General features: G+C 45.0%; 1 protein-coding gene and 1 long non-coding RNA gene across 2 annotated transcripts; one reads left to right on the top strand and one right to left on the bottom strand.

The window, feature by feature from the left end:
• Positions 1-28012: 28012 nt before the first annotated feature.
• LOC144379224 (uncharacterized) lies at positions 28013-132904 on the top strand. Its single transcript, XM_078056499.1, has 4 exons — positions 28013-28194; positions 29435-30165; positions 106859-107038; positions 131936-132904. The coding sequence occupies exons 2-4, from the start codon at positions 30108-30110 to the stop codon at positions 132274-132276; spliced, it is 579 nt and encodes a 192-aa protein (XP_077912625.1). The 5' UTR covers positions 28013-28194; positions 29435-30107; the 3' UTR covers positions 132277-132904.
• A 3081-nt stretch (positions 132905-135985) lies between these two features.
• LOC144379225 (uncharacterized) lies at positions 135986-138619 on the bottom strand. The gene is made up of 2 exons (XR_013441774.1): positions 137273-138619; positions 135986-137014 (listed from the first exon to the last, which is right to left on the bottom strand). It is a non-coding gene; the product is annotated as an uncharacterized LOC144379225 (long non-coding RNA).
• Positions 138620-144179: the final 5560 nt, after the last annotated feature.

Raw genomic sequence — 144179 nt, 5'->3', positions numbered from 1 at the left:
TCTGAGCCCCAATTTCTTAACCTATAAAGTAGGATTAAAATGACCTACGCACACAGGTTGGCTTAGCATGTTGTTGGAGGACCCAAGGAGCCTGTGGAACGAGGGCACAATGTTTGCTCCCCACACTGGAATCCATCCCTCATACACCTGCTCAGTCCTCTGCTCTGTAACAGCTTTGCAAACCAACTACAGCGGTTCCTGCTTTCCTTACAGGAGCTCTGTGGTCTTAGGAACCAAATCTTGTTAAACACACATTGGTCTTGAATTGAGTTGCTCTGGAAAATTACCAGCTGCCCCAGAAAAATCAACATTTGGGGGCACAATTTAGATGAAACCTCACTGTTTAAGAAACCTCATGGTTTTTCTAGGTATGTTGTGGGGCTCCGTTTCTGTGGGGGCTTTTAGCTCTGAGTTGCACACTTTGCTGAAGCTGGTTTTCAATGATGATCATCCAAAGGGACCCGGGGTGTAAGGCCCCACGAGCCCAGATGGACTTGCCTCGGGGCCTAGACATCTGAGGGCGGGTCTCAGTGTTCTCCCAGATGTAAGGGATGTCAAGGGAACTGTTGTTGGAAGTGAATTCTGGCCAACAAGGAGCAGTGAGCCCGTGTATGATATCTGGGGAAGAGCGTGTGGCGTGCGTGTAGCCAGTGTGCCCTGGACTTCAGGAAGGGAGATTTCAAGAAAGTTCAGGGGAATGATGGGCATGATCCCATGGCCTGAGTGGAAAGAGGGGGAGACTTTAGCATGAGACAGCATGGGCTTGAATCCAGGCTCTGCCACTTAGAGGGTCAATGATCTCTGCGACTCAGTTATCTTACCTGTGAAAGGGGTACGATACCCACCTCCCAGGGTGTTGTGAAGAGTGAACTGGAGTACGACAAAACAGACATGTAGTCAATATGAAAAAGAATGTCAAAATATTCGAAAGATAAAATATAGCAAATACATATTCAGTGAGTAAATATCCATAAATTAACAGATATTTGATAAATAGCCCAAAGGAGAAGCTGGCTTAGGAGGGTTGGGGGGCTTCAGAAAATGGCACGTGACAACTTTGCCGCAAGTTCTCTGGGCACCGAGTGAAAGGGCAGGCGTTAGACATCAAGCAGGGATATGCTCCCACTTTTCTACCTGCAAATAAGCGAAGAGGAAAATGAGTAAAAGAACCCATTTGGGAGCTTAGATTCCCTCACCTTTCCGGGTGGCAGGGAAGTTACACAAACTTGTGGGAGGCAGTTTAACAGTTTGTCCATATCTTAAAAATGCAGCAGCCGTCCTCTTGAAATTTATCTTAGGGCAATAATGAGATACTTAAATCAAGAGGTAAATTCGAGCATGCTGTTGGTAAAGAGTAAAAACTGGCAACAGCCTAAATATTGAGTAATAAGAGATGGCTAAATAATTATTGCAACCCTATCATAGCATGTACGTAGCCATAAGAGTAGACATTGTAAGTCTATGTATATTGACATGGACAGATATTAAAAAACTGTTATGTGACAAATGCATGTTAACAAATAATATAAGTAGTATAGTCTCCCCCCTTGTAAAAATTTAATTTTATTTTATTTAAATTCAGTTAATTAACATATAGTATATTATTAGTTTCAGATGTAGAGTTCGGTGATTCATCAGTTGCATATAACACCCAGTGCTCATTACATCACATGCCCTCCTTAATGTCCATCACCCAGTTACCCTATCCTCCCGCCTCAGTTTGTTTCCTAGAGTTCAGTGTCTCTTATGGTTTGTCCCCCTCTCTGATTTTGTCTTATTTTATTTTTCCCTCCCTTCCCCTATGATCCTGTTTTGTTTCTTAAATTCTACATATGAGTGAAATCATATGGTAATTGTCTTTCTCTGATTGACTTATTTTGTTTAACCTAATACCCTCTAGTTCCATCCACCTCGTTGCAAATGGTGAGATTCCGTTCTTTTTGATGGCTGAGTAGTATTCCATTGTATATAAATACCACATCCTCTTTATGCATTCATCTGTTGATGGACATCTGGGCTCTTTCCATAGTTTGGTATAGTCACCCTTTTTAAAGTGCATAGTATTTATGTAACACAGACCTGGAAAGATATCTGTCTAAATATTCAGTGCTTATGATTGGTTGGTTGATAGGATGTGACTAAAATATAATTCACATACCATAAACTTCACCATTTTAAAGTGTACAGTTCAGGACTTTTTAGTATATTCAGAGTCGTGCACAATCTTCACCATCTTAATTCCACAACATTTTCCTCACCTGAACATTTCATCACCCACATCCATTAGTGGGCGCTCTTCTCCCCAGTCCTTGGCAACCGCTAATCTTTTCTGTCTCTATCAATTTGTGTATTCTGGACATTTCATATAAATGGAACCCTACAGTATGTGGCCTTTAGTGTCTGGCCTCACTTAGCGTAATGTCTTCAAGAGTCACCCTTGTTGTAGCACCTGTCAGTGCCTTACTGCTTTTCACTCCTGAATATTACATGGTAATATGACATAGGCCACACCTTATTTATCTGTTTATCAGTTCCTGGACATGGGGTTGATTCCCCTTTTTGGCTATTATGAAGAATGCTGCTATGAACATTCGAATACAATTTTTGTGTGAACATAAGTTTTCAGTTCTTTTGGGGGATATGCTTAGGAGTGCAACTGCTGCATCATATGGTAATTCTGTTTTTAACTCTTTAAGTAATGACCAAATTGTTTTCCACGGCAGTCACACCACTTCACATTCCCATCAGGAATATATGAGGTTTCCAATTTCTCCACATCCTCGCCAACACTTGTTTTTTGTTTTATTTTGTTTTCTGGCTTTTTTTTTTTTTTTAATAACCATTCTAATGGATATGAAGTTGTATCTCACTGTGGCTTCGAATTGCATTTCCCTAATGAACCGTGATGTTGAGCGTCTTTGCATGTGCTTTTTGGTCATTTATGTATCTTCTTCAGAGAAATGTCTATTCAAATCTTTTGCCAGTTGGTGCGATTTGGGTTTTTTTTTCTTTCTGTTTTTCCACATTTCTGATTTATAGGCAGTGACGACTTGATTGTGTAAGAATGAATGAAAGAATCAGGAGAAAGTCTGGTGTGGCTGCACAGGGGCCTTTTCTGAGCCCCTTGAAGGCAGAGCCACTAGTTTGGGCCCAGGCACCCTGACAGGATTCATCTCACTTAGACGGGGTGACTCTCCTGGAGGAGCAGAGGCCCCTCTGGCCCTGGCTAAGGGGCATGTTATCAGGAGGAAAAGACCATAATCAGAGGTGGGTCCTGATTATAGAGAGAAAATTCAGGGTCTGACCGAGGGTCCTGGGGGCAGGTGGAGCAGGGTCGGGGCTGGGCATGTCTCGGCAGCGGGGCTGGGTGTAGCCACGGAAGAGAGGTTCCTCTGAGGCAGCTGTGCGAACTCCCACCTAACGTGGGCCAGATGTGGGCCAGATGTGAGCCGTACTCTCCAAAACAGAGAAGGCATCCTTCCTTCTGTTAGAATTCTCATTTTGAAGGCACTCCTGCAATAACTATTTATTTTGCCTAGAACAGTTCCCCTCCTCTTCCTTATGATGTGAACTGACCTAGGCTGATTTGGTCACTTAGCAGTCCTCAGGTTCTTTTGGTTAGTGTGGAAGCCTTCAAAGGTCACACCAACCTCCTACTGGGATGTTTGCTCCACTGAAAGCAAGCCTGTCACCAAAGTCTGCCAAATACATACATGCTTTCCAGCAAATAGCCAGCCAAACAGTTGATACAACCTGTTGAGAAGTTCTGTTTTCTGCCCTGAGAACCCACCAGCCCCCTTTATTGCAAGGTCCTCTCTGAGATAATGTCACAGTCTCTAGGCTCCAGGGTCAGCTAGCCTTGTGGTTGAGGCGGATAACAGGCCCCTCGGTGAAGTGGGGGGACTCAGGACCACCAGGGCACATGCCTCAAATGCTCAGTGAAGGGAGACAATAGAGGCCAGCCTGGTAGACCCTGTAACTCCTCTTGCAGCCTGTGCTACTTATTAGCCAACTGCAGTATCTTGACTGACTCCGGTGTGACTTGATGTGACTATGATATGGGGCGTCTCCTGAAAATGCATTTCGAATGCCTCAGTCCAATTGACAAACACTCTGGTATAGATTTTTATAGCATTTTTAAACAGCTAAATAATCGCCTCTGGACTGTTATTCATAATTAGGGTGTTTCAAATATTAACGAATCACCCTTGAGGTATGTTCAAGTTAAAAGTAAGTAACAAAAATGTGTAGAAGCAAACAGGATAAATTCACAAACTTGTGATAGGCAAAACTTCAGTTGTCAGGACACGCAAAAAAGTACTGCCATAAAAGAAAATTGACAAATTGAAATTCACTAAAATAGAAAATGTCCAAAAAAATCATCTGCTCTTTGGACAACACATTTAGAAAATTGAAAAATACACTGGAGACTGGAAAAAAATATTTGCAATGCATATATCTGACTTGTATTCAGAATATGTAACAGATTCTTACAATTCAATAATATAATAAGGAAAACAACCCAATTTATAAAGTGACCAAAAGGGTAAAAAATATATTGGAGCTTTTTAATATTAGCTTTACAACTTTTCTGTATATCTGAAGTTATTCCAAAATAAAGTTTATTTTAAAAATATGAACAAGGGCGCCTGGGTGGCTCAGATGGTTAAGCGTCTGCCTTCGGCTCAGGTCATGATCCCAGGGTCCTGGGATCGAGTCCCACATCGGGCTCCCTGCTCCTTGGGAGCCTGCTTCTCTCTCTCTCTCTGTCTCTCATGAATAAATAAATAAAATCTTTAAAAAAAAAAAAATAAAAAAAAAAAAATAAAAAAAAATAAAATAAAATAAAAATATGAACAAAAGATTTGGCCAGACACTTTACAAAAGAAGATATATGAATGCCCAATAAGTATGTGAAAAGATGCTCAACATCATTAGTCATCAGAAAGATGTACATTAAAATCACACTACAACACCCTCTAGAGTGACTAATATTAAAAAGATTGACAAGGGGCTCCTGGGTGGCTCAGTCGTTAAGCGTCTGCCTTCGGCTCAGGTCATGATCCCAGGGTCCTGGGATTGAGCCCCACATCGGGCTCCGTGCTTGGCGGGAAGCCTGCTTCTCCCTCTCCCACTCCCCCTGCTTGTGTTCCCTCTCTCGCTGGTTCCCTCAGATTTTATTTATTTATCTATTTAATTGACAGAGAGAGAGAGACAGGGAGAGAGGGAACACAAGCAGGGTGAGTGGGAGAGGGAGAAGCAGGCTTCCCGTGGAGCAGGGAGCCCGATGTTGGGCTCAATCCCAGGACCCTGGGATCATGACCTGAGCCGAAGGCAGACGCTTAACGACTGAGCCACCCAGGCGCCCCTAAATAAAACTATTTAAACAAACAAAAAGATTGACAAGACCAAGTGTTGGCAAGGACTGGAGCAATTACACCTCTCACACATTGGAGGTAGAAATATAAAATGATAAAACCACTTTGGAAGATAGTTTGGCAGTTTCTTAAAAAGTTAAATACATATTTATCATAGGACCTTTTTTTTTTTTTTAAGATTTTATTTTTATTTATTTGATAGAGAGAATGAGAGAGAGAGAGAGCATGAGAGGGGGAGGGTCAGAGGGAGAAGCAGACTCCCCGCTGAGCAGGGAGCCCGATGCGGGACTCGATCCCGGGACTCCAGGATCATGACCTGAGCCGAAGGCAGTTGCTTAACCAACTGAGCCACCCAGGCGCCCTATCATAGGACCTTTTAATTCTTTAATTCTACTTCTAGATATTTACCCAAGCAAAATGAAACCATGCCCACAAAAAGACTTATACATGAACGTTTAAACTTTATATATTATGGCCCCAAGCTGAAAACAACCCAGATTTCTAACAACAGGTGAATGAAGAAACAAATTGTGATGTAGTCATAAAAGGGGTTACTACTCAGCAATAAGAATGAACCATACATGAGGAACATGGATACTTCTCCAGAACATCAGGCTAAGCCAGTGAAGCCAGATACAAAAAGAGAGCATGCTGTGTAATTCCACTGATATGAAATTGCCTGGGGCTGAGGGCCGGGTAAAGGCATTGACTGCAAAGGGGGACAAGGGAACTTTTGGGGATGACGTGACTATTCTGTAACTTGATTGTGTTGGGGGACACATGACTCAATAAGAACTAACAGAGCTGTACACTGAAAAAGGTGCATTTCATTGTGTGTAAATTACACGTGAAAAGGTTACTTTTTAGAAGAAATGGAAGAGGACTAGGAAGGAGAAGGAAAAGGAGAAGGAGGGAAGAGGAGGAGAAAGAGGAGGAGGGGCAGGGTGAGGAGGAAGAGGAACGGGAGGAAGAAAATTAACACACAGAAATGATGATATTCCCAGTCAAGCCATCATCTACCTTGTGTCTGTCCCTGTTAAGCGCTGGGGCAGGACTTTGAAAGTAGGAGTCCCCCGTCTATAGGAGCTTACAGTCCATTGGAGAAGTGAAATTTTCCTCAAGATCTCCCAAAGTGTGAGGAATGGCAAAGCAAATCTCATCTGGTCCCGCCCATTGGGACTGGAAAGGTCTCTGTGGTTTGTTAGGGTTCTGTCCTTCCTCTCCTACATCACCCGCAACCCTCCTCACCCCCCCCAACCCCCCCAGCCTGTGGGTGCACAGGACCCCAGGCTGCACAGGCTTGGGAAGAGCCATTTCTAGTGCAGCACAAGCTGGTCTCCCAGTGCCCTTTGTCCCCAGCCTGGTGATCTCTCCCAGGCTGTGTGACTCCTCCTCTTTCCAACTGAGCTAGGACACAGCTTTGTGGGGCTACTCAGACCACCAGCCTGGTGCCTCTGTCTCTCACCCTCAAGGCACCTCTACTCCTGGGATGCAGATCCCTTTGTGTCATGGGACCTGTGAAGCCCTCTTCTTTTCCTGCACCTGGGGCAGCTCCCCTCCCTGGCTGCTTCTGAGCCCACCCCCCAACCCTTTATCTCCTTGATAAAAATAATAAAGCCTCGCCTCTCTGAGTCAGGGTGACCTAAACCCACAGGAGTAAGCCCTGGTGATCCATTAGGAGGAGGGAGGATACTTTATTTCTTATGACGAGCCTATAGCCCAGAAAACAAGGGATGGGTGAGTTTCTCAGCCTGGTTTTTCTATCATCCTGCGGCAGAGGCCTTGTTCTAAAACAAAAAGGAGAGAGAGAGAGAAGGTGCTGGATGTCCGGAGGGCTGGAGGGCCCCAGAGCGCGGTCAGTGCATGTCAGTGGAGGGGGTGCCTCTGTGAGGGTGGCCGCTGGTGGGCAGCCTGAGCCCCGGAAGCCGACGCCACCTCAGTGTCCTGGCGCTGTGCCCGGCGCGAGGCCAGCATCCTGCTGCCTCACACGTGTGTGGGTACAGGAGAAAGGCAACAGGGCTGGGTGACATTGTAGACGGTTTGGGGAGGTTGAGCCCAAAGGAATCCCAGCTTGGGGGCATTCGAGGGAGGTGGCGGTAGCAGCGAATCAGGAAGGTGGCCCGTAATTCAGAATCGGCTGAGGGAAGGCACCAACTGGGTGGGAAAGGGAAGCAGGTGTATTCCTTGTGTGTAACCTGCTCACCCCCAGGATTTCTAAGAAATGCTTGGCCTGTATTTCTTGGTTCTCCTGGGAGCCAGACGTATAGTCATTTGGATACATTTTACCCTGAAAATGCAAAAACATCCTTCCAGCTGCATCCTCCTTTTCCTTCCAGGGCCAGAAGAGTGTAGGGGGAGAGCTTGGTTCAGAAATCAAATAGAAAGTGCTTCTGTTTCTGGAGATTAGGAAAGAATTGTCAGAGCCAAGTCCTCATCTCTAAAAAGAAAATGTAAATGTGCTGTAAGTCCTGCTTAATAATTCAGACACCAAACTGAGCCAACTGGAAGCTGAAGTGATCGATCGGCTATACCCACACTCTTGCCTTTTTATCAGTTTGCGAATGTCCTGGTTGGCCACTGGCTGGAGAGAAGCAATCAATGGCAAATGGAGCTAGACCATTCATTTGTTCGTTCATTCATTCATTCATTCAATAAAATTTTCATGATTTCTTACCATATACCAAGCAGACACAGCTAAAAGCTGAGCATACACATTGGAACAAGGCAATGTCCCTATACCACAGGGACCTTAGGATCTATGCCATGGTTCTCAAACTTTAATGTGCTTCAGACTCCCCTAGATGGCTTAAAACACAGATTGCTGGGCCCCATCCCTGGAGTTTCCAATTCAGTAGATCTGGGGTAACCCAAGAATTTGCATTTCTAACAAGTTCCCATGTGATTCTGATACCGCTGGTCCTGGGACCACCCTTTGAGAACCACTGGTCTAGGCAATCATTTCACCCAATTATTTTTTTTTTTAAGATTTATTTATTTCTTAGAGGGGGAAGGGAGGAGGGGCAGAGGGAGAGAGAATCTTTAAGCAGACTCCCCGCTGAGCAGGGAGCCCACCTCGGGGCTTGATCTCTTGACTCATGAGATCATGACCTGAGCCAAAACCAAGAGTCAGATGCCACCCAGGCATCCCTCGCCCAACTATTTTTACCTCTTAGCACAACATGGGTTACTTGGGTAAACTGGAGGAAATTTGGAAACTCGGACCAGGTTGCAAACAGTCTGAGGTTACCAGCCCAAGAGCTGTGGTCATTCCAGGCCCCACAGAGCAAAGGGAATCAACGTCTTAGGGAAACCATCCAAAGGCCTTGGCACCCACGCTGAGGTCGGAGGATATGCAGTTTTGAGAGATCTTCTGTTGACTTCTCTTTGGGAATGAAGGCCTCATTTTACCACTAGCCCAGTGCAAGTCCATAGCTCTGGGTGGCCAAGTCTGGGGTAGGGTGCAAGGCAGTCTTCCACAGTTTCAGCCTCCCTCCCCCTGGAACCTCTGCTGCTTTCCGGTCACATTCTTAACAATCCGGGCTAGCTCATTCCTCTCTACCCTCACAGACAGAGCAGGCAGGGGAGGTGCCGCTTGGGCCCTTGTGCTCTTTTCCACGTGAGTGGACACAGGAGCATCAGGGGGAGCTCTGTGGGGCCCTGCTGCCCCTGAGGCCGGTGTGCCTGCCAGGAGTAAGGGCAAGGAATGAGGGTGAGGGTGCATGACAGCAAACCTTCACACCAGCAGCTTTTAAAATGCATCCAAGGAGGGGCACCTGGGCGGCTGAGTCGGTTAAGCATCCAACTGGTGATTTTGGCTCAGGTCATGATCTCATGTGGGGGGTCTGGAGATTCGCTCCCTCTGCCCCTCCCCCCCTTGCATGCGCTTGCGCGCATGCTCTCTCTCTCTCTCTCAAATAAATAAATAAATCTTTAAAAAAATAGAATAAAATGCATCCAAGGAGGAGGACATGCTGGTCAGAGTGACAGCTGGCCTGACAGTGGATGCAGAGCCCATACCCCAAATGGCAAACCATCTTGTGAGTCACAATCTGTCAAAATTATTTATCTTCTAACAGCTTTATTGAAATATAATTCACATATATCTAAATTCACCCATCTAAAGTATGCAATAGAGGGGTGCCTGACTGGCTCAGTTGGAAGAGCATGTGACTCTTGATCTTGGGGTCATGAATTCGAGCCCCAAGTTGGTTGTAGAGATTACTTAAATAAGTAAATAAAAACTTAAAAAAATAAAGTATACAATTCGATGGTTTTTAGTATGTTCAGAGTTGTACAACCATCTTCCCAATCAATTTTTGAATATTTTTCATCCAAAAAGGAAACCCTGTACCCTTTAGGCCCTCAACTCCCCCAACCCTCCTCCAGCCCTAGGCAACCACCATCTACTTTCTGTCTTTATAGATCTGCCTATTCTCGACATTCCATAGCAATGGAATCACATTATATGTGGTCTTTTGTGATAGGCTTCAAAATTACCTCTACCAGGGAAATATGACAACCTACATTTGGGTCCAAAACATGGTTAGCAGAAACCCAAGGTGGAGAGAGGTAATTTAAAAGTCATTGCTTAGCCTTGGAGCCTCCATCGCCTCAGGCTGCCGATTCCCCCCTCCCAAGGCTGGGGTGAGGATGTGAAGGTCCAGCCCAGGCCTGGCCCCCAGCTGCTGAGCAGAGGGGGATCTCTCTAGTGAGAAGGAGGCCTAGTGATAAGAGGACTGACTGTGGAGCAGCCTCAGATAAAGTAATCTTATGAATCAGTGGCATGCTGTGGCTTTCAAAAAGCTAAACCATAAACTAAGTTATGTAAGAGGTATTTTCCCTGCCTCCCACCCAGGAGGTTCTGTCTGGGTGCCAAAGTCAGCAAAGCTTGGCTCTAGGCTCTTTCTCATAGAAGAGGCATAGAAATTTTCAGTCCCCTTGAGATGGTTCCTGCTGCCCAAGAGAGAGGAGACCCTCCAGGGACCCCTGTCTCCTCTGCATTTCCAGACTTCTCCTGACTGTCGCCCAGGCCTCTCCTGAGTCCTCTGCAGGCCTGAGTTGCAGCCTGCCAGGCCTCTGCTGGCAACCGTGCATGCCGAGGCAGAAGGCTTCTTACCTGTTCCACGTGAGCTGTTTGTTTTTGTTGTTGCTACAGCAACAGCTTTGTTCTGGCTCCCCGTGAAAAGTGCCACCACCTGGAGTCCTCTCCTTCTGCTCTGTTCAGCCCCCTGCTTGTCCCCAGTATGGTGCATGGTGGGGGGCCCAGAACCCAGGGCGGCAACTGACCCTCTGCCCCAGCCTGTGTCTGGGGTGGAGACACTTTCAATGGCTACTCCTCCTGGCTCAGCCCTTAACAGGAATGCCAGGAACCTGCCCCTTCTTTTGCCCTCCCTAGTGGGAATGAGGTCCCACGGGATCCTTCTCAGCTCAGCCCACACTCTCAGGCCACAGGACCATTGCCCCCTCATCCCCACCACCACATCAGGAGTCTGGGGCTTTCCTGAGAGTTGCAGAACAGAGTCTGGGGTCTCAAGTGAGAGGAGGGACCGGAGGCCTGCTCTCTGCCTCGTGGGTCCCCCTATGTAGCAGTGAGCTCAGGCCTGGGAATGGAGGAGGCTGGGGCAGGGGGGTGAGGTGGAGGGGAGCCTGAGGAGGAGAGAGGGAGAGGGGTGAGTCATGAGAACTTCCCTTCCTTGAACTGCATCCAGTGAGGTGTGACTCCAGCATCCCTGGGGGCTGGGGGCGGGGTGGGGGCGAGTGGCAGAGAGAACAGTAACCAGAGCTGTGGGACAACACCCCAGGGGCGGGCCGGGAAAGCAGGCTGAGACCGCGGCTGAAGGTCAGTCAGGGCTACCTAGGCTGGCGGTGTGCCCGAGGAGGGTCTCGTCAGTGACAACCTTAACCTGAGACCTCCCCCCACAACTCCCATAAGTTCAGTGTGGGGAGGCAGACCCGGGGAGCTCATGCGGGAGGCAGCGAGGGAAACAGAAACCACAGGCCTCAGCTCACAGCTCCGCTGCAGGCCTGGGGCCCACTAGGCTGACAGATCTGAATTATTAAGGCCTGGGAAGGAGGCTGGCTGGCATGCATGCCAAGGGGCAAGTGATCCCCTCTCTCGTGTTCTCTTCACCGTTGCCCGGGAGGTGAAGAATTCAGCTTCCAGTTCCGGCTGCCCCAGTGCGACCAGGGTGTAAACAGGGCATCTGGCTGCCCTTGGAGGGACCCTGGCCTAGGCTGTCCCTGTCCCTACACGCTGAAGTTATCAGGGCCTTTGTTCAGGTGCTCCAGCAGCCCCTCTCTGCCTGCTCTGAGCGGCGCCCCCAACACACACACATGTTCTGCGTTCCCCTTCCTGCAGAGCAGCTTTGCTCCTTCCCTTCCCCAGAGGAAGACCCTGCAGCTGCCCAGGGGCCATGGTTTCCAGAGCCTTGGATTTTGTGGGGCCAGTCACAGGGATCAACCTGCACTTAGATGTCAGCCTAAGGCTGGCTGCCAAGACCCCCCTCCCATTCTGCCGGAGATCTCCAGAGGAGGCCAAATCCACTTCCACATCTGCTCCAGGCTTTCTCTGGGGCTCCCCTCCGAGTGGATAGGGTTAATAAAGCCCCATAGGCGTTCCATTTCCAGTGCCTGGAAGAGAAAGGCAGAGGGATCCACTTGAAGTCACGGAGGTCGGAATGGTGTCTGTGACACCTGGAAGGACAGATGCCAGGCCCCACGCTGGTGCCCCTCTGCCATGAGTCTAGAACCCTGGGGCAAGGATGAGCCTGATGGGCCTGAGAATGATCTGGGTGGTTTGTGGAGCCAGACACTTCTTCTCGGTTTTTGTTTCTACAGTGGATTCTCTAAATGCCTATGTTCCTGGAAACTGCTGATCCCTTACTAGGACAAGAACCAGCTGGCTTCCTCAGGACCACAGAGCATCCCTAGGCCCATCGCTTCTTTGATAGCACCACGCACTGTTCCCTCCCTGGCACAGCTCTGGGCCTCACATTCCCCTGCTTCCCCTCATCTGGACAGTTAGGAGAAACTGTCCAGGATTTGGAAATGGGACAAAGGGATTCCTGCAAGCCCTTGAGTCATGACAGAGAAAGAGAGGGGAGAGAGAACACAAGCAGGGGGAGTGACAGGCAGAGGGGGAAGCAGGCTCCTCGCTGAGCAGAGAGCCCGACTCGGGGCTCGATCCCAGGACCCTGGGATCCTGACCTGAGCTGAAAGCAGATGCTTAACCGATTGAGCCACCCAGGCGCCCTCTGTGGGGATTCTCTCTGTCCCGGTCCCAGGGAAAGTCTTGGGGGGGTCTCAGAATTTGGCTCTGCCCTGCCGCACCCACTGCCTGCTCTCCCGTTCAAGGCTTCCAGGAGCCACTAGAATTAGACACGAGAGCACAGAGGAAAGTCCCTTATCAGTAGGGTGCTTGGGGGACATGTCAAGATGTGAGTGGGGTTAACCACCCGAAGGATAAATAACTGAACCGAATATAGGCACCCAAGCCAGATGTCCCATTAGCTCTTATTTCAGACAAAGGCAGACGCTGGGGATAACAGAGCCTTTACCTGTTGCCTTCGCACTGTAAGAACCGGGAACGTGGCCCCTGGGAGGAGTGGGGCAAACCTGGGGGGTGAGCGAGTGCATAGCAATGACGAGGCGGGCACAGGGGGGTAGGTGTCCCCGGACAAAACTAAATAATTTACCTGGGCCTCTAAAATGCAGTCAGATCGACATGTACATCCTCTCTCTCTCTTTCTCCCTCTCAGTCTCTCTCTCACAGACACAAAGACCCTAAGCACCTTTTCACTCAGCATCCAAATCTGTGGTATGTGTGAATGCCAAGTAGTCTTCATAGCTTTAAAATCCATCACTCTCTCTAGTGCCCCCTTAAAAATATTTAAAAACCTTTTATTTGTCTTTATAAGCGACAGAAGCAGACTTTCTTGGGGTGCACTGTGTTTACCCCCATGTGTCTCCCCCGACCCCCGCCATTCTCCAGAGCCCCATTTTCTCTGCTGGGAAGGGTGTGTGGAGGGGCTGGTAAGGAAACAGCCATAGATACTGGCCCCAGCGATCCCCAGCGGGCTTCATGGTCCGGGAAGCTACTTCAACCCTTGGACCCTCTGTTTCCTCTCTAAGAAGCACTGTGACAGCCCTTTACCCAGCACTTGATAGCGTGTTCCACCCTGGATTTCTAAGCTTTTTTTTCATGTGAAAACGTCTTATGTCTAGGGTGACTGTATAACTCTTAGCCCCCAAACCGTGACATTTTTGAGTGAAAAGCGATATAAATACTAATTACACTGGGACACAGTGTGTAAACTGGGATGGTGGCAAGCAAACAGCGAAGTATGGTGACTCTTCTTTTTTTTTCTTAAAGATTTATTTATTTATTTATTTATTTGCGAGAGAGTGAGAGCAGGGCGGTTGAGCGGCAGACGGAGAGGGAGAATCTCCAGTGGACTCCAGGCTGAGTGCAGAGCCCAAGGCAGGGCTCAATGTCACGACCCTGAGATCATGACCTGAGGCAAAATCAAGAGTCGGATGCTCAACCGGCTGAGCCAGCCAGGCAGCCCAGGATGGTGACTCTTCTCATCTTCCAGATTAAACTGGAAAGCTTCTTCTGCCCTCTGCCTCATGGAGGCACACTGCAAGGCCCATGAATAGGCCTTGACTATCCACCTTAGGTCCCTTTCTGTGTCTATCCTAGAGCGCTGTTCATAAAGATGCTCAGTGAACACTGATGTCTTCCTTAAGATGCTCTTTTCCCAACAAATCTAAACTAGTGCAAATGCAGAGGGAAAGGGCTTCTTGGTTTGGTGTAAACACCTCATTGTAGGGCTTTGGTTGTTAAATAGCATCCATTGTGAATAGGAGACAACGCGGCCCACACGGGCCCGTGGTTGGAAGTGGATCATTTCAGAGCAGGTTAGGATTGGGCTCCTGACGGTAGGGTATGTCTGAAAAGTCCCAATCATGTGGCAGAGGCTTCTGGGACCACAGCCGTAAGCAAGGGAAGGGATGTGTGTTGGCATACCCAAATGGGATTTCAGGTATCCACTTTGCACAAGAATGTGCTAGGACTGCCAGAAGAAATGAAAAGAATTTTAAGGATTAACTGCTGGCCCCTAGGGGAGCAGGTTTACATCTCTGGGGTGGGGGGGAGACAAAGGTGACTTTGACTCCTTAACAGTATGCCTGGTGGGCAAAAAGTTCCCTTCAAATTAGAAGGCTGTGGTTTGAAATTGTGGAAAGGAATCTTTTGAATGTTCCCCTGGATGGTTGATGGTGGTTGATGGCTGATAAGTTGTGACCTAGCCCTGGGTGGAAGAAGCAAGGAAGCCTTAAGAAAATGGAAGGAACAGGGCTGTTCTTTTTGGAGCCATATAAACAAGCTGTGAATACTGCTTAAGAGAGACAGCTCCCCCAAGGGCGGTCAGAGAGCTGTGTAGGCTGTGCTCTGCTATGTCCAAAGAAGCTCATTCCCGTAACAGACACTACAGACAAATCTTTACAGGAAATGGCAGCCTAGTGTTGCATCCTAACAAAATCAGAGTATCATGACAGTTTCTGATAGAGGAAGTCCAGTGTCTTGAGGAAGGCCACCCTTTGGTCTAATTGGCACAAGGGCACAATATGGGGTAATGGAGACCATGGTCAGATATGTGGTGATGTCCTCGCTGGGCAGTGATGGCAGCTACAAAAACCTGGGAGTTGTGCTGCTCATGGCCAGTGCCCCAGGGACGTATGGATTTGACAACATTGCTCTGGATGACGGCCGGGTTGGCGCTCATAGCAAAGCCCTCTGCTGGTCCTGCCGCAGCAAAGAGGAGAGGAGATGGCACCAGAGAGAAGTACAGAAAGGCTTTATTTGCTGAGGTGCTAGTGATGAAATACCAGAGTCCTGCCAGGGGAAGGAAGCAACTGTGGGCAGGGGCCTGGAGTAGAAGATTCTTCTGTCACACGTAGTTGTGACTCATTCCCTTAGGACGCTGTGTCCTGGGAAAACACATTACAGTGGGATTGGAAAAATCTGTTTAGGTTATGTTCTTTAAATCATTTTGATTTATTACTAGCAGCCTTATCTGATGTTGCTCTTTAGTCATCATTAAATAAATAACCTTTGTTTCTCCTCACCCACAAGATACCCATGGGAGAGGCAGGCTGAGCACCAGTCAGTGGCTGGTTTTGAGCACCTGCCTCTGTGACTTTTGATGTGGACTCAATCAGAACGACTGTAGTTGACCCTTAAACAACACAGGTTTGAACTGCACTTATAGATTTTTTCGATAAATACAGTACAGTTGCTGTAAATGTATTTTCTCTTCCTTATGACTTCTTAATGGCATTTCTTTTCTCTAGCTTACTTTATTATAAGAACATACATGTACATAATACATTTATATAATACATATAACATACAAAATACATGTTAATCAACTGTTTATGTTATTGGTAAGGCTTCGTGTCAACGGCAGGCTATTAGTAAAGTTTTTGGTGAAAGATCCAAATCCTATCTCCCAGATCACCAGGGACCCACACTGGGGGAGTCAAAAGGTATCCATGGATTTTCAACTGTGTGGATGTTGGTGCCCCTAACCCCCGCGTTGCTCAACCGTACATATTTCTTATTATAAATCACAATATTATACTATCTTTGAAGTGAATTATCTTGGGTATGACATTTAGTCTATATAAAGGCAGACTATCCCAAATATATTCTAAACATTTGCCCCAAATTTATTTAACTATTTTCATGTGATAAAATTTTATTAATTTCTCATGGTTTAATTCATGATTATTTTGTACTCAGTGACATAGGCTGAACCAGAAGCCCTACCAACACCCCATCATTTTAAAATTAAAATGTGTCAGGGCGCCTGGGTGCCTCAGTCAGTTGAGTGGCTGACTCTTGATTTCGGCTCAGGTCATGATCTCAGAGTGGAGGGATTGAGCCCCACATCAGGCTCTGAGCTCAGCGGGGGTGTCTGCTTGGGATTCTCCCTCTCCTTCTGCCCCTCTCCCTGCTCACGCACTCTCTCTCTCAAATAAATAAATAAATCTTTTTAAAAAGTTAAAAAATTAAATTAAAATATGTCATTTGTTGATTTTTCTTTTGATAGAAACATTACATATTCACTGTAAAAAAAAAAAAAAAAAAAAGGAGACACAGATAGGCAAAAAGAAGAAAATACCCCCAGCCCATTCTCAGAGTTAACTGCTATTCACAACTTGATGCATATTCTTCCACATCTTTTTCTGTGTATGTCCATGTGAATGCTTGAGTATAAAAAAACACTCATACGCCTGGAAAACACAAATAAGGCTTTGTCCAGTTAATAACTACATCACTTGTTTCTGTTATTTCTACTTTGTAGAATATTTGCCTGTTTTTATTTCATAATTGTCTGTTCTTTTTTTTTTAAAGATTTTATTTATTTATTTGACAGAGAGATAGAGAGAGAGCACAAGTAGGCAGAGAGGCAGGCAGAGGGAGAAGGAGAAGCAGGCTCTCTGCTGAGCAGGGAGCCTGATGCGGGATTTGATCCCAGGACTCTGGGATCACGACCTGAGCCGAAGGCAGACGCTTAACCGACAGAGCCACCCAGGGGCCCCATAATTACCTGTTCTTATTTATGGTGGCTATTCTCTCATTTAGTTCTCTGAAGTTTTATATACATTTTTATTTAAAATCTCTTCAAGATTGTCTATTGTCTGTAGTTCCTAAAATGTAAATTTTTCTTGCTTTGGGGGTCTAAAAACTACCTTTAGTGTTCTTAGTCTTTCTTATAGATTTCGTAATTCTTGTTCATGGCTTATCTACCATGGCATCATCTTTCTTGGGCCTTCTCCTTCTTGTGCTCTGGGTTATGGAGGAAGGACTTCCTTAAGGGACCTTTTGGTGTTGTCCTATGGGGTGCGGCACTGCCTTCAGACCAAGGCTTAGGCTAGTGGACCAAAACTATTGACTCTATTTCCACACAGTGCTGGGCAGATGGCTTGTGTTCGGCCACACAACCTTTGGTTCTTTGGTTCTTTGGCCATTTGGCCCACAGGCAAGTCCAGCTGCTCTTCCAGACCCTGCTGGTTTCCTTGATGGGGCTCTAGGGTCGGCCATCCCCAAATGTGCCACTTTTGGCATATTGATTATTTTGAATTAAAGTTACTTAAGAAACAGCCAGTGCAAGAAGAACACTCAGTCTTCCCTCACCTTTGTCTCCAGAAAGCAGGAAATAAATCTCCCATGTGAAAGGTGCCCTCTCTGTACCAGGAGGTAAAAGGACGGTCTATCACAGGGCCCCCAACAGGCCCAGGGACTCCTTCTCTCTAGGATTTCTCCATGACTTTTCCCAAATTGCCTGTGTAGCTTCTCGGCTCTCCTTGTGCCAAACTGAGGTATTGGTGACTCTTCTTGGGATCTTATTTTTTAACCTTCTCCTCTCATTCAGCTCCAGATGTGTAGAGGTGGGGAGAGACAACTAACATTCCATTCTGGGATCCTCTGTTTCTTTCCTCATGACACTTTTTAAGTCTTATGTGGTTGTACTATTTTCCATATTTGCTTGCCTCTGGCTAACTTTTGGCCTTTTTTTTAAAAAATCCTTGATTACTTTAAGGAGCGTGGGCTAGAAGGAGGTTGTGCTCGGCCTCACTTGTCCCACTTTTCCCCAAAGTCTAAGCAGGGGCAGCTCTCAAGAACTCACAAGATCCCAGGGTCTCCCGGGTTATTGCTACTGTCAGAAGGTGGTGCGTGCCCCTCAGGCAGCAGAGCTCACATTCTGTCTGTCCATCTCGCTTTCTTTTTCTCTCAGGTCCTCCAACTCTCATTTTCTTCATCTGTGAAATGAGTCTGTTGTAATATGCCGGTAACCTATGTTGAAACTCGATCTCTCTAAAAAGAAATTAAACTTCCTTCCCACAGCCAAACATAGAGTTTCCTTCCCCAGGATTTCTGAGAGTTTCTGGGGCACAGCCTGGTACAAATTCCAGAAGTCTCTTCTACTCCAGCCTTCTCATCTTACTGCCATCATTCTGCCTCTGTAGCTCACGAGACTAATGACTTGGTGACTGCCAGCCCTCAGGAGGAGGACATGACCCTCCTTCCCCCCTCAGCTCATCTGAGGACAGCCTCCACTGACTGGGGAGGAGAGAAAGCAGGCTGAGGAGAGTCATTTCCGTCTGCCTCAGAGGAGAAGTGACTGGTACCCACAGGCCTCCATCTGGAGGGGCCACGTCAGCCCCCACCAAGGGCAATCCCCAGGCCTGCTTACTCCCTAGAGAGAGGAGGAAATCCTTCCCTCCCTCCATTCTTTGCTGCCAGAGGATGACAGTGAGAATACCCCTTTCTGTTAGGGGCAGTCTCCTAGCAGAGAAGGGCAAAGACTGCCTCTTTTCTCACCTACCTGGGGTCTCTCAGAACATTTTAACCACTCAAGAAAGACAGGAACAATGGGTGATTCAAGGCCAATTAAAGTTTCAGCCTAGCTCCCTACCACCTGACCCATTACCACCTCTACAAATATCACCTGTTGGGACAGAGGTGGCCAGGAAGGGGTTGGCTTAGTTTCCTACCACTGCCTTGGAGAGGCTACTGTGGCTTTTGCTGACTTCTTTCTTCTGGGCAGAGAAGGAAGCCAAATACCTGAGCCAGATCTTAGTACACTGACCAGGCAAGGGGCTTCAGGCCCCCTCAGGGCCTTGAATCTGGACTCAAGAGCCAGAGAGAATGAGGAACAGTTATGGGTCCTTTTTGGAGTTAGGACCAGAAACTTCTCTTTATAGCCAGAGAAACATTGCCATTCCAGAGGAAACTGGAAATGGTCTTCGGGCCTGAACCTCGCTCTTCCTGCCTTTCTTCAGTGGTTGGCATGTTCTGCAGCACCGACCTCAGGCAGGTGAGAAAAGGGGCAGCCCAGTCAGACACGGAGCTCACAAAAGCCAGACGGGAAGGGGCGAGCTGGAGCTCCCGAGTCTGGTTATCCAACCAGGGGTGGGTGTGGGTGGGATTCATGCCTATCTGTGGAGAGGCCTCCAGAAATCAACCTTACCTTTCCTGTGAGCCAGGCACCCCTGAACTCAAATTTTAACAAACATCATGACCTTTACTTAATAAAGCCTTGGGGGAAAGCCAGGGCAAATGTCCCGCGTTGAAGTGCTGTGTAAACGACGTAAACGACGTGGCCTCTTCCGTATGTGAGGATGACAGAGTAGCCCACTGTCACCTGAGTCATTTTTTCCAGATGCAGTGAGGGGAAAGCAGCCAGCTGGTGTCACGGGGAAAGTGCTGGGTCCGAGTCTCCATCAGAGTGCTGGCTAACCACACTGCGTGGCTGCGCTCACCACACGCCCCCGCACTGCCAGTTTTCCTGTGCCATGTGTTGTTGGTGGGGAGGGGAAGGAGTCGTGCCTGCGCTCGCAGAAGTGAGACCCCATGCCAAGGACTTGACAGACAGGCCATGTAGGGGAATATACACTGGACTTACAGTTTGAAGACTCGGGTCAGATCTGAGCTACTTCTTAGCCATGTAAATTTAGGCAAGTTGCTTAATGGTGCAAGGCCTCAGTTTCTTCACCTGTCAAATGGGTATAATCACCCTGGCCCTGACCCCCTTGAGAGGTGGATTAAGTGAGATGGAAATGCGCAGGGAGGGCTGTTATTGGATGCTGTCCTAGCTAAAGTTCTCTTATTTGGGCCCACAGGGTAGGGTACATCTTGACTTCCATCCTCTCTCAAGGGAGAAGAGCCTCTGCTGGTTGCCCCGGTAACCTGGAGCAACGGCTGGCTTCCTGCAGGGGCTTTCCTACTGGTGCACAGTCTCAGTTTCCCCTCTCCGCCCCTGCCAGCGGCAAGTGAGGCGGGGGAGTGCAGATTGCTCAAGCGCACCGTGCTCCCTCCATTGGCCCTGCTTGCCACAACTTCTCCCCACTTTGTGGAACCAAAAAGAGAACCTGGTTACACATCTCACTGGTTTTTCTGCTTTCTTTTCATGACTCACTTTTGGGGGTGTTTCAGGTTAAAACACTTGTGGTGAAGATACTTCTTGGCTCGGTTTTCTCCTCCCCTGTTTCCTCTGCGCCAGGCTGACCAATCTTCCTTCCACGTCCAGTCTACCCTCCCCAGAAAACAGGCCAGGCCGCCCGAAATCACCAGTTGCCTGGACTGTCTTCAGTGGAGACCTGAGGGGATTTGGACATCTCTGCAGCGGTAAAATTCACTCACTGGGTGTCCTCTGTGTAAAGAGGAAACCACCTGTCTCCCCTCTGACTTTCCTTACAGGCCACTGGCACTGGCTGAAATCTCTTCATTGGTGACTCACTTCTTTGTGTCTGAGTCCCATATTCAATGCAAAAGCCCTGGGTGTCACTAAAGTCTTCCGGAGTAACTATTCCCAGAAAGTCAGGGAGCAGCCTGACAGGGCTTTGTAACTTCCCCCGGGTTGCTGTTTTTACCATTCTGTGTTTCCTATAATCATTAGCGGTGAAACCTATAAAACAAAAAAAGGCCTGTGTGTTTATCTATGGGGCAGCCATAAAAAAGGTTTTGAACCAGAGTCCTCTATATATGCAGGTTTTCTTGAGGGGTAGGTAGACCAGCTGCCTGCTGAGAAGGAGGCAAGAAGTCTGGAGCACTGACAGGGAACCAGGCAGGGCCTCTAAGACTGACCTGTAGGGAGGCTATAGGAGAGTTTCTGATCTTTCCTAGCCAGGTACTTAGAAAGAGCAGGGAGCAATTCCCACTTAGGAATCGTCTCTGAGATTAGTTTGAGAGAGACCTTTTATCTAGTGATGAGAGAGCTATCAAAACTCTGATTCCTCACATTAAAACTGGGAGGTGGTCCTATTCTATTATCTTCATTTTACAGATAGGGAAACCAAGGAGCAACAACCTGGGTTAGGAATCTCAGATTCAACTGGCTTTTATGGAAGTGTGCTGCATGTCAGGGGCTAGATGTTTTCCCAAGGACTACCTTCTGTGATCCTCACAAGAGCTTGGTAGGGTAGGCTCTATTTTCCCCATTTTATGGGTGAGGCCCTTGTGGTCCTCTGATATTGTGATTTATACTAAGAAATATATCTTTGATCTTTGTCATTTCTCTGAAACATCTATTGTGCTGTTGATTCCCTCTACTATATTTTTCATTTGTTTGTTTGTTTGTTTTAGCTCCGATTGGTTCTTTCTTATATTTTCTATCTCTGTTCAAGTTCTCACTGTATTCATCTGTCCTTCTCCCAAGTTCGGTAGTATCTTTATGTCCATTACTTTGAAGTCTTTATCTAGTAGATTGCTTATCTCCATTTCATTTAGTTCTTTTTCTGAGGTTTTGTCTTGTTCTTTTGTTTGGACTATATTCCTCTCTCTCCATATTTTGCCTAATTCTGTTTGTTTCTATGTATTAGGTAGATCAGTTACGTCCCCTGGTCTTGAAGGACTGTATGTAGAAGGTGTCCTGTGGCAGCCAGTAGTGAAAACCCCTCTATGTCACTGGAGCAGGGTGCCCTAGGGGTATCCCCTGTGTGGGCTACATGCATCCTCCTGTTGTAGCTGGGCCAAGAATGGTGCCAACTGGCCGGTGCAAGGGGCTGTCCCTCAGCTCGGCTGTCTGCAAGGATTGGCTGCGACTGCCACCAGTGTGCTGGTGGATGGGGCAGTCCTTCCAGGCAACTGGCTGATGGGCCTGGTGGCTCAACTGTTGCAGGTGCTCCAGGGTGCAGGGCTAGCTTCCCCTGCACTGGAGCGGGGTGAGTGCTGCTAGCAAGGTAGATGGATGGTGTTGCAATTGGCTCCCGCCTGTGCTGGCCTGGCTAGGTAGAAAGGGAGTGAAAAAGAAAATAGTGCCTACCAGTACTTCTGTCCCCAGAGAATGTGCCAACAGATCCCTGCTTTTCCAGCACATGCCCTAAAATCAGTAAATAAATCTCCTTCATGTACAACCCAGGTGCTTTTCAATCTGCCACCTTTATGCTGGCACTCCCAGAGAGTGAGGTTGTGTGCGCCCCTTGAGAACGGTCTTAATTGCCCACTGCACTCTGGCTCTTTAAGACATAAGCCCTGTGGTTTTTCAAAGCCAGACTATGCGGGGGCTCATCTTCCTGGAGCAGGTCCCCTGGGCTCCGACACATCATTACTCAGGGAGGCACACTGCTGTTGTGATCCCTCCTGCTTGTGGGTCTCAGCACCAGGGGTGTGGATCCTGACTGGACCACGTCTCTGCCGCTCCTATCCCACGCCATGTGGCTTTTTCTTTATCTCCTCTGTTCTGGCAAATCTGTTCTGCTAGTCTTCAGTTCGTTCTCAGAGACGGCTGTTCTATGTGTAGTTGTACTTCTGGTACGTCTGCGGGAGGAGGTGAGCCCAGGATCTCCTGCTCCACCCTCTTGACCCTGCCTCAAGACTGATTCTTACACTGACTGAAATCGACTGTTAGAGTCTTCTTCTCGATGATTTTTATTTTTTGTAGCTAAGGTCTTGTCAGATCTGGAGAGAGCATCCTATTTTTAATAATCACGAGAGCTAGCTTTTATTGAGTGTTTGCTCTGTGCTAGGGCTATTCCCAGCGTGCTACTGCATTAACTCACTTAATCCTCACCACGACTCTCTGAGGTGGGAGCTATTATGCCCATTTTACAGCTAAGGAAACAAAGGGCCAGGGATTAGTTAACAACTCTTACAGCTGGAAAGAGGCACAGCTAGGGGGAACTCTGGCAGTTAAGCCCCAGAGCCCATTCTGTAGCCACCACCTCTGCCCCCTTGCCTAGCTAGGCCTCATGTCCGAAACACATGCTCATACACTCTCCTTGAGGGAAACAAAGCTGCCAGAATCCTACCAGGCACGGCTGTGCTCGGGGTGCCGACCCTGAGACTCCTGCCGGCTTCTAGTTCTGAGCTGGGCAGAAGGCACTCTCTTTTTGAACGTGGCCATTTAACTAAGGCTCACCAACCTCTCATCGGCCTCTCTTCATAGGGTTACTGTGAGGAGGAGAGGAGGTATTTGTGCCAAGCACTTAGCAGGGTTGGTGGGCAGAAAGCATTTGATGAGGAAGCAGTAAAGCTCATGGGGCCTCAGTCCACATGGCTCGGTTTCATGCTGGAGCTCCCAGGCTGCCAAGAGACTATGAAACCAAAAGTAATTTAAAAATAACTCGTCTTTCACTTGCATTTCTCATCACTAAGTGAACACATAGTCCTCAGCAATACTTTTGATTTCTCCCAGTGGCAGCTCAAGATCCTCAGTGCTTCTCACACTTGCCCTTCTGCCTTCTCCCACCATTGCTCTCACCTGCCTCGGGTGCTTCTCCTCTCCACCGGCTCTCAGACCCTCCCACCCCTGGCTGTTTCCATTCCCTCCTCCCTTCCCATGATTTTTATCTCAAGAATGGCTGACAGAGCCAGGCTCTTGCCCTCAGAGGAGGGGTCTAGGAGAGACCAAGGAGAGTGGAGCCAGGACCATCAAGTCTGAAAACTTGTCCATCTTGTTATCCACTCGCACCAACCATTGCTATTGTTTGGTAAAGCCTAGAAGTCAGAAATCAGTTGGTAGCAGGGCCATGGTCTGGCTGAAGGCTCTGGAGAGGATCCTTCCTTGCCTCTTCCCAGTTTCTCATGGTTGTTGGCACTCTTTGGCTTGTACATGCATCACTCCAATCGCTAACTCCATCTTCACACGGCCTTCTCCCCTATGTGCCAGTGTTCAAATTTCCCTCTTTTATCAGAATACCAATTGTTGGATTAAGGCCCGCTTTAATCCAATATGACCTCATCTTAACTTGATTACATCTGCAAAGACCCTATTATTAAATAAGGTCATATTCCCAGATTCAGAGGCTAAGACCTATCTTAAGGAACACAATTCAACTCAACCCATGACAGTGCCCTATTGTTCAGACTGATTCTAAGCTAGCCTCTTCTGAGACTAGCATCCCCAGAACTGGTTTCCCCAGATGTTTGAAGTTGTCTCTGACTTTAGTCCAGATGAACCTGTGAGTCCTCAGCTGACCAATAGCAGATCCTCTCCCTGGCTCCAGCCTCTGGTGGACCAATCAGGTGCTTGCCTGATGCTGTGAGGAAAGCTGAGGAGGAAAAGGACAGAAGCGTAGCCAGTGAGGAATCCATTTTCTGGAAGTGATAACTTTTCAACAGTTTTTTGAAAAGGTAATATATTGACATGTTTTACAGGTAATATGCTAACATAATGTTATATTAAGACTAGGAGTGAAAAATGTTGTTCTCCTATGAAGAACCAGTGTGAAGTACAATATTTTAATTATTATTTTTTTATTATTATGTTACGTTAATCACCATACATCACATCATTAGTTTTTGATGTAGTGTTCCACGATTCATTGTTTGCATATATCACCCAGTGCTCCATGCAGAACGTGCCCTCTTTAATACCCATCACCAGGCTAACCCATCCTCCCCCCCTCCACTCTAGAACCCTCAGTTTGTTTTTCAGAGTCCATCGTCTCTCATGGTTCGTCTCCCCCTCCGATTTCCCCCCCTTCATTCTTCCCCTCCTGCTATCTTCTTCTTCTTTTTTTTTTTTAAACATATAATGTATTATCTGTTTCAGAGGTACAGATCTGTGATTCAACAGTCTTACACAATTCACAGCACTCACCATAGCACATACCCTCCCCAGTGTCTATCACCCAGCCACCCCATCCCTCCCACCCCACCCCCCACTCCAGCAACCCTCAGTTTGTTTCCTGAGATTAAGAATTCCTCATATCAGTGAGGTCATATGATACATGTCTTTCTCTGTTGACTTATTTCGCTCAGCATAATACCCTCCAGTTCCATCCATGTCGTTGCAAATGGCAAGATCTCATTCCTTTTGATGGCTGCATAATATTCCATTGTATATATACACCACATCTTCTTTATCCATTCATCTGTCGATGGACATCTTGGCTCTTTCCACAGTTTGGCTATTGTGGACATTGCTGCTATAAACATCGGGGTGCATGTACCCCTTCGGATCCCTACATTTGTATCTTTGGGGTAAATACCCAGTAGTGCAATTGCTTTTTTTTCAACTTTTTGAGGAACCTCCATACTGTTTTCCAGAGTGGCTGCACCAGCTTGCCTTCCCACCAACAGTGTAGGAGGGTTCCCCTAGTGTGAGGTACAATATTAATAGCTATGTCATATTAGTGGGGAAAAGAGGAACAATTCAATAACTGGAACTAGAAAAACATACATATGGATAAAAATAAAACAGGATCCCCATTTAACGCCACACACGAGGTCAACTCTGGTGTCAAAGCATGTCTTTGTATGTTTATCTTGGTAGAGAAGATAGATGGCTATCTTTCTTGCACTGAAGAAAGGAAAATTTCTTGGAGTGCCTGGCTGGCTCAGTCAGTGGACCATGGGACTCTTGACCTCAGGGCTGTGAGTTTGAGCCTCACCTTGGGTGTAGAGATTACTTAAAAATAAAATCTTTAGGGTTGCCTGGGTGGCTCATTCAGTTAAGCATCTGCCTTTGCCTCAGGTCATGGTCCCAGGGTCCTGGGATCGAGCCCCGCATCGGGCTCCCTGCTCAGTGGGGAGCCTGCCTCTCCCTCTGCCTGCAGCTGCTCCTGCTTGTGCTCTCGCTCTCACAAATAAATAAATAAAACCTTTATTTAAAAAAATAAAAAATAAAAAAATAAAATCTTTAAAGAAAAAAAAATTTCTTTAATAAAGTATAAGAAAAGCACCAGCCAAAAAGAGAAAAGATTGATAAATTTGACCGTATCAACTATATTATAAAATTAAATAGTCACATTCTCCAAGATTCAACATGTACATTAGGATACACATATAAGATTATTCTTAGCAGTGCCGTACATAATAACAAAAATAAACAAGCATAAATGAACCCAGAAATATTCAAATTGTCCACTGAGAGGTAAACAGATAAACTCCTATATTCTCACAGTGGGATATTATACAGTGAAAACAATGAACTACCAGTGCATACAACCGAGTTCTGACAATATAATTTGGTTAAATATGCTGAGTGATATAAAAGGTGATATAATTAATGCCTTTTCTATAAAGTTTAAAAACAGCTAAAACTAAATATTAATTAAGCATTACATTCATTAGATGTAATGGAACATTACTTAAACATAGCATTAAACTACTTTTTAACAAGAAGGAAATTATAAATACAAAATGAAAGTAAAGGGATGGGGAGAAACACTCAGGTAAAGGTAAGTTATTAATATTTTATTTTATTTTTTAAAAATTTTATTTATTTATTTGACAGAGACACAGCGAGAGAGGGAACACAAGCAGGGGGAATGGGAGAGGGGGAAGCAGGCTTCCCGATGAGCAGGGAGCTGATGCGGGGCTCGATCCCAGGACCCTGGGATCATGACCTGAGCTGAAGGCAGACGCTTAACGACTGAGCCACCCAGGCACCCCAAGTTATTAATATTTTAGATCTTAGGTTGAGAGATGTGTTCACAGATGTTTATATACACATAATTATGAAATAATGATAAAAGAAAGCCATGCTAAAAAAAAAAACACCCAACAACAACAAACCAAGAAAATAACAATGGCCCGTGGTCAGGTTCTATGATGCAAAGAAAAGTTAATGCAAGAGAAATACCTTTTTAAATGTGTTCTATCACCCACCAGCCAGTGGTGCCAACTGCGTCTCTGACTCAGATAAGCCAGTTCTGCTTCCTCTGGGCCTTGGGCCCTGCCATCTGGGAGTCCCCATTTGGCTGAGGAGCTGCAGAGGAAGGGTATGTTTCTGTGGCCTGAGGACTGAAGCACACCTGCTTGATGGAGGAGTTTCTTCCGCTTCCAGAGAGGTCACCTGGGTAGTAGCTACACTGAACACAACGGCAGAGAAGATGTCACAGCTGTCGCCATTCAGGGGCTCCTCCTTTTCACTGACAGGATTCGTGATGGGCCCGAAGGGAAACACTTGCCAGTTACTTAATCATTTGTACTTGATCTTACATAGTAAGGCTTTCCCACAGCACACATGCCCACTGAGCTGGGGCAGAAGGGACCAGGAATCAGGCCCCCTGAGTGCTGGGATTACAGGGCCTGCACCCGCAGCCACACCCACACACTGAGATTCTGCAGAAGGGGCAGGGGATATGGTGGTTAAGAGACAGAGAACAGAGAAGTATTGTTATTATCTCCAGATTTTCCCCCAAAATATGAGATTTGCAAGTGACTCTGGGGCCCTATTTTTTCCCTCCCCGTGCCACTCCCAGACCTAATATGCTTAACAAGATGGATGACGAAGGTTCTTTACAGTTTGCAAAATGCAAACTGAACATCATCGCATCGGGTCCTCCTTAGAAAAGAAAAGAAAAAAACAACCACCCTGTGAGGTGGTTGTGATAGTTTCCTTTATTTTACTGAGGCTCAGAGAGGCACAGTGACTTGTCTAAGGTCACGGACTTAGGGGCAGAGCTGAAGGTAAGACTTCTGACTCCCTGTCCAGTGTTCTTACACCATGTTGTTTATTTTTCCTTGAGATCTTTGCGGTTCCCAGAAGGAAAGCTAGGAAAGCAAGGAAAGCATGTCATCTCAGCAGGGAACGGCCACCTACCCCCTCAGCTGGCACCTGGCCCTTTCCCACCAAGGCAGAATGGAAACAGAGGAACAGGGGCGACATCCTGGCCCTCTGCAGCTGGGAGGAAGTGGTGGCTCTGAAAGGAAATATCCAGAGAATGGCCTTCCTGCCACCTGAGCCAAAGGCCAGGGCTGAAGAAACGGTGTCCTTCGAACAGCAGAGCTCTTTTCATTTGTTGCATGGACCTTCCAGACAGTATCCCCCCGGTGCCCCTGACCATGCTGTTTCCTCCGGTGAGTCTAGAAAAGGGTCTCTCAGGAATTGCCACACTGTCATTTAAAACAATTATTTGAAGGAAATGCTTCGAAGTTTAGTGTTCTAGTTGTTTCTATCAAGTAGTGATTGCTCATTATAAAAATAATTTGGGAAAATACAGTCAAATAAGAAGGAGGAAGAAAGAGTCCCGCCATCCAGAACTAATCACTTGTCCACTACCGACTTAACCCCTGGCAGGGAATCTGTACCCAGACACAGCATTCTTACCTCCCCTCAAGGCCCCAAATAAATTCTAACAGAAAGAGTTATGTCTCAGGGCGCCTGGGTGACTTGGTTGGTTGGGTGTCTGACTTGTGATTTCAGCTCAGGTCATGGTTGTGGGATCCAGCCCCTCATTAGACCCACGCTCAGCCAGGGAGTCTGCTTGAGAAGCTCTCCCTCTGCCCCTCCCCCCATGACTGCTCTCTTTCTCTCTCTCTCAAATAAATAAATAAATCTTAAAAAAAAAAGAGAGAGTTATGTTTCCACTTAGGATGTAGAAAGCTGCCCCAGCCTTTGCCATTTTGGACTCACTCTAAAGGAACAATCCCCTATGTAGAAGGTTCCAGCTCATGCAAGGGGGAAAAAGGGATTACAGAACCATATGAAGACTCTTGAAACTTGTTTTCAGAAGTGGACTATGTGGGTCCTGCTCACATTTCACTGGCTAAAGCAAGTCACCTCTCAAGTGTGATGTCAATGGAGTAGAAAAGTATCAGCACCTTGCAGAGAGGAGCAGTGAATAATTGGGACCAGTGATACCATCTACCCCAGGAGCATTTAAGAAGATAGAGATGTAGCATTAAAATTTCCTGGAACTAAAAACATGATGTTCTAATTAAAAGCAGTGGATTAATTGAAGAGCATAAGGGCAAACTGGAAAAATGAACTAATGGCCTGGAACATCAAGTGGAAGAAAATCTCAAACCATAGCATAGGACAAAAAGAGATGAGGGAAAACAATAACTGTATTATTATCAAAACTTACATATATTAACACACTTTTTACTAAAACCTAGGCATTAAGTACTATTGTTCTTCAAACCATATTATAGCTGAAGAAACTGAGGCCCAGGAAAGTTAAGGTACCATCCCAAGATCACACAGCTATGGCAGAGTTGTGTTCAGTCCCAGGTTGTCTGGTTTCTGTGACTGTGCTGTTAAGTACTGTGGTTAACCACATTTTCTGCCTTTTTTTTTTTTTTTTTTTTTAAGTAGGCTCTGCGCCCAGCATGGAGCCCAACTCAGGACTTGAACTCATGACCCTGAGATCAAGACCTGATCTGAGATCAAGAGTCAGACACTCAATCGACTGAGCCACCGAGGTGCCCCACATTTTTTGCTTCTTAATGGCCATCCTATTTTGCCATGATAAGAGTTGGAGGATAGATCTAGGACACCTAATGTGAGAAATAGGAACTCACGAAGGCGAAAAGGAATTGCTGGAGTTGGTATAGGAATTTAATAAATGATAAAACAAAATGCCTCTAACTTTAAGAAAGACTTGCAATTTCAAAGAGCTCACTGAGTTCCAGGATGAGATTGAGAAAAAAGACACACACCAAGTAACATCCTGTAAAATTCCTCAATTCCCAGGATTAGGAGAATTTGTATAAGCTTCCAGACAAAAGGAACAAATAACTTATAAAGGAGCCTCAGACTGTTCATTGGGCTTTTCATTTACAACACTGGAAGCTAGAAGACTGTGAATAACATCTAATGACAACTGTAAGTAAATGACCTTCGCCTAGGAATTCTACAATCCCATCTGACAAGTCTCACCCGTCCGGGTGAAAGTTATTTGTGGATATGATGTCATGAAGAGAGTATATCACCCACACACTCCATTTAAGGAATTTATTCAAAAGAAGAGCCTCTTTCCAAGCAACAAATGAATCAAAGCAAAAATCTCAGGATAGGGGAAGATGAAGACCAAGGAAACAGTAATGGTAAGAAATAAGGCTAATATATAATATGCATTTATATACCTAAATCTAAATGAATAATGACAGAGTGACTAGCAATTTATCCCCTAAGTTTGTATTGACAATTATGATGGAGATTTAAAAACACTGCTTTATAATCAGACAGATCTAGCAGGGAAAAAAAAAAGTAAAATCCTAGAGGAATGGACTATTTCATTAACAAATCGCAGTGTAGAAAGGTAACAAGGCACCCTATGATTCCAGAGAGGGAGCAAGGAAAAGAGCAGCTCTTCGTGGGTAGAATAGGACCCCATCATTTTGGGGACACTGAATGCTGATCTCTGCAAGCATTCTTCTCCTGTCTGCTCGCTGCCCTTTCAATCAAGATGAGAAACGAGTTCTTTGAGGCTTTGTTCTCTGCTCAGAGATCTCCTAGGACCTGAAAATGTCTTTATTTTAAATGATGGCCATCACTGTCCCTCAGCAGTTTGCTTTTTAAATTTTATACTGAGAAGAGCTTTAGTAAGGAATTTATAAGGCAGAGCACGAATTCCAGGAAAGGGTGCATGACAGGGTAAGAGAGGTGGGCAAAGGACCTGGAAGGAATTCAAGGGGGTAGTTTCGATCCATGTCAAGCCTATGGATCTGCCTCACACGTTGGGGTGCCAAGTCCTAGCCTTTCCCTTCCTCTCCTCTCTTCCTGTCCTTTGCCATCATTTCTCCATGACAGCATTGAAATTGTTAGTAACATGGGTGATGGGACAGAGCATTTCTTTTTCTTTTTAAAAATATTTATTTATTTATTTATTTGAAAGAGAGAGTGAGACAGGGAGCACAAGCACGTGCACGAGCACACATGTGGGAGCAGGCAGAGGGAGAGGGAGAAGCAGACTCCCAGCTGAACAGGGAGCCCCTTGTGGGGCTCAATCCCAGGACCCTGGGATCATGACCTGAGCCAAAGGCAGACACTTAACTGACTGAGCCACCCAAGCACCCCATCATTTCTTTTTCTTTCAGCCTAATTCCTGAGAGAAACAACTGCTACTCATGGGATTTCTCAAGCTCAGAGCATAATTAAATGCGACTTTTAGCCCTGAACAATTACATTGGGGAGCTCCTGGGTGAGCAGTCTCCTTGACATTTGGAAGTGTGAACCTTATCTGGAGCAGCCCTTTGCGGGCTGATAGACCTTATTGCCTTATTGAACCTGAGCCATTTCAACCCCACTGTAGTTATTTCTCATTTCTGTTTTTCAATTACACAGCAGCAGAAGATTCAGTTTGAATATAAGGGCTTTTTCTCATTAATTCAGAGAACCAACTTTAAGCTTAAGTGGTCATAGTTTACAGAGAATCCAGGGAAATAAGTATTGCATTGGTTTTCTTGCTTGTGTTAATCTCCTCTTGTTATTATTGATATGCAAGGAACACAGACCCGAGGCCTGAGAGTTCTCTCAGGTTCTCAAATCTCTGGCCTCAAATGTATCTTGTTCCATGGTTCCTCTGCTCTGTGTGACTTTCAATAGCTCCAGTGTTCAACCAGCTGGCCTCTTTCTGCCTTTTTCCTTGCCTCATTCGTACAGATTGCAAAAATGACCTCATTGTAGGTGTCAGTTATTTTTCAATTGTAAAAATTTCTCCATTTGGGTGCGATTACACAGACATATCATTTTTATTACAAATATCTACTATAAAGTGCAAAAGCATTGTGTTAGGCATTTAATACACATTATCTCTGTTCACATGCCACCATGTAAACTTGGTATTATTATTCCCATTTCACAGATGACGTTTTGGTTATCCATTGCTGTGTAACAATCACCCCCCAAACTTTGGTGGATTAAAATAACTTTATAATTATATGCTTAGACTTCTGTTGGTTGGGTCAGCTGGGTGGTTCGCTCTTGGACTTTCCCATGTGATTGCAATCAGATGGTGGCTAAGGCTCGAGTCCTTGAGACTAGACATCTAAGGTGGCTTCTTTACTCGTGTGTTCAGATGACCGGACAGCTGGAGGCTGGCTAAGTATCTGCATCTCCACACAGTCTCTCCCTGTTGGGCTTCCTCACAGCATCATAGTATCAGACCAGTTGGACTTCTTACATGACCACTGGCTTCCCCAGAGCTAGTATTCCAAGAGACCAAGGCTTCTTATGACCTAGCATTATGTCTGCTGCATCCCATTGGTCATAACATGCAGCCAAGTTCAATGTGGGACTACAGAAGAATGTGAGACAGGGTTCACTGTTGAGTAGAGAACATCTTTGCAGACTAGCTACTGGAGGTGAGGAAATCGAGGGTCTGACAGGTTATATAATGTGCCCAAGATTATATTGCCAATAAGTGGCAAAATCGAGATTTGAACCTAAGAGGTCTATCTGACTCCCAAGCTCTTTTTCTTTCTTTTTTTTTTTTTATTATGTTATGTTAATCACCATACATTACATCATTAGTTTTTGATGTAGTGTTCCATGATTCACTGTTTGCATATAACACCCAATGCTCCATGCAGAACGTGCCCTCCTTAATACCCATCACCAGGCTAACCCATCCCCCCACGCCCCTCCGTTCTAGAACCCTCAGTTTGTTTCTCAGAGTCCCTAGTCTCTCATGGTTTCTTTAGCATTCTATTTCTTGTGTTTGGCTACTTTGGTTTTGTAGTATAGCATATTATATACTGTCTCTAGGATGGTCTCTTAACTTCTGCCAGGCTGCTGACAACGTCAAGAGTGGCTTTGCTGAGTTAACAGCAAGGTATCAGGTAAAATGAGTAGCACAACTACTCAAAACTCTTTGGGGGCTTTATTTGTAGGATGAAACCACTCAGATGTTCTTCAAATCAAGATATTTCAATAGTGGCTGGTCAGTTTTGCTGCCACCCCCAAAGGAATCCAAAATGTCTCTCTTTAGTTGCACTCTGGGGACTGTGCAAATGATCAGATTCCTACATTGATCATTGGGGACACTGATGAGCAATCATCCATTTAGACAGAATATACATTGTCCCAATGTGAAGACTTTGTCAAAGTCAGGAAAAGCTGCAGTAAGAGTACAATTGGGGTAATGACAATCCCTTATATTTATAAGTGTCCTATAGCTGTTAAAGCATATCCACATATTTTATCAGTCAAGATAGGCTGGGTTTTGCTGCAAAAAAAGAAAAAAAAATCCTGGTACCTTAAAACAACAAAGTTTTATTTCTCACTCACAGTATAAGTTCATTACAGATGCATGAGGTACTCTGCTCCCATGCCTTTTGCCTCCTAACTCTAAGACCCGGGGCAATGGAGCAGCCACTATTCAGAGCATTGTTAGTGGTCATGGCGATGCCACAGTAACTCTCACTCAGAAATTAAACATTTGGCCCAAAAGTGCCATGAATCACTTCTGCTCAAAATTTATTAGCCAAAGAAAATAATTGGCTATAACTGATCACATGGCTCTACCCAACCACAAGGACATCAGTGTAGGATGTCAGAACAGATAACCCTAAGATGTGCCACTTTGGCATGTGAATTATTTCGACCTGAAAATAATCAAGGCCTAAAAGACTTGGGAAGAAACTGACCTTCCCCTTGACTGCCTAAAGGAATTTAGATAGAGGACCTGTTTCAGGAAGGAAAGCTATTGCTGTAATAACCACAGCATAATATGAAGTAGGGGTGGTAGACAGGGAGACAATTAGCATAATCTGTTAAAATTCTTCTCTCTGTCCCACTATTTCTGTATGGCCCAGCAAACATTTGTTTGCCAAACATTTACTCTTTTTCATCTTCCTGTGAATTTTCTTCCTTCTCTTTGAAGTCCCAGACCCCTACACCCTTCTCCTTTGCTCAGAATGGCTTATGTACATAATTCTGCCTGTTTTTGGAATCTCTCATGTTTATATGGGTTCCTTGTATGTACATAAATAATTTGATTTTCTCCTCTTAATTTGGCTCATGTCAGTTTGATTCTTACAGCAGTCAGAAGAATCTTGAATAGTAGTGGAAAATTTTTCCTTCCCAACACCAAGAAGTATAATCTAGCATGTCTAGAAGGGGATAAAATGGAAATGACTATTTGGCAATAGCATTGATAATTACCACATATAAATGGCCTTCTGGTTTTTCTTAGCAATCCCATGATGGAAGGAGTTGTGGAATTATTCTCATTTTCCAGAAGTATGGAAAAGGCAGAAATGTCAGAAGAGCCTATTACATAGTATATGAATTTATGTCTCAATGAAGATTGTAGGGGTGGAAAATTTTTCACTTCTTCCCTTCTAGTTTCTTTGGCTGGTCTAATAATTTTTAAAATGATATAACATAGATTGACAGGAGAAGAACAAACAAATTTCATACATACAGGAGCCCCATAAAAATATGACACCGAAGGACAACCAGGTAATTGAGGTTTATATAGCATCCTGAGTTAAGGAAAAGGGTAGAGGTCTGGGAATACAAAGGGAAGGAAGGCCACTCACAGGAAGGTAAGAGGAGATGTTGGTAAAACAAAGGTTGCCTTGTTATGCAGATAAGTTTCTTAGGTAAAAAAGTATCTCTAGTAATAGCTCTCCTTCTGGTACAGGCCCACTTTCCAAAGTAAATTTAGGCAGTGAGGGGGTGGTAAAGAACTTTCCCTGAATCTGCTGGGTTTTGTTTGCCTTTAGCTCAAAATAATCCTTATGCCAGAGAGACATATTTTGAGGTGGTAAAATCTGCTCCCCTTCAAGCTGTTATAAAAAATTAAAAGTGGGTGAAAGATGAGGCAGAGTGTATGACTTATAGGGAGAATAAACCCTCTCTTTTACAAGCCTGGTTAATATACAATCACCCTGGAGTTCCCACTCTATTCATATCCCTGCACATGAGAGAGGCAGAGGGTATAATGCAAGGGCTCTAAACTTGGGGTCTATAGATAGAGGAGGATGGTTCACAAGCTTACCCCCAAATTATAGGGAAAATAAATGTGTATAGATGTTCATTTTGGGAGAGAGAGGATCCACCATTTATATCAGCTTCCCAAAGAAGTTTATGAACCCCAGGGGTTATTAGAAAGAATAATGGGCCAGGAGCCAAGAAACTGAGTCCTACTTCTGCCTGGCTCTAACTAGCTGAGTAAACCTGGACAAATCACTTGTCTTCTTCATTTGCAAAGTGAGGGACAGGGCTCAAGCTCCCTTCAGCTAGGTGTACAAGGTGCAGGCTACTTTGTGGTCAGACAGATCTGAGTTTATATCCTGGCTCTACCTCTTACTAATTGCATGCCCTTATGCCAGTTCTAGAACCTGTGTCAAAGGTGAATACCAATGCAGGGTTCTTGGGAGGATTAGCAACCATGAGTGGAGAACAACTGGAGGCCATTATGATTAAACGATGCTTCCTATGAGTCTGTGTCTGGCTTAAGTCCTGCTGAGCATTAAATATCTTCAGTTAATGGGTACGGTCTATAGGGCTCAAGGGCAGTTGTGCCAAATCCTCGCCCTTGGCTAGTTCCTCTAGAAAGGAAGTCTGGGTGGGAACTTTGCCCAGCCTCATGCATGTACACACCATGCCTGTCTCATTCCCTTCCTGAGCTCCCCAGCAAGGCCAGCTCTTGCCCCTACTTGCTCCTCTAGGTAGGCCTGGGGTCTTGCTGAGTCATCATTGGCTGAGTCATGACTTGGGCTAATGGCATCTCTAGGAGACTGAACTCACAAAAAGCACCAATACTGACAGAACCACAAAACTATCCCCTTGGCCGTTCTAGCTTTCGTCGCTGGGACCTTCCCGTGCTGTTACTATAGCCATTATATCCCAAATTGACTCACTGCTTCCTGCTATAGCTAGGGGAGGAATTATCATGCCTAGTTAGGTCTCAAGGTGTCTGAAACCTAAAAGAATCAGGTAATCTACCCCAGGAAGCACAGTGAGCTGGTCGTAGCTCCTGGTCAGGTGTCCTGTCTCCTGGTTCCTTGTTGTCTCCTTGCACGATGTCATTGTATTTGTTTTCACTTGCTGCCATAACAAATAACCACAAGTTTAGTGACTTAAAACAACACAAATTAATTAAAACAACAGTAAGATAAACATGTGTAACAATAAGATAAACAATGTGATGCTACTATATACCTATTAGAATGGCCAAAATCCAGAACACTGCCAACACCAAATGCTGGTGAGGATGTGGAGCAACAGGAACTCTTGTTCATTGCGGGTGGGAATGCAGAATGGTATAGCCACTTTGGAAGACAGTTTGGCATTTCTTATGAAACGAAAGTTACTCTTAACCATATGATCCAGCAATGGTCCTCCTTGGTGTTTACCCAAATGAGTTGAAAATTTATTTCTGTACAAAAACCAGCACATGGATGTTTATAGGAGCTCTATTCATAATTGCCAAAAGTTGGAAGCAACCACAATGCCTTTCAGTAGGTGAATGAATAAACAAACTGTGGCACACCCAGTCAATGGAGTATTAGCACTAAAAAGAAATGAGCTAGCAAGCCATGAAAAGACATGGAAGAACCTTAAATGCATGTTATGAAATGAATGAAGCCAATCAGGAAAGGCTACATACTGTCTGATTCCAACTATATGACCCTGTAGAAAAGTAAAACTGTGGAGGCAGGAAAAAAGATCAGTGGTTGCCAAGGGTTAGGAAGGTGGTGAACAGGAGGAGCACAGAGGATTTTTAGGGCAGTGAAAATAGTCTCTATGATACTATAATGATGGATATATGCCATTACACATTTGTCAAAATCTGTAGAATGTACAACACCAAGAGTGAATCCTAATGTGAATTATGGACTTTGGGTGACTATGATGTGTCAATGCAGGTTCATCAATTGTAACAAATGTATCACTCTGGTGGGGAATGCTGATAATGGGCAAGGCTATTCCTGTGTGAGGGCAGAGGTATGTGGGAAATCTCTATGCTTTCCCATCAATTTTGCTGAGAACCTAAAACTTCTCTTAAAACTAAAGTCTTAAAAAAAATTATTGTCTTCTTGTTCTGGAGGTCAGACCTCACTGGACTGGAGGCTCCAGGGGAGAATAGGTTTTCTTGTCTGTTGCAGCTTCTAGAGGCTGCCCTCATTGCTTGGCTTGTGGCCACCTTCCATCCTCAAAGCTGGCAGTGGCTAGTCAGTTTTTTCTCATCCCATCACTTTGAGACTCATTCTTCTGCCTCCTGCTCCCATATTTAAGGGCTCTTGTGATTGCATTTGGGCACACAAAATCTCCGTATTTTAAGTTCAGCTGTTTAGCAACTTTAATTACACCTGCAACCCTAATTCCCTCTTGCCATATACCCTAACATATCACAGGTTCTGGATATTAGGATGTGGACATCTTTGGAGAGTCATTATCCTTCCTTCCAGGGTCATGAACCAATGTCCTGTGGTAGGAGATGGTGGTAATAATGGCACCAGTCATAGTCCAGCTGAGCCTTGCTTGAAGCTACAGGTTAGAGCCTTTCTAATTTTCAGTTGTGGTTGAGCCTCATCAGCCCTTAACTTGGTTGGTGTCCCCATATTTTCCAAGCTTCCAGCATTACCCTTTATTTAAATATTTAGAGAAAATTACTCATGCACTGAGGCCAGGGGGATTCCCTCTCAAATATTGCCAAGAATTCCTGGATGTGTGTTCACCCTCATGGTTTGTCTCCTCTCACTCCATACTGCTGCTGACTTCTCCTGGGTCTTTCCGGTGCCCCCGTCATGGGTTCTCCACAATGCCCACACTTTACTCCCAGACAGGGACTTGCTCATCATTCCTGAAGCAGGGCTGTCTGGGGAGAACTAGGTTAGGATACCTAATCAATTCCATTCAAGATTTGAAGACCCTTGTAAGGGCTTAACATGCAGGCAAGGAGAAGCTCACTGAGACCTTAGTCTCAGGCAGCCCCCAGTGCTCTGGTCACACTGTGTTAAGGAGGTCTTTACTCAGGTTCTCCCTCCTTGGGCCCAAACCCCTTTTCCTCTGAAACCCTACACCCCAGGTTGCTTCTTCCAGGACCACCAAAGGAAACAGACCAAAGGACCACCAAAGGAAACAGAAACCCTTGAATATTGACTTTATCAAGCGGAGTTTAGCTACTCCAACCTGGCCTCCTACCTTTGCATAACCAAAGAGTCCATTAAAGTGTTTTCCCAAACAAAAGATAAATTCTTTGCCTAGATGAATTCTTCTCCCACTCTTGGAATGTGAAAATGCTGCAGTTAAAAAATATAGCAAGGCAAAAACAGCTCCCTTTATTTCTAGTTTCATTATTTACCACAGAAATAAAGTGTTAGTACATGTGTTGTGATCTAAAATCTGTCTTAGATCACAACACACGTACAAACACACACACATACACACACATACAACTTAATAAAAGAAGCAATACCTACCCTTATTACTTGGATACACATTGATATTTTCTATTCTATTTGTTTTTTTAAATGTTGATCAGAACTCACTAATTTTTTTCACAGTCTGCTGATGGCTCTACAACCTGCTCTTTGAAAAACATTGCTCTAAACATAATACTTCCTTCTCTTCCCCCCCAGGCCTAGGATAAGTGTTTGTGTACTGCTTTAATGCCTACAAAGTGGGCTTTAAAGCACACCTTATTCCAGTTATTCATGCAATGCTAGGATGGCAATAACTCCCTTTTGATAGATGGGGAAACTGAGGTCTGATGAAGCAGTTCGTCCAAAGTCAGGCAGCCAGAAAGCAGAGTTTGGAGGCAGATCTTTGAATCTAAACCCAGTGTTCAGGGTGCCTGGGTGGCTCAATCGTTAAGCGTCTGCCTTCGGCTCAGGTCATGATTCCAGGGTCCTGGGATGGAGCCCCGTGTCGAGCTCCCTGCTCCGCGGGAAGCCTGCTTCTCCCTCTCCCACTCCCCCTGCTTGTGTTCCCTCTCTCGCTGTGTCTCTCTCTGTCAAATAAATAAATAAAATCTTAAAAAAAAAAACAACCCAGTGTTCTTTTCACAAGACCAGACTCCCAGTTTCATTTTATACACCCTTATTAAATAAGAAATATCCAACTGAGTAAATTTGAAGATATAATTGGCTTTATTCAATGATTCATGAATTAGGCAGCATCCCATCTAGCAAATAGAAAGGAGCTCCAAAGAGCTACAGAAAAGGAAAGGTTTTTAAAGGCAGAGAAGAAGTGGGACAAGGAAGTCATAAATGAAAAAAAGAATTATTTGGGGCTAGGTGACCTTCATTTGGGGGACAAAAAGGGTTTATTACCCAGATTACCTCACTAATGCTGACCAGGAAATCCCAGACTGACCAGTCAAGATTGCAGTCCTGGGGAATGTTGAAACTGCAATTAGATTAGGTATCAAGTCTTGGTTTGGTGATGTGGGCTTAGCACAGGTGACTCCACTTTGGACCTATCTCTTTTTTAAGAACTTTCACTCATGGTATCGTTTAGGTTAAACTAAACAATGTAAACCCTTTTTTGCATATGCTAGATCCTTAGTGCTCTTAAAATCTTACTTCTATTTGTCAGCCTAAAGTTGGCATCCCTGCCCTCCTCCCTCCCCCCAGCCCAGGTGTACCTGCCCCTAGGGCAAAGGCCCTAGCACCCGCCTTGCCTTCACTGTGGCTGGCCTTCAGACCAAAGGGTGCCTCTGAGTGCAGCAGGAGGGTTCAGTCCCTGCCCTGGGCAGGAAGGAGCTTAGCCCGGGAAGCTGGGAGGTGATAACCAGGAAAGACAAACTATGGGCCTAGAAAGCTGTGAGGAGGGATGATCTGGCCCTGAGGACAAGGAGCTCTGGACTGAGGGTTTCCTTCAGAGATATCGACTGATAAAGGAACCAGGCATCATACATCCAGAAAATGCTGAGCAGACAACTTAAGGAAAATCTGGGGTTTGGGGCACCTGGGCGGCTCAGTTGATTAAGCATCTGCCTTCGGCTCAGGTCATGATCCCAGAGTCCTGGCATCAAGCCCCAGGTTGGGCTCCCTGCTCAGCCGGGAGCTTGCTTCTCCCTTTCCCTCTGCCCCTCCCCCTACTTGTGCTCTCTCTATCAAATGAATAAATAAAATCTTAAAAAAAAAAAAGAAAATCTGGGGTTAGAAATACTTCGGTGCTAGTTTCCAAGTTCAGACACTGCTTCTCCCTCTTTCTCTCTTTGACAGTTCTGCTTCCTTGGATTTTCTACATAGGGCAGTTGTTAGAAGGGGCTTATCAACTTTCAAACATACAGGCTCTGTGTTTATAAGGAAAGCTATCAATGTTTCTTTTTTTAAAATTTTATTTATTTATTTGAGAGAGAGAGAGCACAAGGCCGGGGCAGGCGGGGAGTGGTGGGCAGGGACAGAGGGAGAAGCAGGCTCCTCGCTGAGCAGGGCTCCGTCCCAGGACCCTGGGATCATGACCTGAGCCAAAGGCAGGAGCTTAACCGACTGAGCCACCCAGGAACCCCACTATCAATGTTTCTAAACACTGACCTGTCTGGAGAAACTGGTAAAGAAAAGGTTTCTAAATGGGCTATCAGGCTGCACAGGTCTATGAGGTGACCCCCGAGCTCAGAGAGAAGCTCATGATGGCTAAGAGGCCTGGATGGGGAGAATTGTTTCTCTTTTCTCTGGATCCAGTCCTGAGTGCCCGGTGCATGGAACATTGTGCCTCCTTCAAGCACCAACAATGCCCCTCTGCCCCTACGTGGGGCAGATTACCCGTGGGGCTTGATTACCTGTGTTTCATCCAATCTGAAACACCATCACCTGTAAGCTGCACCATTATTCTATGTACCACTGAGCAAGAGAAGTGCTGCAGAGGGAGGCTCCACATAAAAGCTGGGACACCAGAGATCAAGGAAATCTTCCCAAAGAAGAGACTGGCTGGTAATGTCCATGTTTTAGTCTTGGCACCATGTGGAGTGAGAAAACAAATTCTCTCCTGACAAGTCAGACCACAAATTCAGAGAGGTCTGAATTTGCACTGTCAGTATGGTCTAAAAACGTCAAACAGAAAGTGAATGTGAGGTAATCTCAGGTTGCTGGTGTCCCAGAAGTGACTGGCAGACACATATTCTGTCCCAGAGAACTCAGCTACCACCCTGGCTAACCGCCATTGCAGGACACTGCTGATATTAAGACACATCCTGATTTCACGTGAAGAAATGTGTTCCTCAGAATTAATGCGAGAAGGACACAAAACAGATGTGGCTGTTGGTGACACTGGTGATTAACTCCCCTGGGTTTGCCTACAACTTTCCTGGTTTTAGCCCTAAAAGTCACACTTCTAGGGACATCTCTAGATGTCCCTAGACAAAGTTTGGTCACACCATCTAACTCATTCCTCTCCTGGGAGTATCTTCTCTGGCCAAGGGGCCTTGTTTTATACCACATGCCAGGGGTAGGCTGACAGCACCAGGGCCTGGACACTTGACCCAGCCAGTCAGCACCTGGGACTTGAGGCCTAACCTGGGAGGATAAGAGGATTTGGAAATTTAGATATGAGCATCTGAAGAACTGAGGGCATTCTCTGAGAACTCTGGGACTGGCCTGGCTACTCAGGTTCCCTTGGGTTCCTGTGCATTGAAATAATTTCAATACACTCCCTTTTACTTACTTACCTTTTGATGGGGGAAGGAGTTACCTTCAGTATATCTTTGGCCCTTCTGGCTAAAGGGGCCCTGACTGAAGCAGGGAGGCTGTCCCGCCAGGCTTTTTAGAGGCTACAGGACTGTCCTAGGTGCTGCCCGAAAGGGACAAAGCAATGCCTGTCAGTGGGTCTGCACGCCCAGGGGACAGGCGCTCCTCAGGCTCAAGTGTGTAAAGGAAGCACAAGTAACATGAGTTCCACTGATGTCATTAGCGGAGTGACAGGAATTATTCCCTAAACAAAGGCCAAGAGAGCCGTTTAACAGCGTCTCTGGTTTGTGTACTAAATAACTACTCGGAGTTGTGCTTGTTTCCAAGCTCCTTTTCACATGGTTTCCGGGAATGAACAGTTAGAGACACCGATACCTCATGTTTACCGAGGGGCCCGGGCTTCTCGAGACGATATCACACAAATTAAATTGTGCAGGGTTCTCAGCAGCCCTGCGAGGGCCCTGAGGTGGGGTGGGAGAGCCTGGCCCGGATCCTGGGGAGCACTGTGCTCTTGGACAATTTACCTCTCTTCTCCGTTCCCTAGTTTTCCTCGGCTGTGCAGTGGATCCTGGTCCCGTGAAGCTCCAGAGAGCCTATGGGTGTGGAGTACCGTGCCCGGTGGTTCGCACACGGCGGGCTCTGTCCCCAGGTGACGGTGGCGGTCCCGCTGATGGAGTGTGTGGACAGGGCAGATCCCGTAATAGAGGAAGAAACAGGCAAATTGTCTACGTTCTTGCACTGAATGTTCACCACGCCTCTGTGAGGGAGATAGTCCCATCTCCACTAAAAATCAGCCGGCAGTGAGTGAGGTCAGGCGGCTGCTCAAGTGTTGGGTTGCCCTCGGGACAGGCCCGCTGTGGCAGTGTGTGGGTGCTGAGCGGACACAAGCCCCCTCGTGTGCTGCGAGGGGGCTAGACGTGGAAGGACACATGCTCTCTCCTTTCTAAGGGGCAGACAAGGGAGACTATGAGAGCAGAGCTTGGGGGGACCGGGAGGTGCCAGTGGAGGACCCCTCTAGCCCAGCTCCGAATCTCCGATGGGAGGCGGTGGCGGGACCCCCTGAGGCTTCCACTGGCCTCGCTGGCCTCAAGTCACTAAGGCTTCCTTGCAGTCACTTCCGTCTCAGACCCTCTCCCCCATGTTGCTTGCCAGGGCTGGAGAGGGGGTCCTGTCATGGATACGCTGACTCACGGAGGGGAGTCATGCCCATCTCCTTTCTCCTTGGCCCCTTAGCCCCCTTGCCAAACGCTGAGCTTCCCTGAGCATCCCTGCATCCTCGCCAAGGCCAGGAGTGAACCAGCGGCTAGGAATGGGGTCTCCAAGCTAAGTGGTAGCCTTACAACTATGTGCAGGAATGAATTCTAAGCCAAGGTGGTTTTTTTTCTCTCTCTCTTAGAATGTTTCTATGTTAAATGCCTTGTCAACAATTTTTCAGTCGACATGTACTCCCTGTAACCAATGCAGCCATTCCGAGGAAAAAAGTGAACACCCTCATCTGGCCCAGAGCCCCTCAGGAGATCAGAGCTAACTGCTTGTGGGTCACCTTTCACAACTTTTTCTATACTCATCATTATGGACTGAATTGTGTCCCCTGCCCCTACCGAATTCAAATGTTAGAGCTCCAACCCCACCACCTATATTTGGAGATAGGGCCCGTAAGGTTTAAGTGAGGTCATAAGGGTGGGACCTTACAGAGAAGAGCCTTGGGAGAACACAGCGGGTATGATGTATGAAGAGATTGACATACTTAAGAAGACAGAGGTCTGCAAGCCAGGCAGAGAGGTCTCGCCAGAAACGACACTTCTGGCATCTTCACCTGGGACTTCCAGTCTCCAGAATTGTGAGAAAATACATTTCCGTTATTGAAACCACCTGGTCTGGGTATTTTGTTGCAGCAGCCCTAGCCTACTAATACACTTGTATAACCGCCACACAAAGATCCATGCACAGGGAGGAGAGAGTGCTTTATTTGTTGTTTATTTGAACAAAAATAGGATCATGCCATGCTCACATTGCTCTGAAACTTGCTTTTCTCATTAACAGTACTTAATGGTCACCTGGCTTCTTGCTCACACCCCACATCCAATTCCATTAGGACATCCTGCAGGCCCCCCTTCAAAACCTATCCAGAATCTGACCACTTGCTGCTTCACCATGGGGTAAGCTCTCCTTTCTGCATGGCAACAGCCTCTTCACTCTCCTCTGCCTCCCTCTACCCCCTGAGTCAGTTGTCATGGCAGCCAGAGGGATTCTCCAAAAATTTAAGTCGGGTGATGGTGCTTCTCAGCACAAAACCTTCTGGTGGCTTCCCATCTTACACAGAGTAAAACCCAGAGTCCTGGCCAGGACCTAGGAGGCCCTATAAACACACACACACACACACACACACACACACACACACACACCCCAACTCTACAGCTCTCCTCCTGACCTCACAGCCCTTGTCCCCTGCCACCCTGGCATCCCTGATATTCCTAGATCTCATCAACCATACTCCCAAGTCATGGCCTTTGCGCTTGCTGTTCCTGTCTAGACTGTCCCTCCTCGTGAATGCCACAAAGTTCTTTCCCTCACTTCCTTCCAGACTCTATCTCCCAACCCACCTTCATTATTATTCACAGCACCTACTTACTACCATCTAATGTACTACATACTTATTTGTTTGTCTGTGGTCTGTCTTTCTCCATTAAGATGTGAATTCCGTAAACAACAAACCTTGTCTTGTTCCCTACTGTATCCCTAGTACTTAAGAGCAGTGCCAGGTTCATAGCTGATGCTCAGTAAATGTTCAATGAATGAAAGAAGGCATAAGGGATGCCTGGGTGGCTCAGTCGGTTAAGCGTCTGCTTTCGGCTCAGGTCATGATCCCAGGGTCCTGGGATCGAGTCCCGCATCGGGCTCCCTGCTCAGCGAGGAGTCTGCTTCTCCCTCTGCCTGCCACTCCTGCTGCTTGTGCTTTCTCTCTCTCTAATAAATAAATAAAATCTTTAAAAAAAAAAAAAGAAAGAAAGAAGGCATAAATCTCACTAAGTCAGATCTAAGTCCAAGTCAGATAGGTCAGGATACAACAACCTTTTCAACATTTGCATAACATCTGCTAATGTGGATGGACCACAATTCACTTAACCGCCCCCCTATTAATGAAGTTTAAATTGTTTCCACTTTTTCCTACTTTAAACAATGTTTGTGCTAAACATTTTTGCATAACTACTCTAATATATTGGTCCTTTTATTCCTATAGGATGTTTTCCCTAAAGCTGGGTTGATGTATGAAGAGATTGACATACTTAAAATTTTAATAGCCATTACCAATTTTCCTTAGTCACTGTTCACAGGCAAATCCCCAAACAAGGTCTCAACCATTTTCCTAAACTGGGGCTGGGGTAATATTGCCCTTAGATCAGTCAAGGTGGCCTCCATCCTGAGCCTCCACACTTTAGAGGGCCCTGCATGTCACAAACACAAGAAATTAAATGTACTAAAGATCACATGGGAGCTTTTCTCCCATGGGATTCTGCATTCAGCTCGGGGCTGGCACCGTGTGACCTACAACCCGGACCGTGAATGCTTGAAACTAACACCCAAAGTCTCCACATTCCCTCCTACAATTCTCAAAACAAAACAGTGCTGAGTCCAGATGCTGTGAAGGTTGTGCTCCTGCTGACCTTAGAGACAGTCACTGCTTTGGGGGGAGAAAGAATTTAATTGGCTGATAATGTGTAGATAAGAGAAAAGACAAATCAGTTTATTCCTCAGCTTAAAACCCTCCAGTGCCCTACACTCCTCCTCTCAGAGAGCGTGAATTCAGTGGGTCCTTGTCTAACTAAATACCATTTCTCAACAGTGCCAAGCGTCCATTTTCTTTTCTTTTTTTGTTCTCATTTGTGATTCTAGAGGCATTCAGGGATCAGCTCGTATTCACAATAGTCATATACCCTATCGATGTCCGTTATCTGCTGCTGTGGAACAAAGCATATTGAAACTTAGTTGGTGGCTTAAAACAGCAGTTTGCTTGCAATTCTGGGCTGGGCCAGCTGGGCCATTTTTCTGCTGCTCTCCATCGGGGTCACGTATGTGGCTGCAGTCCATAGCAACTCTGCTGGGACTGGATGCTCCCAGATGGCTTTATTCAAATGTTTGGCAGTTGTGCTGGCTGTTGGCTGGGATGCCTCAGTTCTCCTCCAAATAGCCCTATACCCTCTAGGCTGGAATGGGCTTCTGTACATAATGGCGTAAGTGTTCCTAGAGGACAGAAGCAAAAGCTACAAGGCTTCTTAAGGCCTGGCCTTGGGAGCTGCTCAGTGTTACTTCTGTCTCATTCTGTTGACCAAATGAAGCCTTGTGGGACACCCGGATCTAGTGTGTGGGTTGGGGGGGAAGAGACTCTATCTCTTGATGGGAGGCATGGCCAAAATTGTATTGCAAAGGAGCTGGGCACAGGGAGCTATGATACACTGGGGACCATTATATAACCATATACCACTGTGTCTCAGAAACTTTTTGCCATACTAAAGAATTCATATTTTTCTTATATTTGTGAACGTGTAGTTATAGTTGTAAAATATTTGAAGTGTGGTACAGATTCTTTGCCTTGCTTATTAAGTGGACATTAAAACCCTAGAATTTTGAAGTTTTATTTTTATAGCAATATTTAATAAGATTTAATTTAAAAATAAAAAATTAATATAAAATTCAGCTTTATTTAAATACATTTTATTTAAAATTTTTATATTAGATTTTTTGTATTTTGCTTTGTAATATTAATTTTGAGTGTTTTATTTTTTTATTTTTATTTTCATTTTTTAAAAGATTTTATGTATTTATTTGACAGAGAGAGACACAGCGAGAGAGGGAACACAAGCAGGGGGAGTGGGAGAGGGAGAAGCAGGCTTCCCGCTGAGCAGGGAGCCCGATGCGGGGCTCAATCCCAGAACCCCGAGTTCATGACCTGAGCCGAAGGCAGGCGCTTAACGACTGAGCCACCCAGGTGCCCCTAATTTTGAATGTTTTAAAAGAAAGACAAACTTTATTTTAAACTCAGCCTGTTGGGAATGAGTACAAATCAAACTGGGATTGATTTAGAAAATATGACATTGATGCTCAGAAAAGAAAAAAAGGCAAAAAAAGAAAAATATTCAAAAAGATGATCTGCTTAAGTTTTTAAAAACCAGAAACACTGAAAGTGAGCAATCTTCCATTGAGCAAGTTTCTCATAAAATTTGTGAGCAGAGAACTTCACAGATTCTTTAGTTAATGAACTTTTAATTACTGATAAAAACTGAAAATGAGCAGGAACATTATTCTCCTCAAATTCATGACTTGAACAGGTTGAATGAAATGCCTGCAACTTCACAGTTTTTGCTAAATGAAGATTTCAGTACAGATCCACGGAATAAGAACGTGCCTGTCTTCCTCTTGCACTTCCCAGGGTTGGGGTGGTGAAAATGTGCCCATCAACTTCTCTCCCAGAGTCTGCTTTCGGGTTGGGCAGAACCGGGAGGAGACGTTCCGGGAAGCCGGTGCCTTGTCAGATTCTTCAGGAGCGAGGGCCTCCCAGCTCCCTCTGAGACCCCAACTGGAGAAAGAGCCACGAAGAACACTCATTCATGACAGCCTCCCTGGCTCCTGCCAGAGCCACCCCAAAGGGGCTGGGCCCTGAAGCTCCATTTCTGATGTTCCCACCCTCTACCCTCTACCCCTGGACTTTGGCCTCTGCTCACCTTTCCATCTAAATAGGTGCAGGACCACTTCTGGGAACAAAGGCAGCTGCTTTTCTGTTTGCTTTCCCTTCCCAGCGCAGTGCGTGAATTCACAGCCACCCAGTGCAAAGTGACAGCCCCATCAGATCTGCTACATCTGGGAGCTGCCCTAAGTCACTCAGTGTGTTGGAGAATCAGTGCAATGGGAGGGAGTAAATGAGGTCCTGTCTGGAGAGCAGAGCCATCGGGCGATGAGGTGATGGAGGCCCAGAGAGGGGGAGGTGACTTCTCTGGGTCAGACAGCTCCTCTGTAATAGAACCAGAACTCTCAATTTCCAGTTGGGACTTTTTCCCTCTGTATGAATTAGAAATACTGAGCTGTCTTCCCATCTTGGTAGGGGCTTCTTATTTTGTTTTGTTGCCCTCTCTTTTGTAAGATAGCCCTATCTTGATAAGTTCATGGAATGTCTTCAGGCTCAGGGATTGGGTGAGTTTATCAATGAGAATATAGAATTGTTTAATGAAGATAATTACATTCTCCCTTTCCCAGGACCCTCTGCTTCCTGAGGCGGCCCCACTTCCAGCCATCAAATCCTGTAGGAAACTTTTGTTTAGTCTGGGTGTGGGTTACATTTTCAACTGCGAAGATTTAGAACCAAAGTTGGGGGGTCTTAAAAAGACCTCAACATCCTATTTGTTAGGACATGTGAAAAGTAAACAGAGTCCCTCACATTTAAAAGCAAAAGTTTGGAAATAATCATCTGCCAGAAGAGGCCTGATGAAATGACTTGGTGAACATCCATGCAGCAGCACACCATGGGGCTATAAAAAAGAAATGACACGAGAGCTTTCCTTTTGACTTCTAAATTAAAGTTTCAGGTAGTTAATAATCTACAAGTCTAGTGCAAAGCCTCCTTCCCACTCTCTGCCAGCCCCGCAGGCAACTAGCCTGACCTATTTCTTCTGTAACCTTTTAAAGCTATGTTGGGGCGCCTGGGTGGCCCACATGGTTGAGTGTCTGCCTTCGGCTCAGGTCATAGTCTCCACATCCTGGAATCGAGCCCCACGTCCGGCTCCCTGCTCAGCGGGGAGTCTGCTTCTCCCTCTCCCTCTGCCTCTCCCCCTGCTTGTACGCTCGCCCCCCACCCAAATGAATAAATAAAATCTTTAAAAAAAAATAAAGCTATGTCATATACACGGGACCAGTTACATGGATAGTCTTTTAAAAAATAGAAGCATGTTAAAAATCACTTCCCAGCATCTTGCTTTCTTCACTTAATATATTCATTTATTCAGTTAATATTTAGTGAGTACCTACCATATGCCAACCACTCTTTTAGGCATTTGGAATTGGGTAGTGAACAAAAGAGATGCATTCTTTGCCCTCTTGGAGCTTACATTTTCATGGGAAATAAATAAGCAAGTAAATATATAGTGATAAGGGGTAAGTGCTATGGAGAAAAGCAGGGTAAAGGAATAAGGAGTGTGTGTGTGTGTGTGTGTGTGTGTGTGTGTGTGTGTGTGTGTGTGTGTTGGGGGAGGCAGGGAACTGTTGCTATTTTACATAGAGTGGTCAGGGAAAGCCTTGCTGATTAAGTGATATTTGAGGCGAGGCCTGAGGAAAATGAGGGAGTGAACCCTGTGTATAATCTGGAGCTGAGCATTCCAAGTGGAGGAGACATCCTCCCTAAGGCCCTGAGACCAGACAGTACTCGTCATGAGGAACAACAAGGCAGCCATTGCAGCTGGAACTGAGTAAACCTATCTCAGAGATATTCTGTATCATGAGAACTTTCTAATTTTTTCCAACATCTGCATCTCATTCCATTGATGGTATATACCAGTTTAATTCGGCTTACTGTTGGAAATTTAGGAGACTTGCGGTCTCTTGTGATTGTAATTAATAATTTCTTCAGGTGGCCCTTTGCACATGTGCAAGTTATCTGCAGGATTAATTCCTAAAAGTGGAATTGCTAGGTCAAGGGAGTGTATATTTGTATGTTTTATAGATTTTGCCAGACTAAAGCCATCAAAGAAGTTGTACTATTTTTGCCCCCCTGCCTACAATATGTTATTGTTGTTGTTGTTGTTTTGGTCATTCAATGAATATTTATTGAGTACCTACCAGGGACCAGGTAAGTGCTGAGGATTGAGAACTGGAACAGAAACCACAATTTGTCAAGTATATCTTGACTCACAAAACAGGTAAACTATGCCAGACTAAGCTATGATGTGCTTCATACACTATCAATACTCAGATCAGTACACCACTTTGTTCAGATTTGTAATTCCAAGGTAAGACCACTGACACTTCCGTTAATTATCTAGTTTACAAAATCTAACCAAAGAGATTAGAGCAAAGAGCACCCTATGTCTAAATACCACCTAGGACAAAGTGCACCCAATAATTAAGGAGATCGTTTTATTCAGGCTGGTGCAAAAGGGAGATCATTCATTAATGAGGCAGGTCTCAAGGAAGAGGAAGAGAACTTGAAGTTTTCTGAAACAAGAGAGTCATTACGGAAGAGTAGAGGCAGGTCTTATCTTGGATATGTGATTGTGAGGTGCTCCTTTGTGGTTAGCCTTTTCTCTGTATTGTTCCAGTTCTAGCATATGTGCTGCTGAAGTGAGCACGTGTTAGCCTTTTCTCTGAACACAGAAGGGTGGGGGATTTCTGAACCATTGAAATTGCTATCTCACAGAGTTCTATTTCTTTCAATAATAGCTTGAGATATAATTTACCTACCCTACAATTAACTCTTTTAAAGTATACGATTCACTGGTTTTCGGTATTTCACAGAGTGGTGCAACCGTCATCCTGATCAATTTTAGAACATTTTTATGACCTCTAAAAAACCTTCATACCCATCAGCAGTCTCGCCTCCATTTTTCATTGCCTGGTCCTAGGCGACCTCTACTTTACTTTCTGCCTTTCTGCTTCTTTCATTTAGCATAATTTCCAGGTTTATCCATGTTGAGTGTTAAGTACTTTATTCCTTTTTATCGCCTAATAAGATTTCATTGTATAACACATTTTATTTATCCATTCATCAGTTGGTGGACATTTAGGTTGTTCCACTTTTTGGCTATTATGAATAATGCTGCTATGAACATTCAGGTACAAGTTTTTGCGTAAACATATGTTTTCCATTCTTTTGGCTGTAGACCTAGGAGTGGAATTGCTGAGTCTAATGGTAACTCTAGGTTTAACCTTTTGAGAAGATGCCAGGCTGTTTTCCACAGTGATTGGGCCTGTTTATATTTCAACCAGCAGTCTAGGAAGGTTCCAATTTTTTGACATCGTGGCCAACACTTGTTTTTTTTTAAATTACAGCTATCCCAGTGGGCATGAAGCGGGGTCTGGTGGTTCTGATTGGCATTTCCCTGATGGCTAATGATGTTGAACATCTTTTCCTGTGCTTACTTATTTCAGTATAGTTTCAAATTACATAGTTCTTCTTATGAGTAGGTTAGATACCCTTCTGTATATTTAAGAACTTTGTATATGTTCTTTTTAAAGATTTGAGAGAGACAGCACATGAGTGGGGGGGCAAGAAGGAGAGAATCTCAAGCAGACTCCCCATTGAACGTGGAGCTGAAGTCGGGGGGACTCAATCTCAGGACCCTGAGATCAATACCTGAACCAAAATCAAGAGTCAGGATGCTTAACTGACTGAGCCACCCAGGTGCCCCTCTATGTTCTTTTCTGTGAATTGTTTATGTCCTTTGTTTTTCTTTGGGGATGATGTTTTTTCTTTTACTTGTTTCCTTTCTTCCTTTCTTTCCTGGTCTTTTCAAAGAATTGGCTAATTGTTTTTTTTAAAGATTTTGTTTATTTATTTGAGAGCGAGAAAGCAAGAGAGAGAGCCGGGGGGAGGGGCAGAGGGAGAAGGAGAGGGAGAACCAGACTCCTTGCTGAGTAGGGAACATGATGTGATGTGGGGCTCAATCCCAGGACCCTGGGATCATGACCAGAGTTGAACTCAGGCAGATGCTTAACCGACTGAGCCACCCAGGCACCCCAAAGAATCAGCTAATCAATTTATTTATTAGTGCTACAATTTTTATGTGTTCTAATTCATTTATTTCTCCTTTATTAATTTATTCCTTTTGCTTTCTTAGGAATAATTCCCCACTCCTAAACTTCCTTGGGTTTTATGTTTAATTTACTTATTTTTTCCTTTACTAAGAAGTATTTTTGAATATATTTTTTTCCCTCTGAGAACTGGTTTAGCTATATCCTATGGCTTTTGATATATATAGTTTTCATTAACATTATTGTCTAAATATTCTATAGTTTCTTCTTTTTTCCCTCTTCTTCCTTCTTTTCCCTTTTTGAACCAAGGGAGAGTTGTAAGTATTCAAGCAGTAAGATCTTTTTATTTCCTGGCTCTATTATTAATTTCTAGTTTTATTACATTATGATTAGAGAATGGTGTCTATTGATGAGGGAGCAGAAGGCAAGCTGAGGACAAAGCACAAGCTAACACCCTGCACCCCCCACCCCCCACCCCACGGGATATGTGTGACATTCCTCAGGCACTCCCAACTACCCTAGAACTAAGGGAAGGGAAAAACAAATGGTTAACTGATAGAGATCACAGTCCTGCAAGACATGAGTCTCCATCAGTGTACCAATCAATGTCTTAGTGATTTACAAGGAAAAAGCATTCTTGTCAATAGCCTAACTTCCAGGGACCCATAACTCAATTTCCTGGAGCCCTAATATCACCCTCCCTTCCATGAGTGATGTGGGAAACCAAGGCTGAAGGGAAAGTAAACAAAATTAAATTTCTTTATAACCTGCAGCCCATTGACAAGGACCTGAGATAGACAGAGGATAATATTCCCCCAGGAAGCTCCCAACTGTCTTAATGTTAATGCCTTACTCAACCTTAGCTTGACAATAGCAAGGCCTCCAGGATCCTGTGTTTTCTTTGGTAGATGAAAGTCCTTTTGGACACCTCCCTTTGTCCTTACCTCCCCCAGCTCCCAAGTATATAATCAGCCATCCCTCACAACCCAGGTTCAGCAGCTCTTTCTGCCCATGGGTCCTGTCCCGGTGCTTTAATGAAATCACTTTTTTGCACCAAACACATCTCAAGAATTCTTTCTTGGCCGTTGGCTCCAGACCTAACCAACATTCAAAAACTACATCATCTATTATTCTTTTTGGGATTTATTGAAATTTTCAATGAATTCTTTTTTTTAAAAAAAAAAGATTTTCTTTATTTATTAGAAAGAGAGAGAGTACAAGCAGGGGGAGCAGCAGAGGAAGAAGCAGGCTCCTCTCTCAGGACCCTGGGATCATGACCTGAGCCCAAGGCAGCTGCTTAACTGACTGAGCCACCCAGGCGCCCTCAATGAATTCTTACTGAAGAATTATAAACAGTACCAGAATGTGCCACCCCAAAATATGCCACTCTAGCACATAAAGATCATTTTGAGCTAAAGATAATTGAGAACCAGGAGACTCAGGAAAAGCTCTTTACCTCCCCCAGTTGCCTAAAAATAAACTAAATTTCTCCTCTTGTGAAGGAATTTACATTTATAAAGGAAATTTCCATTTGCAAGATGTCTCCATACCAGGAAGAGAGCTACTTCTGGAGACACCTTTTATGACCTGGGAGACCCTTAACCACATAACACAACAATCTTACCTACCATATCTCTCACCTTCCCTAAACACTTCCCCGACCCCCAAACTCTAAACCTCTTTTCCCCTTGTAACCGAACCGACCTGAGTTCCCTCCTTGGTGAATCACAGACACACCAGGTGGAGTTGTCACACAAAGTAAACTTTATTTGCGGCAAATAAGAAGATGGCCAGAAATAGCTTCCAAAGCCATGACTCCCCAAAACAGGGTGAATGGGTACCTTTGGTTTAGGTTTAGGATGAATACTGAGATAGGGAAGTTTTGTCATCTTATGTAGAGACAGGCATAAGTTCATGCAGGTGCCTTAAGGACACATGCCTCTACATGTTATGTAAATGAAACCTGTGCTCCTCCTCAGGTGGGAGATTTTAGTATTATAATAAGGTAAAGGTAATTGCCAGTCATTCCATAGCCCATCTGCACCAGCACAGTTCAGGGTTTTAGCTCAAATGGTCTGGGTGGTGTGGAGGTGGTTGGGGGTGGGGATTTTGGGTTTCATTCGCCTGAGCTTAGAGGTAAGCCAGAAAGAAGAGCTTAAGGAAAAGTGTAACAAAGGTTAGTAAGTACAAGCAGGTGGGCAGTAAAGGTCAGGTCTTGGGGTCTGGTTGGTGACACCTTTTTTGGCCTAAGATGGTATATAAATCTCAATCATATGGCCGCCTCCGTGGGTCGCATATCTTTGTGAAACTTCCATGCATTGCAACTGGTAGTGGGGAAGGGAAGAGATGTTTTTCTCCCCTTCAATTATATTACTTGGGGAATTTATTAAAGTTTTTTTGTGACCTAATTATGACAGTCAATTAATTTTGAAAATGTTCTATAGATACATGAGAATAAAATAAATTTTTAGTTTTCAGATTGTAAGTTTGATATATCAAGCAGCTCTACTTTTAAAACTATGTTATTTAAGGTCTTACCTTATGACTATAACCTAAAAGAGAGGTAAATTAATCTCCCTTACTTATGTGTCTCTATTTCTCCTTGTATTTCCTCTAGCTTTTGCTTTGTTAATGTATGTTAATTGTTACATAGATATTCATAAGAGTTATGTTTTTATGGGACTCTAATAATCTTACTATTGAATAACTCTCATCTCATTTAATGATTTTTGTCCAGAATTCATGCTAGTCTAGTATTAAGATCATGATGTCTGGGGCGCCTGGGTGGCTCAGTCCATTAAGCATCTGCCTTTGGCTCAGGTCATGATCTCTGGATCCTGGGATCAAGCTCTGCATTGGGCTCCCTGCTCAGCTGGGAGCCTGCTCCTCCCTCTTTCTCTGCCCCTCCCCCCGCATGCTCTCTCTCTCTTTATCAAATAAATAAATAAAATCTTAAAAAAAAAACAACAAAAAACCCACAAAAAAAGATCATGATGTCTGCTAAACTTTTACACTTACTTAGTAAAAACACCTTTTCTCATCCTTTTCAATCCTCCTTAATCATTTTGTTTTATCATTAGGTTTTAGTTTGTGATCTGAGTCTTTCTTAACACCTGTTAAGTGTGTTTCTTTAGTTTGTGATCTGAGTCTTTCTTAACACCTGATTTATACTTATTGATATGATAGTCATGTTTGGGTCTGTTGTATTTGTTTTATTCTTGTGTTTGTGTTTTTAGTGATAATTTGGAAGATTTGTGTGTCTGTTCTAGTAGTTACCTTTATAGCCTTGTTAAAAATTAATTTTCAGAAAAAGAGAAAAGCTTGACTGTTGCTCAGATACAAGAATGAACATGTGTTAAAGATTTTATTTTACTCCTTAATTAGCTGGAGAACCAGACAGGTGTTATAACAGGTTCAGAGGAAAAGTCAAAGGAACACAAATTTAAATGAAATAAAGGGATTGAATTACAAATGGAGGCAAAACTGGTTTTTCCAGGGGCGCCTGGCTGGCTCAGTCAGTAGGGCATGGGACTCTTAATCTCAGGGCCATGAGTTCAAACCCTGTGTTGGGTGTGAAGCCTACTTAAAAATACATAAGTACATACACACATAAAGCAGTGATTTAGAAAAAAAATCCTAGTGCAACCCACACATAGATCACAATTTTTAAAATACAGTTAAGTCTTCTGAGGATCTAAATTAACCTCAAGTTTCTAAATAAAAAACAAAACAAACATAAAAACCCCTGGTTTTTCCAGAGGGGGAAGGAAGTCAAATAATACAGATTTGCATAGCTATCATTTACCTGCAGTTTACAAGAAGTGCAAAATAGCTCAAAGACAATGAGCCAGTCTCCAGCGGACCAGCCAGGAGGGTTTGCTGGGGATGATGCACAGTTCTTCACTGCAGTACAACATTTCTTTCTATAGTCTTAAAATTATGTGATACCCTCTTAATCCTCTATTTCCTTAGACATATGTACCAATTTCTTATAGGATGAGCAGCTCATCCTTGCTTCAGCACTGAAAGTCCCATGTCCTGGGAAAACCAGGACAGATGGTCACCCTAATTTTCTATTACAAGCAATGATGGAATTATTATATTTCCTCTTCCTTTCTGAGGAAGCTCTTTCTATACCAGTGGTAGGCAACCTTGACTACTCTTGAAGAAGCTTTTAAAAATCCTGATGCCTGGTCCTCACCCCCAGAGATTCTCATTTAATCGGTCTGGGATGTAGCTTACACATCTGGGAGTTTTAAAAGCGACTCAGATAATCCTAATGTTTAGCCGAGATTGGGAACCACTGGTACGTAAAGATATGGAACTTTCTCCAAGACATACTGAGTGCAGAACTGCGTATATGATATGCCACCACTATGTGGAAGACGGAAAAGAAGAAGAAGAAAATATTTATATATATGCATAAACTATTTTTGGAAGGAATTGTTAACATTGGTTACTGCCAGGGATGTCAGCTGGGGATGGGGAAGGAGACTTCTCACTGCCTACTTTTTGACCTTGTGAATCTGTTATCTATTTTTAACTGTTATTTTAAAGTTCTACCTCTTTAATCTGGAAAAAGCATTTACTGTCCTGAAAAAGTAGATATATAATTAAATAGACCATATGATCTTTCATTTTTTAAAAGCTCCCAACACATACAAATTTAACTACAGCACAACAAAGAACTATGCATAGAAAACATTTTCTGAGGAAGGAAATTTAAAATATATTACTATAAAATTACATTAATATATCACATTACAAAATTAAAATATATACATCTATGCAAATATACATACGTATATACATACGACCACATAAAACAACGGGTCTTTCAGTGGTAGAACTATGGCTTTTATTTCTTATATCTTTTAAAAATATATAAGCCATCTTCATGATTTTTATGATACAAATAAAAAATAGAAACTTAATAATCATGTTTTTATCTAAAAGCAGGTCTTTTGCTCCACCCGAAGGAGTCAGCTTTATCTTGCTGATGTAGGGGTTTTTGTTCTTCTTCCTTCCTTCCTGTGCCATGTGGGATCCTTTCTCACTCAAGAGGAAGCCCAACTGCTGAGGTTTCAAAATCAGCCCGACTGCCTCATGGCAGCACCTGGGGAGCTGGGCAGCTGCAGTGCATGCCCAGGTAAACTTTCCTGATTGCTTCCCACACAGTGAACACTGTGCTCAGCTGTGTGGGGGGCAAAAGGTCAGCAGACAGGACTTTACCAACAAGGCCTTTCCTGTCAGAGGTGGTGGCCTGGACACATGCACATAAACAGGCTTGTCCTAACATTTATGGGGCCAGGATGAGAGTATCCGTGGAAGCCCACATTCCATATATCTAAATATTGAAAAGCTGTAACTCAAATTAACACACTGTTGACTGAAATATTATCTATTCTATTCCTTTGATAAACATAACTTCAAATGACCTGAGAAGACCAGGTTTGAACGTAGAATTTCCTCTTATTCCATGGGGTTCTGTGTTTGGACATAGCTGTGGTGGGCATCTTCTCATTCCCCCCCACCCAACCTCTTGATATTTACACCCCTGTGTAATCCCCTCCTCTTGAGTATGGGCAGGACCCATCAATGCTTCTAACCAAGAGAATGTGGCAAATAGGTTGGGACTTCACTTCCATGTTTAGGTTAGATAAAATAGTGGTTTCTGTCTTGCTAGCAGACTGGCCCTTCCTGGCTTTGATGAAGCAAGTTGCCATGCAGGAGTAGGCCTGCACGACAAGTAAATGTAGGTGGCCTCCAGTTAACAGCCAAAAGGAACCAAGGCCTACAGTCCAGTGACCCTTGAGGAACTGAAATTCTGCCAACAGCTGTCCGAACTTAGAAGCATGGGACACCTGGGTGGCTCAGTCAGTTAAGCGTCTGCCTTCGGCTCAGGTCATGATCCCGGAGTCCTGGGATCAAGCCCCACATGGGCTCCCTGCTCAGCAGAGAGCCTGCTTCTTCCTCTGCCCCTCACCCTGCTCATGCTCTCTCTCTCGCTCTCTCAAATAAATAAAATCTTTAAGAAAAAAAAAATTTAAGAATAAAAAAAATGAACTTAGAAGCAGATCCTTCCCCAGTCAGGCCTACAGATGAGACTCCAGTCCTGAACAACACCTTGTGATAGATCTTGAAACTGAGGACCCATCTAAGCCCTGCCCAGATTCCTAACCTACAGAAATTATGAGACAATAAATGTGCTGTTTTAAGTCACTAAGTTTGTGGTAATTTGTTACACAATAGAAAACTAATATAATGGCTCTGTTGGAAGAGTTGGCCTTCAGCCGTGGCTCTCAGTCACATACTCATTTTCTCTTCCCACCCCCTCTTCATCTTGAATCTTGAGGGGCCTCATCTTCATTTTTGCAGATGCCCTGGCTTTCTTTTTTCTTTTAAGATTTTATTTATTTATTTGGACAGAGAGAGAGAGAGATAGCAAGAGCAGGTACACAAGCAGGGGGAGTGGGAGAGGGAGAAGCAGGCTTCCTGCTGAGCAGGGAGCCCGACGTGGGGCTCGATCCCAGGACCCTGGGACCATGACCTGAGCCAAAGGCAGACGCTTAACGACTGAGCCACCCAGGCGCCCCTTTACCCCGGCTTTCATGTCAGTTCTGTCATCCCCACTCTCTACTCCTAGATAACCTTCAAGTCCAGATGTATGCACATACTCAGCTGGTGCTACCCATGGGAGTAATGCTGCCCTTGGGAGTACAGGCCAGGGGACAATTCCAATCAAGCCCTGGGAATGACTCAAGGTCATTTGTGCAGGGAATTCCAGGGTCCTGAGTACTCAGAACATCCTAGGAGAGGGACTTCAGGTCCTTGCCCTGCCCCTCCTCCCCCCAGACTCTCTACCCCAGTGGAAAGGGCATGGCTAGAGAAGGGACAAAGCAGGGCTTACCAAAGCCACAGGCCAAAGCCAGGGGCCCTTCTTGCCCACTCTAAGGCCAGCACTGCATTCATGAGAAGCACTGGCTGAGGCCGAGGTAGACTGGATCAGACTTGGAGAGCTGCCTGAGGAGCATAAATGAGCAGACTGCCACACATCTGAGGAGAATCTTCAAAGGGAGCTGTTGGTGGAGCTGGACCATAAAAGTGGGAGGGCTTAGGGATCAGGAGAAATGGGAAGGCCTCCAACAGAGCAGCCAGAACTGAGTTGTTGGCTCCCAGTGATGTAGTTTCTTTAGGGCAGAGTGATGAGGAGTTTGGGCTATCTAGTCAGAGCGCATCTGTTCAAATCCTGCCTCTGCACCCTGGCTGTGTGACTTTAGTCAAATTACCTAAACTCTCTGAATGTTTCCTCATCTGTAAAATGGGGATAATAACAGTATCTATCCCATAAGTTTGTGGAGAAGATCAATACATGTAAAACGCCTGGTAAATGCTTCATGAATATTGGCTATCATTAAGGAAACTGAGGCTCAAAGCAGATGAAAGATTATCTTTCTGCTCCTCAGTGCTACTTGCCTTGCCTCAGAGGTCAGAGGGAGAAGCAGGAGGGTTTTATTCAGTTCCTAGGACACTCATTTATATAAGAAGCATTTATAGTGTGGGTGCCGGGGGCCGGCCTCTCCAAGATGGGCCACTTTGGCATGAACATTATCTTGAGTTAAAAGCAATCTAAACCCAGCAGATTCAGGAAAAGCTTTTTATCTCCCCCTCAACTGCCTGCTTATACCAGGAAGAGAGCTATTAATAGATTCCCCTTTACCTAAGAAACTTAACTGCATAATAGAGCAAATTCTGTTGTCCAAACATCTGCTAATGGTCTTTCTCCCCTTTGTATCCTCAGACCCTACCCCTCTCCTTAGTTCATATAAGCATCATGTTGCCTCACTGTCTTTTGAATTTCCGTGTCTGTGTGGATTCCCGTACATGTGCTATTAAATTTGATTTTCTACTGTTATTCTGTCTCATGTCATAATGGAAATGTTCCTCCTGTTGTGCCCTGGGGCAAGGCACCTGGGCTTTGTTGCCCCATCTGTGAAGTAAAGGGGTTACCAGTTTGCCTTGAAGTGTGGACCACAGGCCTGTAGCCTCGGCATCACCTGGAGCCTGTTAGAAGTGCAACATCTCAGGTTCCACCTGGACCGACTGACTCAGAATCCCTAGGGCTTTGTATTTGCATTTCTAACACGCTCTCTAGGTAATTTTTTGCTTACTGAAGTTGGAGGATCCCTGGGGTGGACTATCAGAGGTCTTCACGGACCCAGCTCTGCAGACCCCCGTGGGCACTGCTGCAGGAAGCCCAATGGGCTGGGCTTCCTGGCGTCAAGCCTGACCGGTACTGGTCTCCCCCAGAGGCTCCACTCTCACAGACACCTATGGGGGTTCTAAGGAAACAGGTGTTCTGCTTTTACTCAGTAGAGCTTAGAAACTGCTTGTTGTGGTCTGAATGTTCGTGCTTCCCCTGTTTGTAACTTGAAATTCCAACCCCTGAAGGTGATGATATTAGGAGGTGGGACTTTTGGCAGGTGCTTAAGTCTTGAGGGAGGAGCCCTCATGAATGGCATTAGTACCCTTATAAAAGGGGCCCCAGAGAGCTCCCTACCTTCTTTGCCAAGAGAGGTGATGATGAGAAGCTGGCAACTCGGCAGGAGAGGGCCCTCACCCTGGCCATGCTGGCGCCCTCATCCCGGACTTCTAACTCCCAGAATCGTGAGATAGAAATTTCTGTTGTTCTTAAGCCGCCCAGTGTGTGCTACTTGGCTATAGCAGCCTGAAAGGACTAAGATACCCCCGGCCTGGGCGCGGGGCCGGCTGTATGATTTGTGGGGCCCAGTGCAAAATGAAACTGCAGCACCCCTTGTTCAAAAAGCAGGAGAAAAGCTTTTTTTCTTGCTTGTGCTGTCTCCCTCTTGACTTTTCATGGGTTTTAAAATTTGCTATTTAATGTCCTGGCCCTTCAGGCACCGGGCCACTTGCAGCGTGAGTGCCGGCCCGGAACCCCGCCCCCGCCCCCGCCCCCGCCCCGGGTTTGCACCCAGGCCCCTGCTGCGGGCCTTGCGGTTTACATGGAGACCTCTGAGCTCTGGTTGGAGTAAAAGTGATTGCAGCTGGGCGAAAGCAGAGCAGCCAGCAGCAGCCTGGTACTTGGGGTGATTAATGAATGCATTTGGAAATTTCCTCCTGCTTCGGCCTGAGCCTGCACCCGAACTGTGGTTGATGCAGCAGTCCATTTCTGGATAATCTCTTTTGACAGCCAGGAGAAGGGCAAACCCACAAGACTAACCCAATTACAGTAAAAGAGAGATTTGGCTGCTCCCTATGGACAAGGTCAACCCAAGGGCATCCCAATTCAGGGACTTAGTGCTTCTGGACCAGCGAGCTGCCGGCACAGAAAGTTCTTTCCTGTCCAGCTCCTTGGCATATTCTTACTTCGTGACAAATGGTGGCTGTCACTCCTGGGCTGTGTTGAGTAGGGTGATGTGAAGAGGGCCAAGTGGATGGGGCTCCCTGGACCCACATAGCCAGTCCTGAGCTACATCAGCCCAGGAGGGGATGTACAGCAGTCAGGGCCCTCATCAGGGACTCAGAAAAACTGAGGTCTCTTCTGATTCTATCTCACTGAGTGACCTTGGGTAGAGACCTTCAGCCTCCCTGGGCCTCAGTATTCTCATCTGTAACATGAAGATACTCAATTAGATTATTTCCCAGCTCTGCCTCTCCCTTATTTAACATTCCATCTGGTTAAGGGTTTAAAAGTGGTATTTCAGTCTGTGCAGTTAATTTTCTGGGAAGAGCATGAAGAACATGGGGCAAAGTGAGATATAAACCGTAAGGTGGATGGGTTACATCACGAAAGACTAAAATGTCATTAAAGAACTTGATGCTTCTTTTGTAGGCAAGGAGGTGGGGACCATTGAAGGTATATAAAGAGGGAAAGGGATATCTTCAGAGCTGAACCTGAAAAGATGAAGTAGGATGCCAAGTTTCAGAAGAATTGAGGATAAAAGAAGTCAGTTAAGGGGCTACGCACAGGTGTTTGCCCTTACCAGAGAGGATCAAATTGCCTTCCTGAGGGCTGTCCAAATTTACACCGCCCCCCTCCCCAAGCAGGCTAAGAGAGTCCTTATTTCCTTATAAACTCATTATTATTTGGCATTATCAGACCTTTACATTTTTGCCAACTAAATGGGTGTGAATTGGCATTTCATTGTGATTTTTTTTTTTTTTTTTAAGATTTTATTTATTTGAGAGGGAGAGAGCGAGAGCAAGAGAGCACAAGCAAGGGAAATGGGAGAGGGAGAAGCAGGCTTCCCGCTGAGGGGGGAGCCCAACTCAGGGCGGGAGCCCAGGGTCCTGGGATCATGACCTGAGCTGAAGGCAGACACTTAAACGACTGAGCCATCCAGGCTCCCCTGCGGATTTATAGGATTTTTATTTATTTATTTATTTTAAAGATTTTATTTATTTATTTGAGAGAGAATGAGAGAGAGCACATGAGAGGGGGGAGGGTCAGGGGCGAAGCAGACTCCCTGCTGAGCAGGGAGCCCGATGCGGGACCCGATCCAGGGACTCCAGGATCATGACCCGAGCCGAAGGCAGTCACCCAACCAACTGAGCCACCCAGGCGCCCATATTTTTAAAAAGTAATTTCTACACCCAATGTGGGGCTTGAACTCCTGACCCCGAGATCAGGAATTGCATGCTCTACCAACTGAGCCAGCCAGGCACCCCATATTTATTGGATATTTATGCTTCCTCTTCTGTGAGTTTCCTGTTCAGTCATTTGTCTGCTTTTCTTTATGTTCTTTTAAAACATCCCTCCCCCATTGATTCTGGATACTAATCTTTTGTCAGTTACGTGCAATATGAATGTATTTTCCCAGTTTGTAGTGACTTTAGAAAAGCAATCAGATCATTTTAATAGTTGAATTTATCGACATTTTTACTTATAGTTTGTTCTTTGATATCTTTTAAAGAAATCCTCTGAAATCATAAAGCTGTTTTTTTAAATTTCTCCTGTATTTTCTAAAAAATTTAATGTTTTCTTTTTCATTTTTAGGCCGTTGCACATTGAACTTAGGTTTGTATATAGTGTAGGATAAGGAAAGATCAGATTGGATCTAATTTTATCTTTTTCCATGTGGATACCCAGTTGTCCCAGCACCACATACTGAACAGTTGACTTCAGCCAGGAAAAGGGTGAGACTAGCCAAGTTCCAACTTCCAGGGTTACAAGGATCTGAAGCTGAGAGTGAGCACCTTCATTTTTGCACCCTGGGCACCTTGCTAGCCTCAGTCTGTCCCTGCCTTGCTGTCATTCTCCCCTTCCAGGGAACAGCCCATGGCAAAAAGGCTTGTCCTGATTCTGACACACATGAGACTTTGGGTCTCCTGTCTAGGAATATAGGTTCCCAAGACAGAAGAGTCTTTTTTTTTTTTTTTACATTTTAATTTCAATATATTTAACATACAGTGTTATATTAGTTTCAGGTGTACAATATAGTGATTCAACAATTCTATACATCACCCAGGGCTCATCACTGTAAGTGTGCTCTTAATCCCCCTCACCTATTTCACCCCTCCCCCACCCACCTCCCCTCTGGTAACCATCAGTTTGCTCTCTACAGTTCAGAGTCTAGTTTTTGGTTTGTGTTTTTTTCCTTGTTCGTTTGTTTTGTTTCTTAAATTCCACATATGAGTGAGATCATATGGTATTGGTCTTTCTCTGACTTATTTCACTTAGCATTATACTCTCTAGATCCATCCATATTGTTGCAAATGGCAGGATTTCATTCTTTTTTATGGCTGAGTAATATATCATTATATATATATATTATACACCTACCACATCTTTATTCATTCATCTATTGATGGACACTTGGGCTGCTTCCATAATTTGGCTATTGTAAATAATGCTGCAATAAACGTAAGGGTACATATATCTTTTCAAATGAGTGTTTTCATATTCTGTGGGTAAATACCAGTAGTGCATCACATGGTAGTTTAATTTTTTTGAAGAACCTCCATACTGTTCTCCACAGTGGCTGGACTGATTTACAGTCCCATCAACAGTGCACAAGTGTTCCCTTTTTTCCACATCCCCACCAACACTTATTGTTTGTTGTGTTTTTGATTTTAGCCATTCTGACAGGTGTGAGGTGATATTGTGGTTTTGATTTGCATTTCCCTGATGATGAGTGATGTTGAGCATCTTTTCATGTGTCTGTTGGCCATCTGTATGTCTTCTTTAGAGAAATGTCTGTTCAGGTCTTCTGCCCATTTTTTAAATGGATTATTTTTTGTGTGTATATTGAGTTGCATGAATTCTTTATATATCTTGGATACTAATCCTTTATTGAATGTATCATTTGCAAACATCCTTTCCCATTCTGTAGGTTGTTTTTTAAATTTTGTTGATTATTTCCTTTGCTGTGCAGAAACTTTATTTTGATGTAGTTCCAATAATTAATTTTGCTTTGTTTCCCTTGCCTCAGGAGGCCTATCTAGAAAAATGTTTCTATGGCTGATATCAGAGAAATTACTGCCTGTATTCTCTTCCAGGATTTTTATGGCTTCAGGTCTCCCATTTAGGTCCTTAATCCACTTGGAGTTTACCTTTGTGTATGGTGTAAGAAAGTGGTCCAGTTTCATTCTTTTGCATGTAGCTTTCCAGTTTTCCCACCAACATTTGTTGAAGAGACTGTCTTTTCCCCATTGCATATTCTTGCCTCCTTTGTTATAGAATAATTGACCATATAAATGTGGGTTTATTTCAGTTCAGTTACCTCCAGTTTTGTTCTTTCAAGATTTATTCGGCTATTCAGGGTCTTTTGTGGTTCCATACAAATTTTAGGATTATTCTAGTTCTATGAAAAATGCTATTGGTATTTTGATAGGGATTGAATTGAATCTGTAGATTGCTTTGGGTAGTATAGACATTTTTAACAATATTTGTTCTTCCAATCCATGAGCATAGAATATCTTTCCGTTTGTTTTTGTTGTCTTCAATTTCTTTCATCAATATTTTATAGTTTTCAGAGTATAGGTCTTTCATCTACTTTGTTAAGTTTATTCCTAGGTATTTTAGTATTTTTGGCGCAATTGTAAATGGGATTGTTGTCTTAATTTCTCATTCTGCTACTTCATTATTAGTGTATACAAATGCAACAGATTTCTGTATATTGATTTTGTATCCTGTGAACTTACTGAATTCATTTATCAGTTCTAGTAGTTTTTTGGTGGAGTCTTTAGGATTTTCTATATATAATATCCATATCATCCACAAATAGTGAAACTTTTACTTCTTCCTTACCAATTTGGATGCCTTTTATTTCTTGTCTGATTGCTATGGCTAGGACTAGTATGTTGAATAAAAGTGGTGAGAGTGGCCATCTTTGTCTTGTTCCTGATCTTAGGGGAAAAACTCGGTTTTTCACCATTGAGTATGATGTTTGCTGTGGGTTTTTCATAGATGGCCTTAATTATGTTGAGGTATGTTCACTCTAACCCTGCTTTGTTGAAGGTCTTTTTCGTGAATGGATGTTTTACTTTGTCAAATGCTTTTTCTGTATCCTTTGAAATGATCATATGGTTTCTATCCTTTCTCTTATATTGATGTGATGTGTCACATTGATTTGCAAATACTGAGCCACACTTGCATCCCAGGAATAAATCCCATGTGATTGTGGTGAATGATTTTTTTTTTTTAAATGTATTGTTGGATTCAGTTTGCTACAATTTTGTTAAGGATTTTTGCATCTATGTTCATCAGAGATATTGGCTATAGTTCTCTCTCTCTCTCTCTTTTTTTGTAGTGTCTTTATATGGTTTTGGTATCAGGGTAATACTGGCCTCATAGAATGAATTTTGAAGCTTTACTTCCTCTTCTGTTTTATGGAGTACTTTGAGAAGAATAGGTATTAACTCTTCTTTAAATGTTTGTAGAATTTGCCTGTGAAGCTGTATGGTCCTGGACTTTTGTTTGTTGGGAGTTTTTTGATTACTGATTCAATTTCATTGCTGGTATTCAGTCTGTTCAAATATTCTATTTCTTCCTGTTTCAGTTTTGGGAGATTATATGTTTCTAAGAATTTATCCATTTCTTCTAGGTTGTCCAATTTGTGGGCGTATAATTTTTCATAATAACCTCTTATAATCTTCTGTATTTCTGTGGTGTTGGTGGTTATTTCCTCTTTCATTTCTGATTTTGAGTTTCTCTCTCTCTCTCTCTCTCTTTGATGAGTCTGGCTAAAAATTTATCAATTTTGTTGATCTTTTCAAAGAGCCAGCTCCTAGTTTCATTGATCAGTTCTATCATTTTTTTTTTTTGCTTTCCATTTTGTTTATTTCTGCTCTAATCTTTATTATTTCCTTCCTTCTGCTGGTTTGGGGTTTTATTGGTTCTTCTTTTCCTAGCTCCTTTAGCTGGAAAGTTAGGTTTTTTTGAGATTTTTTTTTTGCTTCCTTTGGTAGGCCAGTATTGCTATAAACTTCCCTCTTAAAACCACTTTTGCTTCTTCCCCAAAATTTTGGAAAATTATGTGTTCATTTTCATTTGTCTCTGTGTATTTTTTTATTTCCTTGTTGATTTCTCAGTTGACCCATTTATTGTTTAGTAGCATATTATTTAACCTCCATGTATTTGTGCTCTTTCCAGATTTTTTTTCTTGTTGATTCTTGAGAAATCAGATGATTTCTTGTTGATTTTCTTGTTGATTTCTAGTTTCATAGAGTTGTGGTCAGAAAAGATGCATGGTATGACTTCAAGTTTCTTGAATTTGTTGAGACTTGTTTTGTGGCCTAATATGTGATCTATTCTGGAGAATGTTCCATATGCACTTGAGAAGAATGTGTATTCTGTTTTAGGATGGAATGTTCTGAATATATCTGGTCCAATGTGTAATTCAAAGCCACTGTTTCCTTGTTGATTTTCTGTTTGAATGATCTATCCATTGATGTAAATGGGATGGTAAAGTCCCCTACTATTATTGTATTACTATTGATTCTTTATGTTTGTTATTAGCTGCTTTATGTATTTGGGTGCTCCTATGTTGGGTTCATATTTATAATTATTATATCTTCTTGTTGGATTTTTCCCTTTATGTTTATATAGTGTCCTCCTTTGAGGCAGAAGAGTCTTTATGAAGAAGAAGAAAAAGGAGGCTTGAATCATCTATCTGCTCCAGGCTGAGGAAGGAGGGCTGCCTGGATCTGGAGGGGGAGGGGAGAATAGGTCTATTGCCCCTGATGTGCTGTTAGAGGCTTTTATAGTTTTCTGACCCTTCTTGGGGCAAGGGGCTGGTGCAACAGGGCCTATCCCCTCCACACTGTCTTGAGTGGACCCTGAAGGGTCTGGCACTTGTGGATTCTGCCCCCTGCCTTCTCCAGAGAATGTGGGAAGTTCTTGAGGGCACCCCAGAAAGTTTAAGCTACTGCATAGGTATGGGACAGGGAACAGTAGAAGTAGAGAAAGATTTTCTTTTAATTCTCTTTCCATCTTTCTAATTGTATCTCAGAGAAAGCCTCCCTTTGGTATAACTGGTCAAGCTTCTCTAACATTTGCTAACTGCCTTTTTAACCCCTAGGGATTGGGCTTCAGGCTTTGGAGCCTTGGGGGCTATGGTATCTGACTAAATATTTAATCACATTGTTTTGTTTTCTTTGTATTCATTTTTGGAGGGTTGCCTTCTATTCTGTCAAGTGATGGCAGTTTGCTATTAGTGATGCTAATAGCAAGTTCCTATTAATTAATTATTATTTTTTAAATAGGCTCCAAGCCCAGCGTGGAGCCCAGTGTGGGGCTTGAACTCATGACCCTGAGATCAAGATCTGAGCTGAGATCAAGAATCAGATGCTTAACCAACTGAGCCACCCAGGTGCCCCAGAAAGTTCCATTTTATTTATTTTTTAAGATTTTATTTATTTGTTTATTTATTTGACACAGAGTGATTAAAGAGAGAGAGAGTACACAAGCAAGGGGAGCTGCAGAGGGAGAAGGAGAAGCAGGCTTCCTGCTGAGCAGGGAGCTTCATGTGGGGCTCAATCCCAGGACCCTGGGATCATGACCTGAGCTAAAGGCAGACGCTTAACTGACTGAGCCACCCAGATGCCCCAGAAAGTTCTGTTTTAATACATGCATTTGAGCAAAGAAGTTCACCTTATGTATGTAAAGTCATATGGATGTGTGCATTTGGATAAAGAGATATAAGAAAGAGTCACCAAAATGTTGATGGTGGTTATCTTACAGTGATTTTTGTTTTCCTTATTTTTGTGTGTGTTTGCATTTTTTATAATCAGCATGTATTATTTACATAATCAGAAAATAACTATTTTTGTTATGGATCAAGATATATATATATGATTATGTACATAATAATACAAGGAATATGTGGATTTAGTTACATGGTTGACTTAGCCTGATGCAGGGCTCATTCTGGGAGACTGAGGAATGAGGAGCTGGCTGAACCCAGGCTAAGAGCAAGGACAGCTTTCCTGTCATGGAAAATTAGGTGCCTGGCTCTCAGGGTGGTGGCTCTTTGTCCTTTCAGTATTGTTCAGAAGGCTCCATTTCAGAGTCTCAGTTACAACTTTTGAATCCGGTAAAGCATTGACCCTTTTTGGTGGTATGGAACCAAGTTTCTGTGGTGTGTTAGATCTTTGCCTAGCCTGCATTTACATGTCCCAGGTTGGGGTGGACGAAGGGATCCTGGCTAGAGTCTAGGTGTCTCTGATTTGTGAGTGCTGTCCTGTGAATGGTCTGTTGTACCAGAGCTGACAGACGATGGCCTTCTCCCAGCTGGACTGTTCCCTGCCTGCAGAGTGCCCACCGTCTGGCTCGCTTCCCAAAGAGTCCTGGCAGCTCGTGCCAGTTCATGGTGCTGGCCCTTCCCCAGGGAGGAGGACACGATTGAATAGGAGTCCTGCAGGCAAACATTCCTGATGTGTAGCCCTGGGAATTTACTGCCCTCAGGAAAAGGCTCTTTGTCAGGTCACGCCCCAAGTTACTGTTTAATCTTTAGTGGAGCCAACGTTGTCCAGACACAACAAGGAGCAGCCAATTAATCCCAGACCTTCCTTGGGAATTTACCTGGCTTTATGGTCTGATTACTGTTCTGGGTATCTGATTATTGGGCCGATGGTGTCCATCAATCATGAGATAATACAGACCATGTAGCCGCCAATCAGTAGGCACTGTAATCAGTAGGATAAGACAGTCACAGGCCCTGCCCTCCTGGAGGCAGCAGTCTGACGAAGCAGGCCAAAGAATGACAGCAGGTGTGAAGAGGGTTTGTAGTGCAGGAGGGGGTGGTGATCACAGCACACAGTGTGATTTCTGAAAGGGGGGCAAGGAGAGGTGTCTGAGCCATAGATATTTAGATTGAGACACAAAGACTTTGCCGGGTGAGGAGATGTGGGGAAGAGTGATGCTGGAAGATGGAAAGGTGTATGCAGAAATCCAGAGGCCAGAGGAACCCTGCTGACTCCAGCTGAGTGGTGTCCTTGAGATGGTTAAAGAAGAGAGAACGGGGTGGGAAGATGGTCAGGGCCCAGATCCTGCAGGACTGCCTTGGACAAGGAGTCCTCAAGAAAGGATGATTTCCTCCCTCAGGGACATCTGGCAAGGTGTCACGACTTGGTTGTCATGGAGTGTGTGTTGGAGGATAGGGGGGTGGAGGGTAGGGGTGTTACTGGAATCTAGTGGGAAAGAGTCCTAGAGGCTGCCAAACACCCTGCAAGGCACAAGACAGCCCCCAGAAACAAAGAATTATCCTGCCAAAATGTTAATAGTGCTGAGGTTGAGAAACCCTCATCTAGGTCCACTAGGACCATTTCAAAGACTTTTTTCCTTATTCTAAACCAAGGGGAAGCTACGACGGGGTTTTACACAGGAGAGGAACATGATCAGATTTCTGTTCTACAGTGATAAGTCTAGCTGCTTTGAGGACATTTTAAGGTCTAGCTGTTCCAGTTTGGGGCAGCTCTCTTAGTAGTTCTGGACCATTCTCCAGCTTGGGAATTTCCAGCCTCTGTGATTCCCCCCCCTCCCCCGGGGCTTACCTTTGACAACTTTGTGGCCGTCTAGGTATCTACCAGGGCAGGGAAAGCAATTCAGATGTGCAGTAAGAGCTTAAGCAGGCTGCAGTGGGGGTGGGGGTGGTTCTACTGGGTACAAAGGGTAGCACGCTAGGGCCTACAAAGTGTTTAAGGCCAGTGTGGCAGGCAGAAATGGCCCTCCAAAGATGTCCATGTCCTAATCCTCAAAACCTGTGAATATTGGCAACAGGGTTTTGTAGATGTGATTAAGCTAAGGAACTTGAAATGGGAAAATTCTCCTGGATTGTCTGAATGGGTCAGTGTCATCACAGGGCCCTTATAAAAGGGAGCCAGGAGGTCAGATTCAGAGGAGATTTGGTGACACAAACAGAGGCCAGAGAGAGAGAGAGAGCAAGAAAGAGAGATTTGAAGATGCCATGCTGCTGGATTTGAAGATAGGGGATGGGACCAATAGTACAAAATAATAAATTTATGTGCCACTACATTTTTGGCAATTTGCCGAAATAGCAACAGGAAACTAATCCAGCCTGGAAAGTTTTTTGTGTTTTCATTTTTGTTTTTAGATAAACTCTACCCCCAATGTGGGGCTCAAACTCACAACCCCAAGATCAAGTCATGTGCTCTACCTACTGAGCCAGCCAGGTGCCCTGGGCCTGGAAATATTTTAAATCTGAAATAACAAAGGAAAACTGCAAAATAGAAACTAATAAATATCATTTATTTTAATATTTGTTTTATAATATTTAATATATACAAAAAGATACAAGGACTAACACACCACACAACCAGGTGTTATCCACCTAACTCAAGAAATGAAGTAGTTCTAGTACAACTGAAGCCTCTTGCAGACCCATCCTGGATTTAATTTCCCTCTCTTCCTGCCAGAGGTAATAAATATCCTAAATTTGGCATTTATTATTCTCATACATTTTTTATACCTGTCAACAATATGTAGTATTGCTTTGCATACTGTTTTATATACATGACCTCTTAATGTATGTTTTCTTATGCAACGTGCTATTCATTTCTAAAATGTTTTGAGAATCAAATTTCTGGCACCATCCTTACCTAGTAGATTTGTAATCCAAAAATGTACAATTCTATTTAAAGCAAATGGAACTCTAGGTTGGGAGTAGGGTCACCATTATTATAGCTAACATGTTTTTAGCATTTATTAATCCTGAATTTCATTTAATCCTCCTACAATAATCCTCTGAAGTAGGTGCTGTTGTCATCCTCAGTTACCAATGAAAAGATGGAGACACAAAGAAGCTTAGTAATTTGTCCAAGGTCATAGGGGAGCCCTACCCTGGAGGAGTCCCAAATTCTCCAAAAATGATTTGATGGAAGAATGGGGAGGGTTACACAGGGGGAGAGTAAAGGCCTCTTTACTAGTTGGGTAGTTTAAACATATATTTACAAATTCTTTAATACTCCCTCCTTCAAAAAATGGAGCCTAATTACCTGACCTTGAGAGTGAGCTGTCTTGCTTATAAAATAGCATGTGACAGGGGCACCTGGGTGGCTCAGTCGGTTAAGCATCTGCCTTCGGCTCAGGTCATGATCCCAGGGTCCTGGGATCAAGCCCCGCATCGGGCTCCCTGCTCGGTGGGGAGTCAGCTTCTCCCTCGCCCTCTACTGTTCCCACTGCTTGTACTCTCCTGTTCTCTCTGTTTAAAAAAAAAAAAAACAAAAAAAAAAAACATGTGACAGGAATGACAACGTATGACTCCTGAGACTAAATCATAAAAGGAGTTACGGCTTTCTCCTTGTTCTCTCAGTCACACCCTCTAGGGGAACAGCTGCTATGTTGTGAGGACATTCAAACAGCCCAATAGAGAGGTCCATGTGGCCAGGAGTAAGCCCTCCTGCTAATAGCCAGTAAGGAACTGAGGCCTTTTGCCAACAGCCATGTAAGCAAACCATCTTGGAAGCAGATTCTCTGGTTCCTGTCAAGCTGTCACATGATAGCAACCGCAGCTGACTTCTTGACTACAACATCACAAGAGATGCTGAGAGTCACTCAGCTAAGCCACTCCTCAATTCCTGCCCCATACAACCTGAGCGCTAATGGTAGCTGTATCACACTGTTAAGTTTTTGGGTAATTTGTTTGTATAGCAGTAGATAAACTAAGTTAACCTCTAAGTGAGTAGTTTTTATCTTTTGGAGTATCATGGACCCTTTTGAGACTCTGATAAAAGCTATGGATCCTCTCCTTAGAAAAACTTACAGACACAAAAACAGTTTCTGGAGGATCATATATTTTGATAAAACCCGTTTATGGATCTCAGGTTCAAGACGCTGTCTATAAATACTAGACTAGTCCAAATGTGAATTTTCCCCCCACAAAATCTCTTTCCTGTGGATGACTAACTTAAAACATTTATTCTTTCCTTTAGTTTATTTTTCTTTGAGATGGAAGAACCAGTTGAAGAACTTCCCCCAACTCTCAGCCCATTCCCCCAGGCTCTTTTCACCCAGCACACTTCAGGGAGCAAAGGGGTCAAATTAACTTTTCTCATGATTCTATTTTTATGACTCAATTCTTTTGGAGGAGAGAGTCATGATGACTGGAGGGATTTCCAGAAAAGCCAGAAACAGTAATTACTAGAAATACAGGAAGGAAGTGTGTTTTTGAAAGATTAAAGCTCCAGCGTTCAGAGCTAGTTGAGTTGGCTTGAGTTGTATTCTCAGCACACATTGGAGCATTTGGGGGAAATCCTACTACATTCATTCTTCATCCACTTGAGCTCCTCCATCCTTGTGTTCACATACACCCATCTCCAGGTTGACATTACCAGTGCGAGGGAGATGCATAGTTATTCCTCCACATTTTCTACCTGGGGAGATAAAGAACTCAAAGGGGACACAGACACAAGAGGAAGAACAATCAAACTTCCTCTCTGAGGTCAGTATCTGCTGAAGCCCTTGAAGTCATGCTTTCTGATCAAACCAAGGGCAGTAATTGAAGCTCTCAGAGTGACTTCTGCTTTGGGGACCCAAGAAGCGTTCTCACTTCCATTTATGAGCATGTTCCTCTGGGCTGCAGAAATGTAATGCAGGGAGTGTAACCTAGGAAGAGAGAGTTTGGGGCATGATTGTGCATTAATTTAGGGCAAATTAAGACCTCCTATAAGAGTTGGATACATGGGAATGGAAACCTGGAGAGAGCTGGGTTTGGAGACCTCTGGTAGTTAAAACCTGAGGATAGAAGAGCTTGCTCACTGAATACAGAACCCTGACCCCTTACGGGGGGAGGAGGAAGAGATGCCCATTAACAAGTGAGAGGAGCTATTGGGTGGCTGGCAGAAAGAACTGGGAGAGGAAGATGTGCGAGGAATCGGGAATGGGGGTTTAAAGATGGAGAAAATGTGGAGTAGTTTCACATATGAGCAGAGGGATTCGGCAAATGGGAGGTGAAGCACGTCACTCCTATTTGGCGTGAGTAGGGACTCCCTGGTGGTCTAGGAAAGAGCCTTGTCTGTGGAGGGGAGGGGGCAGAAGCCTGACCAAGCAGGCTGAGGAGGGAATGAACTGAAAGAGTGGTTCACAAGAAGATGGCTAAACATAGTCACCCAAGATCTGCCATCAGATAAGGCAGAGACGTCAGCCCCCACTGTGGGCAGTGGTTCTAAAAGGCCACGGGAAGGCTGTGGTGAAAGCAGATTCATTTTGCTGCTTGTTCATAATCGACTTTCAGTGAATGACTAAAATTATATTTTTAATAAACCGAGGTAACTCTCTAGAGATGTAAACTTTGATGTGGAGAAAATGCACCTCAGTGAGCAGAAGTAAGTAGAGCAGAAGCCATCTGCCCAAATGACAACGATCAGAGAAGAAAGAGCCCTGCCCGGCACTGGGACGCACAGGAGAAGCTGATCCTGACTCCAGGAACTACAGGGTGAAGGGTGTGGGAGGAGACGCAGGTCGTGGTGGCAGAAGATAAGCTGGTCTCTGCTGCCTTGTCTAAATGGATATAAGCTTGGAGACACTCAGCCTCTCTGAATAATTAACACCAGCCTTAGATGTACGTAGGGAGCAAAGAGGAGGTGGACAGATCGCAACCGACAATTCTAGGACCTAGATGCAGAACAACAAAGAACCTAAGACTTGTAGTATTGTTATTTGCAATATATTGATTTCCTGGATGCTTTAACAAGTAGTTTTCTGTCAATAATCTTTCTAATTTAAAAAAAAGCGAGTATAGACAACATTTTCCAAGAAACACACCTGCCCGTGTGTTTCTCAGTGCTCAACATTCACTGAAGACCTCTACCTGCCTCTCCAGCTGTGTTACTGGGACAGCCTGTCTGGGGATTCTGGCCCTTGGAGACACGGGCTGCATGTGATTTTTAGCCTTTTGGCAGAGTCCGGGATGCAAGTCCTACCTGCCACACTGCCTTAGGCCAGCATTTGGGTTTAGATGACCATCTCGGGGTCTCAGGCCCCACAAGGAGTGCTTGCCCGGGCTGGGACCCCCTTCATGCTGTAGACGTCCTACCACTGCCCTCCTGCTTGTCCCTGCACCCCCTGCTGCTGAGCTGGTATCTCCCGGTGGGACACCTGTCACATTTTAGAGGCTAGAAAGCTCAAATGTGAGGGCCAACACCAATTTTCAGGAAGTCAAGCCAAAAGCCCATGACTCTTTTGTGATGTGCTCAGCATTACAAAGCCCCAGCTGCCTTCTAAGTTTTGAGAAAGTCCAACATTTGCTTTACCGTGACATCGAAGAAGCCAATGCTCCCAGAAACCACCCTGGAGGTTGGCTCCGTGCTTGTCGACCCCCAAGCATCAGAGCTGCCTGTGTACTGTCTTGAGCTCACAGCTGTGTGCTCAAGTTCCCCACTCCATCCTGCAAGCTGGACTTTTTCAACAGGAAAGGCATCTGGGCACATAACGGTCGTCATCATATTCATATTTTATTGTTCCTCTTCTTATATCTGGTTGCCCCCAAATGCTTGGCAGGAAATTTATCTTTCATTACTTCTCTTCCTGTATTTTAATGGAAACGCTGGAGGTTTCTGTGGCTACAGCACGCAGGCAGCTGGGGCTTTGTAATAGAAATATGTGGTGGCATTGGAGTTGGCGAGTTTTCTGCCATAGCAACTGCAAAACAGGACCCCCAGCTGTGGGAGGGCCCCTTAACAGCCCAGGCACCTTGTGTTGGCTGTGACAGCATCCTCGGACCCCACCTTTTGCCTCCCAGACCCACTGCCTCCTAGAAGCTGAAGCTGAGTCCCACCCCCAATGCCTGCAAAGACAGCTTTTAAGAGAGAAATGTGAAACAATTTTACTGTTTTTGTTCAAAATAACATCTATTTATTATAAAAATTCAAGTAATACAGAAAAGTACAACAAAGAAAGTTTAAAAAAACTCACTATAGGGGCGCCTGGGTGGCTCAGTTGGTTAGGCAACTGCCTTCGACTCTGGTTGTGATCCCAGGGTCCTGGGATTGAGCCCCGCATCGGGCTCCCTGCTCAGTGGGGAGTCTGCTGCTCCCTCTGCCTGCCGCTCCCCCTGCTTGTGCTTTCTCACTCTGTCAAATAAATAAAATCTTAAAAAAAAAAATCACTATAAATTCTGCTCAGAGACAACCATTCCCAACATCTATAAAACATCCTTAAAGATTCTATAGATATGTGGAGAGATAGAACAAGGATAAAATTTTGTGAGATAGGACCTCACTCTGCAGACTATTCTAAATGAAAAAAATTAATATTTAGTTGAATTTAGTCAGAAAAACAAGACAAACTTAGAAATGACTAAATTGGTTGTTGCTTCATAAGTTTTCAGAAGATGAGTTCTTTTAGAATTAAGAGAAAAAGAAAAACATTAAGAGATTGAATTTGCTATGCTCTTTTTTAAAAAACCAAGTTTGTGTGTCAACGATACACACAAAAAAATTTTTAAATAAAATTTAAGCTTAAGAAACAAGTTTCAGTTTTAAGTGGCATCTCTTGACTTCCTGCTAACGATAAGGAATTACTCACACTTATACTTTATCCCACTCCCCCACTCTGTCTCTTGATTTTTATTATGTTCTATCATCCATGTTTACCTCCCTTCACTTTGTTCTCTAACCATACTTCTTACTGCTATTTAGTTTTAGCTCTATATTTAATGGACTCAGTGCTCTCCCCTTTGTGTTACCCCAGTGTTACAGGTTCAATTGTATCCTCACCCCAAAAATGTATGTTGGAGTCATAATTCTTAGTTCCTCAGAATGTGACCTTATTTGGGAATAGAGTGTTTATAAAGGTAATCAAGTTAAAATGAGGTCATTAGAGTGGGCCTTAATCCAAGACTACTGGTGTCCTTACAAAGGGGAAATTGGACATGCACAGAGAAAAGATTGTATGAAGAGACATAGGGAAAACACTATGAAAATTAGAATTATGCTGCCACTGGCCAATGAACATGTGGGGCTTTAAATGCTAGAAAAGGCTTGGAAGGATCTGTCTCTAGCTCTTTTGGAGGGAACATGGCCCTACTGACACCTTGATTTCAGACTTCTAGACTCTAGAACTGTGACACAATGAATTTCTATTGTTCTAAGCCATCCAGCTTGTGGTACTTTGTTGTGCTGGCCCTAGGAAACCGATACACTTAGGTTTTCTATTCTAGAATTTATTTTGACTCATCCCTTGGTTGGATAGGTTTCATTCATAAGTTGTTTTTCCAAGATGATTTCCTGGGTGCTTTGGTCCCTATGGTTTCACATGTCTGAGAATGCTTGTCTGTTGCCTTTGTGCTTGAAGGTAACCTGGCATGTACACAATCCTTGAATCATGTTTTCTTTACTTCACACCTTTTTAGATGTTGGTCTGCTGTCTTTTGGCATTGAGATGAAGCTCAAAGAAACTTGATCTTTCTCTCTGCACGTGGTTTATTAACTACATGGCCATCCATGTGAGATTTTCTTTATCTTTGGTGTTGCATAAGTTCATTAAGCTATATGTTGATGTTGAACAGTCTATATCAATTTTTCTTGGGATGTATATGTCCTTTTGATCTGTAGATTCAAGTCATCCTTATTTCAATAAAGTCCTATTTTTGAAAATAATGTATATTTAATTCCTTTTATTCTCTTTCTTCAGAAATTACTATTCTTCAGAAATGCCAAGGATCCCTATTATTGGTCTTCTATTAAAATAGCAATTTGCTCTAGAATTATGTAAAAATCTTGTGTTTTGTTGTTGTTCATTTCATGTGATTTCCCAGAATCTTTCCACTGTGTTCTGAACTACATAGTTATTTGTATCCCATTTTTTGTTGCTTCTGATGTAGATTCCATCTCTATCATGGTTTGTGCTTCCATTTTTATCCAGAACCTACTAGTTGGCTTTTTAGTTGGCTTTTTTCATTTTTTAAATCTCTTATTTGAATTCTTATGTCTTGTCTTTGGAGTCTTTTTCTAGATAGTGTTGTCTGAAATTTCTCTCAGAATATGGAGACTTTATTTGAACATCTTTGGGTAATACCATGCCTCGGGTAATTCCTCTTGTTTTTTCTTCTTCTTCTTCTTCATCAGCCTTTTGTGTAATATTCCCTTCCCCTATAATTTCTATGTGTGAATTCCATCATGGTTTGAATGGGGGCCACTACTGGCTGAATAATGGTATGACAAGTGAAGAAGTTGGTGAGATTGGAGAGCATCTAGGAGCCTTAAATTTTAATAAGTTTTGTTGTCTCAAACACCCTTTCCATTGTTTCATTCTCTTGGGGACCATCTCCCCTCAACTTTTGGTGTTCTGGAAATCCATGTGGATCAGACTCAAAGGCTCTCTATGGTTCCTGCCTCCACTTCCTCCTTTCCCTTCCATCATCCCCACATATCTCCCTCTCCGGAGGCGAGTTTGGTAAGGGGCTTCCTGCAGCCCCACCACCCAGGCCACTCTGCACTGTGAGTCCTGCTCTCTATGGGACATTCCTCAGTTTTTAGAGGTAGCCCATGCTACCACACCTTGTACATGGAGTAATGGTGTCATCACCTAAACTTCCACCATGGACCTTTTAGTGAGATCTGGTTCCTACTGTGGGTCCAGGGAGGCACCTGGCATCTTGCTTTTCTGTTCTAGTTCTGATCTCACAGTAACCAGCTGGTTTGCTTCATGATTTCTGCTTCCGTTTCTTTTGCTGTGTTCAGTGGGTTTCATAAAAGGAGAGTGGAATAAATATTTTATCAGGAAGTTTCTTGTTTTAAAATGCTAATTGGTATTATAATCCGTTTATAGCTTGGGAAGATTTGTCTTTATTATATTTATATGTGAATATACTATAAATTAGAAATAGGAACATGATTTGGGGTGCCTAGGTGGCTCAGTTGGTTGAGTGTTTGAGTTTTGATCTCAGCTCAGATCTTGGTCTCAGGGTCGTGGATTCAGGCCTCATGTTGGGCTCCATGCTGGCGTGGAGCCTACTTAAGAAAAAAAGAAACATGACCTATTTTTCCATTTGTTTATACTCTTGGTTTTAAGTGTCCTTGTGTATGTCATGAGCAGCACTCTTTAGGTTCTGTTTTTTTCTTTTCAAAATGAAGATACCTTTATTACTTTTTATTATAAAAATAGCACATGCTTATTGTAAAACATTAAACAACACTAAAAAGAAAAATCACAGTGAAAATCATCTGAAATTCTATCTATATGTAACTGCTATTAGGTTTGTTTAATCATCTTTTGAGACACAAATGTGTACACAAATGTATCTGTAATTGACAAAATGGGATCATATATACTGCTTAGGAAAGTTTTTAAAAATTATAGAAGTACTGTGTTGATACCTTATCGTTGGAAGAAATTCAAAGGAAGCCGACAAGCCCTTTCTTACTTTCTCTCTATCTTCTTCCTCTCTCTTTGGAAAAGTACTTGTCTCAGGTTTCCAGGACTTTTAAAATTCATTTATATACACGTACATAAATGTGAACTACATGATTTTTGAAAATATAAATTATACTGAATACAATTAAAATTCTCATTCGGTATTTTATTTTTTGTTACTGTTGTGAATGGGATCTCATTTTTTTTTTAAAGATTTTATTTATTTATTTGACAAAGAGACACAGCGAGAGAGGGAACACAAGCAGGGGGAGTGGGAGAGGGAGAAGCAGGCTTCCCGCCTAGCAGGGAGCCTGATGTGGGGCTCGATCCCAGGACCCTGGAACCATGACCTGAGCCGAAGGCAGACACTTAACGACTGAGCCACCCAGGCGCCCCGGGATCTCATTTTTAATCAAAATTTCTAATCAGTTCAAAGGAATTATGTTGTGTTTTGAATATATAGTGTATCTTATATTCATCTACTTTATTCAACTGTTTTATCAATTCATATGAATTATAACCCATGACTTTCCTAAGTTCCCATTTATGTTTGCATATTCTATCAATTTTTTTTTTGCATATTCTGTTCTAATACTTATTTTTTCCAATATTATGTTTCAGTAACAGTGCTGATGTAGAGAAGTGTTTCTAAGACTTTATTGTGCATCAGACTCACCTGGAATGCTTATTAGGGATAAATTTGACAAAAGATGTGCAAGATCTGTATACTATAGAATCTGAAAACTACAAAATATTCCTGACAGAAATTAAAGAAGACCTAAATAAGTGGAGAGAAATTCTAAATTCATGGATTAGAAGACTCAATATTGTTATGTGTCACTTCTCCCCAAATTGATCTGTAGATTCAATGTAATCCAGATCAAAATCCCAGAAGGCTCTTTGTGGAAGTTTAAAAACTGGTTCTAAAATTCATCAGGAAATTTAAAGGACCTAGAATAGCCAAAACAACTTTGAAAAAGAAGAACAAAGTTGGAGGACTAACTCCACTTGATTTCAGACTTATTCTAGAGCTACAAAATTCAAGACAATATTGTATTGGTGTAAAGATAGACAAATAGAAATCTCAGTGTAACAGAACAGAGAGTCCAGAAATAGACTCACACATATGTGGTCACTTGATCTTTAACAAAACTTTCAAGGCAATTCAATGAGGGAAAGGATAATCTTTTTCAAGGGATGGTGTGGAATAATTGAAAAGCCATATGCAAAAAGATGAATCTTGACTTTTACCTCATATCTTATGTAAAAATTGAAGGACAAGGAAAGATTGAGGAATCATCATAGATTGGAAGAGACGAAGGAGTTGCAACAACTAAATACAATATGGAATTCTGGATTGGAAGCTAGAACAAAAAAGGAACAGCAGGAGAAAAATGGGTGAAATTTAAATAAAGTCAATAGCTTAGTTAATGTTAATTTCTCTCATTTGGTAATTGTACTATGGCTTATGTAAGTTGTTAACATTGGGAGAAGCTGGGTAAAACGTATATATGAACTCTGTACTATTTTTGCAGCTTTTCTGACATATCAAAATAAAGTTTCTTAAAAATTAGCTTTAAATGGATCATAGACCTAACTTTAAGAGCTAAAATCTCTAGAGGAAATTTAGTGGAAAATCTTAGTAGGCTTGGGTTTAGCAAGATTTCTTAAATATGACACAGAAGGTACAAACTATAAAAGAAAAATATTGATACATTAGATATCATCAAAATTTAAGACTTTTGCTCTTCAAAAAACACCAAGGGAAAAAAACAAAAGGCAAGCCACAGACTGGGAGAAAACATTTGTAAAATATTATTGGACAAAAAACATTAATCTAGAGTATATGAACAACTCTTGTAACTCAATGAGATAAACAACCCAATTAAAAAATGGGTGAGCGGCACCTGGGTGGCTCAGTCATTAAGCGTCTGCCTCCGGCTCAGGTCATGATCCCACCTGGGATCGAGCCCCGCATTGGGCTCCCTGCTCAGCCAGGAGCCTGCTTCTCCCTCTCCCGCTCCCCCTGCTTGTGTTCCCTCTCTCGCTGTGTCTCTCTCTGTCAAATAAATAAATCTTTAAAAAAAAAAAAAAGATTGAACACTATATTGTACACTATAGAATCTGAAAACTACAAAATATTCCTACATCAGCAGTGTTACTGAAACATAATATTGGAAAAAATAAGTATTAGAACAGAATATGCAAAAAAAAATTGATAGAATATGCAAACATAAATGGGAACTTAGGAAAGTCATGGGTTATAATTCATATGAATTGATAAAACAGTTGAATAAAGTAGATGAATATAAGATACACTATACAAAACACAACATAATTCCTTTGAACTGAAAGATTTGAACAGATACTTCACCAAAGATAAACAGATGGCAAATAAGCACGTGAAGATGCTTAACATCATTAGGCATTAGGGAAATGCAAATAAAAACCACAATGAGATACCACTACACACTTTTCAGAATGGCTAAGATATAAAAAGACTGATAACCTTACCAAGTATGGAGGAACTAGAAGCTCATACACTGCTGGTGGGAATGCAAAATAGAACAACCACTTCGGAAAAAAGTTTGACAGTTTCTTTAAAAGATAAACATACACCTACCATATAATCCAGTGATTCCACTTCTAGGTATTTACCCAAAAGAAATGAAAGCATATGTCCATACAAAGACTTGCACATGAATGCTCATAGTGGCTTTATCTATAATGGCCCCAAACTGAAAACAATCCAAGTGTTTATAAACAGATTAATGGATAAACAAATTAAGTGTGTCCACATAATGGAACACTACTCAGCTACAAAAAAGAATGGAATCTTGACACATAATACAACATGGATGAATTAAAATTTATTATGCTGAATAAAAAGACAAAGGGGCACCTGGCTGGCTCAGTCAGTAGAGTGTATGACTCTTGATCTTGGGGTTGTGAGTTTGAGTCCCATGTTGCATGTAGTTATTAATTAAAAAAATAAAATCTTTTTTAAGATTTTATTTGACAGAGAGAGAGAGCACAAGCAGGGGGAGTGGCAGGCAGGGGGAAAGGGAGAAGCAGGCTCCCTGCTGAGCAGAGAGGCTGATATGGGGCTGGATCCCAGGGTCCTGGGATCATGACCTGAGCCGAAGGCAGACGCTTAACCGACCGAGCCACCCAGGCACCCCTAAAAAAATCTTAAAAGACAAGAATAATAGTGTGATTCTATACATGTAAAATTCTAAACATTGCTAACTAATCTAGAGCAACACAAGATCAGTGGTTGCCTCAGGATGTTGGGTATGTGTGTGGAAAGGGGAAGGAGGGGGAGATGACAATGGGGGTTGAAGAAACATCAGGGGCGATGAATACATGCATTATCTTGATTGTGGTGATGGTTTTATGGGTATATACATATGTTAAACTCATCTAAATGTGAACTTTATGTGTAATTTATTGTATGTCAATTACACCTCAATTGAGCTATAAAAAAATAAAAAGGAAGAAAGGAAGGAAACTCCTGGAAGGCTTGTTGAAAAGTTTGCTAGGCCCTACCCTAGCATTTCTGATTCAGTATATCTGGGGTAGGACCAAGATTTTACATTTCTAAGTTGCTCCCAGGAAATACTCATGGCTGGTGTTCCACACTTTGAAGACCACTGTGTACAAGATTTGGCAAACAGCTTTGTAGTGACATTTGTCTTTGTTTGCCATGATAGTTTTATGTATTAGCTAGATTGGGCAAGGGATGCCCAGATAGTTGTTAGCACATTATTTCTGGGTGTGCCTGTGAGGGTGTTTCTGGAAGAGATTAACATTTGAATCAGTAGACTGAGTAAAGACCAATGAGGTGGGCATCATCCAATCCATTGAGGGACAAAATAGGACCAAAAGATAGAGGAAGGGTGAATTTGTTCTTTTTTTTTTTTTAATTTTTTATTATGTTAATCACCATACATTACATCATTAGTTTTAGATGTAGTGTTCCATGATTCATTGTTTGTGCACAATACCCAGTGCTCCATGCAGAACGTGCCCTCTTTAATACCCATCACCAGGGTAACCCATCCTCCCACCCCCCCTCCCCTCTAGAACCCTCAGTTTGTTTTTCAAAGTCCATCGTCTCTCATGGTTCGTCTCCCCCTCCGACATCCCCCCCCTTCATTCTTCCCCTCCTGCTATCTTTTTTTTTTTTCTTAACATATATTGCATTATTTGTTTCAGAGGTACAGATTTGAGATTCAACAGTCTTGCACAATTCACAGCGCTTACCAGAGCACATACCCTCCCCAGTGTCCATCACCCAGTCACCCCATCCCTCCCACCCCACCCCCCACTCCAGCAACCCTCAGTTTGTTTCCTGAGATTAAGAATTCCTCATATCAGTAAGGTCATATGATACATGTCTTTCTCTGTTTGACTTATTTCGCTCAGCATAATACCCTCCAGTTCCATCCACATCGTTGCAAATGGCAAGATCTCATTCCTTTTGATGGTTGCATAATATTCCATTGTATATATATACCACCTCTTCTTTATCCATTCATCTGTCGATGGACATCTTGGCTCTTTCCACAGTTTGGCTATTGTGGACATTGCTGCTATAAACATTGGGGTGCACGTACCCCTTCAGATCCCTACATTTGTATCTTTGGGGTAAATACCCAGGAGTGCAATTGCTGGGTCGTATGGTAGCTCTATTTTCAACTTTTTGAGGAACCTCCATACTGTTTTCCAGAGTGGCTGCACCAGCTTGCATTCCCACCAACAGTGTAGGAGGGTTCCCCTTTCTCCGCATCCCCGCCAACATCTGTCATTTTCTGACTTGTTAATTTTAGCCATTCTGACTGGTGTGAGGTGGTATCTCATTGAGGTTTTGATTTGGATTTCCCTGATGCCGAGCGATGTTGAGCACTTTTTCATGTGTCTGTTGGCCATTTGGATGTCTTCTTTGGAAAAATGTCTGTTCATGTCTTCTGCCCATTTCTTGATTGGATTCTTTGTTCTTTGGGTGTTGAGTTTGATAAGTTCTTTATAGATTTTGGATACTAGCCCTTTATCTGATATGTCATTTGCAAATATCTTCTCCCATTCTGTCGGTTGTCTTTTGGTTTTGTTGACTGTTTCCTTTGCTGTGCAAAAGCTTTTTATCTTGATGAAGTCCCAATAGTTCATTTTTGCCCTTGCTTCCCTTGCCTTTGGCGATGTTTCTAGGAAGAAGTTGCTGCGGCTGAGGTCGAAGAGGTTGCTGCCTGTGTTCTCCTTTAGGATTTTGATGGACTCCTGTCTCACATTTAGGTCTTTCAACCATTTTGAGTCTGTTTTTATGTGTGGTGTAAGGAAATGGTTCAGTTTCATTCTTCTGCATGTGGCTGTCCAATTTTCCCAACACCATTTGTTGAAGAGACCATCTTATTTCCATTGGACATTCTTTCCTGCTTTGTCGAAGATTAGTTGACCATAGAGTTGAGGGTCCATTTCTGGGCTCTCTATTCTGTTCCATTGATCTATGTGTCTGTTTTTGTGCCAGTACCATACTGTCTTGATGATGACAGCTTTGTAATAGAGCTGGAAGTCCGGAATTGTGATGCCGCCAGCTTTGCTTTTCTTTTTCAACATTCCTCTGGCTATTCGGGGTCTTTTCTGGTTCCATACAAATTTTAGGATTAATTGTTCCATTTCTTTGAAAAAAGTGGATGGTATTTTGATGGGGATTGCATTGAATGTGTAGATTGCTCTAGGTAGCATTGACATCTTCACAATATTTGTTCTTCCAATCCATGAGCATGGAACGTTTTTCCATTTCTTTGTGTCTCCCTCAATTTCTTTCATGCGTATTTTATAGTTTTCTGAGTACAGATCCTTTGCCTCTTTGGTTAGATTTATTCCTAGGTATCTTATGGTTTTGGGTGTAATTGTAAATGGGATCAACTCCTTAATTTCTCTTTCCTCTGTCTTGTTGTTGGTGTATAGGAATGCCACTGATTTCTGTGCATGGATTTTCTATCCTGCCACTTTACTGAATTCCTGTATGAGTTCTAGCAGTTTTGGGGTGGAGTCTTTTGGGTTTTCCACATAAAGTATCATATCATCTGCAAAGAGTGAGAGTTTGACTTCTTCTTTGCCGATTTGGATGCCTTTTCTTTCTTTTTGTTGTCTGATTGCTGTGGCTAGGACTTCTAATACTATGTTGAATAGCAGTGGTGATAGTGGACATCCCTGCCATGTTCCTGACCTTAGGGGGAAAGCTCTCAGTTTTTCCCCATTGAGAATGGTATTTGCTGTAGGTTTTTCATAGATGGCTTTTATGATATTGAGGTATGTACCCTCTATCCCTATACTCTGAAGAGTTTTGATCAAGAAAGGATGCTGTACTTTGTCGAATGCTTTTTCTGCATCTATTGAGAGGATCATATGATTCTTGTTCTTTCTTTTGTTAATGTATTGTATCACTTTGATTGATTTGTGGATGTTGAACCAACCTTGCAGCCCAGGGATAAATCCCACTTGGTCGTGGTGAATAATCCTTTTAATGTACTGTTGGATCCTATTGGCTAGTATTTTGGTGAGAATTTTTGCATCCATGTTCATCAAGGATATTGGTCTGTAATTCTCCTTTTTGATGGGGTCTTTTCTGGTTTTGGGAAAAGACCATATGGATGGGTCTTGTTTTTTAATCCAATCTGATAGCCTGTGTCTTTTGATTGGGGCATTTAGCCCATTTACATTCAGGGTAACTATTGAAAGATATGAGTTTAGTGCCATTGTATTGCCTGTAAGGTGACTGTTACTGTATATTGTCTGTGTTCCTTTCTGGTCTATGTTGCTTTTAGGCTCTCTCTTTGCTTAGAGGACCCCTTTAAATATTTCTTGTAGGGCTGGTTTTGTGTTTGCAAATTCCTTTAGTTTCTGTTTGTCCTGGAAGCTTTTTATCTCTCCTTCTATTTTCAATGACAGCCTAGCTGGATATAGTATTCTTGGCTGCATATTTTTCTCATTTAGCACTCTGAATATATCCTGGCAGTCCTTTCTGGCCTGCCAGGTCTCTGTGGATAGCTCTGCTGCCACTCTAATGTTTCTACCATTGTAGGTTACATATCTCTTCTCCCAAGCTGCTTTCAGGATTTTCTCTTTGTCTCTGAGACTCGTAAGTTTTACTATTAGATGTTGGGTGTTGACTTATTTTTATTGATTTTGAGAGGGGTTCTCTGTGCTTCCTGGATTTTGATGCCTATTTCCTTCCCCAAATTAGGGAAGTTCTCTGCTATAATTTGCTCCAATATACCTTCTGCCCCTCTCTCTCTTCTTCTTCTGGGATCCCAATTATTCTAATGTTGTTTCATCTTATGGTATCGCTTATCTCTTGAATTCTGCCCTCGTGATCCAGCAGTTGTTTATCTCTCTTTTTCTCAGCTTCTTTATTTTCCACCATTTGGTCTTCTGTATCACTGATTCTCTCTTCTGCCTCATTTATCCTAGCAGTTAGCACCCCCATATTTGATTGCACCTCATTAATAGCCTTTTTGATTTTGACTTGGTTAGATTTTATTTTTTTTATTTCTCCAGAAAGGGTTTCTCTAATAACTTCCATGCTTTTTTCAAGCCCAGCTAGTATCTTTAAAGTGATGATTCTGAACTCTAGATCCGACATCATACTAATGTCCATATTGAGTAGGTCCCTGGCAGTCTGTACTACCTCTTGTTCTTTTTGTTGAGGTGATTTTTTTTTTCCGTCTTGTCATTTTGTCCAGAGGAGAATAGATTAATGAGAGAACAAAATGCTAAGAGGGTAACAACGTCCCCAGAAAATATACTCTAAACAAAGCAGAAAAGACCTGAAGCAGGGGGGAAAGAAAGGGAAAGAGAGAAAAAAGAAAAAGAAAAAAAAAGAAAAAGATAAAGATAAAAACAAACAAAAACAGAACAAAACAAAAAAAACAATATGATCAAATATGATCAGGCTGCTACATAGATCAGTGCCACACACTAGATTTTGGGTGTATTTTGGTCTGTTAGAAGAAAGTGCCTCCCAAAATTTTAAAGAAAGAAAAACTTATATATGTACAAAAATAAGGGTTGATATGATGAAGGGATGGAATATGACTGTAAAGATGAAAATTATAAAAAATTTTATAAAAGGAATTGATAAGTTGTTTGAAAAAAGAAAGAAGAGGATTTAAAAAAAAAGAAAAAGGGAGAGAATGTGATCAGGCAGGAGAGTAGAAAAAAACCATACACTAGAGATTTAGGGTATATTTTGATCTGTTAGAAGAAACTATCTCAAAATTTTAAAGAGAGAACAACTTATATATATATATATGCCAAAAATACAGGTAACTACTATGAAGGGATAGAATATGACTCTAAAAATGAAAAATAAAAATGTTTTTTTAAAAAAGGGATTGATAAGATGTTGGTTGAAAAAGGGAAAAAATTCAAAAAAAAAAAAAAAAGACAGTTAAAAAAAAAAAACTTTGAAAGACTACAGAATCATGGGAAAAAAGCCATGGATTCTATGTGCAGTAGTCCCCTAGCGCTGGAGTTCTGCTGTTCTCATTGATCGGTAAACTTGGTCTTGGCTGGCGGTTCTTGCTGATCTTCTGGGGGAAGGGCCTGTTGCCGTGGTTCCCAAATGTCTTTGCTGGAGGCGGAATTGCCCCGCCCTTGCCTGTCCGGGCTTAGTTATCTGCTCGGGTTTGTTCTCGGGAGCTTTTGTTCCCTGCAAGCTTTCCATACAGCTTTGGAGGCCGAGAGTGAAAATGGCAGCCTCCCAGTCTCCACCCCGGAGGAGCCGAGAACTCGGGGCCCCGCTCCTCAGTGCGCCCCCAGAGAAAAGCAGTCAGTCACTCCCGTCTCCCCGGTTTCCGGCCACACTCTGTGCTCACCCGGCCTGTGACCGAGCATTTCTACCTCTGGTGCATGACCCCGTGTGGAGTCTCCAAACCCAGCAGATCCCTGCGGTGCGCTCCGGCGCGCCGCGCCTCCCAGGGGAGGAAGGGGAGTCTCCCCGGATCTGCCGCCGGTTGGGTCCCTGCTGGAGGAGCAGTGGCCCAACTGTGCCGCGGATCACGGTTTATGGCAACCCCGAGCTGAGAGCCCATGCCTTGGCTCCGTCTCTGCAGCCGGCTTCCCTGCTCCGATAGCTGGGAGCTCTGCCACACTCAGGCACCCCGGTCTTTCTGTGACCCCGAGGGTCCTGAGACCACACTGTCCCGCAAGGGTTCCGCCCCCCGCTTAGCCACTGGAGCGACGTCCCTCAGCGGAGCAGACTTCTAAAAGTTCCGATTTTGTGCTCCGCTGCTCTATCACTTGCCAGAAGCGACTGACGGAGGCCCCCTCCCCCGCCATCTATCCTCCCGAATATAGCCTCGGATTCACTTCTCTGCACGTCCTACCTTCCAGAAAGTGGTTGCTTTTCTGTTCAGAGAGTTGTTGCTATTCTTTTCTTCGATCTCCTGTTGAGTTCGTAGGTGTTCAGAATGGTTTGATCCCTATCCAGCTGAATTCCTGAGACCAGATGAAATCCAGGTCTCCTACTCCTCCGCCATCTTGCTCTGCCCCTCCAATTTGTTCTTTTTGCTTCAGCTGGGACATCCATCTTCTCTTGCCCTCAGACATTGGCCCTCCTGGTTTTTGGGCCTTTGGACTTAGACTGAATTACATCATGGGCTTTTCTGGTTTTCTAGCTTGCAGATGGCAGATTGTGGGACTTCTTGGTCTCCATAATTGTGTGAGCCAGTTCCTACAATAAATCTCCTCTTCTCTTTATCTATATCTAATCAGTCTATCATCATCCATCATCTCTTGGTTCTATTTCTCTGGAGAACGAAGACTAATACATCTGTCCGGCATCCTAACACCCTTGTTACCGTGAGAGAATCTCTATATACTATGGAGCCAAGACTGCTTCCCACCACAGAAAGAGTGCAGTCTGCTTTTTCTTGCCACCTAGCAGCTAGAGTGTGAGCTTGTGGCCCAGACTTGGCCAGTCAGATGCCCCACTTAGACTTGCATTGTGAGGGGCTGTGTAGGAATCCAGAGCCTGAGGCCCCAGCAGGAGGAGTCCTAAGGACCAGACCTGGCAGAGCAGCTGTAATGACCAGCTGCAATAGAGTCAGCAGTGGTCATGGCAGATGTGCCCTGTTGGTGAGCCCCAGAGTTCTAGGCTGTCTGCTCCTGATGTATCATCTTGATAGTCATCTTCCTTAGGCTCCTGTTCAAACCTGGTGCTCTAGCCCTGGTGCTGATCCTATGAGCTACTGATAGTGTATCTGTTAAGAGTTGAGTTGTGTCCCCCAGAAATTCATATGTTGAAGTCCTAGCCCCAGTACCTAAGAATGTGATCTTACTTGGAGATGGGGTTGTTGTGGAAGTAATTAGTTAAGATGAGGTCATACTGGAGTAGAATAGGCCTCTAATCCAAAATGACCATTGTCCTTGTAAGAAGAGGAAATTTGGACACAGATACATACACATGTGAAGATGAAGGCAAAGATCTACAAGCCAAGGAATCCAAAGATTGCTAGCAGACCACTGGAAGCTAGGGGAGAGGCATGGAACTAATTCTTTCATGGCCTTCCATAGGAACCAACCCTGCCAACACCCTCATTTCAGACTACTAGCCTCCAGAATTGAGGTTGCTTAAGCTAGTTTGTGGTACTTTGTTATGACAGCCCTAGCAAACTAATACAATACCCTATGTAAATTTTGTTTCTGCTTAAGTTAGTTTTTGTTGTTTGCAACTAAGATCCATGACTAGTATAAGCTCTCAAGTACAAGGTGTTGGCAAATGACCAGCTATGGAAGTATGTACAAATAAACAGAGGGTGTAAGGAAAGGAGTCAGAATGAACAATCTTCAAGAGTAGTACTATCTTATTGATGTCCAAGAGGGAGTGAAAAATCTACAACAGATGGGAACAAAGGGGTGGTAGTGGGGGGGGAACCCATGTCCTGATCAGGGTTACCATCTGTCTGAGGCCTGGTGGGGAGATCTGTAATTCCAAGGAAACTAGATGATGCTCGATGGTACATAAGGATGGAAACAGGGTCTAAGCCAATGAGATTAGTAGGACTATAGCAAGAGAAGTCAGACTTCCCAAGGATTCAAGGATCCAGAAAGATGGATATGCCCAGGTGCCAGACATTCAGGAAGCTGCCATCAGAAAATATCCCTAGTATGGAAGTTAATGTTGACCTTCAGCCAGTCTGAACAAAGGACAGTAGCCGACTAGCTGCAGACTGATCTGTAGGTGGGATGAAGCCTCCTCATGGCTGCAGTGCCAGATGATCTTTTAGGTGGCTGGCGTCAAGGTTTTTGTTTTGTTCCTCTTTTTAATAACAATGCTTCTGCATTGTATGAAAGGTAAAGCCAGCTCTGTTTTAAATAGCTCTGTATTTTGTTATTGTAATATATTTCTATTCCCCCCACCCCCCTTTTTAAAATGAGAAGTACCTAGTGAATTTTATCAAAGGCTGTTTCAGCATCTGTTGAAATCATTGTATTTTTCATTATTTAATCGGTGATGTAGGTGGTATTATTAATACTTGTCTTTGTGTCAAACATTTCAATCATTCTTAGGATAAAGGGTCTTTGGTCATGGTATAATGTTTCCCATAACATATTAATGAAAACCATTTTATGTATATAATTTTTTCTTTCTAAAAATTGAATTTATTTAAACAAAAACAGTTTACCCCTTTTCCCAGCCTCCACTCCCTGCCTCTGGCAACCACCAATCCCTTCTCTGTATCTGTGAGCTTGATTATTGATTGACTGATTCACATGTAAGAGAGAGCAGATGGTATTTGTCTTTCTCTGATTTATTTCACTTAGCATAATGCTCTTGATAAAATGTCTTGTATATTTTAATGTAAGATTTGTGGATGGCTTATATCTATAGGTGAATATTTCCTAGAGCAGTGCTGCTTACACTTTTTCTTATTATTTCCCATCGAAGGAGAACTTTCAAGCATTTTTTTTCTTAACTGTGCCTCCATGTAATTTCAGTGCCACAGATATGCTATATATCAGTATATCTACTATATATACTCTATGTATATCTGCACTTTCTACATAAAAAAGAGGAGTTTTTTTTTTTAGCTCCCTTAAGAGCCAAATGGCTCCATTGGGATGCATGGCGCTATCACTGCACTGAAAACACATGGCCACACAAGTCTATTCTTTATTTGTGCGTTATACTTATTAGATTTCAGGACCAAGCCATATGGAGGTTTACATCTTGGAATGAACTATGCAAAAGGCCATATTTTTCAAGGTTCAGAAACAAGGCATAGCAGAGATGCTTTAAGGCCAATCAATACATTTTAGTAAAGACCAAGTGTGTTCATCAGCTCCTCTCTGACCATCCTATTAAAACAGACCAAGAATTACATTTATCTTTGTCAGCACTAACCAAAATCAGCCTCAGATCTTTCCAGTTCCAGCTCAGTCCATCCCTAAGAGAGCTTTCGCCAAGCAAGACATCATCAAGTGTAGCCCACGATCCCTTTCTTCACAACATCAATCATAGACAGGCCCTTCAGCATGTGACTCAGAATATCTGTAACAGTTTTACCAGGGCAGCTTATAAGACAGGAGAGGAGACCAAAGGGCAAGGGCCTAAAAAGTCACTAGATCCCTAAAGCGGAATGTATTGCACATACAGCCTTAGCAGGAGAGCATGACCGCCAGGGAGAGAGCAAGACTCCATTGAGGCAGCTCCTTGTCAAACCAAGAAAGTAAAGCCAAGGACTGACAGTACAGTAGCTGGGTTTAAATTGAAGGAAAAGAAGTGTAGAGCAGAGGTTGGAGTGACAAGCTGAGCTGTAGATTGGGATATAGCAATGTGTGCATAAGGATGAGAGTCTGAGGCTTTGTTCTTGAAGGTTTATTTTGCCCCCACATATGCCTCTTTTGGATCTTCAGCCTTGTCTTAAAGAGACGGAACTTCTGCTTGCCACTTTTCAAGGTAAGTAATGATCCTCTGAAAGTTTTAGAGGGTTTAGCATTCACCCATATTGTGGTGGATGCACCGAAGGTGATTTCCAATGAGTAATCCTCCTGGATAATCAATCAATCCTCTCCCATTAAATGCCAGTGGAACCTCTGATTTGCTTCTAACCAATATGCCATGGCTAAGGTGATGAGATACCAGTATTTGATCACATTCATCATAGAGACTGTCTAAGCAGACTGGGAAGATTTTCTTGCCTTGAAGAAGCAAATTGCCATGTTGTGAACTACCTATGGAGAGGGCCACATGGGAGGGAACTGCAGGTGGCCGTAGGACCTGAGGATAGCCAACAGTCAGTGAGAAGCAGGGCCCTCAGTCATACAGCCACTAGGAAATGAATTCTGCCAACAACCAATGAGCTTGGAAGTCGATTTTTCCTCAGTCAAGCCTCCATATGAGAACATGGTACAGCCAATACCTTGAGTGTCACCCAGGAAACTCTCAGCCATGGGCGCAGCTAATGCACCCAGACTCCCGAGCCAGGGAAACTATAAGATAATAAATCTGTGTTGATTTAGGCCAGTGAGTTTGTGGTAATTACACAGCAATAAAAAACTAACACATGTATATATGTACCTGGACACTTCTAGTTGAATAACTTTCCATATGTCTTCCCCCTTCTCAAGTTATTATTTTAATATATATTAGATTAAGTTTGGAGTTTTATATTATAAAAAAGTTCTTCTTTTCATTTGTATGTTCAAATGTTATTAGCATATATTTTTATGTTCTAATTTATATTTTAAAAAAATTTTTAAAGATTTTATTAAGAAAGTGAGAATGAGAGAGCACAAGTAGGGGAAGCAGCAGAGGGAGAGGCAAAGGGCATTTCAAATGTTATTGAATTATAGCTTTACTCTTAAATACTTGGCTTTTGGTTTTATTTATTGAGCCCATTGAAATTATTTTTCATTTTCAAAATTATTTCCTGCTGTTTTTATCATACTTTTTTCCCTTTTTTTTTTTTTTTAAGATTTTTATTTATTTTAGACAGCATGCACACACACGTGGGAGCAGGGACAGGGGCAGAGAGGGAAGGAGACGGAAAGGGACAAAATCCCAAGTAGATTCTGCACTAGGCACAGAGCTGGAGCCTGAGGTGGGGTGCTATGTCGGGGCCCGAGTGGAGGCCCAGTGCAGGGTTTGATCCCACAACCCTGAGATCATGACCTGAGCCGAAACTAAGAGTCGGACACTTAACTGACTGAACCACTGAGATGCCCCTATTTTTTTCCCCTCTTTAGTTTGGCCTGTCTTCCTATTCCTTTCTAATATCTTCAGTTGAATTATTTATAAAATGTTCTCTTTTTATCAACCACCAAAAAAGAGAGCACTTTAAATCATAAAATTTCCTGAAAGTACTGCTTTGAACACATTCCACAGAGGTTACTGTGGTATATTTTAATCATTATTGTCTTCTGAATAAACTCCTTTGGTGTTCTTGAGTTCCTTTTCGATTCAATTGTTGATTCAGTAAGAATTTTTAAATATCCAAGTAGTTGGTTTCTTTTTATTTGGTTGTTGCTTTATATTTCATTTTATTGTGGCCAGAGAACTTAGCATGTATCATTTCTGATCTTTTTGAACTAGTTGAGATGATGTTTGTGGCCTGGTAGATGTGATACAGGAGACCATATGGACAATTGCTGTGGACAGTTGGAAATCATATATAGTACAAGTTATCCATTAACTCTACCTCAAAATACTTTTTCTCAGCTGGGACAGCCTTAAGGTCCAAACTAAGGGTTGAGGAACATCCATGAGTGCAGTTACTAGAGGGACACCGGTTCCAGGCAGAGCTAAGAAGGGCACCACTCAAACAACTTAGAAGTTTCTGAAATAGTTAAGATAATAGCTGGTATGAAAGGCCAGAGATCCAGAGAAACAGTGTGTCACCTGCACAACGAGGCAGGCATCCAACTGTAAGCAAGCAGAGAAGTCAAAGAGGGAATAGAGAGAGAGGTATGGATCTCACTGAAAATCCTGATACTATGTAGGATTTGGGTTGGCTGCGTACAGCAGAAAATTCTAATAACAGTAACTTACAGAGCTAAGGATTCTCTTTCTAAGATATCTGGCAGCCCAGGGCCGGAATAGTGGCTTCACAGAGTCATTGGGCACCCACATTCCTTCTCTCTTTCTTCTCTACCAGTCTCAGAATTGACTGTTGGAGCTCAGCCACCATATCTGCATTCCTGGAACAGGAATACAAAGAGGAAAAGGACAAAAAGCTCACCTTCCAGCTGAATCAACTCCCTGCGGAAGTCTTTCTGCAAGCTTCACATTTCCATTTCCATTCTTTGGCTGTAGGTCACATGACCAGTCCTAACTGCAAGGAAAGCTGGGAAATGTCATCCTTTAGCTGGGTGCATTAGTACCCTGAACAAAATCAAAGTCATCTGTTCCTAAGGGAGAAGGGGAGACTAGATAGCGGGTGGGCAGCTAGCAGTGTCTGCCACATTCCCCAAGGTGGAAACCATGCCTGGTCTACCTGGACTTCCCCAATTCCAGGCACACGGCGGGCCTTTTGTAAATATGTATTGACTTAACTGGAGTGCTTTAGAAAGTTAAGTCTGAATTCATTTTAAATAGAGCGGGCACAGCTCCTGAGAGCTGTACAAGCCTGAGTAGACATGCATACCGACTACTATTAACTGAGCTCAAACTCTGTACCAGACAGTGGACTGGGGCAACCAATAGAACCTTTGCAACAGTCCTGTGAAGTAGGCATCATTAATGTTGCCCTTGTGTACTCTGGAAATGCAAGGCTTGGAATGTTGAGTAAACTTTCCCAGAGTCCTACAGTGAGCAAGTGGTAGAGCTAGGGCTAGACTAGGTGTTTCTGCTTTTATATTCGGAATGTCTCCACTGTACTGTCTTTCCTTATTTGCTTTTTGCTGGTTGTCTTAGCTCAGGTTGCTATAATAAAATACCATAGACTGGGTGGTTTGAACAACAGACATTTAATTCTCACAGATCTGGAGGCTGGGAAGTCCAAGATCAAGATGGCAGCAGATTCAGTGTCTGGTGAGGACCGCTTTCTGCCCTGCAGACACAGCTCACTGTGTGTTCACATGGCCTTTCCTTGGCAAGTGCTCATGGAAAGAGAGCTCACTCTCTTCCTCTTTTTATAAGGGCACTAATCCCAACCTGAGGATTCCACTCTCATGATCTCACCTAAATCCAATAACCTCCCAAAGGCCCCACCTCCAAATACCATCCGACTGGGGGCTAGAGCTTCAGCATATGAATTTTGGGGTGGGGGGGGACACAAACATTCAAACTGTTCATTGATATGTGTGGGACAGATGCTACTTGGTATGTAATCTGATATACATTTTCTATATTTTCCTTACTAAGATAACTAATTTTGTTCAGGATGGCAATGCACGCAGGTAAAAATACTACCTCACCCGCAGCCGGTACTGGCCATGTGACCTAGCTGAGGCCCAGTGAGCTGTAAAAGAGAAGCTATTGGGTGGAATTTCCAGAAAAGCTGTTGCTTTCCTAATTAAGAGAGACTAGTTCGGCTGGCACATGACTTCGACCCTCAGTCCTTCCCCTTCTTCCTGCCTGGAAGGCAGAATCAATGGCTGGAGGCACAGGGGCCATCTTACATACTGAGGTTGTAGAGGAGAAAAAAACTTTCTTCTTCCTTCTACTTCCTAGGTTCTCCAGCTGGGGCACAGTAAATTTGACAAAAGACAGAGTCACAAGAGAAAACTATCAGAAGTTTATTAGCACGTGCATCGTGCATACACATGGGAGTACTCAGAGATGAGTAATTCAAAGAGGTAGTTACAACTTGGTCTTTATAACATCTCAAGAAAAGAACAATAAATTTTTAGAGAAGTGACAAGAGGAAGGAAGAGGACTGAGTTTCTAGGGCGGCAAACTGTGTGAAGGTAAACATATGAGGGAAAGTAATGGAAGATAAGGGCTAGTCACTAAGGTTGTTACATAGATTCCTCTGGTGCTGTCTCTAGGCGGGTTAGGGTTTAAGTTGTCTCCAGTGATTAACTTCTGTCCTTGTGGTAGAGGGGACACCTTTGCAAATTTATGTCCTGGTTTTAGGCAAGTAGGGGGAGGGCAGAGGACTTTTCTTGTATTTACTTCTCAATTGCCTTTAGCTGAAAATAATCTTTGCGCCAGAGTGGCGTATTCTGCTACACTTCAAGGTCAAGAACAGCATGCTGTAGCAAAGCATGAAGTTAGGAGGAGCCTGGATATTTGATCACTTCCACCGCCTCTGCATTGGCCCTGGAGGCCTCGTGCCAGACTTCTTGTTATTTGGGGAAAATATTCCATTCGATTCAGCTGCCATTTTTACATTTCTGTTGAGCAACTGAATTCAAGCCTAGATGAGGGTAGAACAGCAAGATCTCTTACTACAATTGTGTTTTCCGGAATGAAATTTCCTTGTTTTTATGCCCATTTTTGCTTTACTTATTTTGCGACGATATATTGGGGTCATATGTGCTCAAAGCCCCTAATACTTTATTATTATTATTATTTTATTTTTTAAAAAGATTTTATTTATTGACAGCGAGAGAGAGGCAGCAAGAGAGGGAACATAAGCAGGGGGAGTGGGAGAGGGAGAAGCAGACTTCCCGCTGAGCGAGCAGGGAGCCCGATGCGGGGCTTGATCCCAGGACCCTGGGATAATGACCTGAGCTGAAGGCAGACGCTTAACGACTGAGCCACCCAGGGGCCCCAACACTTTATTATTAAACATATCCTTTCCATTCTATGATGATCTTTCTCATTCTTTTGAATACTTTTTGCTTTTATTTGGTAGGCAGTGAAAAGCAAAAAAAAAAAATTTCTCAGAGTTAAAAGTTCTGAGTGTTGTTAGGACTAAATATAGAAAAGAAAGTGTTTTTTGTTTGTTTTTCTTATTATCTATCTTTAGAAAGTATAATTGAATGAAGAAATAAATGAATGGATAGCCAACTAGCCAGATTTCCATTTTAACAGAATAACTAAATTAGTAGATACAGAGAATAGCAAATTACAATGTATCGTGTTTTAGCAAGAGATTGGACAGACACTATTCTCTGGACTAGATGGAGGAATGTAAATCATATGATCATGTAGTTTCATACATATTCAGCTGATTTCCTAGATAGATCTGGAGAATGTGGATTTCTGGGAAACAAAACTTAACTTCACGTCTTTATCTACCCGTGATGCGTGAACTTCCTATGATCCTGGATCCAAACTTAATCTCCCACAAATATTAAGACATTTAATAACTGGCCTTTGAGAGAAATCAGTTACTATGAGGAAAGGACATGTTATACATACACTTAAAGTACACCATAAAGCACTCTAAAGAATGGTCAAAACAAGCATCAGTCAACTAGCTTAAGAAATTAGCCATAAAGGGGGCGCCTGGGTGGCTCAGTTGGTTAAGTGTCTGACTCTTGGTTTGGGCTCAGGTCATGATCTCATGATCGTGGGACTGAGCCCCACCTCGGGCTCTGTGCTCAGCATGGAGTCCGCTTCAGATTCTCTCTCTCCCTCTCTGTCAAATAAATAAATAAAATCTTTTTAAAAATCAGCCATAAAGGAATGGAATTTTCTCCTTATTTCTTTTTTTCCCAGTTTTATTGAGAAATAATTGACACACATCACTATAAGCTTAAAGTGTACAGCATGATGGTTTGATTTACATATATTGTGAAATGATTGCCACAATGGGTTCAGCTAATATCCGCCCTCCTCTGTAAATACAGTAAAAAGAAAAGAAAAAAAAAAAGAAAACAATTTTCTCCTGGTGATGAGAACTCTTAGGATTTACCCTCTTAACAACTTTCTTATATGTCTTACAGCAGTGTTAGCTCTAGTCATCGTGTTGTACATTACATCCTAGTGCTTATTTCTCTTATGACTGGAAGTTTGTACCTTTTGACCACCTTCCTCCAACTCCCCCACCCCCACATCCCACCTCTGGTAACTACAGGTCTGATTTCACTTTCTATAAGTTTGATTTTTTTTTCATTAAGTTAATTGCCCATTACTGCTGAAAAAAAATATGACTTACCATACATACTTACTTGCAAGGTACAAATAAACAAGAGACATAATGGAAAAGAGGCAAGGAAATATAAAAATTGAAACAAAATATGAACCCAGGAAATGACTAAACATAATGGTAAATGAATGTAGTCATAATTCTTCTACTAAAAACAAAAGTCTCAGTTCAGATTGAAAAATACAATCCATTAGTAAATTAATTATGAAGCGCACTCAAATGTTTCTTAAAAAGACAAAATCCAGAAAGTTAGATGAATATTTCCATCAAAATCAAACAGAAGGAAAGGAGAATTTCCAGAATCAATAGCGGTCTCTGAGTGTTCTCCTCTGTCCAGTTCTCTCACAGAAAAGAGACCACTGCCCCCAAATGCTCGGCTCTGAGGTGTGTTGCTAGGGGGTCTTTAATGGGTCCCCAGAGGCTCCCATGTGTGGTGGGTACAAATCTCAGTCTGCAAACTCAAGGGTCGAAGAAACCTAAACTTCTCTGTTTTCCTTAATACAACTGGACTTCTAATACAGCCTCCCATTCCAATCAAGGCATCCCGATCTTCAACCTAGCCATTTGGAATTCGCCCCCTTTTCCCTGGGTTGTCTAGTTCTGGAGGACTTCCCGTGGCATGGGGGTGGAGCAGGGCAGATGCTCCTTCGTTGCTGTGGAGATGCAGGGTCCCTCAGGACCGGGCATCTCTCTACCTCTGTGCTGCGTCTGAGTGCTGGCAAAATCCCTCCGCCAGGCCTCAACAAGCTGCACACCCTCCTCCCTTCTCTGGAGTTTTGCTACCTCTCTGACTGGGATTCCCTCTGGAAAGTGAGCCACAGGGCCTGCTGTTCGCAGATCCTACACGTTCATTTGGGATGTTGCTCTTTCCTTGGGGCTCGGCTCAGCACAGAGACCCCTGAATCCTTTTATCCGTGATCACTAACATCTAAGCCAGAGGAGGCAAATTAGTAGCACACAGGTCAAATCCAGTCCAGCAGGTATTTTCTCTGGCTCAGACAGTATTTAAAGATTCTTTTGAAAAGATTATGAACATTTTTTTTTTTTGAAGTAGAGCTTTAGCTTTTAGATCCAACTACCAGTTAGCAGGAAATGCAGAAAACAGAAGCACCTTAAATGACCCCAGCAAAACCCAGACTGTAGGAAATTGTATGACAAAAGACTTGGCTTCTTTAACAAATACATTGCAAGGGACAAAAAGAGGATCAAACCTGTAGATGAAAAGAAACTTAAAAACACCAATCACTTGCAATGCATGTACTTTGGATCCTGTTTCAGACAAACTGTAAAAAATAAAGTAATAGAAAATAAACATTTATGACCTTCATGAGAAAATTGTGAATTTTCACACTGACAGGCTATTATTTGATGTGAAATTATTGGGGTTTTGTTTAGTTATGATATTGTGTTATAGTTAGAAACATGAGTCCTTATCTATACAAAGAAAATGGTGTGTCTAGGATTTACTGCAAAATAATTGAAGATGGGGGAAGTGGGTAGGGTTATAGATGAAACAAAATTAGCCATTATGGAAACTTGATGATAAGTACAAGGAAGTTCATTAAACTAATTTGTTTATTTTTAAATATGTTTGAAGTTTTCCATAGTAACATTTTTTTAAGGGGAGCTTCCCCATAAAAAAATCTGGTTTTGGATTCTCTTGAAAAAATCTGGTAACACGAGGGTAGACCTTCATATTGCAGCCAGAGTTGAGAAGTGTTAGAGGAAGGTGGCATCCAGGGAAACACAGTCCCCGCCACTCCCCATTGATCTTAAACCTGGCTCACTTGCTGTGTTTATGATACCTGACTCAGCCATCAGTGTTCTGATCCGCAACCCAACCCGTAGGAACTTTCCTTCCAACACTCTTCCTCACCCAGCACACTGCCTGTTGTTCAAGTGGGGCTGGGCCAAAGGGGATGCCTGTTTTTTCTCTCCTTTTCATGATGTTTTTCCCCGAAATCCCTTTTCTGTGCTATGAATCCTTCTTGGTCCTCCACTGAGTCTAGGATTTTGAAACTCAAAAGCCAGAAGGAAACACTCGTCCCTCCTCCCCATCTTCTGCTTTTGGTCATTACCTCCCTTCCCTGAGGGAGTGAGAACCTGACACTGAATGGGGAAACAACAGATGGGGATGGAAAGGAAAAAATGGGGAAAATTTGGTTACAGTGTAGATATAGGTCTTATATACATCACACTGGCAAATATTAAAAGGTTGGATAATATCAAGTGCTGCCAAAGGTAAAGGAAAACAAAGTCTCATGGGAATGTTAACTGGTATAACTCTCTGGGAAGTGGTTTGGAACTGTTAAGTGAACCAATACAGGTAGATCCTAGAACCTGGCTCTCCTGGAGGCTGAGCCAGAGAAACTCTTGCCCAAGGCCCCACAGAAACACATGTGAATATGTTCTTATAGAATCATTTGTAATAGTGAGGATTTGGAAACACCTAGAAATTTATTAATGGGAAAGCAGATAAATAAAATGTTATATGAAATGATGAGTACTATTCAACAGATAAATGCTCTGGTCCATGTTTACTCATATCAACTTGGAGCCATCTCAAAATCTCATCATCTTGACTGAACAAGAGTGAGAAGAGAATGATATATATATATAAAGACTGCTTCAGTGTATTTTTAAAAAATACACACAAAATAATACCAATACTGGGTCTGGATACAAATAGTAATATGGATTGGCAGGACACAGAATGACAGCAATGGTAAGAGGAGAAAAATGAGGCTGGGGATGGGACAAAGGGGAGGAAAAAAAAGTAAAATAAAAGTGAGCCCTGCATGTGCTAATAAAGATGGTGTGCCTTGAACCAAGGAGTATGGCTAATTCATTCTCAGCACATGGTGTTTCAGCAAACAGAAAACCAAACCAAACCAAAACAAAACATCAGTTAATATTTAAAATATTAACCTGATGCATGTGGAAAGAGCATGTGAGGGAGTGGCTATGAATAACTGGAATGTGCCCAGGGGAAGCAGAGAGAGCTATCACTTAGGGGTCTAGGTAGAGTGGGGCCAGAGAATGGCCTTGGACTACTCCAGGGGACGTCAGGTGTCCCCAAACCTTCAGTCCCCTGTGATTCTCTCCAACAGCTGATCTCATTCTGGGGTCACGCTGTTATGGCCTCGAGTCACTTAATCACAGACATTCACCTCCTGGAAGCACTGCTGGCTGCTCTCAGGGAACCTGGTGGGTCACCAGGGATTGTCACCATGAGGTGCTTTCCACCTGTGGATAGTCTCAAGCTCCTCCAGTAAGGTCAAGATAATCCTGGGAACAAATACTCCTGCAGCTCCTCCCTTTTTGCAAGCCTTCAATACTGAAAGCTATTTCTCAAACAACGTGTTGTATGATAGAGACTAGAACTGTCCAGCTTACCTTGGTTGGGCTGTGGAGGGACAGAGGAGAGTGGTGCTGGCCAACAGCTCTGATATTGCTTGAAGCCCCACTCTTGGGAGTGAAGGGGAGGAGGAAAGATGATGCGTTATTGCTATCTCCTGAGCCCATCCTCCTTCTCTCTCTTCCTCTTGCCCACCCTCCTCCTTTTACAAACCTATATTCAGTATGAATATGCGTGAGGCACTGTGCTAGGCACCATATGATATGAATCTGACATTGTTTCCTGCCCTCAAGATGATTCAAGTCTAGTGAGGAGCAAGCGGTGAGTGGGGTCAAGCATGGTAGAGATCTGTGGGAGGTAAGGATGCTTTGAGACCACAGAGGAGGACAGCTACATCAGATGAGAGGGTATCAGGAATGGCTTATTGCAGACAGTGCTCCTTAAGCTGAGTCTGAAAGGAGAAATGGAGTTAATAAGAAGGGGAAGATTGGGGGAAAGGTATTCCTGCTGGAGGGAAGAGCATATGCAGTAGCTGGGAGGCATGAAACAGCAGGAAGCAGTGGGAAACTATCAGTAGTTACCCATATCTTGGCTTGGGACTCAGGAAGGGTCTCGGGTGACAGGACTTAACTCATGTCCTATCTCCTCCCTGAAGTCTGTAGAACTGCCTCAGCCCCATCATGTCTCCTCCTCTATATTCTTGGGCCAACATCTTATAATTAAAAAATTGCATGTTTCCTTATTATTATCATCATCATCATCATCATTATTATTTTCATGTGAAGGCTTTATTTCCCAGTCTTGACTCAGAGAGGGGCCCATGAGCCCTGTGTATCTCCCACCCAGTGTCTTACATGTAGTCTTTGCTCCACCATGGGGATGACTCGTGACCCAATTCTGAGTGGGGATGCTTTTCAGTGAGGAGGCAGAGTAAGGCAGGGGGTAGCAGCACCAAATCCCACCCTAGTGTACTGGATTTTCATCTGAGAGGCTTCTGGAAGGGTGTATCTAAGCTGGGCTGACATCTGGGCCAGTGCCCAGGTGAATCTTCTTCTGGGGCGGTGGGGTAGATGGCCTCTAAGATGGCGCCCAATGATCCCCATCTCCTGGTTGTCATGGCCTTGTGGGTGGGTGTAGTGTCCCACATTGCATCAGGGTTGATCTGTATGATCAACAGAATACAATGGAAGTGACAGTACATTCCTTTAAGCCCAGCTCAATAAAGACATTATACTTCTGCATTCCTTTCTGTCTTGGGCTGCTCACTCTGGAGGAAGCTAGTGCCATGTCATAAAGACACACAAGCAGCCCTATCACAGGTTCATGCAGTGAGTAACTGAGGTCTCCTGCCAACACCATGAGAGGAGGCATCTTAGATGCAGATCCTACAGCCCCAGCCAAGCCTTCGGATGACAGCAGCCCCACTTGACATATTGATCACAACCTCCTGAGAGACCTTGTGCCAGAAGCACCCAGCTAAGCTGCTTCCAAGTTCCTGACTCTTGGATACTGTTAGAGTTGATAAACGTTTATTGTTTAAGCCATGATGTTTTAGGGTAATTTGTTGCCTAGTGATAGATAACACAGTGCAGTTGGCAATTTTGAGTGGCTTTTCCTGCTTGTGTTTGGGGAGGCTTCCTGACTAGGGTTTTGCCTCCTCTGATAGGCAGAAGCTTTAGGGCTCCCAAGAGGCCACATCCACTCACCCTGATTCCTTCCCTCACTCCTTCTCCCTCCCCAGGTACTTCCCTTGAAGGGACCAATAACTCAACAGCTGATGCACAGAAACCTCATCTGGACTTTCCCTTATCTGACTAGCATAGAGCTTTCGGAGAACCAGCTACCGTCCCCACCCCTCCAGGGAGGCCTCAGTCAGGGAGGCACTGATGTGGGGCACAGGGACATCCCCAAAGAAATTCGTGTAAGCCAGCCTCATCAGAACCTTCTGTCCTTTGAAGCTCTAACCCCCACCCCCCTTTTGTTAAATTGGTATATACACCCTTACCTCTGGTTTTTCAGTGAGTTACCCATTACTCGGTGCTCCTGCACTCAGTGTGTGCACACACATCATCTGTTCTCCTATTAATCTGCTCCCTACTCCCACCCCTCAAACCTAAGCTGGTAGAGGAAAAGGTTTTCCTCCCAACACTCTCAAATCAAAGAAATCCCCAGGGGCTGTCAAATGGGAAGTTTTGAAGCCCTCCGCACTGAGTTTTTGGTCTGGTCAAAGGAACTTAACTTTAAGAGCAACCACCTCTGTGGGGGGGGGGGATGCCCCAGGGATTCACAACCCCTTCAGCCCTGGTGCAGATGGCCAGGCGCCCACAGAAACGCAACTGCTGGGCCTGACGTCACAGCAGGGGCAACTTCTGACTTAGAGAGGCCCCTGTCTCCTGGTCTGTAGTGGCTTCCTTTTGGGTTTGGACTTATTTAACAAATGCTGAGTACTTGCCATGTGCCAGATTCTGTTCTAAGTACTTCACAAATATTAAGTCATTTAATCCTCCTAATGACCCTATGAGGTAAATGCTCTTGTTGTTGTCATTTTACAGATACAGATCCTAAGGCCCAGAGATGTTGAGCAATTTGCCCAAGGTCACACGGTGAGTGAGTAGCAGAGTAGGGAGTCACACTCAGGTGGTGCTCAGCCCGAAGATGAGAATTGACCCAATGTCTATTCAGTGAGCATTCTGGGCCTCTGGGGCACTGTTGCTTGGCCAGAGCTCCTGGGACTGGACAGGGTTATGTATCTGAGTTCTGACTGTGGGCAATCCAGAGGTACACATCCAAGCAGGGCACTGTGTCCTGAATAAGCCAGGCCCATTCTTACTAGGGAAAACCACGGGGGTGTTCATCTTCCAAGGCTAACCTCTGTCCTCAACCCTGAAGGTCGGCCTGAGCACTGTCTTGGGCAGGTGAGTCTCTTCTCTGCTTGTGCTCCTTCCTGTCTCCTCACCTTAGCTCCACCGGGTACCTGCGGGGAGGTCTCCACACTTGCCCATCTGCCTAGACCAGTGGTTCTCAACCAAGGGCAATTTTGCCTCCCAGGGGACATGTGGTGATGTCTAAGACATTTCTGATTGTCTCGACTAGAAGGCTACTACTGGCACCAAGAGAGAAGAGGCCTGAGATGCTGCTAAACATTCTAAAATGCATAGGATGACACCTCACAACAGAAGATTACCTCGACCAAAATATCAATAGTGCAGAGGTTGAGAAACTGACCTGGGCCCATCTCACAATATCCTTAAGGCTGAAGAACCCCGCCCCTGCATACAGACATACAACGATCAGATTCCTGTTACGGTGGGGCACTCTGGGCCCCCCCTGGGGCTCCGTGCATCCTCACTTCATCTCTTAGAGGCCACAACAGAACATGAAAGATACAGTTTGCATAGCTGCTACAAGTTCTTGAAAATAAAATACGGATTTTGAGGTATTGACAAATGTAGTTGACATTATTTTGTACCAGGCTCTGTGCTAGGCATTTTATATATTTTATCTTCTGTAATTCTCCTAAGCCAGCCTTAGAGGCGATTATCATCCCGATTTCACAGATTGGGAAACTGAGGCTTGACAAGGTTAAGTAACTTGCCCAATGTCACACAGCTAATAAGTTGACAGGGCCAGGTTGGTAGCCTGCCCAGGCAGTCTGAATCTAGCACTGACCTACATACGGAGGCAAAGATGAGGTAAGTTTCCAAGGAGAGCCCACCCGATGCCTCCCTGGGGACAGAGGGATCAGCCCCACTGACTCCGCAGCAGGGCTGCAGCCAAGACTCTCAGAGCCGGGTGGAGTAGCTGGACCTGTGGTGGCTCTTTTTTTTTTTTTTTTTTTTAAAGATTTTATTTATTTATTTGAGAGAGAGAGAATGAGAGAGAGCACATGAGAGGGGGGAGGGTCAGAGGGGGAAGCAGACTCCCTGCCGAGCAGGGAGCCCGATGCGGGACTCGATCCCGGGACTCCAGGATCATGACCTGAGCCGAAGGCAGTCGCTTAACCAACTGAGCCACCCAGGCGCCCCGTGTGGTGGCTCTTAAAGAGGAAAGAGCAAGAGTAGAGAGAAGGGAGAGGCGGGTTGGTTTTTGTATGGGGACAGTTAAGAAAGGACCAGCAAGAAAGAGATGGGTAAGGAAGGAGGCCTGGGAGCTTTTTATTATTTATTATAGCAAGGGAAAGAATGGGAGGTTTGTTTCTAAGCTATAAATAGCCTCCTTTGATCCCTGTGCATATCAGGGATAAATGAGTCACTTAGACCTCAGAAATTAATGATTGTCCTAATTATTACCTCAAATGACCTTCTGGCATTCGTAATTCTGATCACTCCCTGCAAAGGAGCTGTGTCAGAGTTCAACCAGGTTTGGGGAGGAGGCAGGACTGGTGTGGGTGTTTCTGCGGTGACAGTCTCAGTTTGCAGAGATGAAATCGGCCTCAGCTCTTAAGGCCAGAGAACAGTTAGAGCCAGACCCCAACTTGGGGGGCCCTGCCCTCCTTGTGTTTGCCTTCAGGGCCCTGGTGAATCCTGAGTCTGCTGAGGCTGAGCGGTGACAGTCTGGAGGTGTTTGAAGATCGGCAGGCCCAGCTCAGAGCAAGAGGGCGGTTCCTGCAAAGCTGACATCCACCTTCCGCAGGGCCCCTTCCCATTCAGATTCCCGGAAGAGCTTTGAAGTTTCCTCTGTGTTTTCAGAGCCCTGATCCTACTGTACTGGAATTAGCCCGCAGCCCTGCCCCGTCCCTGGGGACTGATTCCCCAACTGCAAAAATCTTAGAAAAATACTGCAAGCTCCACCCACCATCCCCAGGCACTAGCTGCTTTGTCCTTAGGCTGAAATAACAAAGGAGACCTCAGAACCCTCACTAGGGGACATTCTCTCTGCATTTATAGTTTCTCTGGACACATTCCGGTGATGACCTCTGGGACCGGATCCGAGGGCAGGAGCTTCCAAGATGTGTGTGTGTGTGTGTGTGTGTGTGTGTGTGTGTGTGTTGGGGGGGCAGTTGGTGGGGAGAAAGTGGTATGGGTCAGAGTGAGTGAACAAGATTTGTCTCTGAAGGCCTCCTAAGGCAGGGCAGTTACAGCAGGATCCAGAGTGCCTTTCCCATCATGGCCAATGAGCCAAGCACTGCCCTTCCTGTAGCCAAGTATCAGTCTCAGGGGATCCTTGTTGCTCCCAGCTTCGCACAAGTCATCTGCTATCGTCTTGCTCAAGGCCACCAGAGAGTCATGAAGTGAGGATTGAAGAAGAAGGTTGGGGGAGGGGAGAGGAGGAGGGAAGAAGAGGTGGGAGGGAAGAAGAAAGACCCAAGACAGACAGATGGACCGAGACGGAGGAAGAGAGGGAGGAGAGCTGGGAATCCCAAACCAGCGGGATTTGCTTTTCAGAGCAGAGAGTCTGAGCAATGGTGTCATCTTGTGGCTGTGAGGAGAAATTACAACCAGGACAGGCGCACACACTGTCTCTCTCCCTCCCTCTCCCTCTCTCTCTCCCTCTCCACCCCCGCTCGTCCCCCTCTCCTTTTCCTTCTCTCCCTCTCCCTCTGTGTGTGTGTGTGTCTCTCTCTCTTTCTCCCCCCAGCTCTCCCCACCCCATCTCTCCTTCCCAGCTGCCCCTCCTCTTCATAGTCCAGAGTAAGACTTCTATATGCAAGCTTCTAGAATGGTACTGTCTGAAAGCAGTAGCCACTAGCCACATACAGCAATTTATACCTAAATGTAAATTAAGTGACATCAAATTTAAAATAGAAATTCACTTTCTCACTCACGCTAGCCACAAATGCTCACTAGCCCCATGTGACGAGGGGTTCCTGTATCGGACAGCACAGAAATAGAGTATTTCCATCGTTGTAGAAAGTTCTGTTGAACAATGCTGTTATAGAAAGTCCAGAGTTGTCATTTGATAGAGAGTTGTAAAAATTCAGAGGAAATATTGTTTAGAGTCTGCTTTCTACCTTCAGAGTATCCACTGGTTAAAGGTTTAGAGAGCAGATTTCCCGAGACTCTTTCCTCCCACTGTTGGGACGGCAGTGTTGCATTTTAGAAAGAAGAGTTGACTGGGTGTCAGATAGACCTGAGCGTGAACCCCAGCTCTGCCACATAAGCCTCTCTGGACCTCAGTTTGCTCATCAGTCAAATAATTCCTCTAGACTTTTCCAGTTCTAATCAGGCTGTTCTCTGCCAGGGTTTGGCGAGGGCTGCTGTCAAACCAGGAGGGACGTGAGCAACGAGCAAGCCCCTGAGCTGTGCCCACCTGTGCTTTCTGCAACTGTGGGGCCACAAGCCGTGGATCTTGGCACTCTCCCCACCCCAACGGATCCCCCAAGCCACTCCAAACCCTGCTCCTCTCCCGCATACCTCGCAGGTGAGTCCCCATCTGCCTGGTGAAAGACAGGCTGTTTGGTGTTTGCGTCAACCCTAACTTTAAGACTCATTCACTCATTCAACAAATATTTATTGCACTCTTATTATGTGCCAGGCACTGTCCTGAGACTTGGGGACCTGGCTATAAATACAAATGTCTCCATTCTGTGCCTTACATTTTAACTGGGGAGACAAGATATTAGGCACTTAAATATATCATGTAATGGGGAATAGTAATTAAGTGTGACAAAGGGAAATCAGGCAGGGGGATTGTAAGGGTATTTCTGATCAGGTAATTGATCAGGCAAAACTTGTATAAGCAGGTGACACGGGTGCAGAGGCCTGAGTGATGTGAGGGAGTAGGACAGCGGATATCTGAGGGGAAAGGGAATTATAAATGCAAAGGATACAAAGGCCCAAAGCCAGCTGTGTGGGTCTTCTCCCCAGGGTAAGCAGCTACAGCAGATGACACACATGGTAACTGAGGGGTCCCGGGCCTGGGATCTAAGAATAGATGGAACATTTATCCCTTTGCTAGGTAGCCCTGTCTTTAGCATCCAAAGATCTCTTTATAGAACTCCACTGGCGGGGGCACCTGGGTGGCTCAGGCTGTTAGGTGACCGACTCTTGATTTCGGCTCAGGTCATGATCCCAGGGTCTTAGAATGGAGCCCCGAGTCGGGCTCCGCGCTCAGTGCGGAGTCGGCTTGTGATTCTCTCTCTCCCTCTCCCTCTGCCCCTCCCTCCCGGAGCTTGTGCTCATGCGCATGCGTGTGTGCTGTCTCTCTAAAATAATAAATCAATCTTAAAAAAAAGAGAAGACAAGAAATCCACCTGCCCAAGGCCCACAGAGCATGTGGGAGGCCATGCTCTAGGTTTGGATTCAGGGCCTTCTGGCTCCCATTCTTCTGAATACAGAAGCTGATTTTTGACGTGAGGAATCCAACACACTTCACCTTCTGGCCCAGTGTTTTCTTCCTCCAAATTATTGGGGCTCCCTTTTGTGGCTGATGGGTGATCCCGCAACTCTGCTTTTGCTTGTATCAAACAGTCTAGATCTCCAACTGAACATCTGCACTAAGACATCAGAGTTGACATTTAAGAAGAGCAGTTCTTTCGGAGAGAATGCCCCAGCTTTAGACATCCAGTGACCGGCCAGTCCCCATTCCAGGCTAGCCGGCTCGGCCTCTTGCTCATTTCATGAACAGAGCACTGTTTGCTGGGGTGTTCTGCTCATTTTCCAGCTTGACAACAGAGCACCGTGTGCAGGTATGCTTACTAAATGTCACCTGGAACATTTTTTTGTTCTTGTTTCCGAAGGCTTACGTTCTCTCTAGGCAGCCAGCCAGTTGCTTACAAGTGAAACTGCTCCAAAACTAGATTGCTACTGGGGCCCATTTAGGTTTGCTTTTCCAGCCCGAGTCAACAAGAATGAGTCAAACGTCTCATTTGGACGTGGACGTGGATTGAGAATCCAAACGTCTCCTGAGTGGCCTCTGGGTTATTGGACTCAAAAGGTCAGAAATGTCTGAGGCAAGAAGTCTGAGGACCTGCTATCTTGTCTCCATGTTTGCATTCAGGATGCCCGTTTTCCGTCTCCTGAAGCCCAGTGAGGCAGCCTGGTGCATGGGCCTGGGTCTTTGCCCAGAGAGCATTTGGTTGTCTTGGTGGCCTGATTCAAATAACCTCTATTAAAATTAAAAACAAAACAAACAAATACAAAAAAGAAAAAAAGAAGTGCCCACTTGAGTGTTAGGAAACATCTTCACAATGAATTTAGTCTTTTAGTTTTTATGGTTTCAGCAGCTGCCTTATTTGGGTGTGTTCTTGACAGTTGATGGTTTCAGAGGGTTCTATGCAAAAGGAAGTGCTCTGATCAGAAAGTGTGACTTGGTCCTTGAAACACTCTCGGTGTAGGAAACTGACTGCAGCTTCGAGCTCTTGCCCTTGGCTCTTCAGGGTCAGTGTCTCTTGCTCAGGCAAGTTTGTCTGGTGAATTTGCTCAGCAAATTCAAGACGTATTACGTCTTGTTGTAGGGCTCCCCGGGGACACCTGCCTGGGCTTGGGGAGAGCTCTGTGGGAAGGTGCCTCTTCTAGCTGAGCCTGTCCCCGCACCTTTGTACAGGGAGCGGAGGTCGGTCACCACTGCCTTGAAGCTGACGCAGTGTGCCTCCATCAGAAGCCACGATAGACTCACCTGAAGTAAAATCATTGGCAATGAGGGCCAAGAATGACTTAGCTGTCCTCCCCCTGCCGCAAGAAACAGGCCTGCCACGGCCGCCGTTCTGGAGAGAGTCACAAGGGCATTTGCCTCTGTGTGGTTCTCAGTTTTAGGAAGATGCGACTGGGGGCCGGACGAGGACTGGCACTGTCGGCAAGGTCTCAGAGCAAGGGTACTTGGGGGCTGCTGCGGGGATGGTCACTCCGTGAAACATCTCAGGAGGCCAGGTGGGCAATATATATCATGCCCATGTCAGGCCTGGCTTATTGTTAGTTACCAGTTACTGTTAATTTTTAAGATTGACCCCTTTCCATTCTCAAAAACATCCCACTTTGCAGGACAAATGATATGACTGGTACCCAGCCTTTGGGGTACCTTTAGGAAATGAATCCTAAGAATGTGTATAAAGATGTAGCTTTAGGAATATTTGCCACAGGGCTATTAGCTGTAAAAAAAAGTTAGCGATAAATTATGTGTCTTACAACAGAGAATTAACTAAGTTAAATAAATTATAGTACATCCACATTGTAGAATCCTAGATAGCCATTACAAAATGGAATATAGCAAAATATTAAATAGCATGGAAATATATGTGTATTATTAAGGAAATATATGCCTCCTAATCCCCAGAGTCTGTGAATATGTAAGGTTACATGACAAAAGGGAATTAAGTTGAAGCTGATGTTAAACAACTGACCTGGAGAAAGGGAGATTATCCTAGATGATCCAGGTGGACCCAATGTAATCACAGCAGTCTTTAAATGTGGAGGGGGCGGGGCAGGCACAGGAGAATGGTGCCCTATGAGAAAGACTCCACCAGGCATTGCAGATGGAAGGGGGCCAGGAGCCCAGAAATGCTGGCAACTCCTAGAAGCTGGAAAAGGTAAGAAAATGGGTTCTCTCCTTGAGCCTCCAAAAAAGGAATGGGGCCTTCCTGACACCTTGATTTTAGCCCAATGAGAGCCACTTTGGACTTCTGACCTACAAAACTAGAAGATGATAAATTTGGATTGTTTTAATCCACTGAGGTTGTAGTAGTTTGCTACAGCAGCAATAGGAAACTAATATAATGAATTTCTTTTTAAATAATAATAAAAAAAGAGATGGTGATAATAAAAGTCACTTAAAAGAAAGGATTAGAGGGGCACATAGGTGGCTTAGTCGGTTGGGCATCTAACTAAAATCTTAAAATTAAAGGAAGGATTAGAAATCATTCCTTATAATTTAACCCAACAGCCATGCTAGGAGGAAGCCTGGCATAGTCTTCTTCCTACAAAAATATCTGGAGGAGGAGCTCCTAGCTGGTTGCTGTTTTGTTATTAGTAGAAAATAATAATCCAAGGGATAAGTAAATGAGCTGACCAGCCAGCGGCCTGAGAATTGTCCTACAACGGTGCATAATTAATTGCATAAAATGGGGCAAGAACAATCAGTACTATGGGTCCAGAGGAGGGAGAACCAGGGAGCTGTGGCTTTTGAGAATTCTGGGACTGGGAAAGGAAAAGAACTTGAAAGGAAACCCTTTCCAAGTAAGTGGAAACTGCCAGGTTGTTCTGCTGGTTTGCGCTAGTAAATCCCATACTGGCACCAGGAAGTAGAAGAGGGTGATGGCTTTTCCAGCCCCACCCAGGGGCAGGGAGCTGAGCATGTTTGCAGTCTGGCCCATTCTGAACTCTTCACTGGAACAACCTGCTCAGGTTGGAGAGTTGCAGAGGATTCTCTCCTAAATAAAATCCTTGCCTGTTTGCTTTGGAGGAGCTCTTAGGGAAACCCCAGACTCTTGGCAAAGGCTGCAGAGAATAAGGTATCTGAAAATGAAAACACCATTTTTTTTTCTTTGCTAGAGGGTCCAAAACCACCACCTCTTTGATTTAGTCCGTTGTAAAGACTCCCTTCTGTAGCAGATAGGGCTCTCTGGAAGGAGGTGCTGAGCTGGGGTTTGGCGAGCAGGACATTCATTAGGGATAAACACCTGTGAAGGTGAAGAGCCAAAGTGGCTCTCATTGGGCTAAAATCAAGGTGTCAGGAAGGCCCCATTCCTTTTTTGGAGGCTCAAGGAGAGAACCCATTTTCTTACCTCTTCCAGCTTCTAGGAGTTGCCAGCATTTCTGGGCTCCTGGCCCCCTTCCATCCTGGCCCAGCAGGATTGGGCACAGAGGGTGGTGATGCTGAGAGGAAGTCCTGACAAAGCTGAGCCCACGGGCATATGTGGCCCATTAGAGTGGCTGGTGGGGGAATGCCGTGGCCAGCTTTTTTTTTCTTTTAAAGATTTTATTTATTTATTTGTCAGAGAAAGAGAGAGCACAAGCAGAGGGAGAAGCAGGCTCCCTGCCAAGCAAGGAGCCCCATGCAGGACTCGATCCCAGGACCCCGGAATCATGACCTGAGCCGAAGGCAGATGCTTAACCAACTAGCCATGCAGGCGTCCCAGTGGCCTGCTTTTAGACACCCTGCCCGTGACCAGCGGTTTTGGTGAGGCAGCTCTCGGCCAGCCCCAGCCAGCTGAAGGCTGTGTGCTGGACGGCAGCAAGTCCTTTTCTGAGAGGCAGTCAGGATGGCCCATCTCTGTCAACCACACCATGCCCCTGGTGGACCTTGTTCTGCTTGTTGGCCAGAACCCATAGTCCTGCTAACCTGGTGGGTACGAGAGGGACTTGGCTAATTTGCAGGCTCCTGAAAGCAGAGATGACACAACTGGGGAAATATGACAAGGAGGCTGAAATTCAGCTCTGAACAAAGAATTTGATAAGAGAGCATGACTATTTACAATGGGACAGAACCCTTCAGAGGTCCTGAGCCTCTAGAAGAGTCAGAGCTTGGGAATTTGTGACAGGATGGAGAGGGATTTCTGTACTGAGCCAGAAAGTGGACAGGTTGCCTCTAAGGCTGCTTATGTCCCTGGGGGGTGGGTGGGGTGGGGTATGTGTGGTTAATGGGGCCACCTCAGGTTCTGCCTCAGGGGGGCTGCTCTTGGCCATCTGTGGCTCTGTCTACTGGTGTCACCTCTGGGGCTGACATCCACCTTCCTGTCATGTCTGCTTCCAGAAGTTTGCCACAGACCAGGTCGCCCTTAGTCCCAGAGGGGGCCCAAATCCAGCTCAGAGAATTCCTACAGGCTGGCCCCTTTGGATTACCCCCCTCCCGTTCCCCCTCCTCTGGTCCCACTTGCTTGGATTCCGGTCTGAATTCCTCCTTCCCATTTTGGCCCTTTTGGATTTGCTGACCCTGGCATGTCCCCCCTCCCTCCAGGACCTGGCTCTGCTGCCTGGCTCTCAGCCCATGCCCTGTGGCTCTGGACACTGTATTTCCTCTCTCGATCAAGTGCCCAAGACCTCATTTACATACCCAGTCCTGTCCCGGAGGCAAGATCAGTCAGTAACAAGTGCTGCACAAGTCCCTTGGTGAATGGGTCTTCCTTTTATTCGCTCAAGCCATACCTGCCACAAATCCTAGAAGGGAACACCTTTTCCTAGTATCTCAGAATTTGATGAGCAAGTCATGTTTATATTCGTGCTGCTCATTATTTCATATGTATGTTTAAAAACCTTCGTATGTCATCCATGCAAAATGATATGCATCAGGTACATGTCGCCACATCTGAGTACCAGCCCACCACCTGTTTAAGAATTAGAGAGGGATCAGTACCTTTGAGGTCCCCTGTCATCCCCGGTCTCACTGAGGTGGTGCAGGGGACCTGTCTGGATTCCAGGGCCATCATTTCTTTATTGCTTTTTACAATGTTACAGCCTATGTATGCATTCCTATGCAATATGCTCTTTGCTTCTGCTAGTTTTTAAAAATTCACATAAATGGAACTTACTGTATGATTCTTCTGCGATGCTTCCTTTCACTCAATATTATGTTTTTGAGATCCAGCTCTGCTGTGGCATGAGATTTTATATTTCAGTCAGGCCCCTCATCAGTCTTCATCTTTCCTGTGATCCCACAGGCTAACAGTTCTTGGGCTCTTGGTTTGTCTGAAAGACAAACCCCCTTCTTTTCTCATTACCTTCCTCTTGTCTCCTCCTTTGCATCTTCCTCTATAACCTCCTTCAAGGGCAAAGCCCACCCTCCACCACACCCACCCATGCACCTCTGCATAGGGTTTCTGGAGACAAATACATGACCATTGCACTCGTGGGGAGGTGGTTTAATGATTGTGACTCTTTTACTTTGCTGAAATCTGGACCCTGGGACAGAAATGAGTTTTCTCTTCCTGCTCTAGGAAAGTGAAGCATGTTGAATTTATTGCTATTGGACTGGGCAGGCAATGTTTTGCAAAGTTTAGTGAGCAGAAAAATTACCTGGGGGTCCGGTGGGAGCTTGTTAATTAGGGAGACTGATGGACCCCCAGTCCCCAGAGGTTCAGAACCAGATGATGGGATTATCTGGGGGGGGCCCAGGAATCCGTGTGTTAGCAAACAAGCCCCTCTCTGCCCAGCAAGTCTGATGCAGACTCTCTTTGGCTACTCTTTCAGCAAAGAGTAGCCTCTGCCCCAGCCAGAAGCAGGAGCGCTTGACCTGAAATACCATCAACCTCCAAGCATTTCTCTTAGCCAGTCAATGAAGGCCTGTCGTCTGCGCTTTCAACGCTGGGCCTGAGTAGAAATCTTCACTGAGGCTTGAAGTTCTGGCAAGGGTGAAGGTCAGGTTCCAGAACGGGTCATCTGAACCCTGCTGCCTCTGTCCAGTTTCAGTCTTACGGACACGGCTGCATTTCCATCCAGACAGCTGGAAGAAGCGGTCAAGGCTTGCTGCTGACACAGGGTGGCTCAGCCACCGGCCCGACACCAGGGTCCACGGGGCTGGGCCACGAGCGGGGTAGTGGTGGCAACGGCAGTGGCACGAGCCGAGCCCACAGGCCGCCCTGGAGCCAGCAGGTGCGGGCCGACCCGAGCCGCTCTAGGCCTCACTCAGGCATTTGCCTGCTCTCCATCTCGGCCAGCCTGGGAGAGACAACTACTACACAACTTTGGCAGCATCTGTTGATTGTGGGCACCCTGTCTGACTTCCCCTATAGAACACAGATCTTGGCCAGTGGCCACACTTCGGTCACCAGTCCCGCTTGTTGGGGAAGAAGCCTTGTAGGCCACTAGGGCACATTGCAGGGATTCCTGGGAAGCAGCTGGACTGTTCTTTCCCAACCTAATGAAATGGAAAGCAAAGGTTTTGAGCCCAGGGCAGTAGAGAGGTCCTAGGTGGTACCGGGGGATCGCAGGACATCTGTTGGTCTTTGACTGATGGAACTGAGGGAGAGATGGGGGCATTGTTCAGTTAATGAGCCCGGCTCTGCAGGGTATTGAGGCCTTGGTGATGAACAAAAGGCACGGGGTGGGGGTGGGGTCCCTGGCCTCACGTTGCTCTGTCTATGTAAGTAAATCATTGCAGGTATGTGCAAACTGAAATATTTGCTAGGTCAGTGGGGAATGCCAAGGGGTGGGAGGGAGGTTATGAACTTGACTTTGATAGTCAAGGAATGCTTCAGAGGAGGAGACATGCTGGATCTTAAGGGATGAGTGGGAGTCTGAAAGTTAGGAGAGGGCATTTCAGGCAAAGGAGAGGTCAAGGTCAAAGGCTCGAGATGTTCAAGCAGGCTTCAGATGATTGCACTTATGGGAAGTGCCTAAAGCAGTCCACCTCCTAGAGACGGAGAGTAGAAGGGAGGGCGCCAGGGGCAGAGACAAGGAGGAAATGGGGAGTTAGGGTTTCAAGGGTACAGCTTTTTCATCAACTTTTCAAGATGAAAAGAATTCTGTGGGTGGGTGTGGTGGTGGTTGCACAACAACATGAGTGTACTTAATGCCCCTGAATGAACAATGTGCCACTTAAACACGGTTAAGATAGAATATATATAAAAATGGCACCTGAGAGCACTGGGACTTTAAAAGCTCTCCTTGCTGAAAATGTTGCCCAGTAGAATTTCTCAGAGTGATAATTATTGGTGATAGTCAACAAATTGAGTCCTAGCTACTGATTCTTTATATTAAATTCTTCATATTAAAAAAGCTAAGAGAAAGTTTTTTATAATGATAAAAGTTATACTGATTTCTAAAAACCAAAGTTTTTATTTTAAAGATTTATTTATTTATTTATTTGACAGAGAGAGAGAGAGAGAGAGCACACGAGCCGGGGGAGTGGGAGAGAGAGAAGCAGGCTCCCCGCTGAGCAAGGAGCCCGATGCAGGGCTTGATCCCAGGACCCCAGGATCATGATCTGAGCCAAAGGCAGACGCTTAACTGACTGAGCCACCCAGGTGCCCTAAAAAACCAAAATTATTTTTGAATAATCTTTTCTAAGCAGGAAAACTACACACAAGGGCTCCCCAAAGTCACTTTGGACATACAACATTACCATAAGCAAGTGAGGGTTCCAGGGCTCCAAGCAAGGCAATGGCAGAATGGATGGAGGGGATGTGGGTATAGACAGCAGGTGTCAGGTAGGTAGAACAGCTGTGGAAAGCAAGGGAGAATCCCGGCTGGCTGGATGGCTCATGGCATGAGGCTTGGTGAGACCAGGGTAGATGGGGGTACTGTTAATCAAGCTCTGGAAGGAGGAGCAGAGGTGTGGGGAAGGGGATCTACGTGTTAGGTGGAAACCAGCACACTACTCAGGCATGGTATTCAGGGACCTCAGGGTGGAGCTAAGGATTTGAGAATATGGGGCGTGGATGGTGGTAGAAGTGCTGTATGCTGTAGAGATGAGCCTGAGCGAAGTGTGGAGGGAGGAGGGACCATGACAAAGGACATAACTCTGAGGAGTGCCAACCCTTTCAGGGGGGCAGAGCCTGAGCTGACAAGATCCACTTAGATGATACAGTTTCAGGGTCCTAGGATGCCTTTGCATCCCTCACCCTATTCCCATCCCTGTAACTCCTCCAGAGTTTCCCCATGCCTGGAGCTCTTCAACTCAGGAAAAGTGTGACCATGAGGGGCACCTGGGTGGCTCAGTCAGTTAAGCATCTGCCTTTGGCTCAGGTTGTGCTGTCCCAGTCAGAGGCCCAGGCAGTTATGGTCGGAGAGGTGACCTAAGGGCTGAGATCACACAAAGGTGCCAACAGCTGATGCCCCTGGTTTCCTGCTAGCATGTTCCTGTGGGAGAGGAGAGTATCCAGGGGTCTCCGAGGAGAGCTCATGGACAAGGGGCACTGGGCAGGGAGGAAGGGGCACAAGGCCCTCTCTGGTCAATTTGCAGATCCATCTTGTTTTCACTCCAGAGGATTCCCCAGCCTTAGCCCTGCCCAGTCTGGGTGACGAGATTGCTGAGAAGTTAGTGAGGACGAGTCTGTAGGCTTGTCTTCTCTGCTTTCAGCCTCTGGTGAGGGCTGGCAGGGTTGGGGTGGGGGATGAAGTGACTGCATTAGCTTTGGCATGATCCCCCCCCCCCCCAGTACTGATTACATCCAGCTGTCGTGGAGCACCCTGCCCTTTACTGCACAGTGCAGAACAGGTGCCTCATTAGTACCCCCTCAGGCCAAGGACGCCCGAAAGGAAGAGGTTGTGGAGGCTGTGTCTACCCTCAGACCCCTGCTGCTTGGAGAGGGAGGGCAGCCCTGGTCAGAAGAAGGCCCCTGCCTTATTCCCCTCGGTTTCCCTCTCTGGCCTGACGGCTGGAATTGAAGTTCCGCAGGGGCCACATCCACAGTCAGGTTTCAGGTCCAGCCCCACGTCAGGCCTCGCTCTCAGGCCCTGCGAGAAGGTGGTGAATATGCAGGGACATCCAGTTCCCGGTGCGGGGAGAGCCCGCCTGCCACCCAGCTGCTCATAGGGAGCCTGGGGGGAAGGGGCCATCCAGGAGTGGGTGGCTCACAGCTGTGCCCATGGGGGTGGGGTAGGGCTGGCCTCAGACCCCCAAACAGCATATCAGCAACTTGTTCAGAGCCCCCTTGGGTTCCCCCAGGCAACGGGGTGAAGCAGAGGGGAAGATTCCCAGGGCTGTGTGCTAGGTAAACAAGCGGGGAGGTGAGGCAGTAGGGGGCCGTGAGAAAAGGCTTCTGGAAAACAGGTGCTTCCTGTTCCTACCATGAGGCATGTGTCCTGCAGACTTCGGGCCCCTGGCTAGCGGAGAGTGACACTTGTAATAGCTACCCCAAGTGGAGCTCTTGCTGCACATCGCCCTGAATCATGTTACTTCTCAAAAGAGAGCCGAGAGGGGGAAGAACAGCCTTCCTCTTCTCCAAACATTTCTGCCCGTATTTTTTACCAACCCATCAATGTTCCTGGAGACCCTGCAGGGTTATGGCTGCAAGAAGCTGGGTTATGGCCCAGGAAGGCTTAGTCACTGACCTCAGGACACCTGTCATCTGTGGGAGAGGCTAGGCCAACACGTCAGGCAAAGAAACAGTGACCCAGGCAGAAGAGCTCTGGAAGAACAGGCGGATGACACTGTAAGCATACAGACAGGTCAGCTGTGTTCACAGAATGGGTATGAGGTCTATGGTGTCATCCACACTTTGGGACTTTGGCCTTTGAGGAAATGAGCAAGGAGATGGTCATCCAATCATGACCCTGCTAAGACCAGGATTCGTTCTTTGATTCTGGTGTCTTCTACTTCTATCTTTACCCCCAAACTGCAGGAAATCACGACGAACTAAAATCAGAGCCCTGCTAAGCTTGTTACGTCCCCTAAGGAGCTTCCACCTGCTTCCTACACAGTGTTGCCTCCAACCAAACTCTGTCATAAGGGTCAGAGCTGGGGGCATGGTTCTTGGCCTTCTTAGAAGCTCAAACCTGACAACACTATTCAACTGCAGAGATAAAATCTTGAGGTTGGGTCCTCAGGGGAAGCCCATTGTTCTGGTAATGGATCTCTATTTAAGTGTTCTTATCCCTGAAGGGAGTTGTGTCTCAGAGATGAGCAATCTGGGACAGCCAAGCACTAGGACCATCATCCAAATGAATGATCCAGGTAAGATGGAGAACTCTGTCATGTCTACACTGACGTTTCTAAGGGCCTGAAGTTAGGAGAGAATATGGAAGCTTTTCTCAACTTTGGCTAAACATGGGAGTTACCTGAGGAGTTTTAAAAATACTGAGGCCTGGGTGCCCTGCCCAGAGATCCTGACTTAATTTGGGGGCTTGGCATTTGGATGTTTACACGCTTCCCAGGAGATTCTAAGGTGCTGAGAGCCACCAAGTAACACCTCCTTGGCCACCTGGTGGCTCTATGGGGGGCTGACCTTCGACTGCACGGCTTCTGGTACACACTCTGCCTTTGACATCTGTTGTGTTGGCCCTAGGAGAAGGGACTAAAGAGAAGGCTGCTCATGCTGTATTTCTGGCAAGCCTGGATTTAGACATTTTGGAGGTGAAGAGTGAACTTTCCACTGCTTTCCTTCTTCTGTCTCCAGCGGAACCAGAATGAAATCCTGTGCTGGGATTCCCTAGACACCCCTGAGAGCTACTCAGTGAGCTGTGAGTTCCTGAGGCTGGGCATCACCCCCAGGTAGTAGGGGCACACAGCAGCAGGCTCTGTGGCCATGGTTCTGAGCCCACCTAGGGGACACTCGAAACCTGGGCTTGCCCTTCTGCTTCTGGTCTGAGATGAAGTGAGGCTAGCATGTCGTGATTAGGAAAGTTAGTGATTAGAAAGATGATGTAGTGTCTAAACCCCAAGAGCAGCTGCACAGGTTGGGGGGCGGGTATCATGAGCCAGTGTAGTCATGGAGAGCTCCACAGAGGAGGTGAGGCTTGAGTTTGGCAGAGTTTAGCTAGGAGGGTAAGGGGTCCCTTCTGCAAAGGTTAGCAAAGATGTTGAGAGGAGGGATGGCACGTGATGAGCAAAGATCAGCTATCACCATCCACGTGGTATAAGGAGCTGCAGGAATGTTGGCTTTCTTCAAGTGAGTCTCCCCCTGGGCTTCTCTGGGTGGAAATGAACCAAGGTGATTATATAGTTTGACCTACACTGATGGTTCTCAAAGTGAGGTACCCAGACCAGAATCATCACCTGGAAACTTGTTAGACATGCAAACACTCAGGCCCCACCCCAGACCTACTAAATCAACGCTTGGAGGTAGGGCCCAGTAATCTTTTCCAAGGCCTCCATGTGGTGCTTCTGATGCTCACTTGAGTTTGAAAGCCACTGTCCTATTTTGCATCTGTGTCTGCCCAGGGGACTCTGGTTATTATCCTCAGAAACAAGGGACATGTTTGGTCTGAGATTTGTATGACCTATGTTGTAACGTCTCCCTGTAGGCCCCTCCACTGGGCTTATGATTACTGTCCTTATGTCCTATCCAAGGGACACAGTGTCAGATTGTCGACAGACCCTTATTCACGTACTCAGCCTGCATTTAGTGAGCAGCTACCATTTGCTGGGCACTATTTTATTCTAAGCCCCGGGGATGCAGCAATGAACAAAATCAGAGTCTGTTCTTCCATGCAGCTTATGTTCTAGTGGGGGTGATGATCCCTTCATTAAACATAAGAATATCTGGTAGCTCTAAGTTCCGTGAGGAAGAACCGAAGAAAGTGATGGGGAGGGGATTATTTTTGACTGTGGTTGGAGAAGATTCCTCAGGTGATATTTGAGCAGACACCTGGCTGAAATGAGGGAGAAGCCGCATGAAGAACTTGAAGAAGAGTGCCCCAGGAAGTTGGAGCAGAAATGCTGCCTCCCTGAGGTGGGAATGAGCTTCACATGTTCTAAGAACAGAAAGGAAGGGGGCGCCTGGGTGGCTCAGTCGTTAAGCGTCTGCCTTCAGCTCAGGTCATGATCCCAGGGTCCTGGGATCGAGCCCCGCATTGGGCTCCCTGCTCAGCGGGGAGCCTGCTTCTCCCTCTCCCACTCCCCCTGCTTGTGTTCCCTCTCTCGCTGTGTCTCTCTCTGTCAAATAAAAAATATCTTAAAAAAAAAAAAAACAAAACAGAAAGGAAGTCATGCAGCTGCAGAGGAATGAGCAAGTTGGAGAGACGCAGGTCCAAGAGACCAGAGACAATTGCCAGATCATGAAAGGGCTTATAGATCCTGTTCAGGTGTCAGGATTTTGAATGAGGACAGGCTTCTGGAGAGTTTTGAAGTTGGAAACGATGTGGTATCTCTGAACAGAAATTACTCCACAGAATGGACCATTCCATAAGAGTGGCAGCAGGGAGATGAGTTAGGAGGTGGATCCCTCCCCTGGCTCCCTGAGTCCAGCCATGCCCCAGAGTTTAGCCAGTCATGGAAAGAGCAGAGTTGCTGCTGGCCTCTCTGCTGAAGGCCCTGGGCTGCAATCCAAACTTTTTGCAGAGCTCGCTGGCTTGTCAGGCTCTCTTTCCACATCTGATTGGAGCAGAGCTAGCTTCTAGAAGTTTAGTGAGTACTTCCTGACCTGAGCCCAGGGACAATTTCTAGTGTGGCAATGCCTGGTCCTCATACATAAGGTGAAGTGGGAACTTATTTTCAAACTTCTCCTATGGCACAGAGAGCACAGAGGTAACAAACCTGCTTGAGGGAAGAAGACTGGATGGCACCTTGCATGCTTTTGCTTCTGAGTTATTTCCAGGTGCTGGCTTTCATACTCTCTGGTTCTTCCCCTGGAAGTGAAGCTCCCTCAGGGCCAAAGGCATTTGCTACTATAGCTGCTTAGTTAGTCTCCGAGCAGCAGACCAGCTGGACAGTGGCCTCCCCTGGGGAGATGCTTGAAGAACATGCCGAAATGGCCATCCAGCCCTCCAAAGGGCTCACTTTACTGGAAGCTGAGCCCTGGCAATCCACACATCTCCTGAGGCAGGTGATTAAGCAAGTCACCACAGCCAGCCCAGGTTCAAGGGGAGAAGGGTTAGACTCCACCTTTCAATGGTGGAGTGGCAAAATTTTTATGGCCATCTTTAGTTACCACACTGTGTATCCTAGATCTGTGGATGCATGTTTTTCATCTGCTTAAGAAAACTTGTAACCATTTGCTCAGATATTTCTTTTCCTCCATTGTCTACCTGTTTCTTCTGGAGCTCCAATTAGATATCTAAGACTCTCTCTCTCTCTCTCTCTCTTGTTTTTAAACTAATCTCTACAACCTACGTGGGGCTCAAACTCATGACCCTGAGAGCAAGAGTTGCATGCTCTTCTGACTGAGCCGGCCAGATGCCCCTAAATATCTAAGACTCTTAACTTCTCTCATATTTTCATGTCTTTGTCTCTGTGCTGTATCACAGGTGCTTTATTTGGTTCAGGAGTAGTTTTTTTTTCTGACATTTTATTATTTTTCAAACATACAACCAAATTAAAAGACCTTTGCTGTAAATAGCCATATACCCACTACCTGCCGTCTACTATTGACATTTTACCATACTTTATCATATCCGTCCATCCATCCATCTATCCATCGATTCATCTTATTGTTTGGATGAATTTCAAGTACATTGCAGACATCAGTAGTCATGGAATTTTATTTCAATTATTCATTTCTATAAGTTCACTTATTTTTGATCTGCCCATTTATTACCAATATGTCTTTTTTTAAGATTTATTTTTTTATTTTAGAGAGAGAGCAAGAGTAGGGGGAGGGGCAGAGACAGAGAACCTCAAGCAGACTCCCTGCTGAGCACAGAGCCTGACCCAGGACTCCATCTCACAACCCTGAGATCATGACCTGAGCCAAAATTAAGAGTCAGCCACTTACCCAACTGAGCCACCCAGGCGCCCCTCCCAATATATCTTTCTGCTTTTTTCTTTCTTTCTTTCTCTCTCTCTCTTTCTGTCTTTCTTTCTTTTGGGGGTGTGAGGGGCAGGGGGAGAGGGAGAGAGTGTTAAGCAGGCTCCATGCCCAGCGCAGAGCCTGATACAGGGCTCCATCTCACAAGCCTGAGATCATGACCCAAGCCAAAATCAAGAGTCAGATGTTTAACCAACTGAGCCACTCGGGCACCCCATGATTATGTTCTTTATTTCTTTAAACATTGTCCCATATATCTATCTTTATCTGATAATTCCAAGAAGTCTTTGAGTATAAATTGTTTTTTTTTTTTGTCTCTTGCTAGAAGTGCTTGATCTTAAACTATGCTTCACTAATGATAGCTATTAGCCACATGTGGCTATTTATATTAAAATTAAAGTTAAATTTAAAAAATTCAGTTCCTCCATCACATAAGCCATATTTCATGTTCTCAATGGCCACATGTATCTAGTAGCTACTGCATAGGTGAGACAGGTTATGGAATACTTCCAACACTCATGTAAATGAATGGGCCTGGCTCTATTCAAGTACAGCTTTATTTACAAAAGCAGGTAGCAGCTGGACCTGTCCTACGGGCTATAGTTTGTGGACCCCTGCTCTAGGCCTAAACTGGAATGCTTGCTTTCAACAAGGATGCGCTTTTGTTTGTAGGCTGATAGGCTCCAAGCTGGAAGCACACCAGCTCCCCCAGGGCTCTCTTCATGGCAGGAGTCCCAGACTCATGTCTCCATCTTGCTGCTGTCCCAGGCCTTCGTGTCCATAACCATCCTCAGGTCAGCATGTCTGGCCTCTCTGCTGAACGCCCTGGAGCTGCAATCCAAACTTTCTGCAGAGCTCTGCAGAGTTCTGTTTGAATTCCCTCCTGGTTTTCTTTGGAGAGTCAGGCAGGGAAGGGGTACATAGGGCCCTCCTCCTCGCAAATGAGGAATTTGGTGTAGGCACTACTCATGATCCGGTTCTGTAGAGGGAGAGTCCTTTAGAGGTCCCAGTCACCCAGAGTGCCAGAAGCAGGTACTCTGTCACAGTATTTTCTTGCCATGTCTGCTTAAACTTGACAGTTCTAACTTTTGCAGAATTGAATAAAACTCCCAGTCTCTTGAGGGAGCTCCGGCTGTAGCCAGCTTTCTTCAGGTGCTCCGCCTCAGCGCTGCCTGGCTGTCTGGGGGTTCATCCTGGAATGCTTACACCTGGTTTGCTGCAGGGTAGGGAGGGGCTATCACAGAACCTAGATGTTGGGCCCTTGACTATTTGCTCACAGCTGCTCGGTGCCAGGGTTCGTGGCACTGGTCTCTGAGAACTGAGGCCACGGTGAGAGGCTCCAGGGCAGGGGAACATGACAGGGGCAGCGGAAAGGAAGAGGCCAATGGTAGATGAATAAGGGGAGTCTTTGTTTTTTAGAAGATTTTATTTATTTATTTATTTGAGAGAGCACTAGAGAGTAAGAGCATGCAGGAGTGGGGGGCAGAGGGTGGGGGAGAAGCAGGCTCTCTGCTGAGGAGGGAGCCAGACTTGGGACTTGAGCCCAGGACCCTGGGATCATGACCTGAGCTGAGGGCAGACGCTTAACCGACTGAGCCACCCAGGCGCCCAAGGGGAGTCTTTGTTGACTCACATGCAACCCAGCAGGTGAGAAGCTGCATCAGGCTGGTAGAAGACCCCTTAAGGGCCTCTTAGAGACCTTGCCGGGTATTCCAGGTGTCAGCATTGCCTTACTCGCTGATAAAGCACCGATTGGATAGTCTGCTTCCCTGATCACCTTCCTGCGTCTGGGGCCGGGTGGGAAGCGAGCGCGCATTCCCTGCGATCTCCACCTCCCTCCCCGGGAGCAGAGGCTGGGGGCACTGCAGGACCACAGGGCATCCAGCAGGCAGCTGAGTGTGCTGTGGGGCAGTAGCCCCTGGGAGGCGGCCAGCTTCTAGAACCAGGTGCTCACAGGAGGGTGTTAGAGACAAACCGCCGACGGCCAGATGCAACATGACAAATGCCGTGTCTGACTACTGTCGGGGTGCAAGGACTCACAGGGCACTGTGGTCAACCAGAGATGGGAAGAGTCATGGGGAAGTAGGTGGGAAGTTTCCAGAGGTGTTGACACAGGAGCTGAGAGCCTTCTGAGAAGTCAGTAGCTTTGTCCCTTAAGCATAGCCTAAGGTGGGTCTTCTGTCTTGGGGTGAATAGGGTTGCATTTATAGTGCTCTTCTCTCTGACTTGTTAGCTGGGTCTTCTACCACCTGGTTCCTTCCGACTCCGTTTCCCCTCAGTCCTTCCTCCCCAGAGGCGGCACAACACATCAGAGTAGTGTATGTTTCAGTCCGAGCCGAAGGTGCCGTGTGGTTCTGAGGGACCCATTTGGGGAGGTTTGGTTGCCACAGAAGCTGTCCAGCCACTTGCCAAACATCCGGTGCAGCTGGACCACCTGGCCCGGGCCCGACAGATATACTGTCGTTTACATCCCTGGATTGTGGCCGTGAGGACTGCCGAGAGCCAGGACAAGGTCATGGTCCAGGGAGTCTCCTCGACTGAGGAAATGAAGGCCTCTCATGTGTGCAGACACTTGGGGAGTCTGATGTTTGGCACACGGGACCGGCTGTCCGTGTGATGCTACCCTCCAGGAGACTGGCCTCCAGGCCCCCCAGCAGTGCATCTGAGGCCGGTACTCTGTCTTTGCTGAGCCCAGGAGAGAATCCCCTGCAAGGAGAGAATCCCCTGGTAGAGAGCAGCCTCCTTCTGGCCTGGCCCCAAAGTGGCGGCTAGAAACCATCTCAGACCTGAGTGTCACCCACATGGGTCTGGGAAGCAGAAGGGCAGAGGTTCAGGGGACTGCTGGGATGAGGGATGAGGAAGCCATAGGGCCTAAAGGGCATCTGTCCCCCCTTTCCCTTATACCTGATGGGGAAGAAGAGTTTTTGTTCATAGATGAAACCTTCATAGCCCCAAGGCTACAGCTAAGCAAGGCATGGAATGGAGGAAGGGGTCTAACAAACGCCCTACTCACTACTGCTTTCTGGAAGCCCAAATTGCAGAGTAAACCTGTATTGGATGGTTTGGTGAACTGTCCACTGCCAGCCCCTTCCGAACGGCCCTCCAAGTCCTCGCAGTTCTTTCCAAGCAAGGAGAAGACAGCGTCGGGGTCTGCAGCTGCCCTTGGAAAGAAAGCTAGAGAAATGGCTCAGATGTTGTACAGGGTGACCATGGGAGACAGCCTGGACTCCTCACCTGACCCCTGGCAGAGCAGATCTCTCCAAGAGGATCCCCTGGATTGGGGAAGCGCTGAGGAAGTCAGGATTGAGCCTCTGACCCGTCCGGGACCCTCCACCAGCTGGCCACCGCCAGGCCACACCTTCAGGTTGGAAAGGGGAGAGTACCAAATACCAGGTTGTCCCCCAACCCCATGGCCTGCTCTGTGGGGCCGCAGGTAATCCCTCAGCAGTCCTGATCCCAAGAAAGGCGAGGACACAAGGCACAAACCCCCAGTGTTTCCTTCCCCTGCTGAGTGGTGAAGAATTCTACCACTGATGGCCTTTTCATCTCAACCCTGGTTATGGACAGCAGCACGTGGAAAGGATTGGCAACAGGGGGCTGCCATCCTGTTGTGCAGGATCGTGGAAGGGTTACTCAAGTACTGAAACCTCAAGTTGGGTTGTGGAAGTTTTGGAATTTCCAGGCTTAACCTGAATAGCAGCATGGCCCTGGGCCATTGTCTGAGAACCCATTCCCCAGTCTAGCGTAAACACAAACATAAATGCAAGAGACAAGAGTGTGGTTCAGGTGGGGGGGGGGGGGCGGGGGGGGGGAAGTCCCAAAGAGGCTTGTGAGACTAAAGCCTTATTGGTGTACTTTGTTGATAGGGGTTTCTTCTCTCCTCTCTCTGGCAGATGTCTTAGTTAAAGTGACGGTTAAGTCAGAGCACCTCAAAGAGAATTTGAGTGGGGGCTCTTTCAAAGTGTTAAAATCTGTGGTGAGAGAAACTAAGCAGGAGGTAAGTTGAGGACTGGACTAAGTACCTATGTACCCACAGACCCTTCTTGTTCTAGTGATGAGGTCAGCAGTCCCTAGTGGGGGTTCCCACCCCTGTACATTTGCATTTTCTCTTTCTTCCTCTCCCTACTCCACCCTCCTTTCCCCTCTCTACCTCCCTCCCTCTCCCTCCTCCCTTGTCTCCCTCTCCCTCCTCCCTTGTCTCCCTCTCCTGGCTTTTGGCCCTTACCCAGGTGGAAACTGTCCTCTATACCCTGACTTGCTGGTCTGCCTTCTGGCGGGGATCAGGAAACACAGCTGAGGGGCAATGGGCATGCAAGAGGGATGGCAGACTGGGGTGTAGGTGATTAGGCTCTAGTCCCAGCTGAGTCCCTAAGAAAGTTTTGGACAAAGTCCCCATTCCAAATCTGTTTTCTTAGCTTTATAAAGTCCACGAAGGTGCTAATTCTAAAAGTTTCTAACTTGCTGAGACCTAATTGACTGGGATACTACTACTATTTGCATTATTGCAGGATCTCTGAACTGGTTGTTGCGCTGTTCAAGGGAAGGACCATAGCTACTTAAATGGTACAAAGGAGCACCCATCCCACACTCCTGGTGTCCTCAGAGTTCAGATGGATACAATCTTAGGCTGTTAACAAGCATCAGTAATTGCGGTAACTCTGCTTCCCCTCAATGTTCACCCTAAGTTGACAATAGGATTCTTCCTCAAACTAATTTTCTTCCTGTAAAAAGATTTGGCATAATTTCTGTGCCTCAGTTTCCTCTTCTATAAAATAGGAATAACAGTACTTAACTTCGTAAGATTGATATGAATATTAAATGAGTTAATACAAAGAGCTTAGAACAGTTCATGGCATGTAGTATAGTCTAGCAAGTATTAATGGTTATGAGACATTGCTTAGAGGGCTATAAATTATCATGCACCTTCCGGAAAACAGGGTAACAGACATATCAAGAGCTCAAAACAAATGGGTCTCAGGCCCACATATCCCACTTCTAGAAATCCCAGAAAGAGAACTTGGACAACTCATATACCATTATATTTATCACAGGATTATTATAATAAAAGTTAGAAATATGAGTAATGAACAAGATCAAATAAATTATGGTACCCTCTACTTGACTCCTTTCTAGCCATTAAAAGACTATGACAATACAAATTTCTGAAAATATACGAACCTGTATGCATATAGCATAACTCCATGTGGAAATAGGCTATGTGTGTGGGCTACGTAGCATTGTGGGTTTTCCTTTTTCTTTCGAAAAGAAGGAGATCTGTGGCAAATGCTACAGATAGACAAAGAGTAGGAAAATAAGATAATAAGTTTCTCTCCTTTTTCAGGAAGACTTGACTTTAATGATAATTGTCAGTTAGCAGTTCTTTTCTGGAACTAGTGGCCTTTAACTTCTGTTTGTTTATTTATTTATTTATAATGTTCAGTTAGCCACCATATGGTACATCATTACTTTTTTTTTTTTAAGATTTTATTTATTTATTTGACACAGAGAGACACAGCGAGAGAGGGAACGCAAGCAGGGGGAGTGGGAGAGGGAGAAGCAGGCTTCCCGCTGAGCAGGGAGCCCGATGCGGGGCTCCATCCCAGGACCCCGGGATCATGACCTGAGCCGAAGGCAGACGCTTAACGACTGAGCCACCCAGGCGCCCCACATCATTAGTTTTTGATGTAGCGTTCAATGATTCATTAGTTGCGTATAACACCCAGTGCTCATCCTTCATTTAACTTCTGTTCTTAAAATTTATTCAGAAAAAGACACTCCATTAGAGATAAGCAACAGGGGCGCCTGGGTGGCTTAGTCATTAATTGTCTGCCTTCGGCTCATGTCATGATCCCAGGGTCCTGGGATTGAGCCCCGCATCAGGCTCCCTGCTCAGCGGGAAGCCTGCTTCTCCCTCTCCCACTCCCCCTGCTTGTGTTCCCTCTCTTGCTGTGTCTCTGTCAAACAAATAAATAAAATCTTAAAAAAAAAAAAAAAAAAAGATAAGCAACAGCTATCTACCTAGGGCTGTGGTGCGCCAGACCTTTTTTCCTTTTTTTGGAGTGGGGATAACACTCCCTGTGTTTTGGGGCTGAAGGCAGCCTCCATAATCAGTTGGTAGGAATGTGTTGAATGTTGACCAGCTGTAATAAGAGCAAAGGTGGTCTCGTACGATCTCTGCTTTTGCTTACAGATCTTAGGAGAAAAGGACTACTATTAATCCCAAAATGATGAGGGTGGGCTGACTGGAATGGAAAAGTACATGTTCTGGAGGTTTAGTTGTTTATTCAAGATGTGTTAATATGTGGTTGTTCCATTTTTTGGGTGGGGAAGCCTAATTCATTTATATATAGTCCACATACCTGAAATAAAGTTGACACAACTTTCCCTTGCCTTGTAAATGGAGAACAATTTGGCAAATTACAACAAACTAGAGCAGCTAACATCCTAAGAAGAATGTGATTAAAAACCACCTCCTCAGGCTAAATTTTCATGTGAGAGAGAAACTTTTTTTTTTTTTTAAGATTTTATTTATTTGTTAGAGCACAAGAGAGCGTGAGCTGGGGGAGAGGCAGAGGGAGAGGGAGAAGCAGATGCAGAGGGATAGGCAGACTCCCTGCCGAGCAGAGAGCCCAACGTGGGGCTCTATCCCAGGACCCTGAGATCATGACCCAAGCTGAAGGCAGATGCTTAACCGACTGAGCCACCCAGGCATCCCAAGAGAGAAAATTTTATACAGACAAGAACTAAGACTTGTTACTTCATAGAAAAGACCAGAATTTGGATAAGAAACTAAATTAATGAATTCGACCATCTATGATACAGTTTTGTAACTAAATTGTCTAATCGTACTCTCTTCAAAAACTAATATTTCTCTACCACAATATCTGGATTGTGTTTTCTTTTCTTCCCTTCCAAAACATTCCTAGAAAAGATGCTGTGAACATCATATACATTTTCTGGTTACACTTAAGATCTCAAGCAGTGAGTGTGCCTGATTCTCTGTCTTACCAGCTAAGGACCCTCATCAAGGATGCTCTAGGAACCCATAAGGTGGAGGAAAGAGGCCCCTTTCTTGAAGGTATGTGTGGATCTCTTGGCTGCTGGTGGCAGTCGGTATTTACTATGCTTGGAAGATTAGGCATGATTCAGCCAGGATTGAGTAAATAGGAAAAGTCCCCTGGTGCTAGTCCATGTCATTTCCCATGGAGATCAGGCCCCTTCTCAGTCTTCATCATGGAAAATTTATGCTTGCCTCCCAGTCCAAGGAAGTGTTGGCTATTAGTTCATCTATTTATGTCCTATTTTATTACACTCCCACTATGGATCAGGCATTGTCCTAGGTACTCGGGGTTCAATAGTGAACCTAAAAGACTAATTCCTTCCCAGTGGGCTTTACACCCTAGCCAGGATATAGAGTAGATTAGTTGATAAGTTGGTATGTTCTATTGGGAAATGCGGTCATTATAGTAGTTAAAAGGTGGTAAGGGAAAGCCTTGTTGAGAAGACACCTGAGAGAGAGCCATGCTGCTAGCCAGCAGGGTGAGGAGGCCTCCAGATGGTGTTGAGGCCCCGAGGCAGGGCTGTGCCTGATGTGTTCAAGGAACAGCATGAGACCGGCAAGAGTGGGAAAAGGCAGAAGATGAGTCTTTGGAATAGTCTGGAGGATAGTACAGCAGAAGGGACCAGAGAGTGAGACTAACCAGAGTAGTCTATTCTTCTATTTTTAGATGTGAACGAGTGTGAAATTGGCCTGGAGTTCTGTGATAATGGAGCAGAATGTGTGAACAGATTTGGCTCTTACTAATGTCGCTGCCAAAAGGAGTATGAAGACCATACCCCACGCAGCCTGACATGCTGTGTGTGCACACTCCTCACAAAGGCATTGGATGCCCAGATGCCCTCTCGTTTGTGTGCCTATGAGCTGCGGGGATCTCCTGAGATCTGTACCATCCTCAGGTCAGGGTCGAGCTCTCAATCTGATGCCTCCAGTCACCAACACCAAAGCAAACATTCCCGGAAGGAGACAAAGTCCAGAAACTGTTCTAGAACTTCGAACACGGTATAAAACCATTTCCTATAAGAATCTTCATTGCGCTGATTTTTCTTTTGCAAACTTTAGCTTCGGAGCACTTCCATAAGGATGCCATTCCTGACTCTGATCAAAGTAGGTGTGTAGAATTTACCTTGAACATCTGGTTGTTTCCCCAAGGCTCTGTCTGTCATGCCCTTGTTTTTAGACGTTTTATTACCAAAGATGAAACTGGGCAGGGATTTGCATGGGTTTGAGTGAGCTTCTTCTGAGCAGGTTTGGCATAGAGCAGTTGATAATGAACTAGCTGATGCCCTTAGCTTTTTAAAGGAATTATTGCTGGTGATGGTAATTCACTGGTACAGTTACCTGTGAAATAATATAAACTACCTGGTGCCACCACAGTCAGATCAATAGACAAGATTTCTCTTTCTCATCTTGCTGTGTGACCTTGGTGCTCATGTCTTGAACACCCCTATGAAACAAAGGGTTCAACTAGACACCAAAGGTTTTGTCTAGCTCTTTGAATATTAGATGTTGAAATTCCAGCAAAGATGCTATTGGACTCTGAGAGCAGGTGGGAGACCTTGCAATGCTGTTTGCATAGTTCTTTGGGTTTTTATGGGTGTGTGTTTCTTAGTTTTTATATTTCAAAGGAAGATTGAGTTGGGCACAAAATACAGGCTCAGTATGTATTAACTGAATATCTTATGACTAGGAATCTACTTGTGACCGACAATATGTAATTTTTCCATGTTTTTTCACTTCCTGCACCCTCCAAGTGTCCAGATAAGACAATGTCTTAGTCCATTTGGTCTGCTCTTACAGAATACTATAGACTGGGTGGCTTATAGACAACAGAAATTGTTCTGGAGGCTGGAAGTCCAAGATCAAGGCTCCAACAAATTCGGTGTCTGGTGAGAATCTGCTTCCTGGTTCTTAAATGGCCTTCTTGCTCTGTTTTCACACAGTAGAAGGGGGCAAGGGTGTCCCTTGGGCCTCTTTTATAAGGATACTAATCCCATTCATGAGAGCTCAACCCTCATGACCTAATCACCTCCCAAAATTTCCACCTCCTAATACCATCACCTAGAGGGTTAGGATGTCAATATATGAATTTGGAGAGGACATAAACATTCAGTCCGTTACCTGCAGTGACAAGAGTTAAGTTGAAATAAGTTCTGTGAGGCAGCCATCTTGAAGTTTCAGAAATCTTGCGTCTGTGGATTTTGCTCTAAAGATAGTTTCTAGATGGTATGCAAACTAGTTATAGTTCTTTGGATCTATAGTAAGTTACATGATGATAGAATACATTTTGGAATACAACTGGCTCTTGTGCTTGGTGAATGGTCTCAAATTTAACGGTTTCTTTTTTTAAATTTTTTTAAGATTTTATTTATTTATTTGACAGAGAGAGACACAGCGAGAGAGGGAACACAAGCAGGGGGAGTGGGAGAGGGAGAAGCAGGCTTCCCGCCGAGCAGGGAGCCTGATGCGGGGCTCGATCCCAGGACCCTGGGACAATGACCTGAGCTGAAGGCAGACGCTTAACGACTGAGCCACCCAGGCGCCCCTAATGGTTTCTGTCTTTTTAAAAATAGACAAAATTAATTTCTGATATACCCAAGATGGAAGACTTTTAGTCATTAGCTCATAGGCAATTTAGAATCCACATTGCAAAAGGATGTGGGACATTTTTCGAAGTTAACTCCGTGTGTACGAATGGGGGTTCTTGAGGGAGCTATACAGCCAGAGTTGGTAACAAGTCTTTACATTATCAGGGTCGTTCATTTTGTTCCAAGTCTGGCTTTGGCTTTGATAAAATATTAGCAGTCAGTTCATTTGTTTATTCTCTCAAAAAATAAGTACCTACTAATGTGCCAGGCAATATGCTAGGGATAGGGGATAAGAGTATATAAATCTCTGAAGGTGCTTTTGAGAGTCCCTTTGGTAATGGAATATAAGCCTGTCATTTGGTTCTCTTTTTTAAAAAAAATGTTTCTTTGTATTTCAGAAGTTGAGTTATCCTTAAATTACCTGGACCTGCTGGCTGGAGTTGCTGTGTTCACTGCAGTCTTGCTCATGTTGGCTATTGGCCTCATGTGGCTCTTGACTAGAACCTACATTAAGAAGGAAAATTCTCTGGGTCATAATGTGGCACCACAGGAGTGCCTGCCTATAGCACCTGCTTTTGACCTGATGGACCTCTGCAGACACCTTCCCTTCAACCCCTCCCAGCCTAAGTCCCATGCCAAGGTTCCAGATGGTGCTCAAGGCAAGAATGTTCCTCAAAACAGGGAAGTGCAGGTGTGGGTGGAGCAATCAGAGAAGCTCTGGGGTAGCTGCTACCTCTAGAAAGGAGGGTGGGAGGAGAATTGTCCTTTGGAGTTAAAACCTCACTGTGCCATCAAATCACACACTTGTGAATTTAGGAAGAATTGCCTTGAATCTGATCCTGCCTGTCACTTCTGTTCTCTATGATCCCGCTGTGTTGGGGTTCCTGACTCTCCCTGGGGAGAAGGCATGTGTGTGGTGGTGGTGGGGGAGGGTCTTGCCTCAGGACTCAGCCTATAATCCCAGCCAAGGGCTGAGGTAGACTTCTGATGACGCAGACGCTTCAGCTGATGAGTGTGGTCCACAGGAGGCGTCCAGCGGAGCAGGAAGCTCATGGTACCAACTTACAAAGTTGAATGAGTTTATCAATGGACAGACTAGGGAACTGTTAACATGGTCTAGAAAACTCAACCTCAGCACTTTTCTCCCTCTTTAGGGAGAAACTCCCCTAAAAGTAGAGGGTAAGAATTCTTGATTCTTTTTCCTTCATACTTGGTTGTATTTTATTGGATTAGGAATTTATTGTTATGGAGACATTCTGCCTTCTGTTCTGTTTCGACCACCACATGTGCCAGGTGGTTATTGGAGCCCTATAGCTTGACCTCAAATAAAAAGAAACTCTTTTGTATATTAAAAGAAATACAACTTTGTGGATTATCTTTTTTAAATCTACCACTAGTGTTTGGCTCTTAATCTTTTAAAAAATGAGGTGGTCACCATTTGTTTTAAAGGCTCCCAGACCACGGAGCACCTAGGTGGCTCAGTCGGTTAAGCATCTGCCTTCGGCTCAGGTCATGATCCCGGGGTCCTGGGATCGGGCCCTGCATCGGGCTCCCTGCTCAGCGAGGAGTCTGCTTGTCCCTCTCCCTTTTCTCCTCCCCCTGCCTGTGCTCTCTCTCTCTCTCTCTTTCTGTCAAATAAATAAATAAAATCTAAAAAAAAAAAAAAAAAAAGGTTTCCAGACCTAATTCCGATGCTGGAGTTCCCCATACACAACACAAAGCAATTCTTAGGCACCCTAGGGTATCAGAGAATTGGGTGAATTCTGACACTACCTATCTGGAGATGCCATCAGATTCCATAGGTTCAGTCCTACAGACTGTCCCCCACACCCCAGGATGTGACCTGTTCTTCTGACCAACTGGCTACAGATTGGAGGTTCCAGTGACCTCCTTCTTGGTTTGATTGATTTGCTAGACCTGCTCACAGAACTCAGGGAAATGTCTTATTTACATTTGCCAGTTTATTAAAGATGTGATAAAGAATACAAATCAACAGCCAGATGAAGAGTTACATAGGGCCAGGCCCTGAACAAAGGAGCTTCTGTCCTCATGGGGCTTGGGGTCTGGCTTGGTGGCATGTGGGAGCATTCTGGTTTCCCAAGTGTGGAAGCTCTCCAAAAAGGACCAAAAGCTGTCCCCTTAGATTTTTATAGAGGCTCCATCACACCATCATAATTGACGAGGTCATTGGGCTTTGGCTGATTCAACCTCTAGCCCCTTTTCCCTCCCGGGGGGTGGTGGGGAGAGTGGGGATGGGAGGTAGGATGGATAGTTCTAACTCCCTAATCACATCGTTCATCCTCCTGGCAACCAACTGACCCCTGCCCTGGGGTGGGGTCTGAAAGTTACCTCATTAATAACAAGACTCCCATTTTACCTTTATGTCCCTGAAGCATTTTTAGGAACTGTGGATGAAGACCAAATACACCTGAGAGATGTATTTTGGTCATCTGAATGACAAAAATATATTACTTATAAGTCATTATATTGTACATTCCTCAGCTCTTTTGTCTATACTTGGCATTTTGTGGGGGAGACATTGGAGAGGATGCAAGAAGTCTTAAATATGGTTCCTGCCCTCACTACACTTGCTTTGGCTTGTTAGCTGCATGGAGCTCAGGAGGAGATGGGCAGGATGAGGTGCGGGGCCCTTCTGAGAGGAGGAAGGTCTCCACTGCTCCAGCTGGACTTACCTGGCTATGGGGGTGGGCTGCAGCAGGTCCTAGGCCTGCCTTGTAGAAAGTTGAGGCATGAGAGCCGGGGTACTGTTGCATGAATGGGGCTACGTAAGGCAGATACCGGCTTCCACGCGGGGCCCCAGCCAAGGTGGGAGATGAAAGTATGCGGCTTTGTTCTCATTCTGCCCCAGAGTGTAAAGGAGGGCACCAGTACAGCCGGGGCGCGGGCTGGTGGAGCAGGACCCTGCCGACTAGGATGACCCGAAGGAGTGCTGGCCGCTGTTGCTTGGCCTTCTGTCACACTCTACGGTTTGAAATCTTTTTTTTATGAGCCCCTTTTAAAATGCAAATACTCCTAAGAGGTGTGAACCCACATCAACCTATGTACTTGGGGCTGCACCTTCTTTTTTAGTAAGTTTTACTGAGGTATAATTTACAAACTCTAAAATTCACCTGTTATAACTGAGCTATGCAACCGTCATCACAATCCAATTTTACAACACTCTCGTCGCCCCAAAAAGATCCCTTCTGCATATATTGTAGTCATTCTCCCTTTCCACCTTCAGTCCCAAGCAACCACTAACCTTTCCAGTTCTGTGGGTTTACCTCTTGAGATTTCATATAAATGGAATTGTATAATTTGTGGTCTTTTGTGTCTGCTTTCACTTAGTATAATGTTTTTGAGGTTCATCCATATTGTAGCAGGTCAGTAATCTACCTTTTTATTGCTGAATAATATTTCATTGTATTTACCACATTTTCATTCACTGCTGGTGAACATGTGAGTCATTTACAGGTTTTGGCTATTATGAATAATGCAGCTGTGAACATTTGCATACATGTCTTTGGACATGAATGTTCACTTACCTTTTTTTTAAAGATTTTATTTATTTATTTATTTGACAGAGAGCACAAGTAGGCAGATCAGGCAGAGGCAGAGGGAGAAGCAGGCTCCCTGCTGAGCAGGGAGCCCAATGCGGGGCTCGATCCCAGGACCCTGGGATCATGACCCGAGCCGAAGGCAGCCCCTTACCTAGCTGAGCCACCCAGGTGCCCCACCTTTTTTTTTTTTTTTTCTCTAAGAGAGGGAGAGCACACAGGAGCAGGGTGGGGTTGCAGAGAGAGGGAGAGAGAGAGAATCTTAGGCAGGTTCCATGCCCAACATGAGCCCAATACGGGGCTCGATCTCATGACCAGGAGATCATGACCTGAGCAGAAACCAAGAGTTGGATGTTGAGTGGAAGCGACTGAGCCACCTAGGCACCCCATAAATGTTCACTTATCTTGGATAGATTCCTGGGAGTGAAATTACTGGGTCATATGGTAATTTTTGTTTAACTTTTAAAAAATCTGCCCAATTATTTTCCGAAGTGGTCACACCATTTTGCCATCCCACCATCACTGTATGAGGATTCCAGTTTTCCCACATCCTTGCCAAAGCTTGTTAGTGTCTTCTATTATCGCCACCCTAGTGGGTGTGAAGTGGTATCTCCTTGTGGTTTTAACGATTCCTGCCCTTCCTAATGCTACGGATAGAGCATCTTTTCATGTGCTTTTTAGTCATTCATTTCTTTTCTGTGGTGAAATGTCTCTTTGGCCGTTGCTTCTTAAAATCCCAAGAAAGGGAGATTATAAATTTCCCCAGGGGTAGAGTAGGGGTCTTTGTTTTTTTAACTGCCTGATCTCAACTGCCTAACACAAGAGTTGAGAGTAGAAGGCCATGTGCTAGTTTCTGACAGCCGCTGTAACCAATTATTACAAACCTCATGGTTTAAAACAACACACATTTATTCTCTTACAGTTCTGGAAATCAGAAGTCTGAAATCAATTTCACCGGGTCAAAATCAAGGTATCAATAGAGCCTCCAGGGGAGCATCCATTTACTTGCCTTTTCCAGTTTTTAGAGCTGCATTCTTTGGCCTCTGGCCCCTTACCCATCTTCAAAGTAAGCAGTAGCCTTTTAAATCCCCTCCCTCCCCCCTGTTCCTTTGTAATACCGTTTTCTTTCTCTCCTGTAGTAAAAATCTCTCTCTCCCTCTTGTAAGGACGCTTGTGATTACATTTAAGACTCACCTGAATAATCCAGGATTATCTCCCCATCTCAACCCCCTTAATTTAATCACACTTGCAAAATCCCTTTTGCCATTTAAAGTAACATTCACAGGTTCCAAGGATTAGGGCCTGGATATCTTTAGGGGCCGGTATTCAGCCCCCCAGTCAGTAACCACCACTGCTTCACAGGCGCATGCCCTGGAGTTGGCGGCTCCCGAGGAAAACCTGACCAGGGAAGCCTTTGGAAGCGCAGGTAGGCCCTGGAGGGATATCAGAGCTACTGCTATGACAGACCTCTTGCTTTTTTCTTCTTACTCATCTCCTTCTCGAACTTTTGAAGAGTTGACAGCATTTTAGAGCTGAGAAGGGCTGAGGCAGCCAGCACTGCTACTAGAGGGTGTGGGGGACAGAATTCGAACTCGGGGCTTCTGATGCCCAGGTCTCCCCCCACCCCACCGCCCCGTCCCCTAGCCCTCCGGGGGTGGGGGTGGGGCTGTGGCCAGCCGGACAGCTCAGCCCCCTCCCAGGTCGCCGGCACAGTCAGGGCGGCAGCCGCGCTGCGTCCTCGCGTGCGGCCAGCAGGGGGCAGCATCCCCCGCGCAAACGGTCGCCAGGCTGCCGACGCCGAGAGATGGGACTCCGCGCCCCTCGGCGTTTCTTCCAACCACCTTCGGTTCTGTTCGCGTCGCTGCGTCCCCGTCTGAACCGCACGGCCCTCTGTGTCGCTGGCCCGCCTGGCTTCTAAGCCTAGAGAAGGCAGAGAACCGTTTTGGGGCGTGGCAGCCAGTGAGTGGCCGGCGGGAGGGCTGCGAAGGAAGGGGCTTCCTCCCCACCTGGGCCCGGAGGAAGGGCGCCCCTGCCTGGAGGCTGGGGGAAGGGAGGGTGTGCGCCTGGGTGTGGTGGTGCCGCGGGGAACAAAGGCAGGAGGGTCCGAGGCGTCAGTGTGCCCCGAAAGCTCCGAGAAGGACGTCCTGATAGCTAGCTCCGGGCTGTTAGATTTCTCACCGAGCACGTCAGATTCCGGGCAAGTGTGGTTCCGAAGTCCCGAGGGTTCCAGGTGGCAGAGCTGCCATCTCTTATTGCCTGTCTCTTCTGCTGTAGCTGTCCTCTGGGCTGCGAAGTGGTAGCTCATTGTGGTTTTAATGAGATAGGTGGGGGTGTGGATGGGCTGCCGGGATGCCCAGGGCTGAGCTAGCCCCGTGGGAACTTCTTAGCCCCGGGGCGCAGTAGGAGGCTGCTGTAAGCTTTTGCTGCTAGGCTCTGAGCCAAGCTTGTGATTAAGGCCTTAATCTTATTGGCTTCTCTCCCATTTATTTGTGGCCTTACCTGAGGGCTTGCTCCCCAGCAGCCTCCGGCTGATCAGGGCTTTGCCACTGCTAAGGAGCTAAGACCTTCATTTCTTGCACCAGCATTTTCCCTCTGGCTTATTTCTCTAACCTCTTCGAAGACAGATTAGAGCCCAGATCTTGTGTCAGAAAAAGACCTGGATGTTAGATCTGACTTCGGCGCTTGCTAGTGTGAGAGGCTGGGGAAATTTCCTCACACCTTTCTGTCTCTGTTCTCCTCTGTTAAATGGGGATGCTAACAGAACTTACTGCATAGGGCTATTGTGAGGAATCAGTTAGTACTTGTAAGATGCTAAGGTTAGAACCCAAGGCTTTTAAAACCCCATCTCTTGGTCTGGGCATCCCAGGAGGGCATCCAGGCCGGCTGATAGGTGAAGTTAATTATGTGTATGGAGGCCTGGTGAGCACACATTGTAGGATAGGAAATATAGCCTGGCCAAGCTGGTGGAGCAATATGCAGCAGGGTAGGCCCGCATGGGATAAGACCATCATGCTTTGGTGCAGCTCAGAGATCCTCCATCTCCAGTAGTTCACCCTGCTCATGAGGGGGCAACCTCAGTTATTGCAGGAACCAGAGCACCTGGGTTCAGTCCCAGCCCAAGATGGACCAGCTGTGTGGCCTTGGGCAAGTGACTTCACCTCTGTGGGGATTGGTTTCCTCATCTGCAAAATGGGTATAACCTAACCTCCTGTCTTGACACGTCATAAAGATCAAGAGGTAATGTGTGTGCTGCTGCTAAGCCAGCCATGTGGCCCTCAGCAGCCTGGCACAGATGATGAACACTTGGATAGTGAGACTAAGGCCAGAAGATGTTTAGAGTAGAGAACCCAGGATAAGTTGGGCCTTTTGGAGAGGTTTTTCCAACTGCTGGTCAACATGCTCATGTCTGCAGCAAACTTGGGTCCAGGATGGTGCTGTTAGGGCTCCTGGAATATTTGTGAGCATGATCGCTGACCCAAAGAGTCCCTTTCAAGAGGCATCTTCAGACACTGCCAACATGGAATCCTGCAGAGAGTTTGAGGAGAAACTAAGTTCTGGTTTTGAAGTAAACAACCTTAGTTTTTAAGGAAAATGCACAACCTGTTATGAATAAAGCTGCTATGAACATTCAGGTACAACTTTATACAACTTCACTTCTCTCAGATGAATATCTAGGGATGTAACTTTGAAGCCCTGTAGAATTTCTGATTGAAAATTGTGAGCTAGTTGAAGCTTTGTTTCCCTCATGAGAGAGGTCTCAATCAGATGTGACAGTAGGGAGGATGCCCCAGGTATGGTTGGGAGTCAGTGGGTGGTTTTTGTGAATAATGACCTATCTGTGTGTTGGGGGATGGGAGCTAGGGCACACTGGCTCTTTAGGACATCTACAGCTGTGGAGAGGCAGGGCCTCGGCATGACCCCGCAGCAGCCCCTTATTGTATATCACTGAAATCTGTATCACTTTGGGCTTCAGGGGCTTTGGGAACTTCCTTGTTGTTCCCATTGGTTGAAGGTAAGTTACTCAGAATTTAGAAGCCTTATCCTGCCGATTGCCCTTGGGTCATAGACACGTGGCATTCAGGAGGTGCCCATGTTTCTGCTTCCTGACTAGTTCTCTTGACCAAGTCACTATGTGGAATAAAAACATTCTCATTGAGTTCATTTTCCAGCCCTGTCACAACGAGGGACTTCTGTAAGCAGTCAACCAGGGCTAACACTTCATTTCCACAAACAATGCCAGAACTGCTTTACACCCTAACAAACCTACAAAACAAACTGTACTGCTTAATTGAATTTTCATGTGGTCTGCATAAACTCCTAACCAGAGGGGAAAAGAGAATGTTCACAGTCAGCTCCAATGTCACTGTAACATTATTTTAAAAATGTCGTCTTGCCATAAACATTTTTCAGTACTAGATTTTTTTATTTTTATTTATTATTTTTTTTGATCAGCCTTTTCCATATGGGCTGCAGCTACCCCTCTCCAGTCTCACTGACTCTAGGCACTACCACTAGCTTGCAGAACTCTGTGTCCTGAAGCCTCCCTCGCTGCTGGGGGCCACGTCACACCCAGATGTGACTAGGTTTTGCCTTCCACCAGCACTGCTACATCAAGGTTCTTAATTGTCTCTGTCTTTTGTGGGAGAAATGAGTCCTTAGAGTCAAAGGACACTCCCTTATTCTTAGGTCATTCTTCTAACATAATTATAAGCTGTGTGTGCAATTGTGTGACTTTGTGCGTCTTTCTCTATTTTATTATTTTTTTAAAAGATTTAGCTTAGAGATAGAGAGCTCAAACAAGTGGGGGAAGGGACAGAGGGAGAAAATCTCCCTGCTGAGTGCAGGGCCCTATCTCACCACCCATGAGATCATGACCTGAGCTGAAACCAAGAGTCAGACACTTAATCGACTGAGCCACCCAGGCATCCCTGCCTCATTCAATTCTATTTTCAATTTGCTAAACACCTGCTAAAGCTCTCTGGGGGAAAAAATGGGACAGTCCCGACTTCCAGCTGGTGTTGGAGATGGGCACTAAAATGACTAGCCAAGTTGTAGAAGAGGAAGCAGGTAATTATGGCTGGGGGTGTGCAGACAGCTTTATCGAGGAAGAAGCCCTTGAAAGATGGAGCTTTGAGGGCAGACTGAGATTCAAAGCTATCCATTGGTGAGTATGTGATTTCCCACAAAGGAACTGGGTCCTGGGGTCTCTGGCTAGCCCCTCGGACTCCTGTAGACCTATAGGTCTCCTCAATTTGTTGATTTCCTGGAGTCTGGGAAAACACAAAGTGCATTCAGGATTCAGGCCCTGAACTCTGCTCTCTGGTATACAAATATGTTCAAATGAGCTTTGGTCTGGCTGGGATTTGACGTGGCCAGAGAAGGGGGGAGATGGAGGTGAGCATGACCTCTGACACCTGAAGAAACAGCAGAGTGTGCCCTCATCTGGAGGTTCTGCCACTTCAGCTCCCCCAAGCTTGACCGCAGGTGCTGGTTCCCTGGAGGCAGGTGGCCTGCTTGGCCACCCTGCCTGGTCAGTGGGAGAAGCCCAGCCTCTTCTGCTGGCCTATCCTACACTAACAGGTAGGGAGCACCTGGAAAATGTGGCCTCCTCTCTAGTTGGCCCAAGGAAACTGGCTTGCTCAGGGAAATGCTGTCACAGAACCCAGAGGTGACCAAGTGCACTCGTAGTTGAAGTGGGGCCCAGGGCTGAGAATGGCCCAGAGTTCCTTGGAGGTGCTTGTTACAAGGCATGTCCCTGAGTCTACTTCCAGGCCCCCTGTACCCCATCTCTGGGATGGGCCTGAGATCTATTTTCACAATTTCTCTGGGTGATTCAGATGGAAAATCTCTGAGCCCGCCCTCCTTTGGCATCCAGTGAGTGGACTGGAGTCTGACAGGTGAAGGGATTGGAATAGACGCTCTGGGTGAGCTAGGAAGAGACCCCAAGACCACTCCTAGTCCAGTGCTTGTCACCACACTCAGCACCGTTGGTTTTCACCTCCACTGTCCTCTCACTGTGAAGACCTGGGGTCCAGGTCCTGGGCATTTGGCCTGGGTAGCCAGGTCAGTGGGCTGACAGTTGCTGTAAGAGCAAAGAACCCAGGAGCTGGAAACTGGAAGTCTGAAACTGGCTCCCGAAGGCTATTTCTGTGTTTTCAGCCTGTGGTTTCCTTATGAACCATCCCCTCTGCCATTCAGCCCCAGTCCTCCCACATGTCCAGCTCCCTGCCCTCAGTCCTGGCCCCAGCCCTATGTGCATGCACATCTTCATAATCACCCGCACCGTGCTGCGGTCCCCCTTCTGCCCCCTGCATCAAAAAGTGAGCAAAGATGGGGCAACTGGGTGGCTCAGTCGGTTAGGCATCCAACTTTTGATTTCAGCTCAGATCATGATCTCAGGGTCGTGAGATCGAGCCCTGCATCGGCCTCTGTGCTCAGCGAGGAGTCTGCTTGTCCCTCTACCTCCCCCACGGCCCCTTTCCAGCCTCAAATAAATAAATAAATAAATAAATGATAAAATCTTTTAAAAAGTGAACAAAGATAAATGAAGAACATGTTGGCACAGGGAAGGCCCTGAAATTGGCATTCTAAGACCTGAGTTGCAGCTCCATGTGAACTTAAGCAAGTCCCTGACTTTCTCCCCAGCCTGTACAAGACATTATTTAATATGTTTGTCCCTCTGGCTTCTTCTTCTATCTTAGTTACTCACCCACCACCCAGAAAAGACAGGACAGACAAACCAACCCTTCCCACTGCACCAAGGGGACCCTGGTTTTGCTCACAATTGTATTCCCAGTAGCTCGCACTGGGGTGCCACATAGAAGGTGATCAGTAAATATTTGTTGTATTATGGACAGATGTGGACTTAGAGGCACAGTGTTGTCCTCTATCAAGGGGGTAAAACAGGGACCCTCGTGAAATACAAAATCCCCTTTAGACCCACATCACAGTAATAGCTGCTGCAGGCGAAAATCCATGGGTGGGTATAAACTCCGTGGTCAGGAATCAGAGGAGAAAAAGGATGTTTGCATAGTCTCCAAGTGTCTCCCCCAAGGTACTTATGAATTGTGAAGAGAGAAAGAGGAACTTTACCATGGAGGAACCTGACAGGTACCACCTTCATCAAGGGCTCAAGGTTAACGTGACCTGGAAGTTGACAAATCGGCATCATGAACCCCCTCGTATGGTGCTCTGAGAAGGACACAGCGTCGCTTCTGGGGTATTCTTGCCACAAGCACATAACCTCAACCATGCATGAGAAAAACATCAGATCAACCCAGATTAAGAGACTTTCTACATAATAGCTAAACAGCACCCATCAAAAAAGGCAAGGTCACAGAAAACGATGAAAAATTAAGGAACTGTTTACAGATTGGATAACAAGAAGACCCAATAACTAAATTTGGGATCCTTGACCAGAAAGACGGCATTAGGGAGAAAAAAATACAATTGTACTATGGTTGTATAAGATGTTAACATTAGCGGAAGCTAGGTGAGGGGTACACAGAGCTCTCTGTACTATTTTTACAACTTTTCTGTAAGTCTAAAGTTTGCTTTTTTTTTTTTAAGTGATTGAGGGTCTTCTGAGGAATAAATAAGATGATGCATAGATGGTGCTTAGCACTGTTGGCACAGTGCTCAAAAAGTTTTAACCTCTATTATTGTTGTTGGGTTTGGCAAGTACTAAGGATGGCAGGTAGAGAAAACGGCAATCCACTTTTCAAAGCAGGAGGATTAGCCTGAGCAGAGACCTAAACGTACATGGAACATTTGGGAGACATACGCAAACCAGACAGACCAAAGCAGAAGGCTAATAGCGAAGTACTGGGAAATGAGACAGGAAAAGCCTCAAATGCCAAACTGGAGAACCAACTTCAGCTACAGAAAAGGCAGTAAGAGGTACCTATGTAACGAAGTAGCAGTATGACCTAAGAAGTTCCTGCATTTCAGAAAGGCCCACCCTCTCCCCTGTGGAGCTAATCTGTCATTAACAAAGGACGAAGGGTCCAACAGAGAGGGGGAACCTTCTGAGGAGTTTGCTAAGTTTGGAATGTAAAGGTCTGTACCAGTGGGGAGAGTGAAGGAAAATCAATTTGGGCAGCAGAGGGTGGGAGGCCCAGGGGGCTGCAGTTGGTGCTCTGGAGTGGGGGGGCAGTGAAAGCAGGTGGAACCTCTCAGGGGCCCCAGGAAGCTGCACATCCTGAGGGGAAATCCAAACTGAGCTTGTTTGCTGCTGCTTGGTCCCAGACGCCGAAAGGCAGCAGGGAAAGAAAGGATGCTGGGAAGCCATCCAGGAACATTCAGTGTCTGCTGGGAAGTCAAACCAAATGCAATAGGAATGTGACTTGCTGTGTTCAGAGAGGTGGGAGGCCTGGCAGCTTGGTCACACGAGGAGACTGAAAACGAGGCTCCAGTTCAAGCTCACTGTAACAGGTGAGCGGGATCAGTCCTGTCCAGAACTTCCCGAGACACCTGGAGGGGCAGCCCCCCCATCCTCCCTGAGCTGGCACAGGTGGCCCTGGAGCCCTCAGGAAGCAGCCAGTTTGAGGGCTCAGCATTCGAGGCAGAGTGGGCTAACTAGAGGACCTGGGGTAACAGCCTAACAGGGGCTCCCTACTCTAAGTACAGTCGAGGGGCTTTGTTCGAGGCCCTCCCGTCTTGTCCCGAGAGGAAGGGCTCCAGCAGTGCGCAGTTAAAGCAAATGGGATCTGAATGTGACTTGCTATGTCTGGTTGAAGGTGTGGGTGGTTCAGGGGCTCAGCTGCATGTGGGAACCATGGAGAGCATCTAGCTAGTGCTTTCGATGCTGGATGCACACTAGAATCACCTGGGGACTCCTTTTGAAAACCCCAAGCCAGGGCCTCAGCCCCTAGATGTTCCAGTTTAATAGATTCCAGGTGAGAATCAGGAATAGGTAGGTTTAGGACAGTAGTTTCATTTTTCTAACTTTTTACTCAGAAAAATAGTCCAGTAAACAGAATAATCTCCCCCCTCCATTAGCCCCTCGTCCCATTGAAACAATGTATAAGTCTTGGCCAGTTTTGGGATAGCACTATGTCCGCTGACTCCCCCAACACCTGGCTCC

Source organism: Halichoerus grypus, chromosome 10 (genome assembly GCF_964656455.1).
Source record: "Halichoerus grypus chromosome 10, mHalGry1.hap1.1, whole genome shotgun sequence".
NCBI classification, from domain to species: Eukaryota; Metazoa; Chordata; class Mammalia; order Carnivora; family Phocidae; genus Halichoerus; species Halichoerus grypus.
The sequence above is the reverse complement of the archived record's forward strand: the minus strand, read 5'-3'. Positions and strand labels throughout refer to the sequence as shown.

Bases quoted from the DNA above. Each gene is read 5' to 3' on its own strand.
- LOC144379224 (XM_078056499.1), top strand. From the start codon at position 30,108: ATGAATCAAAGCAAAAATCTCAGGATAGGGGAAGATGAAGACCAAGGA. The intron at 30,166-106,858 runs GTAAGAAATAAG...GTTCTCTGCCAG, and splicing joins AGACCAAGGAAACAGTAATG to GGTTTGGCGAGGGCTGCTGT. The intron at 107,039-131,935 runs GTGAGTCCCCAT...TTTGTATTTCAG, and splicing joins CTCTCCCGCATACCTCGCAG to AAGTTGAGTTATCCTTAAAT.